The sequence below is a fragment of the Hevea brasiliensis genome, chromosome 15 (assembly GCF_030052815.1).
Source record: "Hevea brasiliensis isolate MT/VB/25A 57/8 chromosome 15, ASM3005281v1, whole genome shotgun sequence".
Lineage (NCBI taxonomy): Eukaryota > Viridiplantae > Streptophyta > Magnoliopsida > Malpighiales > Euphorbiaceae > Hevea > Hevea brasiliensis.
Window position 1 is genome coordinate 70,682,326 of NC_079507.1, and position 120,968 is coordinate 70,803,293.

General features: G+C 35.4%; 11 protein-coding genes, 2 long non-coding RNA genes and 1 other non-coding gene across 20 annotated transcripts; 7 read left to right on the forward strand and 7 right to left on the reverse strand.

The window, feature by feature from the left end:
- Positions 1 to 28,321: 28,321 nt before the first annotated feature.
- On the forward strand, positions 28,322 to 29,749 carry LOC110632198 (stress response protein NST1). 2 transcript variants are annotated; one of them, XM_021780327.2, is made up of 2 exons: positions 28,322 to 28,982; positions 29,413 to 29,749. In XM_021780327.2, the coding sequence occupies exons 1-2, from the start codon at positions 28,535 to 28,537 to the stop codon at positions 29,661 to 29,663; spliced, it is 699 nt and encodes a 232-aa protein (XP_021636019.2). In that variant the 5' UTR covers positions 28,322 to 28,534; the 3' UTR covers positions 29,664 to 29,749. The 2 variants fall into 2 exon arrangements, with proteins under 2 accessions (XP_021636019.2, XP_021636020.2); XM_021780328.2 differs by having other exon boundaries at positions 28,325 to 28,979.
- Positions 29,750 to 32,380: 2,631 nt separating this feature from the next.
- On the reverse strand, positions 32,381 to 33,227 carry LOC131173978 (uncharacterized). Its single transcript, XR_009144327.1, has 2 exons — positions 32,894 to 33,227; positions 32,381 to 32,662 (listed from the first exon to the last, which is right to left on the reverse strand). It is a non-coding gene; the product is annotated as an uncharacterized LOC131173978 (long non-coding RNA).
- A 67-nt stretch (positions 33,228 to 33,294) lies between these two features.
- On the reverse strand, positions 33,295 to 34,131 carry LOC110632199 (uncharacterized). Its single transcript, XM_058137187.1, is given in 3 exon segments — positions 33,295 to 33,704; positions 33,877 to 34,019; positions 34,118 to 34,131. Coding segments are annotated over 3 exon segments (237 nt in total). The 3' UTR covers positions 33,295 to 33,624.
- Positions 34,132 to 35,681: 1,550 nt separating this feature from the next.
- On the reverse strand, positions 35,682 to 38,504 carry LOC110632202 (beta-amylase 1, chloroplastic). The gene is made up of 4 exons (XM_021780334.2): positions 37,662 to 38,504; positions 37,221 to 37,431; positions 36,848 to 36,958; positions 35,682 to 36,755 (listed from the first exon to the last, which is right to left on the reverse strand). The coding sequence occupies exons 1-4, from the start codon at positions 38,282 to 38,284 to the stop codon at positions 35,949 to 35,951; spliced, it is 1,752 nt and encodes a 583-aa protein (XP_021636026.2). The 5' UTR covers positions 38,285 to 38,504; the 3' UTR covers positions 35,682 to 35,948.
- Positions 38,505 to 42,401: 3,897 nt separating this feature from the next.
- LOC131174119 (uncharacterized) lies at positions 42,402 to 43,807 on the forward strand. The gene is made up of 3 exons (XM_058137188.1): positions 42,402 to 42,444; positions 43,284 to 43,480; positions 43,568 to 43,807. Exons 1-3 carry the CDS (start codon positions 42,402 to 42,404, stop codon positions 43,805 to 43,807), a joined length of 480 nt encoding a protein of 159 aa, XP_057993171.1.
- Positions 43,808 to 48,955: 5,148 nt separating this feature from the next.
- LOC131174120 (uncharacterized) lies at positions 48,956 to 50,409 on the forward strand. Its single transcript, XM_058137189.1, has 2 exons — positions 48,956 to 49,381; positions 49,963 to 50,409. Exons 1-2 carry the CDS (start codon positions 48,956 to 48,958, stop codon positions 50,407 to 50,409), a joined length of 873 nt encoding a protein of 290 aa, XP_057993172.1.
- A 2,247-nt stretch (positions 50,410 to 52,656) lies between these two features.
- On the reverse strand, positions 52,657 to 60,213 carry LOC110632200 (uncharacterized). 5 transcript variants are annotated; one of them, XM_058135977.1, is made up of 16 exons: positions 59,926 to 60,174; positions 59,581 to 59,739; positions 59,359 to 59,475; positions 59,149 to 59,233; positions 58,728 to 58,836; positions 58,564 to 58,631; positions 58,346 to 58,471; positions 58,164 to 58,216; positions 57,291 to 58,040; positions 56,901 to 57,104; positions 56,753 to 56,813; positions 55,460 to 55,573; positions 54,282 to 54,395; positions 54,095 to 54,196; positions 53,785 to 53,856; positions 52,657 to 52,810 (listed from the first exon to the last, which is right to left on the reverse strand). In XM_058135977.1, the coding sequence occupies exons 1-15, from the start codon at positions 60,021 to 60,023 to the stop codon at positions 53,830 to 53,832; spliced, it is 2,187 nt and encodes a 728-aa protein (XP_057991960.1). In that variant the 5' UTR covers positions 60,024 to 60,174; the 3' UTR covers positions 52,657 to 52,810; positions 53,785 to 53,829. The 5 variants fall into 5 exon arrangements, 4 of the variants coding, with proteins under 4 accessions (XP_057991960.1, XP_057991959.1, XP_021636023.2 ...); XM_058135976.1 differs by having other exon boundaries at positions 57,291 to 58,216; positions 59,926 to 60,213; XM_021780331.2 differs by having other exon boundaries at positions 53,809 to 53,856; positions 57,291 to 58,216.
- Positions 60,214 to 61,658: 1,445 nt separating this feature from the next.
- LOC110632214 (small acidic protein 1) lies at positions 61,659 to 62,090 on the forward strand. Its single transcript, XM_021780357.2, has one exon. The coding sequence runs from the start codon at positions 61,674 to 61,676 to the stop codon at positions 61,932 to 61,934; it is 261 nt and encodes an 86-aa protein (XP_021636049.2). The 5' UTR covers positions 61,659 to 61,673; the 3' UTR covers positions 61,935 to 62,090.
- Positions 62,091 to 62,957: 867 nt separating this feature from the next.
- On the forward strand, positions 62,958 to 64,351 carry LOC131173943 (uncharacterized). The gene is made up of 2 exons (XR_009144276.1): positions 62,958 to 63,425; positions 63,578 to 64,351. It is a non-coding gene; the product is annotated as an uncharacterized LOC131173943 (long non-coding RNA).
- A 13,645-nt stretch (positions 64,352 to 77,996) lies between these two features.
- LOC110660102 (ammonium transporter 1 member 1-like) lies at positions 77,997 to 79,966 on the reverse strand. The gene has a single exon (XM_021818283.2). It carries the CDS (start codon positions 79,745 to 79,747, stop codon positions 78,260 to 78,262), a length of 1,488 nt encoding a protein of 495 aa, XP_021673975.1. The 5' UTR covers positions 79,748 to 79,966; the 3' UTR covers positions 77,997 to 78,259.
- Positions 79,967 to 91,610: 11,644 nt separating this feature from the next.
- LOC110660103 (DEAD-box ATP-dependent RNA helicase 13) lies at positions 91,611 to 99,620 on the reverse strand. 2 transcript variants are annotated; one of them, XM_021818284.2, is made up of 15 exons: positions 99,240 to 99,620; positions 98,788 to 99,039; positions 98,361 to 98,539; positions 98,069 to 98,263; positions 96,530 to 96,706; positions 95,867 to 96,261; positions 94,999 to 95,179; positions 94,674 to 94,796; positions 94,465 to 94,581; positions 94,105 to 94,209; positions 93,653 to 93,793; positions 93,462 to 93,527; positions 92,685 to 92,837; positions 91,974 to 92,055; positions 91,611 to 91,882 (listed from the first exon to the last, which is right to left on the reverse strand). In XM_021818284.2, exons 1-15 carry the CDS (start codon positions 99,427 to 99,429, stop codon positions 91,827 to 91,829), a joined length of 2,412 nt encoding a protein of 803 aa, XP_021673976.2. In that variant the 5' UTR covers positions 99,430 to 99,620; the 3' UTR covers positions 91,611 to 91,826. The 2 variants fall into 2 exon arrangements, with proteins under 2 accessions (XP_021673976.2, XP_021673977.2); XM_021818285.2 differs by lacking the exons at positions 93,462 to 93,527; positions 93,653 to 93,793.
- A 148-nt stretch (positions 99,621 to 99,768) lies between these two features.
- On the forward strand, positions 99,769 to 103,257 carry LOC110660104 (haloacid dehalogenase-like hydrolase domain-containing protein At2g33255). The gene is made up of 5 exons (XM_021818286.2): positions 99,769 to 100,188; positions 100,284 to 100,326; positions 100,918 to 100,978; positions 101,729 to 101,863; positions 102,726 to 103,257. The coding sequence occupies exons 1-5, from the start codon at positions 99,855 to 99,857 to the stop codon at positions 102,888 to 102,890; spliced, it is 738 nt and encodes a 245-aa protein (XP_021673978.2). The 5' UTR covers positions 99,769 to 99,854; the 3' UTR covers positions 102,891 to 103,257.
- Positions 103,258 to 103,356: 99 nt separating this feature from the next.
- Positions 103,357 to 103,429, reverse strand: TRNAK-CUU (transfer RNA lysine (anticodon CUU)). The gene has a single exon. It is a non-coding gene; the product is annotated as a tRNA-Lys (tRNA).
- A 134-nt stretch (positions 103,430 to 103,563) lies between these two features.
- On the forward strand, positions 103,564 to 105,752 carry LOC110660107 (uncharacterized). The gene is made up of 3 exons (XM_021818287.2): positions 103,564 to 104,337; positions 104,692 to 104,820; positions 105,043 to 105,752. The coding sequence occupies exons 1-3, from the start codon at positions 103,639 to 103,641 to the stop codon at positions 105,181 to 105,183; spliced, it is 969 nt and encodes a 322-aa protein (XP_021673979.2). The 5' UTR covers positions 103,564 to 103,638; the 3' UTR covers positions 105,184 to 105,752.
- The last annotated feature ends 15,216 nt before the right edge of the window (positions 105,753 to 120,968 follow it).

Below are 120,968 nucleotides of genomic sequence, written 5' to 3' on the forward strand. Positions count from 1 at the left end.
TCTGGGTGCCCAAATACTTTAAACTCTTATGATCTGTGTAGATGTAACACTTTTCCCCGTACAAATAATGTCTCCAGATCTTAAGAGCAAACACAATGGCTGCAAGCTCCAAATCATGTGTCGGATAATTCCTCTCATGCGGTTTTAGCTGGCGTGATGCATAGGCAATGACATTTCGATCTTGCATCAACACACAACCTAACCCGTTGTGAGAAGCATCGCTGTAAACTGTATATTCTTTACCCGGTGTGGGTAAAGTCAGGACTGGAGCCTCAGTCAAACATCTTTTCAATTCATCAAAACTCTGTTGGCATTTGTCCGTCCACTGAAATTTCACATCCTTTCTAAGCAGCTTGGTCAATGGAGATGCCAACATGGAGAACCCTTTCACAAATCGACGGTAGTATCCAGCTAACCCCAGAAAACTCCGAATCTCTGTGACATTTCTGGGTGGCTTCCAATTAAGGACAGCTTCAATCTTGTTAGGATCTACCTTAATGCCCTCTTCTGATACTACATGCCCCAAAAAGGATATCTCCTTCAGCCAAAATTCACATTTCGACAATTTGGCATATAGCTGTTTCTCCCATAAAGTCTGTAGTACAATCCGCAGATGTCTGTCATGCTCTTCTGCATTCCTCGAATAGACCAATATATCATCGATAAATACCACAACAAACTGGTCGAGGTATGGTCTGAAGATAGTGTTCATCAGATCCATAAAAGCAGCCAGAGCATTAGTTAACCCGAATGGCATGACTTTCATAATGGCCATAGCGGGTTCTGAAGGCAGTTTTAGAAATACTCTGCTCTTGTACTTTCAGCTGATAATAACCTGACCTTAGGTTAATTTTGGAGAACACAGCTGCACCCCTTATCTGATCAAACAAGTCATCAATGCGGGGTAATGGATATCTGTTCTTTATTGTCACCTTATTCAATTGCCGATAGTCAATACACAAACGGAGGGTGCCATCTTTCTTCTTTACAAACAACACTGGCGCTCCCCAAGGTGACACACTAGGGCGGATAAAGCCCTTGTCAAGCAATTCTTGCAATTGCACTTTCAATTCTTTCAATTCTGCTGGCGCCATTCTATATGGCGTTATGGAGATTGGGTCCACACCAGGCATAACATCAATTTCAAACTGCACTTCTCTTTCTGGAGGTAATCCTGGCAATTCATCAGGAAACACATCTGGAAAATCACATACAGTAGGGATGTCCCTTAGTGTTGGACTCCCACTTGGGTGTCTATCACATGTGCTAAGTATGCTTCACACCTCTTTTTGATCATTCTTCTGGCTAGTGCAGCCGAAATGATGTTTGATGGAAATAAATGCCTCTCCCCGTGTATTACCACATCACCGTACAAAGGGAGACCAAAAGTGACTGTCTTCAGTCTACAGTCAATCATGGCATGATGTCTGGCTAACCAATCCATGCCCAAGATGATATCATACTCTCTGAAGGGCATTTCAATCAAGTTTGACGGGAAAACATGTCCTTGGATCACCAAAGGACAGTCTCTATAAATTCTGTTGACCCGGACTTCTTGTCCTAACGGACTAGTTACTAGCACTTCAAAACCCATTTGCACACATGGAACAGCAAGTGAACTAACTATGCTAGCACTAACATATGAATGGGTTGAACCCGGATCAAACAATACAAATACTTCTTGATCAGAGATAGAGAATGTACCAGCTACCACATCAGAAGTCTCAGCCTCTTCTTGCTGTCTCATAGTGTAGATTCTGGTCGAAACACTTCCTTGTCCTGACTGACCAACTGTGCCTTGACTGCCTGAAGCAGTGCTTCTACCTCTGCCTCTTCCTCTGCCAACTGACTGTGAACCTCTGAGAGCAGGACTCTGAATAGATCCCTCGGCAGTAGTAGGAGCTGGACTATATCTTGGAGCACTAGTACAGTCTTTAGCTATATGGCCCTTGCCTCCGCAGTTAAAGCAGGCTCCAGTGGCCCAGTAACACTCCCCCCCATGAATCTTGCCACAAGTCTCACAGGGGCGGGCAGAATGTGAACCCCGCTGATCACGACTAGACCTAGGGGGTCTCTGTCCGGAGAATCGGCCCCTACCAAATCTTCCACCTCGACCCCTGCTGGGTCCACTAAACTTCTTTCTCTTTCCAGAGGTAGCACCAGAACTTTGTTCAACTGATTTTTCCCCCTTGTCTTTTTCTGATTTCTCAACTTTTTCTGATTTTTCTTTCCTTGGGGTTGCTTTTGATTCAATTCTCTCGGTTCAAGTGCTTGAGACATAAGCTCGAGAAGTTCTGTGTCGAATCCCACAACTTGCATCCTTATCGGGCTTCAAACCCGTCTCAAATCTCTTGCACCTTGCTTTGCTGGTAGTAAGGAGACTCCCCGCATAGTGACTCAGGCGGGAGAACTCCCTCTCATACTCTGCCACCGATCGGTTCCCTTGTTTCAAACTAAAAAATTCTTGCAGTTTCTGGTCAACACATGCATCTGGGATATATTTCTGTCTGAACTCTCTGATGAAGTCATCCCAGGTCAGCACTGGTGGTTCAGCCAAGCTGTGGGGAATGGTCTTTCACCAATCATACGCATCCCCTTGCAGCAGTGACACAGAATACTCAAACTTCAACTCATCTTGGCAGTGCAGCTTCTTAAATACTCTGTCTATTCTTTCAAGCCATTGCTCTGCCTCTAAAGGGTCCACTGTACCCTTGAATTCTGCAGCCCCATACTTCAATAACTTGTCATACTGTCTGGCTGGAGGCAATGGTTGTGCCACAGGTGGTTGTGGTGGAGTTTGAACAGGCATACCCCTAGCCATTTGTTGAAACATTGCCGCCATCTGCTGCGCAAACTGTGCAGGGAACTGCGGCATTTGTGGGGCTGGTACTGCTGACCCACTAACATTCGGTAAAGCTGGGGCTTCCCCTTGTGCCTCAACTTCAACAGACTGCTCAACTGAGCGATCCCCTTCTTCCATTTCAAACTGAAGTTAGGGTATCTCCTGAACAAGTAACACAAGGAGATTTCCCTCCGTTAGTTCATATTCATGATGTAATACACTGTATGTAACAATTATGGACATTGAGCAGTTGTACTTAAAAAAGAAAAACACAAATTCACAAGTTAAAACATACTTCAAAATTTTGCTCTGATACCACAAAAACATGTCACACCTTACCCCTCTGTAAGGCATAACATGATCCCGTAGAATACCTAATGAATTACCGAACTTCACCTACCGATAACTCATTAAGTACCCTACAAAGGATTTTAAATCAATTTTCTTACTTTTGTTAAGTGGTGAGCATTGTCTAATAGGCATTTAAAACATTTAGTTAAAATTAAAACTAGTTAATATATATTTGGTCCATTTTAGTTTTCCGCAAATTCTATAAAAATTTTGACAGAGTTTCCTCTGTATTTTGAGAAAACCGTTCTTCAAATACCTGTAAAAAGCACTTCTAAAAGTTTTTCTCAACCACTACTTCGGTTTCACAATCAAACTCAATCAATTTCACAATCATTTCAATAAATTTCTCAAGTCAAAATTCAATAGTCCTCAATGTATAGTCAATCAATTTTATACATTCATCATACAAAAATTTACATTAAGAAAATCCAAACTAAAATTTATTACAAATTTTACATAGATTTTGTACAAGCTGCTCAAAACCCATCTTCACATGTCCATACATTTAAGTGCAGTATATACATCAAAGGAATATTTACAGTTAGGGTATAAATTATACCCGAAGACTTCAAGCCGATGGTTCCTCACACCTCAGCAGCTCAGTCTGCTGCTCCTCTATGCTCTGTATCTGCGACAGCAATAGAAGCTATCGCTGAGTACTAGGACTCAGTGGTACACAACATACTGAAATAATCTTTATGCAAAACTTAAATCACATTTATTCAAAATTTTGGCTAAACATGCGCATTAAACACAAAACATAAATCATGAGATTTTAATACGAACCAAGTTCATTTCAAAGTATCAAAACACATTTCATAAAACCCACAGTTAGATCATGCCATTCGAAACAAATAGAATCTCAATAGCCAGAGGCTAAAGAGAAATCACATGAATCTCGATAGCCAAAGGCTAAAGAGAAATCACATCACAAGGCTAGCTAGCTCAAATATATGGATATCCATTCACATCCTCTTCTACTGGCACACCTCAACACTTCTCCAGAGAAGGAATCAAAATTCGAAACTAATTACCCCCACTAGTCGTGCTAGTGAGGTGTTCAAATATATGGTCATGACACTGTGGTTTCAAAACTTATCTTAACAATTTGCTAAACATTGTCATTTCAAATATACACAATAACTTCCAACAATTTAAGTCAAAACATCATAACTATTGTCACAAATAAATTCTCAATAATTCAAAGAAAATGTAAAATACATATTTCATTCACTTCATCAACACATTTTAAAGCATAGTGATGTTGTGCACAAACCTCAAACGAGTCGTCCCTTAGCCTCGACTCGGTTCCTCGGGTTCCTTCCCGATATTCTTTTCAACTGAAACACACAATTTTACAATGTTTTAGTACTAGAACTTAACATAGATCCAAAATAAATTTAGCTTTACAATTACCTAGCTCTAACGTGCTAAATTCGACGTTCTTTAAATTTTGTGTTTTGGGTTACTATTCACTGCATTATTCAAGTCAAATAGTTGACTTTCTAAGACTTAATAGGTATGGGAACTCCAACTTCACCCACATACCACATTTTGGTCATTAAACTTGTTGGTTTTGGTCATTTTCTCAAAGCTTAGGTCATTTTGGCAAAATTGCCAATTTTCGATTTTGGTGCTCCGAAGTTGCACTATTTCATTGGTCGGTCTACTGTTGGAATTTGACAAAACTTCCTTCATAGAAAATGTTCCTTATTGTCTTAAGTGTATTCTCATTTTTGGATCACCTCAATCGGAGTTTTGTAGCTCAAGTTATGGCCAAAATAAGTTTACTGTTCACGTGTACTGTTCATACTGGTATTTTGGGTTCTGGCAGATTTTGATCCAACTTTGGTCAGTAATTTGATTAAGTTAAGTTCATAATTTGGTCTAACTTTCTTCATATGAAATGTTCTACTATGTCTTAGGTTTCCATCGGTTCAAGAATCGCCTAAATCCGAGTTTCCTAGAGAGAGTTATAGCCATCCAAACATTACTGCTCAATTGAAAATCTGCAGAGTTGCAGGTTTGCTAACTTAACTTTGCTCAATAATTTGAATGGGTTAATGGAATAATTTGGGGTGGTGTTCTTCATGAAAGTTTTAGATCTATGTCTCATCTAATTACTGGTAAAATTTCAGGTCAATTTGACCTGTCTAGCTCGAATTATGACCAAATGAACAGTTACTATTCATTTGGTCAGTTTTGGTGCAGAGCAGCCTGCTCTCATTTCACTTTGGTCACTTGTTTCACCAAGTTTTGGTCAGTTTTTGGCCATGGTTCCTTAATGAAAATTGTGCTATTTTATGTCTATTTTCATCTCCAATTGATGGCATATCAATTGGACTTGTAAAATTTGAGTTTTGGTCCTTCAAAGTGGGTTTGGTCATGCTGCCAGCAGCATGACCATTAACCTACGAATTTGGTTTAATTTCCTACCATTCCCACACAATCCATTTGGTCATAATTGACCATTATTTCACTTCACAATAGGTCAAACATGCCATTTATGCATTTCTCCAAATTTTGGTTCATAAACCCTAGCATTGAAAACCCTAACTCATCATTTTCATGCCTTTAACTAGTTCTAATGGTTTAAATGTTAATCATCTAACTATGTAAAGTTTCTAAACTCATTCAATTGCATCATATTCATGCAAACCATACTCCTCCCAACCAGGCCAAATTTCAGCAATGGTCATTCTCCCATGTTTGTTTCATTTAATCAAGTTCTAAGCTCACTTTCAACCATCACATGTGCATTTAAATGGATAAATAAAGAGTTTAGCATACTAACCTTTGTGTAGCAATTTTCTTCCTCCTTTCCTTCAAATTTTCCTTCTTTCTTTCTTGCTCAATCCTCTTCTCAAGTTGCCTAGATAAGCTTTAACTATGGTGGCTAATTTTTCTATGGTGAAATCTTATGATTTTCAAGCTCAAAATTGAGCTTTAATGGAGTTTGTGGAGAGGGAGAGGGTGAGGGAGAGAGAGTGACGTTTTGGAAGAAGAAGATTTGTGTTTTATTTTTTTTTTTCTTTTCTTTTCTGTAATCTTATCCCCTTTTTGAAGACCAAAAATCCCTAAATTAATAAAATAAATCAATTAAGCCTTTATGACATCATACATGATGTCATCACTTTGACTTTTCCATCTTCTTTTTTTTTTTCTATTTATTTTTTTATTAGTTTTTTAATTTAATTCTCGATTCCGAAATTTTTTTTTCTCCAATTTTATTTGACAGTTAGGTCAGGAGTCAGCTCTCGGGGTCAATTGACCAAATTGCCCATCGCCGGTTCATCCCGGTTTGCAAATAATTCCATATTTCTTCTGGCTCCCTGACCTAATTATTTGACTGGCTTAACAGTTCTTTTTCGTGATTTTCTCTTTTCCACTGTGTTCATAAGGGTCCTAAGGACCGCAACGTCACTTTTTACGGTTCGAAATTTGAGTTTAAAACGACTTCGCAGTCGTTCCCGAGGAGGTCACTCATCGCTGTGACTCTCAGCTCGTTTAACTTCTTATGTTCTGTTTTTCTTATTTATAGTCAACTAATTAAACATTACTAATTATTTGTGTTTATGGCTTCTTAAGTTGTCTTAAGTGTGGTCCTAATCCCCTTAATTGTCCAGACCGACACCGGTCACCAGAACAGTGAAATCTACCAGGCTATGCAACCGGGGGTGTTACATTGCTTCTAGTCTCTGCTTCATATATTGTGTGTAAATATGAGTCTATAGAGCTGTGTAATGTGCAGTTTTGAATTTTGTAGGCTAATGCTGCTGAATTTCAGGAAAATGCGTAAGCAGAGAGCGCCATCGCACCAAAACGGATGTGCTCGACGAGGTGTCAGCATAGGATGAGGCGCCTGCCCCGAGGAGGCGGGGTAGGAGGCCTAGAGCTGCTAAAGTAGAAGAGCAACTGCCACCTGTTCAGGATCAGTCTTTTATGGCACAGGGTCCCATGGACCCAATGGCAGCTACTCTAGCCGGGTTGCAGAGAACCATCGATATGATGGCGCAGTATATGGTCCACCCTCCACAGCAGCAGCAGTCCACCGCACCAAGAGGGGAACCTTACAAACAGATAATCAATTTCAAGAAGTTGGTGCCTGGTACTTATGATATGTCAGACGATGCATATATGTTTTTGGATTCCTACAGACAGGTAGGAACAGAGTTGCAATTGACTAATAGAAGACTTATAGAGTGTATACAGCATGTCATGGGGCCTATGCCTAGACAATGGATGAATGACTACATATTACCTCGGATGGAGGGTTTGTCGTGGACTCAGTTTGTGGAACTGTTCATCAACCGGTTTGTACCAGAAAGTTTCAGAGATCAAAAGCAGTGGGCCTTTGAGGCCTTAAGACAGAATGGCAGGTCTCAGAATGAATATGCTCTGAGAATTTGCAGGCGGCGGTATGCCCCTACAGCAGAGCTACGAAACTATGAAGATGAAGAGATTCCTAAAGATTTGGGACAGAGGTATGCAAACTGGCCATGATGTCCGTCGATCTTTTGATGTGGTAGTTGATCGAGCCAGACAGATTGAGATTAGCTATGCTGTGGATGACAGCGAAAGGGCAAAGAAAAATAGAGCAGAGGGTTCTTCAGGTGTTTCCCACATGGGTACTACGGATAGTGGTGGCCAAACTAATTACAGAGGAAGAAGTAGGAATAAGAGGAGTGGTTTTAGACACAAATCCCGAGGGTTCAGACCAGGGTACGGATCCAGCAGTGGTCACAGTTCGGGGTACAGCAGTTCTGGGTCTGGTTCAGGATCCTCCTTGGCACCTTGTGCACAGTGTGGGAGAGGACATTCAGGACCTTGAATGATGGGTTAAGGAGTATGCTTCAGATGTGGCCAACCAGGTCACTTTGCTAGGGAATGCCCCGTGTTCAGTGAGCCACAGATGGGGTCACAGGGTTTTGTTGCAAATGTTCCTTGACAGTTGTATCCTGGTGCTTCCAGCATGGCAGGCAGTCAGTTCAATGGCCAACAGGGCAGAGGACAAGGGGGACGTGGATTTGGAGGCAGATCAGGAGGTAGAAGTTAGTATCAAGGTTCTGTCACTCAGGGTAGGGGTCAAGCTCGGGTTTTCACCCTGACCCACCAGGATGCTCAGGCTTCCAATGCAATTGTGGCAGGTATTCTTCTAGTCTGTTGCTATGAGGCTCATGTTTTGATAGATCCGGGTGCTACGCACTCATTTGTCTCCCCTGTGTTTGCCATGAGATTGGGTAGAAACCCTACCACTTTAGAATACCCTTTGTCTATAGCTACCCCGCTTAGTGACGACATAGATGTAGATATGGTTTTTCCGGGTAGCCCAGTAGTAGTGGATGGAAAGATCCTCCCAACAGACTTGGTTCCTCTACCAGTGATGGATTTTGATGTAATCTTGGGAATGGATTGGTTGGCAACTCATTATGCCACTTTAGACTGTAGGAACAAAGAGGTGTATTTTCACATACCTGGTGTGGAAGAATTTAGTTTTGATAGTGACAGGAGCGTGGCTCCATATAATTTGGTGTCAGCAATTAGTGCTAGAAAAATGTTGAGGCGTGGATGTCAAGGGTATTTGGCATTGGTGATAGATACATCTGTAGAAGGTGTCAACATGGAAAATGTTCCTGTTGTTAGAGAATTCATGGATATCTTCCCTGAGGAGCTTCCAGGGTTGCCACCGGAAAGGGAAATAGAGTTCTGCATTAATATTATGCCGGGTACAAACCCCATATCAATGCCACTTTACAGGATGGCGCCAGCAGAATTGAAAGAGTTAAAGGAGCAACTACATGAGCTTTTGGACAAGGGTTTTATACGTCCGAGCACTTCATCTTGGGGTGCTCCTGTTCTATTTGTAAGAAAGAAATATGGGTCATTGAGGTTGTGTATTGACTATAGACAGCTGAACAAGGTGACCGTGAAGAACAAATATCCACTTCCTCTGATCGATGATCTATTTGATCAGCTCCAAGGGGCTAGATTCTTTTCCAAGATAGACCTGCGATCAGGCTACCACCAGTTGAGGATCAGGAATGAGGATGTGTCCAAAACAGCATTCAGGACAATATATGGTTATTATGAGTTCTTGGTGATGTCTTTTGGACTCACTAATGCACCAGCAGCCTTAATGGACTTGATGAACCGAGTGTTCAAGCCATTTTTGGACCGTTTTGTCATCGTATTTATAGATGACATTTTGGTATACTCTCGGACCAAGGAGGAACATGTGCGGCACTTGAGAATGGTGTTGCAGACTTTGAGGGAGCACCAGCTATATGCCAAATTTTCAAAATGTGAATTTTGGCTAGAAAGCATCTCATTCTTGGGACACGTGGTTTCTAGTGAAGGTATTCAAGTGGATCCCAAGAAAATTGAAGCTGTAACTGATTGGCTTAGGCCTACAACAGTCACTGAGGTGCGAAGTTTTCTGGGCCTAGCTGGCTACTATAGGCATTTTGTGCAGGACTTTTCTAGGATAGCAGCTCCCCTAACTAAGTTGACTCGGAAAAATGTTCCATTCATTTGGACAGATGACTGTGAGAAGAGTTTATAGAAGCTTAAGGAGTGTCTAACCACCGCCCCTGTGTTGACACTACCTATGAGTGGTGAAGGATATACCGTGTACTGTAACTCCTCCAGAGTTGGCTTAGGGTGTGTTTTGATGTAGAATGGAAAAGTAGTGGCTTATGCTTCAAGGCAGCTAAAGAGGCATGAGCAGAACTACCCCACCCATGATTTGGAAATGGCGGTTGTAGTCTTTGTACTAAAAATTTGGAGACACTACCTGTATGGTGAAGTGTGCTAGATATACACCGACCACAAGAGTTTGAAGTACATCTTCCAACAGAGGGATTTAAACTTGAGACAGAGGAGATAGATGGAGCTTCTGAAAGACTATGATTGCACTATCCAGTACCACCCTGGGAAGGCCAATGTAGTAGCAGATGCTTTGAGCAAAAAATCTTCTGGTAGCTTGGCGCATATTTCAGCAGAGAAGAGACCGTTGATTTAGGAAGTACATGAGTTGATGGATCAAGGTTTAATCCTAGATCTTTCAGATGAAGGGGTATTGTTGGCTCATTTTTCAGTGAGGCCAGACTTGCAGGACAGAGTTAGAGTTTCCCAGTATAGAGACCAACAACTGATGAAAATCATAGAAAGAGTACAGCAGGGTGAAGGTAGTGAGTTTAGATTTGCCAATGATGGCGCCCTAATGCAAGGTTCTAGGATATGTGTGCCCGATGTGGACAATCTCAGAAATGAAATCATGCGAGAGGCACACTATACACTGTACAATGTCCACCCAGGCTCCACCAAGATGTACCATGATGTGAAAGATAGCTATTGGTGGAATGGCATGAAGAGAGATATAGCAGACTTTGTGTCCAAGTGCTTGACTTGTTAGAAGGTGAGATTTGAATACCAGAGACCGTTAGGGAAGCTGCAAGAGCTCCCTATCCCAGAATGGAAGTGGGAAATGATTACTATGGATTTTGTGACTGGGTTGCCTCGTACCACACGAGGATATGATTCGATATGGGTAATTGTAGACCGCCTAACTAAATCAGCTCATTTCTTGCCTGTAAAGACTACATATTCTGTGGCACAGTACGCCCGACTCTATATTCGAGAAATCATCAGATTGCATGGAGTTCCTGCTTCCATAATATCTGACAGAGGGCCTCAGTTCACTTCTCGATTTTGGAGAAAGTTGTAGGAGGCACTTGGCACACAGTTAAATTTTAGTACTGCTTTCCACCCTCAGACAGACGGACAGTCTGAAAGGACAATCCAAACACTGGAAGACATGCTTCGCATGAGTGTTTTGGATTTTGGAGGTCAATGGGATGATTAGCTAGCTTTGGTGGAGTTTGCCTACAATAATAATTACCATTCCAGCATAGGGATGGCACCCTATGAGGCACTTTATGGAAGAAAGTATAGGTTTCCTCTGTGTTGGACGGAAATGGGAGAAGCGAATGTGCATGATGTAGACCTAGTGCAGTACACTTCAGAAATAGTTCCTTTAATCAGGGAACGATTGAAAGCAGCTTTCAGTAGGCAGAAGAGTTATGCAGACCCCAGACGGAGGGATGTGGAGTTTGCAGTAGGCGACTATGTATTCCTGAAGGTTTTTCCAATGAAAGGAGTCATGAGATTTGGAAAGAAGGACAAGTTGTCACCTCGGTATATTGGACCTTTTGAGGTTACTGATAGAGTTGGAGCAATTGCCCATCGGTTGGAGCTACCACCCAACCTTTCTCATGTTCATCCTGTGTTTCACATCTCCATGCTCAGGAAATACGTTCCTGATCCTTCTCATGTGCTACAGCCGGATGTAATAGAGCTGAAAGAAAACTTGATATTTGAGGACCAACCTGTAGCCATAGTGGACTACCAAGTGAGGCAGCTAAGATCAAAACAGATCCCTATGGTTAAGATTTTGTGGAGGAGCCAGTCAGTGGAAGAGTGCACTTGAGAGTCAGAACGGGACATGCGTAGCAAGTACCCTTATCTGTTCAATGTGTAATCCTGTACTTTATTCTGCATTGTGTAAAATTCGAGGATGAATTTTCTGTAAGGGGGGAAGAATTTAACACCCCTAATTTTTAAATTTATTATTTTTGGGTAAATATTGATATTTTATTTTATTTGAATTTTAGGAAATTATTTGAAATTTTTATGGATTTTAGAAATCGGGTTCGATTTTTTGAAAATAAAAACTTTGATGATTTTTAAAAATTAATTTAAAGACCACGTGGCAAAACTAAAAATATATTTGGAGTCTACGAATTTTTCTGAGTTTTCTAGAATTTTTTCAAAATTTTTGGACCTCGTTTTTGGTCCCAAAGCAGAGTAAAAATTTAAAAATTTGTATCTTGAATCGAACCGGCCGAATCGAACCGGCCTGAATCGGACCGGCCGAATCTGGCCGGCTCCTTTTTCTTCTTCTTCTCCTCTCCCGCACTCGTTCTCCTTCCACTCTCTCTCTCTCTCTCTCTCTCTCTCTCTCCCATTTTCTCTCTCCTTCCACCTCCCCTCGCCGGCCAGCCGCCTCCCCAGCCACCCCAGCCCGTCGGCGCACCTCCCCAGCCACCTCAGCTCGCTGGCCGCAACCTGGAACGCCGACAAATGTCGCGCGAAGCGACGCGATGCGCAGCGCACAGCTTCGCCTTCCTGGTCAAAATTCGGCCGATCCGGCCACCGATTGGGCTGGGTCTTGTGTCTAAACCCATCTACTCGTCGAGAGCTTTCCATAGACACTAAGAACACCGAAATCCATCGAGCGGTTTGTCCAATTTCTGTCCGGGAAGTTTTAGCCTATTTTAACTTTTGGGCTAGATTTCTCGCAAACCGTGAACCCCACGAGAAAACCGAGAGTACCCGAGCGCTCCACTCGTCGAGAGCTTCGTGGCGATACAATTTTAAATTTTTTCGACACCATTTTTCAGTGGATCTCACGGAATTTCGTAGTGTTTTTCCGAGCATTAAATGAGCTTAGAATATTTCGTAAAATTTATGTACTAACCCCCGTGTTGTGGGCTTCGTGTAGGTATCTTCAATTCGCGGAAATTCGATAGTTGTCTAGGTGTGTGAATTTTCGGCCAGACAGATCGGTTACCGAAAAAGTCTCCGAATTGGATCTAGATTTTGGCTACTCCACCATTGTCAGACGTCCCGAGGGCGTCCCCTAAGTCGGAATCAGCATAGGTAAACCCGAACCTTACTTTTTCGTAATTTTCTAGTGCTTAAATGAGATTAAAAATCCGTAAAATATTCGTGGTAGCTCAGAAAATTATGATTCTTTTTGCATTAGCCTAGTAATCTTGTTTAGGACCACAGGGCAAAGTTTTAGAATTTTTAGAGTTCATTTGGGTAGTTTTTGCAAAAAGAGTCAATTATAAGGACTAAATTAAAATTTTACATATTGTGATGTATGACTGTTTGAATGGGCCCAGGAGGGGCTGTGTGATGTGATTGAATTGTGAATATATGGATTGTGAATATAGAAGTGTATTTTGAGCCCTTTTGCAGATTTGGTAGGTCCTAGGTATAGGAGAGACTCTGTCGGATTTTCGGCACGACTTATGACGTATTTGGCCTTTTCTTAGCTTGTATTGAGTCAAATTTATTAAATGATTGTAATAAAATTGTCAGGTGAGCCGGGATAGGCTTCTTCCTCCGTCCAGCTGCCACAGTGATTGTTGTCAAGTCTGTGAGTAAAATATTAATTTTAATTGTAATTTGGATATTATTATATGTTTAAGCATGCCCATGCATTACTTATATGTATGTATCTATGTAGTTAAACTCTAGGCACGTTTTATGTTGCATTCATAACTGTTAAAGTGCCATAGATGTTGTTGTGATAATTTGGAGCAGTGTGCGTGCGTTGGTGTGCGTGTGATGTGGTGTTGACTATGGATAGGACGGGTAGACACGGCTTGAGATCTTCGCTGGGACTCGGTCCTTCGGGGTAGACACGGCTTGAGTTCTTTGCTGGGACCCTGATTTGGTTATTAAGTGGAAGTCCGAGCTAAGTTCTTCGCTGGCACAGGTTGGATTTAAGAGAGCTGTATAGGGGATTAGCTCCCATATATTATGATTGATATTACTGGGTGTGTGAGTGCTCCAAATTTACCTTTTTGCTGTTATGATGTGAAATTATTGCTGATATTGCATTTCACTCTACAGGGAGCATTAGCTTTAGATAGTTATAGAGATTATGGTTAAAATTGATATTTTAATCTCTAAGTCAAACGCTCACTCCTGTTCAATATTTTTCCAGGCCACAAGAGGATATTTTTGAGGTTAACCTGCTTCCGTCCCTCGTAGGTCGTTTATTTATTTTTGTATAAATCCGTTAACTCTTAGAATTTCTACATGTGATAGAAATATTTATTCGATTTGGGTCTGTAATATAATTATCATGTTGGACCTGTAAAATTATTATTATATGCATGTTTGATAGAGTGGATAGGGAGCTGAGCTCCCTTTTTTTTTTATGTTGATATGAGTATGTGGAGGGTGAGCTGAGTTCCCTAATTGATTATATATCATGTTTACAGGTCGGGTGAGTCAAAAACTCCCCTTTGAAAGGTCCACTTTATGGCCGGACTCTGTCCGGTTGAATTCTTGAAATTAAGCCCAAATGGGCCTTAGTTGGGTTAAGAAATAGTTAGGCTTACTACGGGCCTCGGGAGCTTTAGGCTGGCCCAGGTCCTAGTGCCGGTCCGGCCCATAGGTTGGGTCGTGACACACAGCTCCAAATCACTGCAAAGTAACATCTATAACCAATTCATCATATACAAATGCAATACAAGGCATGCCTAATAATTAACTATATACATATATTTATAAGTGAATGCATGAGCATGCCTTGGATATATAATAATATTAAAATTATAGATAAAATCAATATCTATTTACTGATTAACCAGAAGCTACTGTGGTAGTTGAGTGAAGGAACATAGCTGACTCTGATCACCTAAATAATTATATTATATTTTCATTAGTACTAACTCAAAATAAGAATTTAAAGAGACAAAAAATACCCTAATTTATATCAAAAATCCAATAGAGTTTCCCCTGTACCTAGGAATTACCTAACTTGCAAAGTAATTCAAACAACACTTCTAAGACCACAAGCCTCCGGTCCACATTCTAACAACATCACATAGCCCCTCGTGGGCCCTCCAAACTAAACAAATCTTACATAGTCTTACAATTCAACTATAAGGCTTAAAATTAATATTTTGCAAAAATCATTTAAATCAACTTTAAAAATTCTATAAACATGTCCCGCAGTCCTTAACAATACTATAAGGCTATTGAAAAAGGAATTATAATTTTCTAGCCACCCACGAATATTTTATAAATTTTTAGTCTAAACTTGGCATTAGATTAATGAGACAATTTGAAGTTTGGATTTACCTATGCCAATTCTAACTCTAGGAATGAGTCCGGGGGGTCTGAAAATGGTGGCGAGGATTGTAATTTTGACCCATTTCTAGGGCAGCTTCAGCAGCTCGTCTGTCAAGCTTGAAAATATAGATCTGGGCATTAGTGAAATTTTGTGAAACAAAAGTACTTACGCGAAACCTACAATACCAAGAATTAGAATATAATTTTATTTAATTAATAAGCTCATTAAGGTTCGAAAAAATATTGCGAAGTTCATGAGACCCACCAAATTTTTGATGTCGAAAAATTTTAAAATTTATATCACCGCGAAGCTCTCACCAAATAGAGCGTGCTAGTAGTCTCAAAATTGCTGTGAGACTTCCAGTTTGGGAGAAATTTAATCCAAAAATTGAAATGATCTAAAAATTCTTGGACTTAAATCGAACAAACCGCTTGATGAAAATGGGTGTCCTTGTTGTCTTTGAAAAGCTCTCGGAGAGTAGAACGTGATTAAGACTGGACCCGGTCCGATTAGTGGCCGAATTGTCCAAAATCAGCCTTGGAAGCTCAAAAGTCGCACTGCGCATGAAGGCTCCTTTCTCAAAGGAGCATTTTTCCAGTGTTTAGGATAGCAGATGGTGGCGGGAGGGGTGCTGATGGGGCGCCGGCTTATGGGGGAGGCGAGGGAGTGGTCGGCTGACGGTGGGGATGGGTGAGGAGAGAGAAAATGGAAGGCGAAGGAAGGGTAGCAAAACACGCGAGGGTGGGGGATAAAAAAACAAAATGGACCTGTTTGATTCGATTGGTCTGATTTAGCCTGGTTCGATTCAGCCTGTTTGATTCAGAATACTCAAAATTTGATTTTTTCACTATATCTTAGGATCCAAAATAAGGCCCGAAAATTTCAAAAAAATTACAAAAAATTCAAAAAAAATTGTAGAGTCTAAATATAATTCTTAATTTGCCATGTGGTCTTTAAATTAATTTTTAAAAATCGATAAAATTTATTGTCTCAAGAAAATCAAACCTGATTTTAAAAATTCAAAAAATTCTAATTTAATTTTCAAAATATTTAATATAATAAAATATTATAATTTACATGTAAAATAATTATTTAAAAATTCAGGGTGTTACATAACTAATTTGACTTAATTTAGTGGTTGAAGATGTCATATTCAAGTCTTCACTTTCTTACTAAAAAAAAAAAAGAAAAATAATAATTTAATGAGATGGATATCACAATTTATGAGATTGGGCTGCCTGACTATATGTAATTTCCAGCAGCCATCAAATAGATCCCGTCGAAGAATATGCAAATTTGGGAGGCATTCATCAGGGAAGCCTAGGACCACACCATTTATGATTCATTATTCATGGCATCTAACACTACAGATTATTTTTTTCAAGATGACTGATGATTCGTTTCCCTTATCTTTCCTTTCTGAGAGTACTCATTTGTTCTATCACCTCTTTAATTGTTATCTTTAAAGAAATGAGGCCGTGGAGGAAGATAAATATATAGAATCAAAATTTAAAGTGTCCAAAATTTCATGAGTCAAGAATTTCAAAAAATATAGTATAATATATATTTGAAAGCAACTTGGGTTATAATTTTTTCTTTATATAATTGGTACATATTAAAATTTGAATTCAGAATTTCATAATTTTAAAAATAATTTCAATATTGCTAATTTAAAACTCATTGATAACTTGAGTTATAATATTTTGTATTATGAGATGTATAATAACATTAATGAACTTGCTAAATGGCAAATAATGATAATTATGAGATAAACCAAGATATCGCTTAACTGCAAAGCAATCAATGGCAATGGTTTTTTAATGAATTCCAGAAATGGCAAAAGCAGAGTGCACATATCAAGACTTGGAAAGTGAGGATGACAACTATACTTTTGTCCCAACCTACAAACTAAAGATTTTCAATCCTTTCTTAATCTACATATATAGATTATCAATCAAATTCAATGTCCAAGAGGGCAAGAGTAGGCATTGCTAGCTGGTTGGGATATGTAGCCACCGTATGCCCACGTGGAGCGTGAGATTTTGCACCTTGGAGAGCTCGTTTCCCCTATTGGAATTTGTAACCATACCTTCTATCAAGTATATGAACCGTGCTCTTGCTATGAAATCATAATTTCTTGGACCACCCAACGGTCCATTTTCTTTTAGCTCTACAATGATACAGCTAAATGAATTCAAACCCTTTCATTTTTGCATTTTAATTTTCTTTTTTAAACCTTTAGTTCTACTAACCATTAGTTATCAACTACGTGTGATGGTTAAATCTGAACTTTGCTCTTTCATTTTGAGGAGAAATTAAATGATTTTTCTTTTTTTTTCATTCTCATGGGAAAAAGAGGCGGCGGCAAGTGCATGGAGCCTCGGTTTGTATAAAGTCTACTCTTGTCATGCAAAGATAAGGAGGATAAGTGTTTGGCATATATTTTCTTGGGAAAATATTCTACAAGCTTTGGAACGAGCAGAATCATCATCCCGAAATTGTTATGGCCTCTCCAAGACCAATTTGGAAGGCAAAAGATTAGGGATAGCTTCATGCTTGCTTGAGCCAGCTTTGCTTTGGGATGGCCTACTAGTAGACAGTGACTGTGTTGATAATTGATATCAAGATCAATGTATATATTGTGGGGTAACAGATCTTTTCTTCTACATTAATTATTCTTTTATTTGCTTGCTAGGGCTACGTCAAGAAATGGGATCTCTGTGGTGGGCTTCATGATATATATTGCAGCAAGTTCGAAAATGAAAACGTCACTGTAGGTACCAGTCGCACGAACATCACTATCTGTAACAAGTGACAAAATTAGCAGCAATGCTTGAATTTCAATAATAATCCTTCTACTCCCACTAATTAATATATATTAGTTCTTTTTCTATATAGTCACCCTCTTTTGGCCTAAAACATGCTTAAATAGTAATACAAAAGTTTACAATTATATAATTACATCATTAATAATGATATTATGACCTCTTTCTCGACTTTGTGACAAGTGATAAATTCTAAATATGAGTTTTCCATTCCACTAAACATTAATGAAATTACTAATGCAGAGGCAACTGATCATCTATTTTGTTATCCTAGCTATAAGTAACTGAATATTTCAACGAAAAAAAAAATAATAATATAGCCCTTTTCAATGTTACATTTTTTCATATATATCCCCTCAATTATTTGACATCATTTTATTCATTAATTTTTTTTATATATAAAACGGAATAAAAATACTAGTTATTTAAATAATTTAAAAATATGATCTCAATCATTAAGTGGGTCAATGGTAACCTTGGTAATTTAATTGCAATAATCATATATATATATATATATATATATATATATATATATATAATTAATTAATGCATTATAGACAACAAATTAGGGTATTGAAAATTATTATTGCTTTCAAAGATTAATCTTTCTAAATATTGTGTAGATCAAATTGAAAATAATGCATAATTATATTAAAATCTCATCTCTCTATTATTCGGTCAGATACAAACCATCTATATATGCCGACATTAGGCAATTCACAAAAAGAAAAATGTTTTCATTATGATTTGGTCTCAACATTCAAATCACGATGATCAACATGGGAGCAAAATCTAACTCAAAAACTTCATTAATCATTAATGATCTTTTGTCTTTTTCTATGGTCGACAAATTAAGAATTTAGGATGGAATGCATTAGAAGTGTTTTACAAGATTTTAATGGGGGGCGGTGGCAAGGAAACAAGAAAATAAACAAGCTAAGCTCAAACAAGGATTAAGAAAGGGTGATCTTCAGGTTCATTTAGTTTGCAAATCTTTTGGCAAATCTTTATGTCTCTTTTCTATCTTTATTCTATATGCACAGTGCACTTGCAAATTCAAAATAATATTGTATAATAGATGGAGAGGGAATTGTGGGAGCCTCTATTCCTTTCTTCTGTCAATGTAATGAGAATATTATCAAATAGCTTGTTGATGATATTAAAATGATAGAGGGTCACATGGAAACATGAGAAGTTGAGAATCGATGGAATAATAAATTCCTCTTCGTACTAGCCTATGTGTATGCATCATTTGCGGGAACACATTGCCTCGGAACCTTAGAGAACTTAAAATAAAACCCAAGTTATTACTAACCCTATCTAATCTCCCATTTAACACTGTGATCTCTCATTTGACTCTCTACAAACACTTATGCTCTCCATTAATCATAGATATAAAATAAGTTCAACCAATACCAATTAAGTTGCTCCCATGTATAATTAATGTACATCTTTGCAAATAATTCATAATGTTGTATATATGGTCCAAGGGCAAATCATCATTAGGTAATTTAACAATTTTATATCTTAATTATTTGAATTTAATGGGTAATTTAATAATTTTATATCTTAATTATTTGAATTTTAGTAAGCTAATAATATCTAAATGGAGGCATCAATGTATAACTTGAATTATTATAATTTGAAATTAACTAACCAAATGATTTTTGAGTTATAATTTATCAAGAAGCTAGCCATGGATCTAAAAAGGTATTTGAATATTGGCCACATCCACATGTGACCTAATCAAGAGTTGAGGACTATTATCATCAATTCCCAACTAAGCCAATCATTTAGCATTTTTGTTTATGATTTCTTTATTAATTTGTTCATATATATTTCTTTCTTAGTACAAATATAGTTATATATCTACACAATCATTTCATTTAATTTGTCCTTTCTAGAGAAAATTGGCTTCTCTCTTTCCTTGCTCAGTTTAGAGTTTGGACTTGGATTTTATTACCCTAAAGGAATCTCACTGAGAAAACCAAAAAAGTATAATTAAGATAATTGATATGGGCATATGGGAGGGGCTAATTCTGCTGCTATATGAATGTGACACAGTTTCCAATGATAAGATTCTGCTAATGAGGTCGGTTTGCGAAGTTTGAATGAAATGAATGAAGGCTAATTTGTATCCAAGTGACCCAAATTCTTGCATTTGGCTGAGCTAAAATCTTTAAAGTTGCATCACCAGCCTATTTATTTTATTGGGATTCTTATCGTTTTAACAAATTAGGTCTTAATTAGTGGGTTTGAGATGTGCAAAAATGTAGTACAAAGATGGTCATGTGATGTCTCATGTTGGGATGCATACTTCTGTAGTTGCCAAGGGTTGCCAAAACTGGATTTAAGTATAATTAAGTTTAGAACTTAGTAAACATTACAGTTTTTTTTTTTTTTTAAGTTGACCATTTTTATTAAAACTTTTAATTAAGTTTATGAATCTAAAATTGATGATAATTATAACTGAGTCTCACAGTCCTGATGACTATTCAAGTATTACTAATATATATATATATATATATATATATATATATATGTAAATGGTGAGGGAGAAAGAGTATAAAGCTAGAGTATCCCACATGTAAATTGTCTCTCTAAGAATAAAGATGATATCAGGTGGTGGATTCTGGCAAATTAAAATGCTTATATTACCCGAAAATACTCTTCAAGAAACATGAGGGCATAATTAATAACTGCATGCACTTGCTATAAATAATAAAGAAAATAATAGATATTAGAAAAATTGAAGGAGCAACTAACAACATAACCGTAATAACTGAAAGAGAATCAGATATATAATTTTCAGTCAAATATTCCACGGAGCGGCAGTGGGAGAATCAGAATTCAGAAAAGAAACATGTGGTAACACATGTGATCACATGAATATTGGAAGAGTTTTTGTTAGCTACACCATCACCATTTGGGGAAGAAACGGTCAACAGGAGCCTTTAATGCCATTCATTTTCAGGTCCAAGACTGGCATGTGCTCCCACCGCTAAATTAATCATTTGGCAACTCCATCTTGCTCTTCTCTACATACATATCTGAGGCAGAGACAGTACCTTTAATTTTTGGCGTTATGCCACACATACCTGCATGCAGTTCAATCCCATTATAATACAAGATTTTGGTTATCAAGTTTGTCTTGTTAATTTGGAATTGATTTTATAGTTTGTTGAGACTTTGAGATTAGAATGTCTATATTTTCAATTTTTGGAATTAGAATTTTACAAGAATTCAATTCAATTCAATTATTTTTTTATCATTAATTTTTATGTTTGAAATGAAAAAAATTAATTTTTTTTAATTTTAAAAAATAAAAATTAAATATAAATGTATAAAAATTTAATTGATTTTTTTTTGCAAATTATTTATTTCCAAAAAAGTCTAAAATGTAGCATCTAACATGCAAAGTTAACTTTTATGTATTGAAATTAAGGGGTGAAAATTCAATGATTAGGTTTTTTTTTTTCCTTTTCTTTTATCAAAAGTTACAGAGGTTTTATTAATATGAAAACAACTATACATGGGTTAAAGCTCAGAAAACAAGAGCTAATAAAGGCCGGTAGGCCTAGAAACAAATGAAGCCCAGCTCATAATATATTTCAAACCATGGCTAAAAACAAGGTTCCTAAACCCAATACATAGGCCCAGTCCAAGGAAACCAATCCTTGCCAAGGCAGACAAGCAGAATGAATCAATAGAGACGCCGCCGCCAGCGCCTAGGTAGTCATCTGAGATATTCTCCAGCTAGCAAGGCCAAAATTTGGTGTTTTTCTACGTATATTACATGGAATGGCAAGTTAACAAGGGTTTAACATATATGTAAATTTAGATATTAAATTTTTTTAAAAAAAGTAAAAACTGTTCAGTAATTATTTAATAGTTATAATTTGGCATGTTTTTTCTTTTTATTGATTTGTTATTTTTTTTATTTAAATTTAATTAATTTAAATTTTAAAATATATAATATATAATAATATATACTTGTTAAATATATAAATATTATATATTTATATTTTAAATTTTATAATAGACCGAATAAAATTTTTTCTAAATTTTAGATATTCTTTTTGGAATCACAGCAAGTCTATATAATTGCGCAAAAAACTGAGCCAGTAGCCATCCACACACAAACAATAGGCCATGGGGTCGTCAGAAGACATCAACAAGAAGGTGGTGTCGCAAAGCTCCATGCCATGTCAAGTTAAAGTGGGCCTGTCACATCAAGTCGTGGAAAAGGACTCCAGAGGTGCCGCCTGCCAAACATCAGAACACCAAGAAACCCAACAACCAATAAACCATCCCGTTAACACCAACCCCAGCTTATCCAAGTAGGCACCGAAAGAGACACAACCACATCTTCTACTATTTTTTGGAACATTTTAAGAAAGAAGGAAAAAAAAAAAAAAAAATAAGGAATGAAAATAATTTTTTTTTATTTAAATTGAAAAAGGAGGATGTTAAAGGAAATGTTATTTTATTAATAGTAAAATTATAATTTTATCTTTAAATTTAAAAAAATTTATTAAATATAAAATAATATTTATATTTTTAAATATTTTTTTTTATTTTCTCTCTATTTTAAAAGGAAAAGAGAAAAAAAAAAATTTTTATTTTTCTTCTAATATTATTTTTCGTCTTTCTTTATTTCCTAACCAATCCAAACAAAACCATGAAAAATAAACTTGTTTTCCCTTTGCATTTTCTTTCCCCTCTCACTTTCCTCCCTACCCAAACATATTGTTAGAGACACTACAGGATGCATCAAAACCTTCTCCAGTGAGCCTTCAACCTACATGCAGAACCAAAACAACCAAAAAAAATGTATATACAACGTCTCTGGAGGTGGGAAGGGAGAGACCTACTCTCCGGGCGAGGGAAAGGAGGCCGTCCCCTGCTTGGATGGGGTAGGGAAGAACCAACTACTTCAGCAGTGAAGAAAGACTAGGCCTCAGGGAAGAAAAAAGAAAAGAGAGGAAATCTCTCTCTCTAGAAAAACTGCAGAGAGGAAAGCTTGTTGTTCTTCAATGATTAGGTACAGGCCTAAGCCCTAAGCCCTTGTATTGCCCAACAATGGATAGTCTTAGCAAATATTCATGATCAAATATAAAGACCTTATATAATGTTCTTAATGTTTTCGCTGTTCTTACACACGCAAGGAAAAAGAAATGTGGACAGATAGACAAATTATTCCATCTCATTCTCTGATGTATAACAATAAAAAGAATAACAGAATTAGAAGGTTATGAGCAAACATAGATATATCTAATGTGGATTAAGCTTTCATAACTGAGATAAAGCAAGCATAAGAAGACGAATCCCATTTAAGCAACAGAAGATGCATCTTTAATGACCATAAAATCACCCCCTTTCCTTCCTATATTTACTGGACCCATAAAAGCAAGTTGAAAGGAGCTTCCCCTCAAGAGACGAATAGATTACAGCACTTGATGTAATTGTGAACAAACTAAAGATAAAGTCATACTTGTAACAGCATTGATAATTATGATTTTTCTTCTCTTTTGTGCAAACTTACTCTGTCCTACTCAAGCTAATAACATCCTGGTTGAAGAAGGATCAAATGACCATTGGGTCTGGACATGGTGCCAAACCATCCGTAAAAAAAGAACCACATAGAAGCTTTTCTAGCTAGATTCGAAGAAGCTTTTCTGTCTTTCATGATTCCATAAAATATTTTTTTTTATATTTATGAAATATTCATTCTAATTGTTATTATCCATTATAATTAATATAATTCGTTTAAAATTAAAATATTTATTATAGTAAATAAATTATATTAAATTATTTATAATTTTTTAATAATTTTTATTTATATATAAATATATTCACTCTTAAGTCTTAACAAGTTCTGCAAAGTGTATGCAATCTGAATCCGTGTTGATACTGTATCAGCAAAAAAGATATTCCAACTAACAATTGTTTTACTAGCGAGACAAGGCAAGCAAGAAAATATGCAACTCCAGAAGCAACAGTGAACAGTTGTCACTACAAAGAAGGGAGTGAGAGGTGACTGGTACTAATTACTAATCTTCAGAATTTTTTTATTAAAGTGCCCTTTAAGGTTCATAACAGCGCAAATGCACTTGGCAGCACAGTGGCTCCTAAATTCTAAATGCTATGGGGGAAAAAAAGGGAGAATTCAAAAAGTCAACTATAGAATTATAAAGCAGTATTTGTTGACAATTCATTAGCCATCCATCTGATACTTATGCTCTCTCCCTAAACTACCAAATTAAGTAAACACAGCTCACTTCAATGTGCATTACATACAGGCACCCGCAGAGTCTGATAAATTGAAAATTTACACTGAAATATTCTATATTCTTCTGTTGTATATTTTCATATCCAGTCGGCAATTTGAAACTTTTTTTTCACCTTTTCTGTTTTAGAAGAAATGAAGGGGCAGAGGATGGGAGGTCACATGGGGGAAGATATTGTTGCAGAGAGCTGACCTGACCTGACCTGACCTGACAATGCCGGAGCTGAAACCAGAACTAAAAACCGAAACCAGTACTCTGCAACTGTTTTCCCTTACATTCTCGCTCTTACCTTCTCTTTCTCTCGAAGAATTTGTTTCCTCGCTCGCTTTCTGTCTGCGTGCGTTTGGCAGTCGTCTGTAACGGAAAACAACGTGAAGCGTGAACTCAAACATCACATAATTATTTTTTTCCACGTTCCCTGATTTGCCCACCAAAATCTGCAGTTGTTTACTCGCGGTGCCCCTGAGCGAAGTTAAAGTTCGCAAATGTCTAGGCCGCTACCGGTAGGGTTTTTATTTTAATTTATACCGCATTTAATTTTAGGGTAGAATTTATTTTATCAGTGATAAAATTTATTTATAAATAAATTTTTTTAATATATTTTATATTAAATATAAAATTTATTTTAGATGAAATAAATTTTATATTTAAAATAAATAAAATAAAATAATATATAATAAGAACATAATTTTATTACTTGAAATATATATAATTTTAAATTTAAATTTTATTTATAAATTTTATCAATTTTGATAGAATTTGATTTAGTCATAATAAATTTAATAAAATTAATTATTAAAAATTTTAAATAAATTTTTATTTAAATTAAATACTAAAATTTTAAATTTATGAATATTACCTAAAATTCTCCAAACTTAAATTTGGTAGGATATAAAAAATTTTTCTAATCTACTTATAAGTTACATGGCATTTTATATCTATAATTAAATATTCACATTTTAACATTATTAAAAAAGATTAAATATATACATTTTCATTCTTGAACTTTACTTAAAAAATCTTGTGACACCCTAAACTTTTAAAATGTCCGATGACACACCTCAATTTTTATAAAAGTCTCATGATACACATCAATTTCTGTAAAAGTGAAATTAAAACACTCTTTGATCTGCTGACATGGTAATTTACTGACTAAGATTTAAATAATATTTTAATTCCACCTTTATAAAAGTTGAGGTATATCACGAGACATTTACTGGAGTTAAGGTGTGTTATGAGATATTTTAAAAGTTTATGGTGCTACGAGATTTTTTTAAGTAAAGTTTAGGGGTAAAAATATATATTCAGCTTTAAAAGAAAATAGATGGTCAGAATTTTAATATTTAATAATTTATTTGTATTATAAAAAAATATAGTTAATTATTAAAATAATTAATCTTATACAATTTAACATGGATTGATAATTATGATTTTGCTAGGGAGTATGCATTATATCGTCCGTGTTCTTTATTAAAAAAAAATGTCAACGAATGGAATGTTGAAAATTAGAGGGTTGGGCTGCACTGGGCTTGGTCCGCAAATTTTATGGACTTGCAGGCTGGGCTACTCTTCCAGATCATATTTTCACCTTTATAATTCATACTAATGTGAGGTCTGAAAGAGGGAAGATATTGTCCCACCAAAATACTTAATCATGAACAGAAGTTCCATTCTTACTATATTTTACTGCTTTTCTGAAACGTACTTTTCTCTACCAACCCTATTTGATGTATCCATCTAATTCAATGGAATCCTAGCCTTTTATTCATGCCTCTATGTGCATATAGCTGCTCTTTAATTAACCCTTATAAATTAGGAAAGGCTTTGAGAATCCTAGAGAGCTAGTTAAAAAGGACAAATTAGTTGAGGTTTTCCACATTCTACTTGAATGGAGACAGGAGATGAGCTATAGCCCTTCTGAATTCTGATAACAAGATACGTACAAGAAGACTAAAAGAATCCTCATGGTCATGGGAAGGAACCACCATGATTACAAGACAACGTAAAATTTCGAACCACAATAATTCATTGCATAGAATTAGTAGGTACCATCAACCCATTACTATATGAAAAATAACATAATTATAGGTGTCAAAGTTAATGCAGGATGGATCCCTTTCCTTTATAATACAGTTCTGCACGTCCCTTCAGGCAGGGAATCCAAAGACATGTAGATTTGCAGCTATAAATGTATATTTGTACGTATTTGGTAATTGGTTTTTTTTTTTTTTTTTTTTTTTTTTTTGCACCAAAACAAAACTGACAAGGAAAGAAAAAAAAATGCCATCTGCAACTGAATATGCTTTGAATGTGTCTCATACTGACCAATAACATTGGATTTTTGTATAGCATGGGTATGGTGTTTCCATTGTAGCAATTGGTATACAGAGCAAAAGAGTTAGTAGGACTGTTACAATATTATTTTTGCTTAAACTACAGTAGTAGAGAGGTGAAGTACCTGACGGAATATTAGACTGATTAATATCATTGAGTCTATCTAATAAGATTCGCTCTACAATTTTATTCTTGAAAATTTTTTATGCAGACTTGCAGAGCATGGTTTCATATATGGGACCAAACAAACAAGAGAATAGCCAAAAATTTCGAAGCCAAAGCAATTAGTATGGCTATGGCCACCTGCCAGCTGAAACCAAATTGGCAGATTGCCACAATTCAGTAGTTCACTAACTAGCAACTTCAAAGGAGACAATTTCCACTTCTTTATAAAAGAGAATTGCCATTTCTCTAACTCCTCTCAGTAAACTATCAAATACTAAACAATCAACCAAACATTTAATGACTACATTAATTTACAGACAATTTTCTATGTTAAATTCACATATCCAATCAAGTTGTATCTTATAAAGATTGTTGTTAAACCTGGAACAACTGGTCGAACCAGTTTAATCATCAAACCTCTTTTCAGAAAATCACTACGAACCAGAGTAACAGATGAACCGAGCCGAGTTTGAATCGAATAATCCGATTTGATCACTCAATTAAAAAATGTCTATAAATGGCGCTGTTCTAAGGAGTAGAACCAAGGAAGTTCAAGAAGTTCTTATATGCCATAGCCATATGGCCTGCAAACTGATTTGGAATTCTTTTATATATATATATATATATATATACAAACATATTCCTTTCACTTAAATTATCTTATATTATATTAATATAAAATAATTATCAATTATTAATCAAACTAAAACTATTGAAAAGAAAAATAAAAATTTTTTACTTAACCTACTTGCAACTTAATAATTAATAATATCAATAATTTATTTTGTTAGTATAATAGCTTAAATTATTAATTATTTTCTATTCTATTATTTTTATACAATAAAAAGTGTTTAAAATTTAATTTTAATATATTAACATTTATTTTTTTATTGATGTAAAAAAATTTATTATTATAAAAATTTTAATTTTACGTATTTTTTATTATAAATAATTAAATATCATTTTTTAATAATATTTATATGTTAAAATATAACTTAATTTATTTTAATAAGTATATATAAAATATATAAAATATTAATTATAGTATTATTAATTTTATAATATTTATTTAATAATATATCAATTAAACCCATTCAATCTTAAACTTTTAATTCTTTATCTTTATCGATTTAATCATCGGGATAGGGTTTGAATATAAAATAAATATGGGTTGGAATTGTGCATAATTAAATTTTTAAAAGGGGAAACCCTGATGTGTACAATGAATAAGATTATTAGCAAGATACAAGCAGAGTGTGTAAAATATGGTGATGTACAAGTAATAATTATGAAATAGAGTGTCCCTCCCAGCAAGGTAGGACCAACTTACATAGGTTAATAATTGGATAGTGGATTATGAATTGTATGCATGATATGTCAATATGTGCTCCAAAAATAATGCATGTGAAAAGGCAGAATATATGTCCATAAATTTGCATACATTTCTTGTGCACATCTTTTTGTATAAGATGGATATTAGACATTAGACATAGACAGTCCTCTTCACGGGCATGTTTTAGAGCTTAAAAAAAGTTATATACGGGTTGACATGTATTCACAATAATGTGGATTTTGCTGATGGGCAGCTCTTCATTGATAGAGGAACCACCGAAAGGAATATAACACACTTGTTTTCTAACCCAAAACCCCACCACATCTCTGTCGCTTTCTCAATCTTTTCTCTTTTCTCTATCTTTTCTCTTTTCTCTTTATCAAACTAGACGAAAAGATTTTAACTCCATTTATGAGTGATAGCAAGAAAGGCAAAGAGGAAAAGTAGAAGCAGCTAAATATGGATTGTTTTGGAGGAAAGAAAAAAAGCAGCAACCACTGTGAGAAGGATCTTAGAGGGTTAACGGAGAAGGTAAGGCTTCTCCAAGAGGATATCAAAGCTATAATGTATGAAAGAGAGAAAGAGAGTAGAGCTTATGAGAGAGACATGATGGTTTTTGCATTTAAAGAAGCCGAATGGAAGCAAGAGAGGAAGAGGCTTAAAGAGGAAGTGAAGAGATTGAGAAAGATGTTGGAAGAGAAGGAAGTGAGAATTAGAGAAACGGAAGATGGGTTGGTGGGGGAGAAAAGCGAGAAAAATTGGCCATTTTCAAGGTTGGCTTCTACCTTCTTGGTTGAGCAAATGAGGGAGGAGAGAGTGCGGAGAGATGAGGCTGTTGATAAGTGGAAGAAGCTGTATCTTGCTATCAAGACTGAGCTTGATGATCTCATTCGGAAGACTCATCGTGGTGCATCTCTCTCTTCTCTTTTGCACGCACACACACGACAGCAGATCATCATCATAGACAGAATATATCACCCTATATATGTGCATGCACAAGTTCATATATTCACCAATTTGCAGAAATTATCACTAGAGGACATTGGACATGCACTGTAGATCCACTTTATTTCATATCATATTTTGTCATCTCATAGCAGAAAGATTTTGGGATAAGGGATTTATCTCTTTCTTTGTTCATTCTAATATCTGATTGGTAGACAATACAAAAATGTGCATTTGACATTATTTTGTAGCTAACTAGTTCAATGAATAGCTAATCATAAGCATTATGGATAATTACACAGACATATGAGGCTAAATGAGCTTTTATGACAGTGCAAACATGGTCATGTTTTTAATGGCATAAGCTTGAAATTTTGTTTTTTCTATCGCAGGGGATGGACTGTATTGGAAGGCAGAGGAAGAGGACATGATTGAAGAGCTAAAGATGGAAGTGAAAGCCAAGGAGGAAATCATTGAAGAGCTGAAAGCAAGAATAGCTTTAGTGGAGCATGAAGAGTACAAAAGGGCAAGAGAGGTTGATATACTGAGGCAGAGCTTGAGAATCATGAGCAGTATGAATGCACCATGCTTTGATCTTAGCAAACCCAAGTTGACAATTGTGAAACAGGCTAGCAAAGCGTAGCATTTTAAGTAAAGTTCCACTTTCTGGCAGATTGTATGGCTATTAAAATTCAATGAAACAAAAACTCCAACTTCGCATTGCTCTAATTGCTTGCCAGTCAAATGCAGCAAACTTTATGAAATACTGTCTGGAATAATAAGTATGAGGCAGTAGACTTTAGGAGAAAGAGACAAGAAAATGTGGGACACCTGATAGTCCTCTTCCCCATACCCATCTGAGCTTCTGGTTGAACTAATTCGTCTTGCAATTCTAGCTAGAGGCGTATTTAGTTTCATCTCTAGTAAACTTTTTCCTTGTTAGTCCCATATACTATTTGCTTGTTAAAATGCCTTTGAAGATAGTCCTATTTCCAAGGCAAATTCCTTGAGAAGGGAAAGAAGTAACTTCAGAATTTATTCTTCACAAAATTTGCAACATAAGCTAGACTTTTCCATGAGAGTGGATCTAATTTGTTGCCAAGTAACAAATATTTTCCGTGCGGCAAAAGTGCATGAAGAAATGGATCTCCGTATTTGCATATATATATAGATAATCACCATTTTCTGGTCTTGCATCACCTAGTCTTTGAAAGCCCTGGTAAGATAACAAGTATTATCGAGTCCCTTTTCCTGAACAAGAGTTTAAGCTCAATATTGATGGTTCCTGAAGTAGGAGCAGCAATCATGATACCTCCCAGCGGAGGAAACACCACTAGGAATGAAAATAGTAACCGGGTAACTGAGATGAAAAGTGTTCAAATTGTAATGCTATACTGTTCTGTTTCAATGCCACTTTCGGCCATGATGACATAACTTAGTTTCTATGCATTCTTTTATGAAACGCACAAAAAATCACAATAACAAAATCATTACCATTGTTGAGCTGCAGTGGCGACAATTATAACAGCAGCGGATGGGTAAAGACGCGACAGCAAGGTTGGGGGAGTCTAGACAACAACAACCCCCATCTTCTGATCAAAACCAAGCACGTAATAGATTCCTGAAATCTTCCTCCACAAATTTGCTCTAAGATTACAAACCATAGTTTGTGTCAAATAACTGATCAGACAAGCAAAGACACTGGCCAGTGGCAAAGCCTCACTACCTTGTAACCAGACTAATGGGACGATCATATCCAAATCCAAAAACCGAAGCGCCCCAATTAGCTTTCCATTACGCTGGAATTCAAAGGGCAAAAAGGTTAGAATATGGTGGTCTCTGATTAATGGGTTCAACGAATCAAGGGTTCCAGCAGCATTGCCCAAAGCATAACAACCCATCCACACAAACTCACAATCACAAACTTGTTAATGTGATGGGCATTAAAGGGACCCCTGTCGAGTGACTCCAAGCTTGCAGGCCCATGAGAGTATCAAAATGAAATTAAGACTTGATAGGTGTGCATAGATTTTTTAAATAGGCTTTTGATGAAGGCAAATTATTAGGTGTATGTTTTGATGTACGTACACTTTCACTTACAAAATAATAATTTTTATTTTATTTTTTTATTTTTTAGAGGGATAAAATAAAATAAAAAAACCAACTACTGATGAGGTTTCATAATCCGCCTTTGATGAAACATGTTTAGGCACACGAATATGCACTAAAACGCATGAGATCATTGGCGAAGTCTAACATAAAATTTTATTTTTTTAGAAAAAATTATTATTTAATTTTTATATTTTAATAAAATTATTTTTTAAAATTTTATATTTTAAAAAATATATTATTTTACCTTTATATTTTACTACTATTAATTTTTTTAATCTTTCTATTAATTTTTCTGTTAATCTATTCTCTTTATTTAAAAAATAATAATTAATTAATCTCTATATTTTAAAAAATATTATTATTTAATTTTTTTTTATTTTAATATAATTAATTAATTAATTTTTATAATATTTTAAAAAATATATTTTTTAGATAAAAATGAAAAATACTATGTGGAGATTAAAACAAAATTTATATTTTTTAAATTGTTTAAGTATTTTAATTTAAATTTTTAAATATTATTTTTATATTTTTTATTAAAAAATAATTAATATTGATTATTTAAAGATTTTAGAGAACTTATTAATATTTTTAGATAGATAACTTATGCCATTTTTTATCAAAAGGTATAAAACAGAAAAAAAAAATGAGAGGGAGAATGCGTGAGCAGAGGAGAAAAATGCGAGAGGAGAAAAATAAGAAAGAAAAAAATTAAAATATTTTAAATTTAAAAAATATTTATAAAATTAAATAATTATTAAATTAAATTACAGAATTAAGTAATATATTTTTTAAAATTAAAAATTAATTAATTTTATTAAAATATAAATATTAAATAATAATTCAACTAACATAACTAATAGAAAAAATTAATCATGAGATATAATAATTTAATAAAAATAAAATAAATAAATTAAAATAATATAATTTTTAAAATATAAAAAATTAAATAATTAATTTTATTAAGATATGAAGATTAAATAGTAATTTATTTTTATCAAAGCACATTTTTACCCTTGAACTTGAACTTTAAGGTAATGTTCAAATAAGTCCATTTTGGCTTAAAATATTCTGAACATTTAAACTCAAATTAGGTTAATTTTTATAAAAAAATTAAAATAATATATCATTCAATTTTTAATAATAAATATTATTTTTTATATTTTAAATAATTAATCACGATAAAAAGAAATAAAAAAGAAAAAAAATTAGGAACAAGCCCATAACATAATTGTCAAGAACACCCAATTTGAACTAATTTCAACAAGTTTCATTAACAATCTGCAACTACACAAAGTCACAATTCCCAAACAACCGAATCAATCTTAATGGTGAGGCACAGGAGATTCCACAAACAACAGTCATATTCATAGCACAGCAAATTCCACAGGCACAACACCACGTGCAAGCCCATTACAGCCATCGCACAACACGAATCTGGAGGTGAACCCACCCAGTAATAGTAGCCATTGAAGAACCAAAAATGTCGAAGAAGAAGAAGAAACAGTCAGAAGGGACCCAAACCCATATCTACAATCCCAGCAACAAAAAAATCAGTCAACAACAATTTCAATTTTCAATTTACAAATCTAAAACTTTACAAACCCACAATACAACAAATCTAACACCTAAAGTCAGAATGAGCTAGAGGGAACCAAGGCTTGAAGAACAAAAACCTAGAAATACAACAGATCAAACACCTAAATCCATAAATTAAACCCAAAACACAACAAATTTAACCCATAATAAAAACATCCAAACCCAAATATTCAAAGGCACAACGACATGGGCCTTGGTGGCGTGGGAAACGAGGTTAGTTCAGGTTCTGAAGGAGGTTCATCTGCCAACGAAGAAGACCGAACAAGGAGCTGGGTCTGGTTCAGTTTTGCAAAGAAGACCAAAGAAGATGGAGGTGGATCTAGCTCAGATTCGCGAAGAAGGCCAAATAAGAAGAAGAAAAGCGGGGCTAAGTGTTGGCTGCTGGTCTGCCAATGGAAACATTAATAGAAGAAGTAGAAGATCGAGTGAAAGGTTGGGGTTATCTTTGTTTTTATTTTTTATTTTGATTAAAAATAATAAATAATTTTAAATATTTAAAAATTATAAAAATTAATATTTTATTATAAAAAAATAATATTTTAATTTTTTTTCCTAATTATTGATGCAATATCTAAACCCTTATGATACTAATAAATTTTAACTCATTAGAAAAAATGAAAAAATTAATACAATAATAATTTAAACTTTATATGATGGAAATTTGCAATTATTATTAATTCAGTAATATAAAAGTTATTTTTAAATCTATGAAATTAATATTTCAATTCAATCAAGAACAAAAAGAAATGTACATGTTGATTCTTGCATTTGCATTGATGTTTACCTTTATTGCACATGCTATTGTGAGTGGGAATGCTCGTCCCTGTTCGCGCAAAAGCAAAGACCTTATGGGGCCTCAATCAGCAGGTCACAATTGATGGGGCTTTCTCTGTCTATTTATTCTTTTCATTCATACGAAGTGTGTTCTTCACACTGTCCATTGCACCTTGAGCCAAGTGCTTCATTTGCTCTCCTCTCTGTAGCTAACAAGCAACCATGCATTTCACTAATGTCTCAATCCATAAACAATATTTATCATTTCGAAAGCAATTAAACAAATATATTACTTTTTTATAGGCCTTGTAATTAACAGATATAAATCGTCCAAAACGAAAAGACAAATCAGGGGAAATTGCATGAGAGACCAGCTGAAGAAAACAAGCGGCTTCATTCCCCCTTGTTTTGTTGGGCAGATTGTTGTGCTAAATGAGCTCCACTTGCTGTTTTGTCACTGGCAGCATCTGAGTGCTTTCTGCTGAATGGTATCAGTCCACTGCTCAACCTTTTCCTGAGCCAAATTTACAAATTTCACTAATTAATGACAAGAAATATATGTATACATAATGACAGGAAGTGACAAGTGGCGGGGAAATTTCTCTTATATACAATCGTGGAGGCATATGGGGAGCGTTTTCTGCTTTTGAGTGGGAACTGGGGACTTGTTCAGTGATCCATTGATTTAGTCATTTTCTTGGAGAGACCCGTATCCCACACTTTGGTGAAGCTGGCATGAAACTTCCCATGCAAGTGTCAGTTGCATCGATCTCGTCTAGTATAAGATTTTATGTTGTTTAGACTATAGCATTGCCATTGGAAAGAAGTTTGAAGAAGCATATGGGTAAAACTGACCAAGTCTCTGATTTTCATTGTAGTTGAAGGGTAAAAATTGCTTTTTAAGAAAAAAAAAAGTTTTAGATAATATTGAAAAAAGCTATTTATAAAAAAATATTTTATTATTTTAATAATAAAAAATTATACTTAATATTTTTTATTTAATATATTTAAAAATAATTTTCTCGACGGTAAATTAAATAATAATACTTAAGACTATTTATTTTACAGAAAATAATTTATATATAAAAAATATTAAAAAATATTTTTTATATTGAGTTGTAATGTTAAATAAATAATATTTATTTATTTTATATATGTATAAGTGTGTTTACATTTCAATAAGATTATTAAAGTTTAAAAAATAAAAAATATTTTTTTTATCAATTTTTTAAGTGTTTTAAATATAAAAAAATATAAAAAATATTTTTTTTAAAATATTTTTTATAAAACAAATGAAACCTAAATGTAGAAGATTTTTTTTCTTTTTGGAAAAACTTAAATGGATAAAAATTTTCTAAAAAGAATTTTGCTGTTTTACCAAAATTAACTAGTTAAAATTTCGAACAATATAAATCTACTAATAATTATAACCTCACTTAATGCGCAAATAATAACTATGACCAAATTATTGAAAAAAAAAAAAAAAAGAACAATGCTTTAGCCTCCGTTGTAAAATTCTCCTTTATATTCTTTCTAGTAACGTAGTCAGAATTTAAAATATTTAATTTTTCCATTGAAGAAGAAAATATTTTCTCAAAATGTTATAAGATGTCCACACGAGAAGACATGAAAGATAAAAAGAAAAGAAAAAGATAATCCAATATCCAGAGAAGAGGCATGCCTCAGGATCTGCATCTCTATCCAGACAAACAGAAACCCGTGACTTTCTGTCTGACGTTCACAACTTGCTTTTTTATTTCTGTATCTCAGCCTCAAGATCTGCACCACAAATTATATGACAGAAACCAACTCGAGTCCTCTAGCCATGGATTGCATGTGAACACTCACATGATAATTAATTACCAGAAATTAAGAATATGTTTATTTTTTTTTTTCAATATGGCAAGAGATCAGATCTCGCTTTTAGAAAGTCAAGACTCAAGATAGGGCGGTGCTATTTGTTGACAGTTGACACATGAAATGCCGACGGCCGACTCTTGAATCCAAACCGGTGGTTAAAAATCTTAAAATCACAAAGAAAAATATTTATCCATTCAAATCGAAGGATAAAAAAGGAAATTAATTTGCTTAATTAGATATGAAGATTCCGTTGGTGCATGAAAAACGACAATCGCTTGCCTTCAAAACTAAATTATTACTCTATCTATTGCATAAATACTCCAGAAGAAGAAGTTATTGCTTAAATACATAACAGAGCATTACATTGATTGATCACCAAATCTACAACTAGCTTGTTGAGAAAGAAAAAAAATACATAACTTATCGTGGTACAGCAATGAACTTAACATATTCTTAATTTTAATCTTATTTTTTGGGGGTTCAGGGCAAACGTCTATTGCTACAGCATAAAAAAAAGGCAGCTATAACAAAGCCATAAGAGTTTGTTTGCGATGGTATAGAACTGGCAAGTTAAACCAAATCCTCAGTGCATTAGAGCCATTGCAGCCTGCTGAACTAAAGGCTGAGTCATATGCACAAAATGCTCAGCTTCCCGCTTAACCTGCTCCCCACACCGTTCAGCATTCTTCCCTTCCTTCATCTTCTTCACAAAAGCCACGAACCGTCTCCAGTTATCTTCTTGGAATAAATGAGGACTCATCCTCAAGTATGTAAAAGCACACATTTCCCTATCACCCGAATTACCATCAATATTCAATGATGCTGCCTGCAAGATTTGCTCGTGTGCATATTCATCATATCGTGGCAAGGCATTTTCCCCAGCGAGTGGAACCTTTGCTCCCTGAGTTGCTAAAGCCACCTGCCTGACAAGCTTCTCAGGTGCGCAAAGGGCGTCCTGTGGTTGCTCATGATCACGCATCTCAATACAAGTGAAGTTGAAAATAGCACCATGGCGTCCTAACATTTGTGCAATATGAAGGTAACCATCCCGAAATCTTGTGTTGTAATACCCAGCCGTGAGTTCTGGGGCATGGGACCTTGTGCCGTAGTGCCAATGTATTCCTGCAACCTTTACTGAGATCTTTACACTGGTGTTCTCAAAGATGGCCTTGGCCGATGAAAGTATCCTCTCACCGTGGTCTAGGAGCATCTGAGAGTACCAATTAAGGAAAAATTCACCATAAGGACTAGTCCAACCACCATTTTCTTTACGAAAAAACTGGGTATCTTCTGGCCAGTTGTTATAGTGACCAGCATCAGTAGGGCCTGTGCTACCCCATTCTGGCTTACCAGCAGCTTCAGCTGCAGCTTTCAGGCTGCTAAGCATATACTGCATTATGTTGTACATATTAAGTTAGAAACAGAAAATTGCGAATTGCAGATGCACTGACATTATCAAAAGGCGAAAAAGATTGTAAATACCTTGTCATAACATTGGAATGCTCCAATTCCTGGAAATTTCCATGTCCCATTCTGCTCTGGGTATGAGGGATAGCGGAGCTCACCTGCTGGACCCATTCCCACTTGAATTTCCTGAATTAAGCAAAAATTTAACAGTTCAGAGACAACCTCCTTCAAATTTGTTTAATCGCATGATCCAATTTGGGAAAACTACGGGTGCCGACAAGTTTATTTCAAGCAAAGAAAGTTCACAAACCACTGAAACAAATTATTTGGACAACAAGAGGGTGGTCCTAATACGTAGAGTATTGGGACCAAAATCTAAAGCTCCATGGAACTAGCAAACATATAGACCAAATCTACAAGGGCTAATTAAACAGCAATGAGTAATTACCACAATGGTATCACCGAGAAGATTTTTGAAGTTGTCTCTGAAAGCCCGCATGAAATCAAAGTAACACTGCACGGGCGCCCGACCCTTGAGGACCGGAAGGGTATCACAGCCTAGAGATATATATTCATAATTCCTTCTTCCCCACTGATCTGTGTATGCAAGATCTGGATCTTTGTCAATCTCCTCCACAACCCACTTGGGCAATGGTATTCTGCACGCCAGAAATTAATTAACCATTATCATTCGCAAAGATAACAATCGGTTAAGTTTCACACGTAAATTCTACTCCCTTCTCCGGGTCAAATTACCATCACAACGTTGAACATTGGCGCGTGTACCCCACGTCCAACAACGACGCTACCCATTTCAAAATTTTAAAAAAGCAGCAGGATATGAAATGAAAGGCCCACAAAAAGAAAAATTAAAAATAAATATACTTACGTGCAAGAATCGCCGACGTTGCCTCCACACCGATGAAACGACATGACCGCCTGAACCTTAAGCTCATGTCGTTTCGCCATCTCCAAAAGCTCAGTATACCCTCCCCAATTATACACCCCAGGCGCATCTCTCTCAACCAATCCCCACCATACGTCCACCATGATCCCTTCAACTCCGGCGCTCTTCAACGCCTGCAAGCTGGCGTTCATCGCCTTCCTCCGGTTCACTGTGTTGCCCATCGTCACGCTGTCCAACGGCATCATCACGTACACCGGCACCCCTCTCCCTTTCTCCTTCGTGGAAACTTCTCTATACATCCTCTCTTCCGCCCCTTCCGTTGCCGTCTCCAATGTCGTCGCCTCTAACGCAAAAGCACGGCAAGCTACCGACAGATCTGCGCGGATCCCGTTTAGTATTGGAGACCGGCAAGGGCTCGTCGGTTGAGATTTCTGCTCCACAACGTCTGGTTTTCTAGTTCTGCACAGCATATTTGGCGCAGGAGTTTTCCAAGCCGCAGTAGCGCTGACCGTCGCCGTAGATTCACTTGTGGCAGTGGTGATGGGTTCTGTTGAGATTGGAGTTCCCGCGAGAGCTCCGATCTGGTGAGTAATATTCATAGCCATATTCTTTTTCTAGTTCTTCTATAGAAAGTGATAGAAAATATGAAAGAAAATTAAGCCTTTTTTCTTTTTGGGGGGGACCTTTCCTTCCAGAAAAGAGATATTTCTCTCCGTTTACTGCAATGTGAACTTTGGAAGTTATGAATATGGAGGCAACGATTACCGAGTGGGATGCTGCATTTATAGAGATTGACAAAGGATAACGTTAAAATAATCATCAGATTTACCGTCAATTTAGCGACACGTGTTCAGTGCTACGTGGCGGCAGGAAATAATAGTGGCTAAGCGACGGCTATGATCGCTCCGGGGCAAGTGGGGATGGACGGTGGGATGCCAATGCGCGTGAGGTTCCAGCGAGAAGCAACGCGCTTTTTATTCAATTTTAAGAGTTCAAATAAAAGAAGGGGAAAAATGAGGAGACCCGCGGAGGAAACGGAGAGAGACACGTGGAACTGAACGAGGGGTCACGTGTCCAGCCTTGTGGCTTAAGACATGTTATTTTTTTTTTTTATCTGAAACTCAGGACATGAGATTTAGAGGTCTTTTTTCGAATCTCTTACTTATAATACACTTAATTAATAAGTAATATATTATTTAAATATTAATAAATGATCATAAAATTTAAAAAAAAATTATTATTTAATTCCCACATCTTATAAAACAAACTATTTAATTTTTTATTTTAAAAAATATATTATTTAATTTTTATATTTTATTATTTAATACACTTATTAATTTTTTAATATTAATTAAATTATTATTTTTCAATAAAATTAATTAATTAATTTTTATATTTTAAAAAATATATTAATTATTCTCTATATTTTAATAATTATTTAATTCTATAATTATTTTTTATATTAAAACTATCTTAATTCTCTTATTTTATTTTTCTCTTACTCTTTTTTTATTATTTTCTCCCCATATTTTTCGTTATGTACTTACACTCTTTTTTTCATATTTTTGATAAAAATAATATAAATTATTTTTATTAAAAAATTAATTAATTTTCTTAAATTTTTAAATAATTAAAAATTTTATTTTTAATAAAAATATAAAAATAATAAAAATACTTCATATTTAACCTCTACAAAGTAAAAAATTTATTTTTATTTAATAATATATTTTTAAAAATATTAAATTTTAAAATATAAAAATTAAACTAACTAATTTCATCAAAATTAATAAATTGAATAATAATATTTTTAAAATATAATGATTAATTAATTTATTTTTTTAAATAAATAGATTAAAGAATAATTTATTTGATATTGATTAATAAAAATTTAATAGAATAATTAAATAATTTAATAAAAATACGTTGATTTTTTTTTTGAAAAAATAAAAATATGTTGATTAAATTATGTATTTTGTAAAATATAATTATTAAATAATTGTTTTTGTTAAAATATAAAAATTAAATAATAAATTTTTAATAAAAAATATAATTTTTTAAATTGTAATTGATTGGTGATTGGATGTATATAATCTGCGCAGAATTTTCCGGCCTTTTTTGTCAGTTTGTTTCTAAGGCTACTTTAACGCCCACGAAGGATTATGGAACCTTTTTTTTTTTTTTATGGCAGTTTATGTTAGGGAGGTGCGACTAACACGTGGCTGGCAGAGGATAAAGGACCGGTTGTATAATCCAATCATCTCAACTGTTACTCGTGACACGTATGAGGCGAATTATCCAATTAAGTAATAATTTCATTTATGTGAATAATTTCAGTTAAAAAAAAAAAAAAGAGAATTGATGAATTATAATATAAAAACAAGTGAAATTATTTAAAATTTTGAAATTAATATATTAAAAGAGTGAATTATTTTATTTATAAAAAAAGAGCTATTAAATTATAAAAAGTAAAAATATCTTAATTTTAAATAATTTATTATTAATTAAAAATTAAAATAATATAAATTACCATTTTATAAAAATAACTGATGAAATCCCATTTCATTATATAATTTTTCTTAATTTTAGAGGTAGTGGGTTTATTTTATTTTTATTTTTTTAAGATTTTGTGGATCGTAGATTCATCCTTTGCATGGGTCCTTAATTGTGGATCGGTTGTTCCGATTGATTAAATGGAGGGCCACCACATTATCAGTTTTTGATCTAAATGAATTTGCAAGAAATGAAGAAATTTGGTATTTCATTCGTGTCCTTTGAAAAAAAAAATTAATGAATATCTTTTTTAATATAAAAAAATTATAAAGAGTAAAAGATTACTTATTTATTTATTTTAAAATTATTTTTAATTTATAAATTAATTAAATTTATTTATAAATAAAAAATATGAATAAATTAATATTTAATTTAATTTATAAATTAAAAAAATACTTAAAATAAATTAAGAGATAAATAATATTCTCTTATTACTTATTTATTTATTTATTTTAAAATTATTTTTCAATTAAAAAAATATTATATTATTTAATAATTTTTAAAAATATTAAAATTATTCTCATTTAACAATTCTAACATTCAATTTAATGATGTATATTTTTTTTATTATTTTAATAAATTAATTTTTTGAAAATTTTTAATAAAATATTTAAATTATTTAAAAATTAATTTTAAATTATTTTATTAAATAATTAACTCTTTTATTTTTAAATTAATTTATAAATTAAAAAATTATATTTTAAAATTGAAAGTTAAAAATGAATAGTAAAAGCCAAAGGACCCTCCTAATGTAGTGGTGAGACAAATTCGTTGGACTTTGAATAGGCCTGCATCACAGTTATACATATAGATGACCTAAAAAATCATTTTTTCTGAGATATTTGAGAACTGAGATTCTTTGCATGCCAGGAACATTGGTTCCTTCTCTCTAAGTTCTTAGAGAGAGAATTTCTTTATGGCTTTTCTTTTAAAGGTTTCGTCCTCATTTTTCTTTTATATTGAGTATGTGATTTTCCCTGTCCCTCCAGGTAGGGAAACTATGTCTCTCTCCCGTTAACTCCCTATTTGAATTATGGTTTACCATAAACAATTTATTAAACCATCAATTTAGTGGTTTGGGATACTTTAAATATTTTATATTTCCATTTCATCTTTACAAAATTTATAACTTTTAATTATATTCTATTCTTTTATTTTTCGAAAACTTTCCTCATTTCCTCATTTTCACTAAAAGGTATTTTAATAATCTTTAGACTTTTTTTTTATCATATTATCTAACTAAATAATAAAAAAATATTAAATAATTTTTTTTCATATTACCTTTTCAAATATGATATCAATAAAAATCACATCTTACAAGATAATATAATAAGATATAATACATTAATAAATCACGTTTCATTCCATTTAAACAAGGACTAAAGGGTTGGGTGTATATACTATTTTGGGTGATTTTTTGGTTGCATATCTGATGTGATACTTGAAAATTACTACTTAGGATTGGATGTGCTCATTTGTCCTCTGTGGTTAAGCATGGCGATGGTTGGTTTATTTTTCCTTTGTTGGGTGTGAGTTTAAACCATGGGGTATGGGCTTGTGGTCATTCCTGAGGGTTCAGTGTTAGCCTCAGGTCACTGGCTTCCCCTTCCGACTATAAAAGATTGAGAAGCAGTGAGAGCTCTACCTTCTCCTCTTCCAACTCTTTCCCCACAAGTCTGCGTGTTTTTCTTTGTGTGTGTCTCACGGATACCTTTAGCGATACTTCAAAATGCTGAATCTCTCTCGATTAATTTAATGAAAGAGCAAATGATAACCCAATAAAGAATAAACATGTCTCTATAAGTAGATCTACGAATAGATCCCAAAAAATAATTACATTTACTCATATCTAAATACCATTGAGTTATCATTGTCATTTTACATTAAATGCTAATATGAAATAACTACTTTATCATATAATTTTTCCTCACACTTAAAAGTGGAAGTTTTATTTTTTATTTTTACGTTAAATACTTAATATATATATATATATATATTCAACGCAATTGATATGTTGTACAACGCAATGACGCAATTGTTATGTTGTTCAATGCAATGGCAGACGCAATTGGTGACACCAATCTGATCAATTTCATAGGTGTATATATATATATTCTACGCAATTGTCATGTTGTTCAACGCAATGACGCAATTGTCATGTTGTTCAACGCAATGGCCGATGCAATTGGTGACACTAATCTGATCAATTTCATAGGTATATATATATATATATATATATATATATATTGAATTTTAAAATCCATATGGCTATATATTGATTTTTGAAATAGTACATAATATATTCATATAATGATTATGATTGAATATGATCAAATTTCGTAGTTTATGTGAAACCTGCATGATATCACATGTAATTAATTTAACAAAAGTCAAGAGTATAAAATATTTACAATTCTATTTAGTTATGTGTTTATTAATGATGATAATATTATGTGTTTATTAATTGTTAGTTTTATTGGACTAATTATGTTCAGGCATATTAAGAACATATTCATTAGTAGTAACATTATTATTATATTCATAATATAGTGTCCATGAAAATTCTGATTATGATAAACACTTTTATAATTATGAGCTCACTTATCGTGGAACTAGTCATAAAATTATTTTGTTAATTTGTTTAAACATTTATTCCATGGATTTCAAAAGTTATTTGGATTATATTAATAGTGGATATACCCATCGGTATAATACTATTAATATAATAAGTTATTGTTGGTGATAATGTTATTTGTTGATTGTCTTTAATATTTTTTAATACCCTATCGGTATAAAAGAGTTAAAGATATTGGTTTATATATATATATATATATATATATATATATATATATATATATATATATATATATATATATATTTTTATTAGTTCAATGGGTTTTTTTTGGTTTTATTGTAATCCGGAACCCTCAGGCGAGATTATAATAAATAACAGTTTTGTATATAATTGCTTTCTTAGCTGGATCTGTAAGGAAGCTTTAGTTTTGTGATTATGTTATATACATAATTCATGTTTCCTCTGTTATTTTATTCCAGCTATTGTTTCTATGCAATTATCTACTGTGAAAACTCTGAATGGCTCCAATTTTGATGATTGGAAAGAGTATCTGAGCATGTACCTAGCAATAGCCCAACTGGATTTAGCCTTAAGGGTTAATGCACCTGCTAAACTTATTAATGAATCCACTGTTGCTGAAAAGATTTACCATGAGAAGTGGCAAAATTCTAATAGGGTTTGCTTAATGGTGATGAAGTATACTATAGATAAATCCATAAGACAATGTATTCCTGATAAGGAGACTGCTATGAAATTTTTGCAGGTTGTTGCTGAAAAGTTTAAAAAGTTTGACAATACTCAAAAGAGTCATTATCTTTCTTTGCTGGAGCACACCCAATATGATGGTGTCAGTGCTATATGGGAACACCTCATGACACTTATAAGTTATTTCAACAAGCTCAAGTCTTTTGATATTAATTTGGGAGAAAGTTTTCTGGTCCGGCGCATTCTTAAATCTCTTCCACCCCAATTCAAAATTCTCAAGACTTCTTACAACTCCTAACAAGGGGAGTGGACAGTTGATCAATTGATAGCCATTGTGTGCCAAGAAAAGGAATCTATGTCGAAAGGGAATACTCCTTCTGTTAACTATGTTTTTAAAGGGTCTAATAGCAAGACTAATGAGAAATTTCAGATGGATAAGAAGCCTAGAGCTAAATTTGAGAACAATAATGGTGGTAAGCATGATCATAATTTAATAGTTAATAACAACTATTGCAAGAAGCCTGACTATAAGTTGGAGGACTGTTTTAAGCTTAAGAAGAAGCATGAGAAGGAAAGTGATAGTCTAGAACTTGCCCCCCTAGCTCTAGTATGTTTTGAATCAAATGTTGTTGATGTTCCTTTAAATTCTTGGTGGTTGAATTCTAGTGCTACCATTCATATTTCAAATTCCTTGCAGAGGTTAAAAAACGTGAGGAAGCCAAGTGAAAAGGGGAAGACTGTTTTAGGAGTAAATGGAGTTGCAATAGTAGAACTCATAGGGATTGTTTTTTTGAACTTATCTTTTGGACATGTTTTAGAATTAAATGATACTGTTTATGTTCCTTTTTCAAGGAGAAATTTAATTTTCATTTCTATTTTAGATAAGTGTGATTATGTGTTTCTTCAGGGTAATGAAAAAATTATTATTTATTTTAAATTTGATATTGCTGGTTCCGCTGTTTTATGCAATGGTTTATATATGTTGGATTTAAATTCTGTTCTTTTTCAATCTGTTGATGTTCCTATCAATGTTGTTATTGGGCACAAACGTCAAAGAGTTAATGAGAACTCTTCAATATTATGGCATAGATGATTAGGCCACATTTCTAGGGAAAGATTAGAAAGGATGGTTAAACAAGGTGTCTTGCATAGTTTGGATTTCTTTGATTTTAATACATGTGTTAATTGCATTAAGAGAAAATTTCCTGCTAGAGCTAGAAACAAAGGGGCAATTAGGAGTGAAGGTGTGCTGAATTTGATTCATACAGATATCTGTGAACCCATTTCTCCTGTTGCTATGGGAGGTTTTAAATACTACATCACTTTTATTGATGACTATTATAGATATAGTTGGATTGATCTTTTTTATGAGAAGTCTAGTTCCTTGGATGCCTTTAGAGCATTTAAGGCTGCAGTTGAACTGAAAATTGGGAAGAAGATTAAATGTGTAAGGTCGGATAGGGGTGGTGAGTATTATGGCAGGTATACTGAGACTGGTAGAAATCATGGTCCTTTTGCTTTGCATTTACAAGAATGTGGGATTGAGGCATAGTACACCATACCTGGGGCTCCGCAACAAAATGGGGTTGCAGAGAGGCGAAATCGTACTTTGATGGACATGGTTAGATATATACTTAGTCATTCTTCTTTACCAGAATTTTTGTGGGGTGATGCCTTGAAAATTGCTTTGTACATTCTCAATCAGGTTCCTAGTAAATCAGTGCCTACGACTACCTATGAGTTAATATTTGGTAAGAAGCCCAGTTTGAAACATTTTCATATATGGGGTTGTAAGGCAGAGGTGAGGCCATATAACCCTCAGATTAGAAAGTTAGATGCTAAATTTGTTAGTGGTTTCTTTATTGGCTATTGTACAAGTTCTAGAGGTAGTTGATTTTATTGTCCAACTCATTCTACTAGAGTGATTGAATCAGATTGTAATAACCCTATATGCATAGCCTGGTATATTTTACTGTTTCGGTGACCGGTGTCAGTCTGGATAATTAAGGAAATTAGAACCACATCTAAGACACCTAGATAAGCACTAAATGCAAATAATTAGTGATTGCCAGATAGTTAAGTATAAATAAGAAAAACAGAACATAAAAGGTTAAATGAGCCGAGAGTCACAGCGATGGGTGACCTTCTCGGGAAGTGACTGCGAAGGCCATCGTAACCCTAATTCTGAATAAAAAAATATGACGCCGCGGTCCTAAGGACTATTGCGAAACTAGTAGAAAAGAGAAAATCACGAAAAAGAGTCGATAAGTAGGTCAAATAATTAGGTCAGAGATCCGGAAGAAATATTGAATTACTTGCAAACCGGGTCAAACTGGCGAGGGCCAAATTGGTCAATTCACTCCTAGAGGTGACTCCTGACCTAACTATCCAATAAAATCGGAGAAATGAAAATTTCAGAATAGAAAATTAAATTAAAGAACTATGAAAAAATTTAGGAAAAAGAAAAAGAAAAGAAAAAGGAATAATGACATCACGTCACTTTCATCACCATGACATCATAATAATTTTTAATTATTTAAAAATTTGACCAAGTAAAAAATGAGATAAATAACAAAATAAAAGAAAAAAAATGGGTCTTATTTTTCATTTACTTGCCGTCCACCCTCTCCTCACTTTCTTTTTCTAATTTTCCTCTATGGAAGCTTGATTTTCAAGCTCTCTAAACCCTCAAATTAGCCATAAATCCCCCAAATTCTCCACTAAAACCTTGTTATTACAAGTTGACAAGAAGATTTAAGAAGGAATTGGGAAGGATAGTGGAGAGATTTGAGGATTGAGAATTCAAAGAAAAGGTTAGTGAATATTCTCTTAAATTTCTATTTCAATTCATGTTGATATAGTTAAAATAATTTGGAAATTGAAGAAAAAGGAAACAAATTCATGTATATCTACACTTACATAAAATTCGACCAGCCTAGTCCCTTAGGATTTTAATGTTGTTTATGAAAATTAAACATGTAATTAGTCTTAATTAAGTATGTAGAAGTAAGTTATACACTTTAATTTCATTAATTAAAAGAATTGTGTAAATTAGAGTTCTTGAGTGTAGAAATTAGGAGAAAAATTGGAGGAAATGATCAAGTGATACAAATAACCTTAATTGAGGTTAGAAATGGTCACTTGGGACCAATTGTGATGTGTTTCAATTGGTAGAAACTTAATGCAATTCGGATTGGTTAGGGTTCCTAATCTGGCAGTTTAGGTCCCTTTGAGGGACCAAAACTGAAACTTTACCAACCCAATTGGTGTGAGGCCAATTAGGAATGAAAATAAACACATAATGGCACATTTTTCATTTAGGAACCATGTCCAGAAAATGACATTAACATAGTAAATAATTAGGTCAAACCTGAGTGTTGTGCACTACCACTGTACCAAAATGACCAAATGAACAGTGTTTATTCATTTAGCTATAACTTGGGCTAGACAGGTCCAAATGACCTGATTTTTATAGCATTGGAAAGGTATGACATAGCACTACAACTTTTATGAAGAACACAAACTCAAATTATGCCCATAACTAAGTCATTTTGCCACCCAAATTTAGTTATCCGAAATTGTCAAAATTTAAACAAGCCCAGAATTTTGGGTTAAAAACCAATCCAGCCAGCCTTAGTAAAATGGTCATATCTTGGGCTACAAAACTTCAAATGGAGTGATTCAAAAAGAGAATTAAAGATAAAACAATAATGAACAACTTTGATGAAGAACACTTAGCCAAATTCCCACAGCAACTTAACCAATGGAACATGCAAAACATGGCACAAAAACTGAAAAATTGAAATTATCCTTAGAAGACTTAGAAATTAAAGGGGCAATCAAAACCAACAAATTAGGTAATCAAAATGTGGTATGTGGGTGTAATTGAAATTCACGTACCTATTAAGTATGAAAAAGTCAATATTTTGACTTGAATAGTGCCATGAATAGTAACCCCGAAATGCAAATTTTAAAGAATATTACTTTAAGCATATTAGGGCTAGAATTAAGTAAATGTGAATTTATTTATTGGAATTGTTGTATATTATGATACTGAAACACTGTAAATTGTGTGTTTCAGTTGAAAAGGCTACTGAAAAAGGAAAAAAATCACCGAGTCAAGGCCTAGAGGCGACTCGCACGAGATTTGTGCACAACATAGAATTTTTCTGTAAATTTTCTTTGGCAAATTGTTTGAATGAATAAATTGTGACTTATTTGTATTGGAAATTATGATTTAATGAAACAATATGCTTTTGACCTAAATTGTTAGAAAATTTAGTGGTATGTGATGAATTGCAAATAAATGTTTAGAAAATTGTTAAGATAGTTTTGAAATCACAGTGTCATGACCATATATCTAAATGCCTCACTAGCATGATTAGTGGGAGAAAATAGTTTTGAATTCCCTCTCTGGCTGAAGTGTTGAGGTGTGTGCCAATAGATGAAGAAATTTGAATGGGTACCCATAATTTGAGCTAGCTAGCCTTGGTATGCCTCATAAGCCTCTGGCTATTGAGATGAACACTATATTGATGGCATGATATGACTGTGTGTTTTTATAAAATTGGTTTTGCTATTTCTGAAGTAATAAAAAAAAAATATTTCATTTAAAACTGTAAATTGTGTTTTGTATCTGTTTTCCATTTTCAGCACCATATTTGGATAATTGTGATTTAAATTATACATAAATTAGTAGTTATGTTATGTTGTGCACCACTGAGTCATTGTACTCAGCGATAGCTTTTTATTATTGTCTCAGGTAGGAAGACTAGTAGAGCAGCTGAGTGAGCTGCTAAGAAGTATTGTACTGCCTTGAGATTTTTGTCGGGTATTACATTATACCCTGTACATATTCATTTTGATGTAATTGACTGTATGTATATTTTGTAAACTGGTCTTGAGCAGTTGTACAAAAATTGTAATAATATTATTTTGGATTTTCTGCTCTAAATTTAAACTGATGTATGTAAATTAATTTTTTTTAATGAATTGTGAATGAATTTATTTAGCATTTTTTTTAAAAATAATTGAGTTTAAAATTGACTTAAATTGTGGAGTTGGGAAAAATTGTGATGATTTGAGTTATGATGGTAGTTGATTTTAGTGAAGTGCATAAATTGGAAGTGTTTTCTACAGGTACAAATTTTTTATTTTTCTCAATTACTGCCGGCACTCTGCCGAAATTTTTTCAAAATTTACGAAAAAATAAAAATAGTCAAAAATTTTACCTAACTTTTAAATTTCAATTAAATGTTTTTAATACTTGCTAGAAGTAATCACCACTTTCAAAAAGTAAGAAAATTGTTTAAAAATCCCCTATGGTATATTTAATGGGTTATCGGTAGACGAAGTCGGTAATTCATTAGGTATACTACGGGATCATGTTATGCCTTATAGAGGGGTAAGGTGTGACACAAATCGTGCTATTTATTTTCAGGATGAGATGGATAATGGGAGTCAAATGCCTCGTGTTGTTGATCTTAGAGATGAGACTGTTGTCTTTCCTATGCCTTTGCTGCCTTCCTCAGTAGATTTTAATCCTCCTGAGGGCAATGATGAAGTTCAGAATCCTATTGATGTCAATTTAGAACCACCAGTTGTAGATAATGAGGGGCCTGATACAGTTGATGAAGTTGTACTTTTGAGGAGATCTCAAAGGATTCGTAGACCTGTAATATCAAATGATTATGTGGTCTATTTACAGGAACACAAATTTGATGGTGCTAATATTTCTGATCCCATTTCTCATCAAGAGGCTATATGTGGTCCTAATTCTTCAGAATGGATGAGAACCATGCAGGATAAACTATCTTCTATGTATCACAATCAAGTCTGGGATCTTGTTGAATTACTAGATGTTTGTAAAGCTGTGGGTTGTAAATGATGAGTCTTTAAGACCAAATAAGGAGTCAAAGGTGAAATAGAAAGGTATAAGGCTAGATTAGTAGCAAAAGGTTATAATCAGATGGAAGGTATAGATTATACAGAGACATTTTCCCCAGTGTCCCATAAAGATACCTTTCATATGGTTATGGCTTTAGTTGCTCATTATGACTTAGAACTCCACTAGATGGATGTTAAAACAGCTTTCTTAAATGGAGACTTGTATGAAGAAGTGTATATGGTTTAACCTAATAGTTTCATAGAAGCTGGTAAAGAACACTTAGTGTGCAAGTTGAAAAGATCCATTTTCGAGTTGAAATAGGCTTCTAGACAATGGTATCTGAAGTTTGATCAAGTTTTGATTTCTCTTGGTTTTGAGGAGAATGCTTCACATCAATGCATCTTTTAGAAGGTGAGTGAGAGCCATTTCATTATTCTAGTGTTGTATGTTAATGACATTCTTCTTGCCAATAATAGCATCAATCTCTCAAATGAGACAAAATACATGCTTTCTAGTCATTTTGACATGAAAGTCTTGGTGAGGCCACATATGTTCTGGGTATTTAGATTCACAGTGATAGGTCTCGAGGCATATTAAGTTTGTCTCAAGGAACTTATATTGAACGAGTTCTTAAGAGATTTAACATGCACACTTGCTCCTTTTCTGTTGCACCTGTTTTGTCAGGCGAGAAACTCTCTAAAGCTCAGTGTCCTCAGGATGACAAGGAAAGGACTGAAATGGAAAAGATTCCATATAGTTGTGCTATTGAGAGTTTGATGTATGCTCAAGTATGTACTCGTCCTGATATAGCATTTGCTATTAGTTTCCTTGGTAGATACTTGAGTAATCCTGGATGGAGTCACTGGAAAGCTGCAAAGAAATTTATGAGATATTTGCAGGGTACTAAGAATTATATGTTGACTTATAAAAGATCTGACAATCTGAAAGTCATTGGATACTCTGATTCTGACTTTGCAGGCTGTGTAGATGATAGAAAATCTACTTCTGATTAAATCTTTATGATGTCTGGAGGAGCTATTTCTTGGAAGAGTGCCAAACAGACACTTACGGCTACCTCCACTATGGAAGCAAAGTATGTTGCTTGTTATGAGGTTACTTGTCAAGCTATTTGGTTAAAGAAATTGATTTCTAGTATTCTTGTTGTTGAGAGCATCTCAAGGCCCTTGACCATTTATTGCGACAATGCTCATGCTGTTTGCTTCTCTCAAAATCACAGAATTCTAGTCAAACTAAACATTTTGATGTCAAATTCTAGTTTGTTCGAGAGAAGATTCATAAATCACAGATTCGGATTGAACATATTACAACAGACCGAATGATTGCGGATCCGTTAACCAAAGTTTTGCCCATTAGTATTTTTCAGAAGCATGTTGCGCATATGAGTTTAGTGAAGACTTTTGATGATGCTTTGGTTTAGTGGGAGTCTGTTTTATATTACATTTGGGTTGACATTTGTATGAAATGCTTAGACCATTGTTTTTGGACATATCTTGTCACATATTTCATTTAAATTCAATTTTTGTTTTTTGAGATTTTATTAGCACATATATATAATATTATTTTTCATATTGGATTCAATGTTATTTTATTTGCCGTTTCATTAATTGGATTTTATAGATTAAATTGCTTACTTATTATTGGATATTGTTTTGTATTTTATTAATATGTTCTTTTAATTTAATAAATTAATTACTGTTATCCAAGTGGGAGATTGTTGAATTATTTATTTGTATCTGGATGTGGATTAGCAATAATCAATTGTTAGGCTCATTGACAGATTAAATAATGATATCAAATAATAAGTTTAGTAATCGGTAATATCTAAATGGATTGAATCATGTGATTAGGCAAGCCTATAATGTGTAAGGCTGTCCTTAAGCCCACTAAGGAAGATGTCCCAACTCTCAATCATATATATATTCTGATAACCCCATTTAATATTACATAGAATTCAGATAGAATTTGAACGCTGCGGATATTAAGAGTTGTGAACCTACCATTTTCCTTCAATTTCTCTGTTCTTGATTGTTCATAGAAAATCATGGATACAAACGTATTTTCAGATACACATATTCTCTAATAATGTAATCTATAACGATTTAATTTCTATATATAACAACATGATCATAATTTAACAATTAAGAAGAAGCCCTTCAAAGGCAAGTGTAACTATTGCAAGAAGCCTAACTATAAATTGGAGGACCGTTTTAAGCTTAAGAGGAAACATGAGAAGGAATATAATAGTCTAGAACTTACCCCTCTAGCTCTAGTATGTTTTGAATTGAATGTTGTTGATATTCCTTCAAATTCTTGGTGATTAGATTCTGGTGCTACTATTTATGTTTCAAATTCAATATTTATTTGTCGAGACCAATATTCAAACATATAATAACGAAATTAACAAAAATAAATATAATCGGTATATATAAATTGAATCGTTATATATTACATGATTAGAGAATATTTACACTTGAAAATACGTTTATATCCATGATTTTCTATGAACAATCAAGAACAGAGAAAAACAAAAGAATAGATTCACAAATCTCAATATCTACAGCGTTCAAATTCTATCTAAATTATATCTGATATTAAATAAGATTATCAGAATATATATATATATATATATATATATATATATATATATATATATATATATATATATATATATATATATATATATATATAACTGAGAGTTGGTACTTCCTCCTTGGTGAGCTCATGAACAACTTAACCCATTACAGGCTTATCCAATCACATTACCCAATTCATTTATATATTGTCAATTACTAAACTTATTATTTGATATTTAATCTGTCAATGAACCTAACAATTGATTATTGCTAATTCACATCCAAATACGAATAAATAATCCATCAACATTTACATATATCTAAATGTCTAAGTACCATTGAATTATCATTGCCATTTCACATTAAATGCTGATATAAAATAACTACTTTATTATATAATTTCTCCTCACATTTAACAGTGGATGCTTTATTTTTAATCTCCCATTGTCAATTTGAAATTTGAACTAACATTCAAAAATCTATTCCACTATCAATTCTCATGTACATGGGAAATTGATGATTACTTTTAGTAATTATTTTATTCAATTCTTGGTATATTCGTCAGCTCTTGTAAATTTAAGTAATTGGAAAATGGAATAAAATTAAGATAGTCACCCACCATTGCATAACCGCGAAATATCCTATTTCTAGATCTGATCATTTCACTGATGGTACAACATGCTTCTATAATTATAAAACACAAAATACAAATATAAATTCATAATCAGTTCCAATACAAATTCCAACGATTCAAACACAATCAAAATGAGGTATAGCCCACTTTCAGCAACTTAAGCATAGAAAAAAAAATCATAGGCACCTGGGAGCATGAAAGCATTATTAGTCGATGAAAATTTGTTTCAACCACGCGGGTACAAAGTAAAATAATTTTAACTTTTACCACACACGTACTACTTCATATGGATGAATGAATAATTAAAATCCTCATAGAGTAGGGAGAATTTTGTACAATAGGCCCTTTAATTGCCCTTTTTTCATTATGCAAAATTTGAACCAATCGTCCAATGGCTGGTCAAGAAATCTAGGTTGCTTGAAACAGTCACTCGACACCTCAATGCAGTATTTTATGACAGACCATCTCACCCTGTGTGTGTGTGTGTGTGTGTGTGTGTGTGTGTGTGTGTGTGTGAGTGAGAGATCATTGATAGAGTTTATAATCAGCTCTCTCTAAAAATCAAACCAGTCATCATGGATTACATTTACCAAAATTAAGAACATTTCAAATCCTTCTAGACATAACAAATATCCAAAGATTTTCCAACCTAAGAAACAAGTAGCTTGCAGAAGTAAATAGATCAAAAGCCACTAGTTAGATTTTCCAACCTAAGAAACAAGTAGCTTGCAGAAGTAAATAGATCAAAAGCCTCTTAACTAGTGCAAATAATGCACCTATATTATATAGCACCAGGACACCAATATTATAATGAGGAACACTTCACAGATCTACTACCAGTGGCAGATTTAGAAAAAAAATTTTCTAAGGTCAACATGACAAATGAGCAATTTACTTTAATATTTATCAAAAAAAGGTTTAACAATTAAATTTACGAGAGGTCAATTTAAACATATGTGTATACATATGGAATGTTTTAATGAAAAGGGGGGTCAATTGACCCTTCCATTTTGAAGGTGGATCTGCCACTGTCTACTACTACAAGTTTTTGCAGACATAACGAAAACCAAATGATGCAAAGGTGAAAAGGGGTGGTGGGGAGAATCTTGCAATATATTCTTCCTCAGTCAGAAACATAACATTTAAGTGTTATAACTCACAATGTTTTAAGTGTTATAACTCATGTGGCTCCTGAGCACTAGTGATTAGCATTCTAAAGCGTATGTTGGGACCTACATTAGAACAAGAGTAACATAAGCAATCAAAGCACAAAAGCAAAGAAATACACAAATATTGGTAGATATAAAAAAGAGTAAGAATGGAGATTAGGCAAGGGGGGAGGGTTGTGCCCAAAGCAGCAAAGCCCATTAGGCTTCCCAATGTAATAAAAACAATTACTTGTTCCAACAATAGCCATTTTATTAACCAAAGTAAATACAGCTAATATGAGAAGTAAGAAAGTAACCATACATTTGTCATTGCTTCTACCTCTAGCATTCGCTCGTCAAGAATAGAGGATGTATAATTAGTACCATGAGAAGTATCATATTGAAGGATCCTAAGCTTCCCTTCCTGCATTTTGCAATAACCAACATTTAAAGTTCAAGATAGTAACTGCAGGATCTTAATAAGCAAAATTTATCCGCAAATTGCATACCTTAGTCCCATAAACAAGCCCACCTCCAATTGAGGGATGAAAGCATGCAACATTGACCTCATCTTCTGCACTAGGAAGAACTCTTACAAGTTTCATATCAGAAACTCGGTAGACCTGACACAAAGATATTAAAAAATGAAAAATAACAAATAAAAACAGAACTAGGCCTTAAAAGAACAATTTTGTTTCCAATTTTTTCATAAAAAAATAAAAATACTATCAAACAACAAAGAAGATAAGGGTAAATTCATTTCAAATATAGCGATGAGACAAAAAGATAAATCTCAAATCTATATCCAATTTATCAATGCTTCCTACGAACTTGGTCATCATCCTTTAAAAATGCTTCCACAATAGTACCATAAAAAAAGGGCCTCTCTTGTAAATAAAGCCACTGGTTATTTGAAAATCTAATGGCTATAGAAAGAAAATACGCATCCCAAATCACACCATATCCATGCCAAAGATGGGCTTTCCAACCATATACAAGCATTTGGCTCAACTTAGATACCCATGCCTTTATATCCCATCCCACCACACAGCAATGCTATATTTCAAAAGTCCTCCATGGCTGAATCATCTTGGATAACCTCTAACACTTAGGTGCCAACCCCAAATTTACAAGCATGCCATTATCTATGGTTCTGTTATTAATTGTGCTGCTGTTTTCCCAACAGTCAACATCCTAGTTTACTAATTCTGTGTTTGTACACAATGTAAGACCACTGCAATATTTATTTCCTTCAAAAATTTCTACATGTGACCACAAATACATTCGGTAGATGCACTTACATGTTGATGCATTAACTGGTGTTGTGGGGTTGAGCATATGACATGCATGCCACAGATTTTGCAACAAACATCATTTTTCCCCCTCCCAATTTGGTTACCTTTTACTATGTAATATAAACTGTTAAATCATGAATTTGATTTATAATTTTGCATGCAATCAAACAGATACTTTTTAAAAAAAATAAGCTGAAGACCAAAAAAGCTTCATTTAGACTGTCAAAGTCTGTGATGCTAGTTCAGTCTACCTTTTATCATATACTCTGCATCTTACTGTGCATTTAACAATAAAAATAACAAAAATATTAATAATGCACTTTTCTCTGCAAAAGCAGCATTCAAAAAGTAGCCAAACTTGATTATGATCATAACAATGATAGAAATGATACCTCAAGGATAGTGTAAATCGGTACTGTTGTCTCCCTATCAATGACAACGCTTTTAAGTAGTGAACTGTGCCGACGACCATAGGCAAGCAGTAAGTGCTCTGATGTGGGAGAAAACTAAAAATACAAAAACATTTTAAAGTTTATTAAACCAAACAAAGTACCATAAGTTAGGCTTTAGATTGATGCTATGCTTCTTTCAAACATGCAAGAACCTGTAACCACTTCATCTAAAAGCAAGTCCAAATTAACTTCTGCAATTAAATAAAATAAAATACTTGGTTGGCTCCATTCATATTCAACAAATATACAATTGTTCATGAGAGTTGCACTAAGTTTCAGGGACCATAATACCATAAAACTGGTTCCCTTCCAAACTTCCAACTTCCATATGAATCTAGCTGAGGATGAAATTAATTGATAGTCTCATATCATATGTTAGAACTATTGACTCCAGAGTGGTATAGCAAATACATTTTCATGGTCTCTAAGCCACCAGAAAAGAAGTAGAAATGAGAGCACACAAGACCATGGAATCTGATAGAAAGACCACTCAAGAGGGCCTTTTAACCAAGGTGGAAAATGGAAACATTCCAAAAGTGCATCTTTCTTTTGGTCTTGTCTCCCCATCTCCCCATTTGGGCAAGAAGCCCATTCATTTGTTCATTACTGGTTTGGTAATATTACGTAGTACCCTTATCATAACTGTTGGAAAAATGGTAGGAAAGATTATCCATTAACTAATAGTAGGAGCAGGACAATCACAGTAATCATTTAAGACAGCAGTTACTTCAACTCTTCAATTTACCAAAATGCATCCATGTCAGTTAAGTATATTCAGATATTAGTTCATAAAAATTAGCATTTCAGAGTAGTGGAAAATATATGAAAATTTTGGAAAATACAAGAGTCCAACCCCCAAAAGTATACTATTTCCCAAGTCCAAGTACCAAAAAATAAGAAACCAAGTGAAACAGAATATGATAACAAAGGATCCTTTATAAGAAACACAGAGCATTCAGTGGAGTATCACACCAATTACAGAATACTGTTGGTGAAATTCAATCAACACTTGCAGTGTTGAACAACTATTCCATTAGATATCCCATGGCACCATAACTATACAGTAATTAATTATTATATAATTCCACAAACATCTAAAAATTTGAAGACAAAAGTGGGGGAAAAAAAAGAAAGAAAACACACTCACACAAACACAGAAAGAGCCATGTATGGTAGACTTCTTGTTTAGTCCCCTAATCTTAATAAAAGGCTGATCTTCAAAAACTAACTGACCTGAATTGAAGTCAAACAGTGAGCAGCTCTTATAGCCCGGGATGCAAGCACCAAGCCAAACCTAAATTTACATATAATATTTCATAAGAATAAAACAAAGAAATATATAGAGCAAAGAATTCAGATTTGTAAGATGTTTAAGTATTACGTTGCCTCCTCAAGGGAATATATCCGAAGCTCATACATAACTTGATGGGCTGAAATTGGATGTCGTGTTGGGGATGTCGCAGCCCCGGCATTATCATGAAGCACCTGGCCTTGTAAGCCAGGCTCAGCTTCCGGATGAGGAAGCAAACATGCAACACAAGCTGCTAAAAATCTCCCACAAGGTGAAAAATGAGCACCCATTTCACTGCAAACACATTCTAACATGTTACTAGAAACATGGATGGCAATTGTTTTAATCTTGACTATGTTTCTTCATATGAAACTAAGTTCAGATGATGAAATCATGAATCATATAAAGATAAGCCAATAGCAATTTAAAAGGACTCAAATTGCACATTGCAAAGAATTTAACAGAACAGAAGGGCTATACCTGCAAAGTACAGCATGTGGTATGGTTAGGCGACATCGCTTGGCATCAAGAGGGGCAAAGGGATCTTTTACATCATATGGCCAAATTCTTAACTTGACAGTGCAAGGTAATTCTTCGGCAGCAGCTGCAGCCAAAGAGGTAGCAAATTCAGAGTGGATTCTGCTAGCAACAGGCAGAGCATCATTTTCACTACGTCCCATGCTACCAACACCAGACCCAGTTGCTGATGTTTGGGATCGAGAAGATCGATAATGCAGACCAGATCTCTCACTGCCCCTAGATTGGCCAATACTGATTGGAATTACAGGGGATGAAGCATGATTTTCTGTTCCACCAAATGCTCTTAAATTTTCATGAGCCAAGCCACTAAGTGAACCCATTGTGTGGCGCGCCGTTTGGCTCTGGCCAACTAACCACCCATGCAAAAAAGGAACTTCCCAGTACAGTCTATCACCAAAGGGTAAGGTGGAATTATTTCTCTCTACAGTCTGCACTTCTGCTGTCTCAACAATATCCATTGCGAATTGAGGAGCTTCGTTATCAATGTCACCCATTAAAGAATCAGTCCGAGTTTCTTCTGGTACAGGAGATGAGCTATTAGGTTCAATCGGAGACAGCAGAAGTTCATACTGGCCTGATGGAGTTGAATATGTCAGAAGCCGCACGGAAGTGAAAGGATCAAGTCTTTGTTGCACACGACTTGAACCAACATCTCCATCATTTTGCTGCAGAGGTATTCTACCAACATCTCTAGAAAATGAAGGCTGTATAAGGAAGGGCAAGGACATTAAAGGCAGTTCATCCACTAAGCCAAGGCGGCCATCAGAATGAGCATCTGCCAAATATACAGTAGGAGGAGGATAGCGCAGATACCCTGGAGAAGTTGCGAGCGTCATTGAGGAATCAGATGAATCGAGGTCATTTACCTACAAAACAGTGAAATATTAGATGTAAAACATTGTAAACTAACTCATAACTCATAATTAGCAAAATATTACATATACAACATGGTAGAAAAGAGCCAATCGTAATTTGAAGCAATAAAGAGATTTCACCTCTGCTGTTAAGAGAAATGGAGCACCATGTGGGTGAAAATGCACAGCACGAAGTGAACGACGTGTCTTCAGCACAATAGCTGGTGAGGATGTCTCCCCTCTATTGTTATATTGCCATATGTATAGCTAACACCAAAAACATTCCAATGCAAGACCATCAAGATGCAAGTGAACAAAAAGACCAAAAAAAAAGGTTTGAAAAGGAAAATAATCCCCACCTTGTGACCAGAAGCTACAGCAAGAAGCTCCCCATGAGCATGAAAAGCAATAGAAGCAATTGGACGGTCTGCAAGGTGAAAAAATGAACTTGAGTAATTACATTGACCATTAAACCTTAACAACATTGTTTACAGAAAGACAAGAAATCTAGATAAGTGGTTACAGAAGTCACGAGATCCTATACACTCTGCAGCATTTGCATTCCACAGACGAACTTCATGATCCAAACTTCCGCTTGCTAGTATTTCTGGGCATAAAGGATGAAATCTAACCTGCAAAAGATCAACTGAGACATAAGATAGAAAGAAACGCTTCAAAATAAAAGGCACACCCGAAGAACAGGTGCATTTATATGCAAAAGGTAAGACTAATCAATAACAGAAAATTCACTGGAAAGTGGAAACTATTCAATTTATGCATTGCAACAGGCCATAAAAAAGTAAACATCATGCCAGCAACTGTCTGATCCAATTCCAAAGCAGGAGTTCTGATGCGATTGGCATGGTCAAAACATTTACAATCTGGGATATTAGAAAATGCAATAACATGAAAAAGTTGAAAAAAGTGCAGGTAATACTACTTACTACCCAAGGTGTCCTCCGATGACCACTCAAGACCTTTAAGCATTTCCCAGTTCGGCAATCAATAATCTTTACAGTATGATCTCCACTGCACAAACAGACACAAAAAGCAGTTTGGAAGAGAAAACAAATCAAAGCATAAACTTATCTCAACTAATTCTCATGCATAACCTCTTGACATATGGAAAATAAAGACAAAGAAAAGGAACTCACTGCGTAGAAGCAAGGGCCTTCCCATCAGAACTGAAGGCTGCAGCTATGGTTGATCTTGGAGGAGGCAACAGCGGACAATACTTGGCTGATAAATGCAGCAAAGATTCTGCCTCCGCCCTAATTAAAACAAATTCGAAATTCAAACGATTACCTAAAAGAGATAATAAACAATTCCCAAAGAAAGACAACAAGGAAACTACTATAAAGTTTCCACAAAGTTACCATGAAACGAGAGCGCGCCTGGCATCTCGGGCTGATTCAGAAAAAAGCTCAAGGGAATCCAGACGCTGATCGGAGGATTCACCCAACCAATTTTTCGAGGCATGCTTTGCTCGAGGGCAAACCTCTCTTAGTGCCAGCAGTCGAAACACATTATTACCACTGGCAAAATTAAAGATCGAATTATCAAAAGCAAAATCGGGACATGCAATTTAATTGTTATCAAATAACAAAAATAAAAAATTGTAAATAAATCGCACGTCAAAAAAAAAGAGAGTGAAAAATCGGTTGGAAACTAACAGAACGTCAAGAATTTGATTCAAATCGGGAGATATTTAGAGAGGAGACCTGTGACGGCGCGAAGAGGGAGGGTGAGGATGAATGCGAGGATGCGAGCTGGAGGTAGATGGGGGATTAGATTCGTCCACCCAAAAGGATCCCCTCATTTCCACAACATGAAAACGATCATAGTTCGGAATTTTCCGTCATTTTCCCAAGAAAATTTTGGAACAGGGGAAACAGACAGTTTTTCCGCTATAATTCTATACCAGGCACCTCTGAGAAGCTTAAAAAAAAAAAAAAAAAAAAAAGGAGAAACGCACAGCGCTTCCGTAAAACGGGGACACAAAATTTATGTCCGTGCGATGCTAATTTCTTTTTCTTTTATTATTATTATTATGAAGAATATTTTTTCTATTTTTATTAAAATATATAAATAAAAAATTAATATCTTCTAACATAAGTATATCTCTAACATTGTAAGATGTCCAATTCGAACACAAATTAAAATTTAATGTATGAAATTTGCAAATATTACAATAAAAATAAACTATAAACGGTAAAACAGTATATAATATGTCCACAATCAACAAACTATTATCTTGAATTTTAATAAAAAAGAAAAAATCATTCCTAATAAGAATCCAAGCACTCATAATTGATATTAAGACATTTATATATTTTGAAACATAATTAAAAAAAAGTGACTATATACTTTCAAAAAAATATAAAAGTAACTTTTTTTTTAACTTAATATATAATATGTTTTAGTAAATATTATTTACAGTGAATTTTGTAAAAACTAGAAATTCATTGGGTGACCTTTTTTTATGGAAGCATTGAGTTGCTTTCGGATACTCAAATATTTGGCTTTATGTCTATCTCAGTTTCTTTTTTTTTTTTTTTTAAATCGCTTTCAAAATCATCCCTCTAGAAAAATATAGATTTTAATAAAATTTTTAATTACTTCCTTATTTATTTTATTTTACAAAAAATTTTAAAAATATATTTTTATTTTTTATCTAATTAATAAAAATATAAATTAACTAATAAAAATTAATTTAATATTTATAAATTATTTTAAATTTTAAATAATTACATATTTAATTAAAATATTTATAAATAACTTATAACTAATTAATATATTTAATAAAAATAATTTATAAATATATTTATTATTAAAATAATAAAAAAAATATAAAATAAGACATATAATAAAATTTTTAAAATTAAATAAAAATAATATATTACTAATATAAATTTATAAATATTAAAATAAAAAAGTTACGCCTTTTCAATTTATTTTTTTAATTAATAAATATAAAAATTATTATAAATAAATTTATTTATTTATTTTTAAAATTTATAAATTAATTTGATTAAACTATAAAAATAAAATGTTTTTATAATGAATCAAAATAATAATTTAATATTTATTTTACTTCAAGAACATCAGAAAATAAAAATCCTAGAACATAAAAAAATCAGTCTTAAAACACCTAGTAGGTTAAGATCAACCTTAATTTCTCAAACCCAAAATACCTTAAAAATAACGAAAAAATATATAAAGACCCATAAAATCAATAAACCTTGAAAATCCTGTTCGGATCCATGGAAAATAAAAAGTCGAATAACACATTCTCATTAACATCCTATCTGACACATTCATTATTCTCTCTGTTAATTAACTTTCGATTCGCTTTCTTTTGGTTCATTAAAAACAAAAAGGAATTTGAATAACACATGTCCTAAACGACGTCGATTGATTCTTCTTCCAGTTAAACGACGTAGTATTTGTATGAACGGTTTTATATATAATGCCTTTCTTGACAGTTCTAGTTTCTTCAGAGCTCAAATCCCTGCAATTTTCTAGAATACGAGAAAGAGACATGAAGCCGATGCAGATGGATTTCTTCGCGGACATGGAGGAGCAGGGATCTACAGTTGCGATGGACGTGGATGACGTTGATCCACTGGAGATCTTCGGCGAAGGTGTTATCAACGTCGACAATAAGCTTGCCGACGCCGATTTCTTCAACAATTTCGAGGACGATTTCGATGACTCCGATATCAATTAATCCTCTTTTGTTCCCTACCGCAACTGCCTATATACCTTTTCTTTTGTATCTATTGTGGGAAATTTGAGGGGGAAAAAAGAGGAGATACGGTATGCATGGAAACGATTTGTCGTTTGGGTGATTATATACTTTAATTGAATTTGTATGGATGCATTATGCACTGTGTCTCATGTGAAGCTATTATTGCCCTTGTTGCTTTTCCCGCTTTTTAGACGCCTGAAAATATATGCTGGTTTTAAGTGGTTTCAGGGTCTATCTGGCATTTTACTGAAATGCGACTTTATTTATTTGCTGAGGAAATTTAGGTTCAAAAGAGAAGCATATCAGGTACACATTATTGGGATTTTATGTATGGATTTCTGTGTTTGTGGTGCAATAATCTCACTGCTGATTGTACAGTGGGACGATAAATTAAAATATTATAGATGGTTTTATATGAGGCTCATTTACAGTTCGTTTGGAGCAAGTGTTTGGAGGTAGGTAAGGTTTTTTAATATAATTTTTTCAATATAATTAAGGTATATAAACTTGTTTAGGAGGTAGGTTTTTTTAATATAATTAAGACATATGAATTTATTTAGGAAGGAGATTTCATGAGGAAGATAAGTTTTTTGAAAATTTTTGTATTAAAATCTTCAAAACTCTTGGTTTCTTGATTCACAAGTTGAATTTAGATTTTCAGCCCACAAATTAAGGTGTTGAAAAAATTTTTATAAATTAAATATTAGTTATTATCAATTTTTACCTTTCTTTGCTCATACCTTTCCATGCCTTTAATCCAAATAACATAATCATTTACATTACTTTTCATAATATTAAAAATCCTTAACTTTTACTACTATATCTTACCTTATATTAAAAAATCTTACCTTACCTCCTTACGTTACTTTACACTTCTCCCAAATAAAGTGATAATGTTTTGCTTATTTGCTTTTATGTTATTTATTCTTTTTTCTTTATGATAATCTGCTGTTGGTTTTTGGGGTTACTGAAATTTTGAATGTTTTTGGCCTTTCGTGATTAATGCACTTAGGACTTTGAATAAGGATATTAGGGACATTGTTTTCTGGTTATTGGGATGGGTGTTCATGCATCTCCCAAACCTGTATTTTGAGAGATGTGGTAGAAAGGGCGTTCTGTCAAGGTGGTAGGAAGTGGAGATGGACTATGGTTCTATTCATGTGAGTTGTGTGTTCCTCTGGTGGCTTATCAGTGTCAGTTTTCAATTTACCTAATCAGTAACATTCCTATAAAATTTTTCTATATTCTTTTGTATAATTTCCTCCCATCTAACTCTATGGCTGTTGCCTCATTTCTTAGTACTTTTGCCAAGCTCCATCCTTCCAAGAACTCGTACACAAAAAATGAGTGCCTTGGGTGCAAACAATACCCATAGAACCTCACAATGTATCTGTGTCTCACTTCAACCGAAGCCGTTATCCAACTTTTGAAAGCTTTGAGAATTGAGATTGATCCCACCGTCTGAGACTGGTAAAGTTTCTTGACTGCAACAACTTGAAATTGAATGCCTCGGTTGCCTCGGGGATGCTTTCGTGTACCGTCTTCTCATCATGACCAATATAGTCATGAAATTTTCATTGAGCGATACTATTGGCTTATCTCTGTTCCTTACTTTTCTGCAGTAAACAAAAACTCCAATTGCGATGAAGGGTAGACCTACACTGCTGAAAAGAGAAACCATGATTAAGAGAAAAACCCTCTTGTTGTGTTTCCTTCTAGGTGCTTTGGAGCAGGCCTTTAAAGCAATGTTATTATTTCCTAACATATCTGTTGATACTTTTAAAATGCAACTGATTTAAGGGATGTGTCAACGGATGTCAAGCTTACCATCTCACAGAAGGTCAAAGGGATGGAGCAAGAGATCTCATTGTGGGAAGGATTAAACACTTCTAACCTCTGTAGAAGCCCTGACTCGTGTGCAAAGCTCCTGTAAGGTTATTCTGGCTTATGTCAAGGCTCTGGAGATAGAGTAGATGGCCAATCTGGAAGGGAACTGTCAGTGAGTGTGTTCATACATCATACTCAAATTCAAGTACTGTGGCTTTGAACATCGTCCTAGTTGTTCGGGAATAGATTCTGGACTGTTTGCTGCTAAGTTTAGTGGATCTAGATTAGATAGTTCCTGAGTTCTTCAGGAATATTGCTCGACTTATTGTGATCCTTGTAAAGAATATACAATAGTGACATCATCCCCGGTTCCTTTGGGATCTCTCGTAATAGTGCATTAGAGGAGAGGTCGAGTAGCTCCAATGGAATTGCTTGACCAAGCTCAGGTGGTATCCTAACTGTTCTTGCAGATCTTCAGCAAGGTCTTCATATTTTAACATTGTCCCCAGTTTGGATATAACTCACCGTGCAATTTACTGTAACTCAGATCAATATAATGTGAGTTTAGAGATATGCCTAAATCTGCCTTTATATGTTAGTTGATTCCTTTCAAGTCGAACCCTAAATAAGCTATTTCAGTTTTTCAAGCTATCGGGAATAGCTCAAGCATTCCACCGAGCCTTATATTTGGTGGCACGGAGCCAGACAACATGTTGTCATTTAACAGCAGTGCATGTGCATTCAAAGAAGGCCTAGCACTGGCCAATTAGTTAGTTGCCAAACAAATTCAGGTTAGAAAGGGAAATGAGATTTCCTATTTCTGGTGGTATGTGGACAGAGAATTGATTTCCAGTTGGAAGAAAATAAGCAAGGTTAGGCTATTTACCTGCAGTGGAAGGAATTGATCCATTAAGCTTATTGCCGCTGAAGTTTAGATAGGATAGATTTCTCAGGTTTTCAATAGATGAAGGAATAGGACTTATTTCTCAAGTTTTCAATAAATCAAGAGGTCCTATGGTCAATCGCTTTTACTTAGCATGTATGATTACATTGAGACACTGAACTAATCTTAATTAGCACCACTTTGCTTAGTTGATTATAATTATACACGAACTTTGTTAGCATATATAATTATTGTTCAGTTGATAAAAATAGCTGCAGGTTATTAAAACTTACCTAGAAATCAAGAGATTCGTAAGTTATGGCAAATGAACTTGTGACTAGTTTGTTCCAGAAACAAGCGAATCACTTTCTCCGAAAGAGTGGAGCGTCTAAGTTGCGATTAGTCCCTTTGAGAGTGGCTTGTTATATCCAGATCCTTTAGTAACATATTTACTGAGGTTAGAATTGGAACTTTACCTACTAGCAAGTTTTTTCTTTAGTTATCAGTTATGCTCATTCCTACTCTTTCAAATCTTCTAGTGTCCTTGATCCCAAGATCAACTATGCGGATGCAGATGTAGAAACTACATTATCCACCCCAGAAGGATTTTTGAGGTCACTTAGATTTGATCTATCACCATATGATATGGAACGGCTCAGAGTATATACTGAAAATCTTGCTGATTTTCATTTGGTAAGATATTGATATGATTGCTCCATGTATTCTCCACAATTTGTTATTGAAGCAATAAGTGCCATAATTTTAAGACCATGCTTTGCTGACAATGCCTTGAAGCCCTGAACCTTTTGGGTTTCCCTAATGACTTTTGGGAGTGTTCTTACAAGTCATCTGGTATACCAAGGCATAAGGCTATTTCTTGTGCAAATGGTGTATATTTCCTCTCAATGCAATATATTCTTCGTTGTATGGGATAGAGATAATGCAAACTGTTTTTTTTGTGTATTTTGGTGGACTAGTAATGCTTTGCCTATATTATCAAGTTCACTGGCCCCAAGCTAACAGAATGTCTATTGATCCTATGCATGCGGGCATGTGTCTTCAAATACTGGTTGAGTCTTAAAGGTTATTTTTGGATTTTCATGTATGGTTATGCAAGTCCTGAAGTTTCTCTAGTATAATGTGTGTTTGGGACTTATACATTCTAATTTATGTAAGTACACATATTTGGGAGAAATGAAACTAGATAATTTATCTTATCTAATTCTTTACTGTTAAATATTTGACAGAAATAATTCTAATTCTTCCCATTCTTTTATCCTTTTTTATGAAGCTCAATAATGAATTGTTGAACAATCCTGGAAATCATTCATGCTCCAATACTATCACCATCTCATCGGTGTAAAACATATCTTATTTGAAAGATAGTGATCTTTAATTGGCAATATAATTAATTAATATTAATTTAACAATGTTGAAAGATTTTTCAAGCACTTTTATCATCAAATTTGTAATTAAAAGATGTTTATGTGCTTTTCTTGCTACATTTGTTCCAGATATTAGACATTGTTCAGATCCTTGCTCGTCTATATTTTCAAGGGAAGCTTCCTATTACAATGTCATATGTTCAGGCTTCTGTTTTGCTATGCATTGGCTTGCAGCATCAGAACATTACATACATGGAGGTTTGATTCTCAACTAAGCCATTAGATAATTTATCACATGTGACACCCTTTACCCGGCTACAGTATATCCGAGTAAGCTATGTCACACGGTGTATCGGAACACTCTATTTTATCTTAATTAATTTTCATCATAATTTTGAATATAACTTGTGAAATATAACTCATTTAAGTCAATTATTGAAATCATAATTTATTTGAGGTTCCGAAAATTTTATAGAAAATCCGGCGGAGTACCGGCTAAAAATGGAGAAAACAGTTCTTCGGAACCTGTGAAAAACACTTCCAATATTTGTATTCAATCATCTCAAACTCCAATATTAAAATTTCAACACTTTTCAATTTCAGTTCTCAATCATCATTTCTCAAGGCACTCATATGTATAAGCAACAAATAAATACTCAAATTACTTCCATACATAACCATAAATCTTTATTATTTACATGAACCTCAAAATACATTACATAAATCCAAATACATGTGAGAAAATAAAAATTTAGTTACAAAATACAAAAATGACACCTAGTGTCCTACCAATGCACTGCAGAAGTTGAGGTGACACGGACACGGTGCAGAACTGCAGGATGGACTCACCCAGTCTACGGTCTACTGGACTCACGATCTGTATCTCCAGAACCTACGCGTGGCAAAAGCAACGCGCTAAGCAATAATGCTTAGTGGTGCAATAATAAGATAAAAGAAAATAGCAGAAAATAAATATGTATATGTCTTATTTGTTTTGTATCTGTTATATTCATTTATTTCTTTAACTTTGTCCATTTTCATTCATTTGGTTGCTCAAATAACCTATACTAGACGACTGGACTAGATAAACTGGCACTGGGTATCTAGTACCTCGGGCCATCACACCATCGGTCACATATGCATCTCTCGGTGTGCAACAGAACAGCTAACAAGCTGTAAATAATATCAGGCACAAGGCCAAATCTCAATGCAAGGTCAGAATGGCTAAAAGCCATAAAATCATAGAATGACATATTGCCATGTGCAGTACTGCTAACTGAACCCTATTGGCATGCCAAATTATCCAAATCAATCTTGTTAGGTATACTAGGGCATTTGAAACTTTTAAATTCTCCAATTTGTGAATTTCAAGTTTTGGTGTCACTATTCACCCCATTGATCAACAAAAATGTTGACTTTTGGATAGAAAATAGGTATATTGGTTTTGACACTCCCAACATACCACATTTTGCATTTAAAACTTGTTGGAATTAACCCCTAAATCCATTTCCAAACCTAAAACCTAGAGAGCAGAATTTTCAGTTTTTATGACCCAACTTTACTATTTCATTGGGCCCTGTTGCAGTGGGAATTTGAGGAAATGGTAAACATGAAAGTTGTTCCTTGTTTTGTCTAGTTGAATTTCCTTTTTTGAATCACTCCATTTGGAGTTTTGTAGCTCCAGATATGGTCCAAAAACCACAGCTGGCCGGATTGCCAAAACTGCAGAATTACCAAATCTGATACCATGAGCAGTGGATCGTGATTGCATTTTTGAATAGGTTCTGGCCATAATTTGGGGTAGGTTTCTTCATGAAAGTTGTTTGTCTATGTCTTAACTTGTTGCTGTAAAAATTTCAGGTCAATTGACCATATCTACAGTGAGTTGTTCATTTGGTCATTTCTGCAGGTGCTGTTGCAGGGTATCCGGATTGGGGCCAACTTTTGGTCTTTTGGGCATGGTTTCTCCAGCAAAAATGTGCCATTATAAGCCTAGTTTCATGTCCAATTGGCCAAACACCAATTGGACCTACACAGCCAAAGTTATGGCTGTCTAAATGGGCTGGAATCATAGCCACCCTTGCTGCTGTCCCTAGGCAGCCTACCATTCCACTTTGCCATGCCATATTTCAGTCCAAATTATGGTCAACTTACCTAAAATGATCACTAATTGACCATTAAAATGTTCTCTAATAATTTCCTAAGCCAAGTCAAATTTTCACTTCTCAAAACCCTAGTTTCCATTATAAGTTTTCACAATATACCTTAATTACTAACTCATTCACTAACCACATGCATACATGCTTTAAACATGATCTCTAATCCACTTTAAGTCCATCAAAACACTCCATCATTGTTCCTTCCTTAGGGCTGCCGAAATTCATGGTAGGCATATACACAAATTTGATTCATTTAATTCACCATTTCATGTTGATTTCAAGTCCCTAATCATGGAAAATAAGAGTTTTAAGTAGATATGTGCACTAACCTCTTTGCTCAACTTATTGAGCTTGTGAAAACTCTAGAATTTCTCCTCTTTGTGGCTGCCTAGAGTTACCTTGTGATGTGGGGATAAGTTTTAGTGAATGGAGTAGGAAAATTTATGGTGAAATGAGGAGAGAACTTGAGCTTTGGTTGAAAATCAATTGAGGGAGGAGGAAAGAGGGTTTCGGCTGGTTTGAGTCCAAAGGAAGAAGATGAAAATTTTCTTTTATTTTCAGCCTCTTTAGTTTGTTTTAAGTGTATTTGTTATATGGTGATTGGTGTACAATTTTTAAATGACATCATTATGATGTCACAATTCCCATTTACTTACTTGTCTTTTTACTTTTGTTTTCTTATTTTTATTTCTCATTTTTAATAAATTTTTCATCAACATTAATTCATATTTTGTGTCATATTAATTATTTACTTAACTGGACAAGTCGGCTAAAAATCACCTCTGAAGGCGAAATGATCAAAATGCCCTCCGTTTGGCTTAACGGGTCAAAATTGTCTGTATCGATTGAAAAAATTTTCTAAATATTTTCTTGGCATTCTAATGCCATAGGAACCTCAATGACCCTTCTCTGGAGTCCCAAAAATTATTTAATGAATTTTTCCCTGGGTCTAGGGCTCCTAGTTGCGAGAACCGCAACTTCCCTTTGGTTACCCATCGCTTGGGCACCGGCTCATTTGACTTGGTTGTATTTTATTTCTAAAATTTTTACTAAATTTTTCTTATTAATATTTGAGTTAATTATGGTTCCTGACTTTAGTTTAAATGTTTTTCCGGACGTTCTAGCTGTCCGGACCGACACCGGTCACCGGAACAGTAGAATGTACGGAGTTGCTACCGGGAGGGTGTTACATCACATACGTAAATGCATGTTCACATGGTTGTGCTCACTTGCACTCACACATGGGTACACAATATTTACTGATAACATATTGGTAGCAAGAATCTTGGGTACAAGGAAATACAATCCCTGGATTCTTAAGACCACTATGAGCAAGGTATGGAAACTGCTGGAGGAATGTATGGTAAAAAGGGGTCCTGAAGTTACATTTATTTTTAATTTTGTGAATATTACGGATTATCAAAGGATAAGCGAAGAAGGCCCATGGTTGATAGATAATAATTTGCTTATCATCAAGAAGTGGCCTCCAGACAAGTCCATACAGGAGATTGACTTCTCTTCAACAACATTTTGGATTCAAGTGTATGATTTACCATTGAGTATGTGGAATGAGGAAAACGCTAGAAGGATTGGGAGTTTGTTTGAGGGTCTTTTGGCCTTGGAAAGAGATTACCAGTACCAGGAGGATTGACAATCATTCATTAGGATTTGTATTATTTTGGGGGTTGATAAGCCATTGATTACAGGTTTCCATCTTACTAAAGGTGAAGGAAGGAAAGATTGGATAAAGATAAAGTATGAGAAGCTTCCAGTGTTCTGCTACAAGTGTGGGAAGTTGGGTCACATAATGAAGTCTTGTATAGAAAGAGAGGTATCATCATCCCAAGGGGAGAGCAGCAGTCCGATGAGGAAATATGGAGCGTGGTTGATAGCGAAAACCCCAATGGGGGCAAGGAGAAAGGAGGGTATGCCGAATGATCAGTAGGAAAATCTACCTATCAAAGAACCAAAATTGTCGTTGCTTACCTACAGTCCTCAAGCCTCCTTACCAGAGGAATTTATAGAGGTGCGTAGACTAGATGCGAGGCCAAACTCGGTTGTAACACTAATACCGAGATCACAAGGATATATTAAAGGTTCGACTCTTACGAATCCAAGGGTATCAGAGGCTGGTAATGTCAATGAGGAAGGTAGATTAGTAAACCCATTGCTCAAGGAAGAGAGAAGTCAAGATAAATGTAAATATCCCTTTAATATGTCAACTATAGCAACTGACAGAACAACGAGTCTCTTGGAGATGGTTCCCTTTGATAAAATATATAGGATTCCTTATTAGCGGCTGGCAGAGAAATGAATGTGGGAGGAAAAAATGTGTGCCCACGTAGATCAAAGGAAAATGACGGCAACTCTCTTCCCTTAAAATCTGATGTTACCTATTCTTCTACTGAGGAGATTCAAGGGCCGGGTAAGGTGGTGGGGAAAAAAAGAGACATAGCCCATGAGACAGAGCATATCATTTCTCACTGTGGGCTTGATCTAGACATTCATGAATGGCATAGTAGGAAAAGACAATTCTAGTCTTCATTGGCCCAACTACAGATTGAAAAGCCTTATTTTTTAGATTTCTCTTTATTCCCTCCAAAGCCTTTTGACTGTCTGATCTATCTAGCCTATAGTTTGAAGCGGCCGAAGAATATTATAGCAGGACCAAGACCAGAGGAAATTAAACTCTTTTTTGAATCCCTTCCCTCTAAGAACACAGATACAGGGAAATCTTTCACTAGTCTTGAGCAGGAGGATAGTACATAAGAGGATGTAGAGCAGGGTACCAACATTATTCCTACTATGAAGCATACATAGAAAAGAAGGGCGAGGACTGTTGGTCAAACGTCAGAAAGGAATGGAAAGGGGAAACAGGAGCCTACAAAAACAAAAACTAAGGATAGAGATGACCAAGGATAGAGATGACCAAGCTGATGAGGAAAATGGTGATAAGAAGGGGCAAATAGAGAAATCTCTTTCTGAAACCTTGGTGGCTGGCCAGAAACCACCAAAGTTGCCACGATGTTTATATCTTGCAACTATCGAGGGTTAGGGCAGACCTCGGTAGTTAGAGCTCTTAGGGAGCTATTTTTGAAGCATGGCCCCTCAATCATTTTTTGATGGAGAAAAAAAAAAGATATATGTGGAATCTGATAAAAGAAGAATTGGCATGAAGGAAGCTTTTTATGTAGATTTAAGAGGGAAAGCTGGGGGTTTAGCTCTATGGTGGAATGACAAATTTACAGTGAATGTCTACAATTTCTCCGCAAATTTTATAGATACACAGATCTCTATAGTGGACAGTGGTTATAAATTTCATGCTACTTTCAGTTATGGGACCCCGTATAACTCTGATAAAAGCAAGGTGTGGGCAAATCTTTTGAGGTTTAGAGATGCCTCCATGGAGTCTTGGCTTTGTATAGGGGATTTAAACTCAGTGTTGGATCAGAATGACAAACTAGGAGGTAGTCAAGTAAGATCCTCTCAGGTTTGGAACCTCCAAAACTTGGTTTAACAAGCAGTTTGGGGATACTGCTATACTAGAAAGGTTGGATAGGGCTATGGTGTCAATAGAGTGGAGAGAGGCTTTTTCGAAAGCAGTGCTGTTCCATGGGGCCTTTCTTAGCTCAGATCACAGGCCTCTCATTTTGTGTTTGGAACCTCCTCATAAAACAATTCATCTTTTTCAATTTGAAGAAAAATGGTTGCAACACCCTAATTGTAAGAATATTGTAGATGACTCTTGGAAGGCGACTTTCCGAGGTTCTCCTTTGCACATGATGAGACAAAAACTTAAATTGTGTAGAGCGAGATTATGCAGATGGAATAGAGAGCAATTCAGGGGAGATAAAAAAGAAATGAAATGTGTTCAACAATAATTAGAAAAGTTGTATGAGGATCCTTCAAATAGTGATAATGGGGCAGTGGAGGCCGAACTATTGAACATGCTTCATTGCTTGTGGCAAAGGGAGGAGGCTCACTGGAGGCAAAGGTCAATAATCTCTTGGCTTCAGAAAGGAGACAGAAATACTAGGTTTTACCACCTCACTAGCATTCAAAGGCAACAACAGAATTGTATTTTGAAACTTCAGAAGTCAAATGGGCAATGGATTGATTCTCCTAATGAGATTCATCAAAAAATTTTATCCTTTTTTACATCAGTGTATCGCAGCAGCACTTTAGAAGGTGTAGAGGAGGTGACAATTATCATTTCTCCAGTGGTTACTCAAGATATTAATGATGCCTTAGAAGCTTCAGTTTCAAATGATGAAATCAAGTCAGTAGTTTATCAATTGGGAGGTTCAAAAGCCCCTAGCCCGGATGGCTTTTCTGGTTTATTTTATCAACATCACTGGGATATTATAGGAGAAGATCTGTGTAATGTTGTTAGAAGTTTTTTTGTTAGGGGCTATATGTCAAAGAAATTACACAGAACAAATGTTGTATTAGTCCCTAAATGTAAAAATCCAGTTTCAATAAATCAATTCAGGCCCATAAGCCTGTGTAACTTCCTCGATGAAGTGATTTCAAAAATTATCACAAACAGACTGAAATGGTGGATGCATTTGTTTATTGATCAGGAGAAGGCAACTTTCATTCTAGGAAGAGTTATTCAGGATAATATTATTCTTGCTCACGAAGTGTTCCACTATCTTTGAACTTCAAAGAACAAGAGTCACGCAATGGCAATTAAACTTGATATGCATAAAGCATATGATCAGGTGGAATGGAGCTTCTTTAGGGCATTTTTGCTAAAGATGGGTTTTTCTACAACTTGGGTGCATCGGGTAATGCAGTGTGTGACCACAGTAAATCTCTCAATACTTGTTAATGGAGTTCCTACTCCTTTTTTCTCTCCATCAAGAGGTATCCGACAAGGGGATCCTTTATCCCCATATTTATTCCTTTTTGTCTCTCAAGCTTTATCCAATCTTATTGGCAGAGCTCAACAAGAAGGCAAGCTAAAAGGAATTAAGTTGGCTAGGCAAGCACTAGCAATTACAAGTTCTCTGTTTGCTAATGATACTCTCATGTTTGGAAGGGCATCAAGAAGGGAAGTTCAATGCTTGCTCTTAATCATTCAAAAATTTGCTACAGCCACAGGCCAAAGGGTGAATTATAATAAGTTAAGCGTCCAGTTTAGTAGGTTAACTCCCTTAAACCTGAGGAGAGAAATCCAGTCAATGATGGGAATGACAGAAATGAGATCCAATGAGCGATACTTGGGATTACCTTCCTTTTGGGGAAGGTCAAAAATAGAAGCACTTAAATTTATCAGAGAAAGGATTGAAGCTAAAACCCAAGCCTGGAAGCAGAAAGTCCTCACTTAAGCTGGTGGGGAAATCCTCATAAAGTCTGTCATTAGTGCCATCCCCTCTTATGCTACGGTAGTCCTTAAATTCCCGAGAAGTTTTTACAACCAGCTCAATAATCTAGTATCTAGCTTCTGGTGGGGCAGGTAATGTAAGGAAAAGAAAATATGTTAGGTGAGCTAAAGGAAAGCTACTATTCCAAAATTTCTTGGTGGGATGGGGTTTAGGGAGTTTGAGAATTTTAATCTGGCTTGCCTTGCAAAACAAGCATGGAGATTGATCTCTAATCCTTCTTCTTTGTGGGCTAGAGTGTTAAAATGGGTGTATTTTCTAAATTCAGAATTTTGGAAAGCACCTAAGAAATGGAAAAGCTCATGGATGTGGCAAAGTATCTTAGCTGGCCATGAAGTCTTAAGGGCAGGAGTGAGAATAAATGTTGGGGATGGTAGCAATACTCTTATATGGGAAGACCCTTGGCTGACTTCATCATCAAACTTCAGAGTTAGTAGACCAAACAACTGCCCTTTACAAGTAAATTGGGTCGCAAACATCATAAATCAAAATAAGAGGGAATGGAATGAACAGTTAGTATATCAGTTGTTCAGTCCACAAGTAGTAGCAAATATCCTTTCTATGTCAGTGGGTCTCCAAGGATGTAAGGATGAATTGATTTGGTAGTATGAGAATTCAGGTCAGTATACAATTAAGTTAGGCTACAAGGTGTTGAGTAATATCAGATTGACTATCATGAATTGTGGTCCCACGCAATCACACCTTTTGTCTGCTAAGTTATGGAAGAAAACTTGGAATTTGCCTTTACTTCCAAAACTAAAAGTGTTTCTATGGAGAGCTACTCAGAATGCTCCTCCAGTGTTGAAAAACTTGGTTAGAAGAGGTGTTAAAAATCAGCCTATATGTGCAATTTGTAATGTAGCAAATGAATCTATTAAGCATTGCTTTTTCTGGTGCAATCATGCGCGAGCTACATGGTTTATTAGTCCTTGTGCTTATAAACCAAACCAGATGGGATTCTATTCGTTTGGTAGGTGGTGGTCTGATATTGTTCAAAGTCCAAATCATATTGGGTTTAAAGCATATACATTAGTTCAAAGTGTTACTACTTGTTGGTTCATATGGAAGGCCGGAAATATGGCAGTTTATGAACATTGCGTTCCTAGTCCCATTGATACTACTAAAAGAATCAAATTACTAGTCATTGAACAACAAATTCTTGCAGGCAATAGATCCAAGTACTTGCAAAGCACAAATTTAAGTCCTGCAACTTCTTCAGTGGCACAATGGACTTGTCCTCCTGAGGGCCATTTCAAATATAATTGTGATGTGGCTATGAAGGAAGGACATTCGGAGGCAATTATAGCAGTGATTTGTAGAAATTCGGAAGGCAAGGTTGTAGAAGATGTTACCAAGATGTTTCCTCTTTGTATCATATATGTAGTTCTGATGCTCAATGGGCCATGTAATGCATTAGTTTTGTGTTGGATATGGCCAGTCCATTTATTGAAAATTTTATCGTTTACTCCAATTTTGTCCTACTTAAAAAAAAAAATCAGTTTTTATTTCTATAAAAAGAAAGAAAAATATGAAAACACTTTGATCTGTCAATAATAGAAAATAATCTTTTAATTTAAAATTTTAGATATTATTCTTATTTTTTATAATTAAAAAAATTCAAATATATTTAAAATTTTATTTTACTATTAAATTTTTTTTGGTAGATAATATTAAAATTTTTTTATTTGTTATTCATTTATTTTATAACAATATGATTAATTTTTTATTATTATAATAAATATTTTTGATTAATTATTTAATTTACTCTAATTTTTTACAAGAGAAATTCTTAATTATATTCAACTATGGATCCTTCGGCAGCACTCTTAATCACAATGACTTGATGATTAGTTTGAGAGACAATTGGTTTTGCTTTTATTTTTTTTTATTCGTTTTTTGTGAAAATCATTTAGTAATTATCTCTTAAATTAATTCAAACGCCATCGGATGGTGATTAAAAAAACAATAATATATTTTTACCTTTATCTATTCTAAGACCATAATGCGCCGCCGTATAGAATATACAAAGATGCTTTAAAAGCCCAAGACTTTTCAAATTGTATTGCATTTTGCAAAGTCAACAAAGTGGTACTAATGAATGATATTGATACATTGCTTTGGCTTTACGCCCTTATATTTTGACTGGTCTGATCAATGGCCAGTGGTCACCTTCATGGAAAGCTTATCATGTGCTTGTGCTGCCTTCTTCCTTTGGGAGTGCCCCCCTCTTTTGGGGATGTTTGTGGGTTGTTAAAAAGGACCTTTTCCATTCAATTTTTTAGTGATTCTGCTTTTCTGCTTATTGCATTAGGACTTTGTGATCGTTAAAGGCCTCCTTTCAATAATATAATACCCACTTCCACCCTTAAAAGAAATCAAGGATAAATTAAAAGTTGCATTCCTACCATGTCCACGTTTTTTGACTCATCAAGCCTTTTCATATTTTATTAGTCGAATAGAGATCCTATTAGAAATAAGGTTCATTAAAATGGTTGTTGATATCTCTATTCAGCATCCTTGTGAATTGACTCACATGAAATGTGCAAGTTATTGGAATTATAAGTTAATGATTTTTCATTCTAATTTAAATAAATTTATTTTTTTTTAATATATTCATGTGTTTTTATATATATTTATCATGGGATTCGTAAAATAATGAATTTAATGGTAAAAGCTTGTTATTTTACATTTGATTTAATATCTAATAAAAAATGATTAACCTGTTTAGAAATTAAAAATTTATAAAAAATTTAATTTAATTTTGTTTATCAATTTTCATATCTGAAAACATAAAAAATGAAAAAAAAAATTAAATATTTTAATTGGGAGGGATGTAAATAAAATATGATATCTAACACAATGAATATGAGGATATTGCAAATACAAGACACAATTGAGTAGCAAACGCATTTTACAGTGGAATTCACTTGGACGTTCCATTTTTTTTATTTTTTTGTCAATAGATAGACATATATATATAGTTCAGTGATGAAAATTAACACTTATTAAAACTATGACAATTTTAATAAGATCATTGTTCTCATATAAGCCATATATGCACGTTGTCCACAACTAATATAGGATCCCAAATAACCAGCCATTGAGCACGCTCGACTCACTCACGGACCTCAATCAGAGCCACATAGGAATACTCAGCCTCACCTTTTGTTTTCACTCAAGGTTGACTTTTTTTTTTTTTTAGTAAATAGGCACACACACGATTGAGTGACGTCAATGAACGCTTGTTAAAATCATGATAATTTTAATAAGGTTTTTGTTTTCATATAAGCCACACACGCACGCTGTCCACAACTAATGCGAGATTTCGAAGGACCACTTGGACCTTCAATTGTGTGCAAACCAATTAGAGGAATTCACATGATTGTAAATGAAATTCCAAAATTATATTATTTGGTTAAAGACTGAGCTAATCTGCACATGCAGCATGCTTGGCAATTAGCCAGAATTTACGGACCACTGCAACTTGCAAACCCTTCCTAAATGCCTAACTCAAGAGTTGGTGAAATCACAAAGGCTGTGAAAATTAACCTACTCACATTTGGACCCTATAAGTAATTTTAACATCGGAATCCATCTTAAATTTAAATAAAATTTATTATAAATTATATGTAGTCGTTTTAAATTTTATTATAATTACTTGAATATTATTTATTTCGTTTAATTTTAGATATTTTAATTAATAATTTATATAATAAAAATTATTTATATAAATATTTAAAATATAATATTTATATTTAATTATTTATTTATATAAACGACCTGCGCAATAAGTTGCTAAACCATCCATAGTATGTCATTGTGGACTCCTATTTTGGATGCTTCTTATGGTGTCATATTTGTAATCAAAATGAAAAGATTTGAATGGCACGTGTGAAATCGTGAGTCGCCCAGCAACAGCAGCATTGGAAGATTCAAAGCGTATTACCAATTCCAACTTTTATTGCATCACTAGATTCTCTTCTCTTCCAAGGGAGAGGGGCCCAACCCGAGAGAATTACTACAAGAAACAAACTTTTTCTTATGCTGGCATGCAACAGAAAATGGAAAATGTAAGAGAATGATTCAGCCTGAAGGGAGACAATTCGATGATGAAATTAGTTAATTAGAATTTGATGATGACAAAGAAAAAAAAAATCAGATTTTGAGAGTTAATATGGTTTGAGGGAATTTAGCAATCTTTGCCCTTATATATAGCACGTTGATTGTCATAACACATACATGTTACATTAGGAATAATCTCAGCTAGCAATACAATTTATTATATGACAAATTTTCTTTTATCCTTTACCAGCTTGGAACCAGAAAATTTTTATTTTAGGGATCAATCATAATATATATATATCAATAAAATAAATTGGAACATCCAAACAATTCAAAAGTTGAAAACAAAAGCATTTCCACAAATTTCCAAAGACTTTTGCGAAAAGCTCTTCCTCTCCCTCCTACCAAAGCAAACCAATGATTTATAATACAGAGCCAAATTTTCATGTTCTTTATGTCAACATATAATAGTTATGTGGATAGAAAACAAACCATTGTAGTGCAACTCTTCATTATCCACAACATGCGCCACCCACTCACCGATTCCTTAATTTATCTCGCACAAAATCTAAAAGATAATATTTAATTTAAAAAAAAAAAACTAAACATTTGATGAATTAGCTGAGGGTTCAATTTTCCTTAACTTGATTCCAGGCTTTTGAGACTCATCTTCATCATGGTAGTATGCGAACCCACCATGCCGGGTCAGATCCATACCCGCCATCTCATCTTCGGCTGAGATTCTTAAAAGCTTAAGCTTATGAAGAATATAAAACAATGTACCCATGGTAGCACTGACCCACCCAGTAATCACGAGAATCTGTATGACATGAGCAGCCAAGAGCTTTCCTCCACCACCCATGAACAACCCGTATGGTCGACCCGGCTTGTAAACTTGATCCACATACTTTTCTCTGGCAAACAACGCCGTGAAAATCACTCCCCAAGCGCCACAACCACCGTGAAGCTGGGCAGCCTCTAGTGGGTCATCAAACTTTAACTTCTCAGCTAACATGTTGCAGCCGATTAATACCCAAGCAGCAACAAACCCGCATATTATTGCGGCCCATGGATCAACAACGGAGCACCCTGCAGTAATGGCAGCGAAACCACCAAGCAAACCGTTGCACACATCTGTCACATTCCAGTGTCCAGATAAAATTCTTTTCCCAAAAAGAGTTGTTAGGGCTGCAGTGCAACCGGCTAGGGTGGTGGTAACGGCAGTGCGACCTACTGCACTCCATTGACCGTTGTAGCTCCCATCAGTGTAAGCTACCAAGATTTTATTGAACGAACCGGGATTGAACCCGTACCATCCAAACCACAGCAAGAAAGTACCGAGAACCACCAAAGAAGCGCTGTGTCCACGCAAAGAAATAGCCCTGCCAGAATGGTCAAAACGGCCTATTCTCGGGCCTTCAATGAGAGCTCCCCATAACCCAGCAATACCACCCACCATATGCACCACCCCAGATCCAGCGAAATCGATGACTCCGCTACCAAACAAGAGATTGTCAGCTCTGAACGCAGACGCCCACCCATCGGCAGACCAGAACCAGTGAGACACAACTGGGTAAACAAACCCGGTTAAAAAGGAAGAGTATATTAAATAAGCGACAAATTGTGTTCTTTCCGCGATGGAGCCGCTAGTAATCCCAGCAGCAGCTATAGCAAACGCCCACTGATAAAGAAAGTTGCTGTAGTCCAAATCTTGGGATGGGATGGTCTTGAGGCCGAAGTGGTGCTTGCCAATAAAGCCATTCTCGGAGCCACCGGTACCGAAGGCAAAGGCGAAACCGAAGAGGTAATAGAAAAGGCCGCCAGTAGCCGCGTCGAGGACATTCGTAAGCATAATGTTCATGGTGTTTTTGGCCCGAACGGAGCCTGCACAGAGCATGGCGAAACCTAGCTGCATGGCGAAGACGAGATAGGCGGAGAATAGGAGGTAGGTATTGTCAACGGCATATTTGGTGGCCGTGAAATTGTTCTCGGAGGTGGTGAAGCGGGAACAGATGAAGTCAGCAGCAGCAGTGGAGTTGGTGATGTTGGGGCCGAGTAGCTGGGCCAACTCATTGGCTGAGCAGGCCATGGAGACGGTGGAGGCGAATACCTAATATTATGGTTTACAATGTAGCGATTTGGGAGAGAGAAACAGAAAAATGAATAGAGTGGGGGAGATACTTATAGGAGGAAGGACGAGTAGTGGTGAGATCGAAATATAAAGGGAGAAGAAATTTGGTATGCAGTAATGGGGAAGAGAAGACTTTTTGCTTTCACATTAATACATGTGTATGTATATATATATATATATATATATATATACACACTACAACCAAAGCAAAGGCAAGCCATGCCAAGGGGTGTTATTGGTTTTCCATTGACAATTGATTTTGAATCATGCTTACACCATTAATGCGTTGATTTGTAATATGCTTCCTGTTTTAGTTTTGAATATAGAAAAACAATGGTTATCCCTATTGTATTTTACATAATGTCAACTTTTATCTAAATTCATTACTATTGTACCAAATTCATATTGCTGTATATATTATTATTAAACCAATACATTACCAAGTTAGACTTCCATTTTAATGAAATCCTAATTTTATGTTAAAAAAAAAGTTAGTGATAAATTGTGTTTTAATATATAGTTTTATGTGTGTTTATTTACTTATTTTATTTATTTTTATTTTATTTTTAATTAATTTTTATTATTTGTTTAGCTTTTATCTCGTAGTGTTTGTCTTTTAATTATTTTATAACTTTTACTTTTTAATAAATACTAAAAAGTTTTAATATAACTAAAAAATAAATACTGAAAAATAAAAAATTAAATAAATAATAAAAATTAATAAAATAAATAAATAAAATATGCATAAAACTATATATTAAAACATGACTTAGCTTCACACGTAAGATTTATATATATATATATATATATATATATATTACAAAACAAAATATCAAATAAAATAATAATTTTAATTTAATCATTAAATAAGGTTTTTGTAGAGAGGCAGAAGCAGAAGCAGGGCAAGATTTGATAATTGCGAAATACCAAATGTTAAATTAAGCAATGTATTAGGTTCTGTTTCTTTAAGACTTATCAGGAGAAAAATGGAGGAGTTATGGGGTCAAACTACGAACTTTGATTAGTCATAGTCTAATTCGCCTTCCATTTAATTTTTCTTTAGTGTGGGGCCCATGACATCGACCCGTGAATCGATAGTCGCCTTCCGTACACAAGCCTATCCTTTTTTTTTTTTTTCCTTCAAATATATATATATATATATATATATATATATATATATATATATATAACACTCAAAAACTTTGAAAATTTTTACTAAAATATCTTGAGCTTTGAACTTTTAACTTATTATGGTTACACTCTATCATCTTTCTTACCATAAATTTTAACTCTGAAAATATTTTAAAAAAACTCAAATTTTATATATTTTTATAATCATACCTTAAATTATTTATTTAATAAATATACTTTAAACTTTAAACCTCACTACAATGAAATCTCATAATAGATCAGTACTGTAACACCCCTGATTTTTTATATATTATTAATGGGCTTCGTGTAGGTATCCTCAATTCGTGAAAATTCGACAGTTGTCCGGATCTGTAAATTTTCGGCCAGACAGACCAGCTATCGGAAAAGTCTCCGAATTGGATCGAGGTTTTGGCTACCCCACCATTGTCAGGTATCCCGAGCGCGTTCCCGAAGTCGGAATCGGTAAAGGTAAACCCGAACCTTGCTTTTTCGTAATTTTCTAGTGCTTAAATAGGATTAAAAATCCATAAAATATTCGTGGTAGCTTAGAAAATTACGATTCTTTTTGCAATAGCTTAGTAATATTTCTAAGGACCGCGGGGCAGAGTTTTATAATTTTTAGAGCTTATTTGAGTAGTTTTTGCAAAAATGATCAATTATAAGGACTAAATTGAAATTTTACATATTGTGATGAATGATTGATTTGATGGGCCCAGGAGGGACTGTGTGATGTGATTGAGTTGTGGATATATGGATTGTGGATATAGAAGTGTGTTTTGAGCCCTTTGCAGTTGGGTAGGTCCTAGGTATAGGGAGACTGCCGGATTTTCAAAGACGACTTAGGACGTATTGGTCATTTTCTTTATTTGTATTGAGTCAAATTTAATAATTGATTGTAATAAAAATTGTCAGTGAGCGGATGCCTTTCTTCCTCCGCCACTACTCGGTGACCACCGTCAAGTCTGTGAGTAGTATATTAATTTTATTTGTAATTTGGATATTATTATAAGTTCAAGCATGCCCATGCATAACTTATATGAATATATTAATGTAGTTAAACTCTAGTCACGATTTATGTTGTATTCATAAATGTTGATTTGCCATGGATGTTTTTGTGGTAATTTGGAGCGCAGCGTATGCGTGCGTTGGCGTCGTGATGTGGTGTGGACTATGGATAGGGCGGGTATTCACGGCTTGATTAATTCGATGGTACCCGATCCTTCGAGGGTTAGTCACTGCTTGAGTAAGTCGCTGGGACCCTCTATTTGGTTATTAAGTCGAAGTCCGAGCTTGAGTAATTACCGCACCAGTTGGATTTAAGAGAGTCAGATAGGGGATCAGCTCCCATATGTTATGATTGATACTACAGGGTGTGTGAGTGCTCCAAATTACCTTTTTGATGCTATGATGTGAATTTATTGCTGATGTTGCATTTCATTCCACAGGTTGCATTAGTTTTAGATAGTTATAGAGATTATGGTTAAAATTGATATTTTACTCTCTGAGTCGAACGCTCACTCCTGTTCAAAAATTTTTACAGGCCACAGAAAGATATTTTTTGAGGTTAACCTGCTTTTTCCCTCGCAGGTCAATTATTACTGTTTGTATAAACTTGTTAAATCTTAGAATTTTCGCATGTGTTAGAAATGTTTATTTGATTTGGGTCTGTAAACTAAATTATTATTTTGGGACCTGTAAACTTAATATGCTATGCATGTTTGATGGATTGGATGAGGGAGCTGAGCTCCCATTTATTATTATGTTGATGAGTATGTGGAGGGTGAGCTGAGCTCCCCAATTGAGTATTTATTGTGTTTACAGGTCGGGTGAGTCGAAAACTCCCCGTTGGAAAGTCCATTTTATGGCCGAACTCTGTCCGTTTGGTTTCTTGAAATTGGGCCCAAATGGGCCTTAGAATTGGGTAAATGAACAGTTAGGCTTACTACGGGCCTCGGGGGCTTTAGGTCGCCTGTGTCCTAGTCTTGGTCCGGCCCATAGGTTGGGTCGTGACAGATGTGGTATCAGAGCTTAGGCTCCAAATTCATAGGGAAAAATTATCTAAGTGTTGAGAAGAGTCTACTAGGAGTCACATGCGGAGTATAGGATTCTGTTTCGTCTTTTCCTGTAATTCTTTGTTTCTAGATTCTACGTTATACCTCGGGAAATATAAGATTACCTCAGTTAGTGTCTTGATTTTCGTGGAGTACACAGAAATGTGAAATAGAGTTAGTAGACATGTGAGGTCTATCATGAGGATACGTACTCCAAGAAATGTTATATTTTTGTTAGTATGGGTTTAAATGGTGTGCCCATTTCGTGTAAGGCACGAGTACATAAAAGTGAGTCTTAAAAGTACAGTTGCCCTAGATAAGGATGAGGATACCACTACCGGCAGTCATTAGTAGATGACCCAGTCATAATAAGTTTGTGATAATAGAAGATTCAGGAGAGATAAGAAATTAGGAGACCTAGTCTGTCAGGACGTATCGTAGTAACTATACAATGTTCTCGATGTCTGCTCTGTAAGCTGCAGATTATAGTACCGACATGAGATTATTGTGTAGAGCTGCGTACTTCCTTGTAGTGCTTATGATGAGGATGTTTGCAGGCAGTCTCTGTTTTGGTACAGTAATACCATAATAGAGTTCTATATCTGCAGAGGAGTTGGGAACTCCTAGTTAGGGGTCTAGAGTTAGAATATTGAGAGGTCACAGTGGGGTGATAACTAGAGTCAGTGACTCAGTTACCCTAGCATGAGCTAGAGTTACAATAAGAATTGCCATCAGACCAGAGGTTTCGGATTAGTTGCAAAGTAAAGGTGACATCTATAGAGTGAGATTATCTAGTATTCAGTATGGAATTTTGGATGGTTTTGCAAGATGACAAACATTTGGTTAGAACTTAGTGAGAATAGTATACCTTGTGTGTATCAGTATGAAATAAAGTACAACCCTACTACCTAGGGAAAGTCGGAATTATGAATTGATGATTCACAGAGCTATAATATGATAGGAGAGTCATTAATTTGACATGGTTTTGGGCAAGGTGGTAAATGTAGTATCTTTGTTGCAGCAAGTTAGGGTATAGTCCTATCTTTTCAGAAGGGATCGAAAGTTATTACTAATAATGGTGACCAACAAAATAGTACTGGATGGGACTGTAGAGTGTGGTAGAGAGAAGTTGGCTCAGGTATCCTGCGGAGGATGCAAGTTCTATTATAGGAATCATATATAATCAGATCACGATGGATGTAAATCCTTTGAATTGGATGACGGGTTTGGGTGCCCGGAACCTTAAGTTTTGGCTAATTGAGTAAACATGGATAATAATAATAATAACAAATAAATAAAATTACTATAGAATCAGTTCTCGAGGTGGTAAGGGTATTATGTAAGCTAAAGGATAAGAATAAAGATCATACAATAAAAGTATGACTATAATTTGCTGAGTTCCTTTCTAATTTCAAATTATTCAAAACAATAGTATAATCTAATTATAATAGTGTTAAGAGTAATAAACTAGCGAAGATAAATCACAGAAGGCCAATGGATAAAGAAAGTGCAGAATGAAAGTTTGGACAATTGATTGCAGATGCAATATAATCTAAATGCTAGTGGAAGTACTAGCTAGAGTGGTCAAAGGACCAAATCTGAGTAGCACAGACATATGATAACGCGATAGAGACTCTGAAAGATATAGTTAGCAAGTACAGCTATTATGTTAGGAAGAAGAATGGAACCAGGGATAGAAGAGTCAAGTTCTATTTTGGGTAAGACAAAGGAAATAAATGAAAGGACAACCTAAAGAGCGCATAATAAAAGGAACAAAGTTAAGATATAGGATAGGCTAAGTGTTATTCTTGGCAAGGAGAATGACAAGGATGGAAAACCCAAAATGGGACCACATTAGTGAGAAAAGTGATGGAGGTATGGAATACAATAATAATGAGTAAATGTTAGAAGGTGTGCGATGGTATTGTGGACTACCTAAATAGGTAGAGAAAGAGAAGTTAGTAAGCAATAAGTTAAATAAAAGTCAGTCTAAGGGATCAAATAGGTATGATGAGAGGAAAAGAATGATATATAATGACACATAGGTTTTAGGTTAGACTTTTGAGATAGTGAGAAGGTAGTTAGAGGTTCGTTATGAATGTCAGGCAAACATTTTTAGTGTGATCAACAGAATCACTTTGCAGTGACGCAATAACGATAGAGCAACAGCAGGGGTAGAATAAAAAGTGACAAGTATGGATGGTAATAAATCACTAGAAAGTTTAAGGATCAAATTAATGACCATAAATAAGGGTGGAATTAGTGTTTGAAGAATCTATTAGCGAGAGAAATCTTTCAGGATTCAACAAGGGTTAAGGGCACAATATAAACGATGATAGATATGAATCATAGGTCGAGTATAAGTAAAGTTAATAAATTATAAAATATTATGTCAGGAAGGACGATGGTATAGTAAAGGGTTCATGCAGATGATACCTTATAGGTAGAGCACAATTGTGCTAGGAGATGATGAAATTTGAAGAGAAAAACTAAGAAACATAGGTTAAACATTATTATATGGACAATCGGGCGTAGTTGAATATAGAGGATATTTTTCTTTCTTTTCAAGTTTAGCTCGTGTTTTTGATTCCAGAGCGTTATATAAGGAGCAGGCGAGGCAAGGAGACCTAGTTATTTGAGATTTTGATAGGCACCAATTCATATACAATTTCTGATATGAGAATGAAGTAAGTGCATACCTAGTGTTAAGTATGAAAGGACGATCAGAGTAATGACAGAGTTAAATTGAGTTAGCTACTAAGGCTTGCATTGCTTTTAAACTATGAGCTAGATGAAGTACTATTTATGGATGAGTTTCAATAGATGAAATTGTTCTGATGGGTAATTTGAGGTTGAAGTTTAGAAAGCTATGGGCGATATATGATTATATTAAGGAGAATGAACACGTGAAGTATCTTGTTTGGAATTAAGGCATGACACATATTTCCTACTGGTAGTGTTAGTTCAGATGGAACATATAGTTTATGGTGCTCATATTCATCCAGGATAAGCAATTTCCTACTAAGGCTGGTAGGGAATGATAATGTTCTGATAGTTAAGTTGGAAAAAAGGGGGTACAAAAAAATTCTCTATGGGTAATTATAAGTGTTACATAAGGTGAAGAATGTGCTGGTAGGAGTAAATCATAGGGTTAGAATTCTCGAAGTAATGAAACTAGTAATCAAGATAAGACTAAGAAATAAAAAGAAAGTTAAAGTTAATGATGGGATAGACATCTTTGAAGGAAAAGGTGTAAGGATGAGATAGGACTAAAATTAAGGAATAAGTACAGCAGGTTGAAAAGATACCAACAATACCAAAAATAGGAAAAAGGAAGTGGATAAGATCCAAAGGACAGGAAGAGAGCTCGATAGAGTCAGTTATAATGATGAGGATAAGGAGTGTCTAACCCCTGTGTTAACACTACCTATGAGCGGTGAAGGATACACCGTGTACTGTGACGCCTTCAGAGTTGGCCTAGGGTGTGTTTTGATGCGGAATGGAAAAGTAGTGGCTTATGCTTCAAGGCAGCTGAAGAGGCATGAGCAGAACTATCCCACCCATAATTTGGAAATGGCGGCTGTAGTCTTTGCACTAAAAATCTGGAGACACTACCTGTATGGTGAAGTGTGCGAGATATACACCGACTATAAGAGTTTGAAGTACATCTTCCAACAGAGGGATTTAAACTTGAGACAGAGGAGATGGATGGAGCTTCTGGAAGACTATGATTGCACCATCCAGTACCACCCTGGGAAGGCCAATGTAGTAGCAGATGCTTTAAGCAGAAAATCTTCTGGCAGTTTGGCGCACATTTCAGCAAAGAAGAGACTGTTGATTCAGAAAGTACATGAGTTGATGGATCAAGGTTTAATCCTAGATCTTTCAGATGAGGGGGTCTTGTTGGCTCATTTTTCAGTGAGTCCAGACTTGCGAGATAGAGTTAGAGTTTCCCAACACAGAGACCAACAATTAATGAAGATCATAGAAAGAGTACAGCAGGGTGAAGGTGGTGAGTTTGGATTTGCCAATGATGGCGCCCTAGTGCAAGGTTCTAGGATATGTGTGCCCAATGTGGACAACCTCAGGAATGAAATCATGCGAGAGGCACACTATACACTGTACAGTGTCCACCCAGGTTCCACCAAGATGTACCATGATGTGAGAGATAGCTATTGGTGGAATGGCATGAAGAGAGGCATAGCAGACTTTGTGTCCAAGTGCTTGACTTGTCAGAAGGTGAAGTTTGAACACCAGAGACCGTCAGGGAAGTTGCAAGAGCTCCCTATCCCAGAATGGAAGTGGGAAATGATTTCTATGGATTTTGTGACTGGGTTGCCTCGTACCACGCGAGGATATGATTTGATATGGGTAATTGTAGACCGCCTAACCAAATCAGCTCACTTCTTGCCTGTGAAGACTACATATTCTGTGGCACAGTACGCCCGGCTCTACATTCGAGAAATAGTCAGATTGCATGGAGTTCCGGCTTCCATAATATCTGACAGAGGGCCCCAGTTCACTTCTCGGTTTTGGAGAAAGTTACAGGAGGCACTTGGCACACAGTTGAACTTCAATACGACTTTCCACCCTCGCATGCACGGACAAATTGAAAGGACAATCCAAACACTGGAAGACATGCGTCGCATGAGTGTTTTGGATTTTGGAGGTCAATGGGATGAGCAGCTAGCTTTGGTGGAGTTTGCCTACAACAACAGTTATCACTCCAAGATAGGGATGCCACCCTATGAGGCACTATATGGAAGAAAGTATAGGTCTCCTCTGTGTTGGGCGGAAATGGGGAAGCGAAGGTGCATGATGTAGACCTAGTGCAAGACACTTGAGATAGTTCCATTAATCAGTGAACGATCAAAACTTTTTCAAGAGGCGTAAGAGTTATGCGGACCCAGACGGAGGGATGTGGAGTTTGCGATGGTGACTATGTATTCTGAAGATTTCTCCAATGAAGGGAGTCATGAGATTTGGAAAGAAGGGCAAGTTGGCACCTCGGTATATTGGACCTTTTGAGGTTACTGATAGAGTTGGAGCAGTTGCCTACCGGTTGGAGCTACCACCCAACCTTTCTCACGTTCATCCCGTGTTTCACATCTCTATGCTCAGGAAATACATTCCCGATCCTTCTCATGTACTACAGTCGGATGTAATAGAACTAAAGGAGAACTTGACATTTGAGGAGCAACTCAGTAGCCATAGTGGACTACCAATCGAGACAGCTAAGATCAAAACAGATCCCTATGGTTAAGGTTTTGTGGAGGAGCCGATCGGTGGAAGAGTGCACTGGAGTCGAACGGGACATGCGTAGCAAGTACCCTTATCTGTTCAATGTGTAATCATGTACTTTATTCTGCTTTGTGTAAAATTCGAGGACGAATTTTCTGTAAGGGGGGAAGAATGTAACACCCCTGATTTTTTATATATTATTATTGGGCTTCGTGTAGGTATCCTCAATTCGCGGAAATTCGACAGTTGTCCGGATCTGTGAATTTCCGGCCAGACAGACCAGCTACCGGAAAAGTCTCTGAATTGGATCGAGGTTTTGGCTACCCCACCATTGTCAGGCATCCCGAGCGCGTTCCCGAAGTTGGAATCGGCAAAGGTAAACCCGAACCTTGCTTTTTCGTAATTTTCTAGTGCTTAAATAGGATTAAAAATCCATAAAATATTCGTGGTAGCTTAGAAAATTACAAATCTTTTTGCAATAGCTTAGTAATATTTCTAAGGACCGCAAGCGAGTTTTATAATTTTTAGAGCTTATTTGAGCAGTTTTTGCAAAAATGATCAATTATAAGGACTAAATTGAAATTTTACATATTGTGATGAATGATTGATTTGATGGGCCCAGGAGGGGCTGTGTGATGTGATTGAGTTGTGGATATATGGATTGTGGATATAGAAGTGTGTTTTGAGCCCTTTTGCAGGTTGGGTAGGTCCTAGGTATAGGGGAGACTCTGCCGGATTTTTGGCACGACTTAGGACGTATTGGTCTTTTTCTTTGTTTGTATTGAGTCAAATTTATTAAATGATTGTAATAAAAATTGTCAGGTGAGCCGGGACAGCCTTCTTCCTCCGCCCAGCCGCCTCAGTGACCACCGTCAAGTCTGTGAGTAGAATATTAATTTTAATTGTAATTTCGATATTATTATATGTTCAAGCATGCCCATGCATCACTTATATGCATATATTTATGTAGTTAAACTCTAGGCACGATTTATGTTGCATTCATAACTGTTGATGTGCCATGGATGTTGTTGTGGTAATTTGGAGCAGTGTGCGTGTGATGTGGTGTGGACTATGGATAGGACGGGGTAGTCACGGCTTGAGTAATTCGCTGGGACCCGATCCTTCGAGGGGTAGTCACGGCTTGAGTAATTCGCTGGCACCAGGTTGGATTTAAGAGAGCTGTATAGGGGATCAGCTCCCATATGTTATGATTGATACTACAGGGTGTGTGAGTGCTCCAAATTACCTTTTTGATGCTATGATGTGAATTTATTGCTGATGTTGCATTTCATTCCACAGGTTGCATTAGTTTTAGATAGTTATAGAGATTATGGTTAAAATTAATATTTTACTCTCTGAGTCAAACGCTCACTCCTGTTCAAAAATTTTTACAGGCCACAGGAGGATATTTTTTTAGGTTAACTTGCTTTCTCCCTCGCAGGTCAATTATTACTGTTTGTATAAACTTGTTAAATCTTAGAATTTCCGCATGTGTTAGAAATGTTTATTTGATTTGGGTCTGTAAACTAAATTATTATTTTGGGACCTGTAAACTTAATATGCTATGCATGTTTGATGGATTGGATGAGGGAGCTGAGCTCCCATTTATTATTATGTTGATGAGTATGTGGAGGGTGAGCTGAGCTCCCCAATTGAGTATTTATTGTGTTTACAGGTCGGGTGAGTCGAAAACTCCCCGTTGGAAAGTCCATTTTATGGCCGGACTCTGTCCGTTTGGTTTCTTAAAATTGGGCCCAAATGGGCCTTAGAATTGGGTAAATGAACAGTTAGGCTTACTACGGGCCTCGGGGGCTTTAAGCTGGCCCAGGTCCTAGTGCCGGTCCGGCCCATAGGTTGGGTCGTGACAAGTACATTTAAATAATAGATCAGTACATTTAAATTTTAAATTAAAATTAATTAAATTAAATTTATAATAAAATAAATTATAGTTAATGAATTAATGGATTTTGTTTTATAACTATCAAGATATATTTAGTTAAATTATTAATAAAGGATATTAATAAAGAGTGAGATTGAATTTTTATAAGTATAAAATTTAATTGAGTAGAAGTGAGTACCATAGAGATAATAACTTATTGAGGTAATGAAAGATAGTCGGAAGAGATGTATGCTTTAATGTGGTAGAGAAGGAATAAACATGCTAATTAGTATTGGTAGAGTGAATGGATGTAAAAAATTGATGCCTAATAATTTTGTGAGATGCAGAGATTTGAGCAGAGCTAATGGCCAAAGAGTGAAAAGATAGAAGATGAACTTTTGTATTATTGATGGAAGTAGTGTCATTTGCTATAAATAAATTTTATTCTATTGTAATTTAGGTTTAATTAATATAAAATTTGAAATTAAAAATATTAACCTTGTACACATGTTAACATTTAATAAGATAACTAATAACAAAGTTTAATTGTAGTAAAATTTAAATTTTAACGTATATTTATTAATAAAATCATAGTTTAGAGTATAATTATAAAAAAAGGTAAAATTTATAATTTCTTTGAATATTATAAAAGCACGTTCTATAAAGAACATTCAAATTCAAAAAAGAAAAAGGAAAAAAAGACTTGCAATGTAAAAGGGATCATCAAACCTGTATATTTATCATGAGGTTAAAAATCATGCTTGACCAAGGATAGGCACAAATTCCATGGCACATGTCTACAAAATTAAAAATTTGTATTTTTCGCCCTTCTATTTATTTTTATATTAAATTATCATCTATGAAATCTCACAGCAATGGGGATTCACAAAAAAAATAATAAAAAGAAAATTTTCAAGAGCTTATAAAATGATAACGGTAATATTATGGAACTCGTAATAAAATATTAAAAAATTTTCGAATCCATGTTTTAATTAGAGTTAAATAAATAAAAAATATATATAAATATTTTTCAATAATTGGGGCACCCACTTGCCTATTGCTATGTTTAGATTCACTTTGAAGAGTCAACCATATTAGATTTCTACACTTAAAATTAAAAAAGTCACAATCCAGATATGGGGGTAGCTTGTTCATTGAAGTAACTGACTTTTCGCAGACGGCCCATAGTTCCCGTATCCCACCTTGCTTCAGGCTTCAGGGAATCTTTACGTCTCAAATTATCACAACCCTAAGACTAGTCAATCAGAAGATTTTACAACAAACGTTAATGCAAATAATCTGAACTGCTTTCACTCACTGCAAACATTTCTCGATGATCAACTGCCTGCAGCCGCAATTGGGTCCAGAAAATTGTATTCAGCTTATTACATCCAATAATATAAAAGATCAATGAAAGTCAGAACTCAAGGCACCTTCTCGAGCCATCTTTTGTTTTTTTTTTTTTTTTTGAATTAACTGAGCCAGCTACAAATGCTGATTTCCTAAATTCTAAATCTTAGCTCATTGGTTGATCACATACTGTATTACAAATTCAATGGCTTACACATGCTTAGACTTTTATGTCCAGCACAAAATGTTACATCGAAAAACATTGCGTTTGCTATGTGTATTTCTTTTGAGGTATAAGAAGAGATCCTCTACACCCTCAAATTGATTGCAAGTTGAAAGGGAAAGACACTTTCATATAGCTATTCTACTCATTATCTCGATTTAAGTTCTTCTTCTGCCTCCTTCGCTGATCTCTTGATCCTGAGAAACATTATGAAGAAAACTGAGATTGCCGCACAAACCCAACAACAGGGCCAAACAAAAAAAGAGCAAGATGAAGAACAAAGAATACTTTTCTTCTCTTCTTTTCTTTTCCTCCTCAAATTCTCCATACTTTTTCGTTTTTCTGCCATCTCCTTCACATCCACGCGCACCTGATATGATAGTAAGGAAAAGAACAAACATGAAAGCTTGAACATAAAAGCCAATAAAAAGGACAAAATTCAGTAAATATGTAAAATTTGGATATTGTTATTTTTATCACAGACGAAGAAGACCAAAAGCCTTATGATGCAGGCAAACACTGAAAATATTGCCAAGAGATGAGCCTTCTTAAGATTTTGCAATACATCAGCTGCTGCTTGGGACCATAACAGATTTAGCACCATAATGATAGTCTTGCAAGATTCTGCAGCTTAACACCCAATTTAAGGAGGAACTGCTTGTTCCTACCTCTGAGGGCTTTCTAAATGAGGTGACACCTAATTTTCTGTTCTGAACCTCACAAAGAAGTACACCAGCCAGAACAAATTCTGAAGCAAATGACATCAATTTTCAGTGCTGTTCCAATCTTTAAATACCATGAATGCAAAACATATGGAACCATATGGCTACAGTTTTCTCACATCATGTTACTATAATTTCAAACATATGAAGACATGCAAATCAGCATCTTGGTGTTGGAAGATCTTGAAATTTTGATCCACAAATAGAAACACTCAAATAAAGCTATCATAGAGCGTAAGGATGTACAGGTGGGAGAAATTATAACTGAACATGCTACCTCATGACCAGCACTTCGGAGTGCCTGAAGTGGCTCCACACAATCTTGACCAATAACCACCAATTTCCTTTTTTTGTTACCTCCCAAATCATTGCCCATATTTTGCCTAGCTAATTCTTCTAACTGGTGTTGCAGGAGAGGTGAAACACCAGCCTGTAGGAAAATTTGAAGATGGTAGCTAAGATCATCACTTTCATTGGATTTAGAAGAGGTACATTGGTGCATAATATAAAGGCAATCTTGCATCAACTGAAATCAAGGAGCATAAAATACAACAAAAATGCACAAAAAAAAAAAATGCCAGCCAAACAGACTCACAAGTCCTGCCCCTAATGTCCCATGTACAAGAACTGTTGATTCAAGCATGCATCAAATGTAAAAGCACATTCAACATAATTCAGAGAAGGATTATAATATTCTATTGATTAAACTAACTTGCTGTCCAGGTTTACAATAAACCTTTGTAAGGTCCAGATTCAAAATCATATAAAGAACTTAGCCATAGCTCATGTTCACAGGAGAATATTGCAGTTAAGCTCTAACAGAAGGTCTTTTAAGAACTGCTAATATTAATGCACAAGTACAAAATTACAAGTATAACCACCAATTAAACTTGGCATGGAAAACTATAAGTGTGCATATATGTAAGCCTATACTGGACTCAAAATAACAATCTAAAATGCTTCAGCATAAATTATCAATATCAATACATTTTTAGTGACCGATATGAGCACTCAAACTGATAGCACAGTATAAGGAAAACCGATATTTAAATACCCCTGCCAAATAACGATGTGAAAATGATTTTGGTTCCAATGGGCGCGAAAGCAATGTATTGAGCTCCTGCAATTTAAATTATAAAACAATTAACACATACAACCTATTTAAGGAAAATGAAATGACCAACTTTTCAATTCCAGAGAAGGAAGTTCAAAATAAGAATAAGAATTATCTATAGCAGATGAAACCTGCTGTAATTTGTTCAATTGCATGGAGGTGATTTTCTTTTGCTTATAATTGTTCACTCTTTCATCCTCACTATCATCCTTCTCCACAATTAACTCAACCAATTCTGCATTTCGTTCAAACCAGGTTTTCTTTGCCTTCTCCTATAGAAGAGGATACACACACAAGTTAAAGGAGGAGGGAGGCACACATGAACTGGGACTTTCTACAGCTAATGATGTAAGAAATTACTTAGCACGCAAGAACAAGGAATTTCTTGGGACCATAGCTAATAAAATAAGTTCAATACATTAAGTAAATAACAGAACACCACCAGAAAAGTAAAAAATTCATACAAGAAATTACTTAGCATGCAAGAATAATGAATTCCTTGGGGCCATAGCTAATAAAATAAGTTAAATTTTTACATTAAGTAAACAAAACATCACAAGAAAAGTAAAATATGCAAAAAAACCTGTGACTCTTTCCGCATAATCTTGTCTATTTGGCGTGCAAGAGACAATCGTTTTATCACCTCAGGCATGTATGATTCCTCTAAAGGAAATCTCTGAAAACTTTCCTGTGTGAAGAGAGAGGCAATTCAAATGCATCAATCTTACAATTTAGGCTAAAATGTATCTAAAAAGGTTACTGTTAATTTATGCAAGTAGCATCTATTGTCAAGCTCACCAAAAATGTCACTCAGCATTTTAATGTTAATGTATCTGTAAAGGATAACTCAAATGGCGGAAAGAAAAAATGGATGGAGGAAGAAGCAGCATAAGTTTTATAAATAATATTGAAAACTCAAAATTCCCTTTGTTAGTCACAATACCTTTGCAAAAGATTTGCATAAAGAGGCAAATTTTGAGGTATCATTAGGTGAGATTAAAGCAATGCTGCATCCATCAGTAAAAGCTCTAGCAGTTCTTCCACTTCTGTGAACATAAACCTAAAAAAAAAAAAAAAAAGCAATTTCATGAAAAAGGAAAGAAACCACTTTCATCAAAATACACTTGAAAACATCTTAATTTTTTTTCTTACTTCTGCTGAATGTGGGAGCTGATAGTGAACAACAGTTCGAACACCAGGAATATCGAGGCCTCTGGCAGCAACATCAGTAGCAATAAGTATACCATGTTCATTTGAGCGAAAACGATCAATTGCCTGCATCGAACAGGAGATGGGAAAGGGGTAGGCATTGAAATAGTAGACAACACATGAAAGTAAAGCATCCACATCAAGGTACATGATCCACCATTGGCTATTACAGATGGACAACTATTTACAATATATTTGAAATAGTTGACAACACATGAAAATTAAAAGGTCCAACTACATCTGAAAGGGAAAAAGAAAATTCACAAACCTTCAAACGAGCTCGCTGCTGCATCTGAGCATGCAGTGTCCAAACATGTACTCCTAGAATGCGCAAGAGGGCAGAAATATGGCGCAAAGCTGCAATTGATGTACAGAAAACAATTGTGCGACCTTGTCCATGAACACTCAATAGGTAGTATAGGTAAGCATCTTTATCTTCTTCCCTGCATCTGCAGAGTCATTGCACCCTAATGAGGATAAGCGCCAAATTCAAATAAAATATAGGCAACAAATAATGGCCAGAATCAACAAACTTTGGAGCATTTGATGTCTGGGAAATATCACATGATCTGAGGGCAATATGATATATAAAATATTGGTTATTATTGCAATGGATACCATTTTAAGGCAGCAACATCAAAGATTCTATAATGGAGGTGTAACTATACTGGAACTGGAAAATATGTTGTAAGTCATGAAGCATCAAAACACCTCCAATAAGGGGTATGCAAATGTTGAATACTTGTCAAACACATTACTGTCAAACAAGTACCAAAAATGCCACCTACATAAATCTAACACAAATTTAGTAAGTCACTTTGCATGGTTTTTTTTATGATAAATATGTTTTGTGCATATTGATAAAATAAAGAAAGTATAACATTATAATTAAAAAAATTAAACAATAAAATTCAAAATAGGAGAATAGAAACCCTATAAACGTTTAAGAAAAAGTTTTAGCAAGATAGATGAATTTTCTTCATGAGTAAGCATCCACTATTGCACAGGCATGGCAAACAATTAAGCATTGTCAAAATATAGTAATCAAACATTAGCTTTAAAACATCATGCTACAAGATGGTAAATTGCTGAGGAGATTCAGATGACATATATCATATGTAATGTAGAATATATACTCAATAAATGATTCCTCAAGCTTATGTGCCAGGATTGATGCATTTGTCAGATCAATGATGGCTGCATCAGCTCTTATTCCTGCACGTTCAGAGAGAGTTTCTATAGAATTCAATCCTCCAGTTTTTTCTTCCTTTGATTTTAGCAAACCACGCTTTAGCTTCTTGCGAAAATCAGCAGATAATGCTATCGTTGCAGAAAAAACAAATGTTTGTCTTTTCTTTCTTTGCAAGGTTGACAGAGTCACACAACTTTGTGCATTTTGAGATTGGCCTTCAACTTCAACGGAGCCATTGGCCGCAGGCAGCATGTCAATTATTGACTGCAACTCACGGAAATGTCCATTTTCAATCATTCGATCAGCTTCATCCAGCACAAAGAAAGACAATGAATGCAACTGCAAAAATGGAAAACATAAATAATTAATTAATTGAGGGTCAAATAACACCTCCAAGATGTGCTTCGAACAGTTTTAAAAGGTTAATAAAAGAGGGGGAAGAAAAGGAGGGGAAGAAATCACCTTACTAAAAAATCAAATATCTAGAGACAAAAAAAAAAAAAAAAATCTTTCAAAAAGTGCAACTTCTGAACAAGAACAACTACAAAACCAAAAACAAATCTGGATTCACATTGCCTCCCTCAGTACGTCATGGCTCAGCACTTACCTCAACAAGATGCTTTTCTCCTCCTGACATAAGTTCCCATAATCGACCAGGAGTTCCAACAATAACCTCAGGCCTTGCTTTTAAGAGTCTTTCCTGCTTCTCTGTTGACATTCCCCCAACAATAGGAACCACCCTAATGCTAATACCCTTAGCCACTTCCTTAAGATGATCAGTTACCTAGAAAAGAAAAAATAATCCAAATAGTAAATTAAGAATACTTAACAAAAGGATATATGAAGGAAAAAAGAAAACGTAGTGATGGAGTTCATGGAACCAATGCCACTAAAGTCTTCAAAGGGCCAATCACAAGGGCAAGGGCTAGAGCACTAAAAGGGTTAATTCAAACTCATTGTGGCAAAGAACCTGAAAATGAGAATTTTGGCATGCTAAGGGAGATCAAATGGGTCATATTAGCTCAAATATTCAAGGAAGGAGATCACCCTCGGCAACACTAGTATATTTGCTTCATAAGTGCCAAGAAAAACCAAGGAAATATTAATAATGCATCAAATTTGCAAATGGGCAGTAAACCTCACGGCTTGGCTGGGAGAATAGGGTGACGCACACAGCCTGGCCGTGCGCCTTGATGAGTGGAGCATCGTAGAGTTGACCGCACAGCCAGGGTGGGAGATCAAGCCTAGGCGCACGGCCTGGCCGTGGGATGCACTGATTGGCGAAAATCTTTAGTTTGCTTGTAATTTTCTTTATACATTTAGGGTTTAATGTTTTTCTAAGGTAGGCCTTAGGCAGCCACCTATAAATACTTAACATTTTCTGTATTTTGGATAGTTTTTGACATTAATTTGAACTTGAGAAATTGATTCTCCTTTTATCGTTCTTCATTGAACTTCTCTTTCTTAAGAAGTCTGACTAGCTTGCAAAAATTAACACCGATATTCTTGGTTCTCTACCACAAGTTGGTATTGGGTCTTGAATCCTTTTATTTCCTAATTGAATATTTACTTTGTTCTCTACCACAATGCTAGTTTTGGGTTAAGTAATTTCATTTAGAAGAATCTGATTGTGATGGTCTTTGGGATTGATTCAAATATCTTGGGGGTTCCTTAGCAAGTCCATTGGATTTCTCATCATGTAGTCAAATGGAAGGTTCAAATCTACAATGCTAAAAGCCACCAAGTCTAAGAGTCAGTCAGGAGATTTATAGCTAGGAATATTGTTTAATGAAAGACTATGGATGACAATTCCCCACTTTCAAATTCGTTAAGCATCAAACAAAACCAGAATTTATTTACACCTTATGAAAGCTGAAGGTCTGGATTTGATAAGAAATGATAATCTTGCAAGTTCTTGACAATAAAAAAACAAAGACAATAAGAATTAGCAAGTAAAACGCTGAACCTCACATATGTGTCAGTCCTATGTCTACGAATAATAAAAACGAAAACTATAAATAGCCACAAGAGCATCCAACCAGTCCTCAACCAGATATTGCAAGAGGGCAAATCAAACAATTATCAATTCACCATAGCATCATATCAAGTAAGAGATAAAATAAAGAGAAACAAAATTTTGACATGCCTGAAGTGCAAGCTCCCTTGTAGGAGTGATGATAAGTGCCCGCATGAGACATTTTGGAGCAAACTTTTCAGCTTCATCACCCATTTCCTCAAACATTTTTGTAGCCTTATATCTTTCCTCCAAAAGACGTTGGAAGATGGGCAAACCAAAAGCAAGCGTCTTTCCAGAACCAGTCTCTGCAGCACCAACAACATCCTGTCACATAAAATCACAACAATGACTACCTGACAAAACAGCATTATATACAAGCCTTATCACAAAAATCTTATCTGAGACATTAATCTTCACTAACCTTCCCTTGATGAGCTGCAGCAGGAATACAAGCTTTCTGTATTGGTGTTGGCTCCTTGAACCCAAGCCTATATATTGATTTCATGAGCAAAGGATGAAGTCTCAGCTCATTCCATGCATGAAAATCAGTCTCATCAACCAATTCTCCATCAACATCATCCTCATCCTTTCCATTGCTAACTACATTCAAAGAGCACAATAAGCAGATCATTAAATTTCCAAGCTACTACAAATACAACAGAAATCCCCATATTACTAATACTTAAAGATCATAACATGTACTGCTAGCAAAATTCAACCAACTATCAAAATCAATAGCTTACAAAGTAACATAAAGGAATGAAATCATACAAACAACAGAAACTGAATGCAGGCCCAAAACTAAACATCAAGCTATATAATAAATCAAGTATATAGAAACCACTAACCGGCCGCGGGTTCTTCATTTTTCTGGGTTTCCTTTGCCTTATTTTTCTTCTTCTTCTTCTTCTTCCTCTTCTTTTTCTTTTCCTCATTCTCCCCAGTCTTCTCTTCTTCCTCCACTTTCTCTTCAGTTCCATCGTCAGCATTATTATGCTTCCGTTTCTTTGATTTTACATTTCTCCCTGGCTTTCCCTCGTCAACATTAGGAATCTCTAAACCATAACCAGCCTCATCAATCTCTTCAAGAGAAAGAAAACCTAAATTTCACCAGTATTGGAGAAAGCAAAGAAGAAAAGAAAAATTAGAAGCAAGCTGAAACCTTCCAAGAGCATCAACATACAAACATGATTAAATATATAGAGAGAGCACTTAAACCCAAAAACCCCGCAATGCATTGCCCAGTTATATATATATATATATATATAGAGAGAGAGAGAGAGAGAGAGAGAGAGAGAACCTCCTTCAAGCTCGTGAGAGCCAACAAAGGCAGAGAAGGGATCATCCTCTGAAAGAGACTGGTTCCACGGAAGTGAATCGAGCTGGTCGAGTTCCGGGTCTTGAGCATTTCTTTTTCTCTTTCCCTTTCCCTTTTTGTTCGATGGCTTAGAGGAGAGTGATGGTTGCGTCGGTTGCAAATTAGCGGCCATGAGAGTATAGCTTCTAAGCAATCAGTAGTCGAGAAAGATGGAGGCTGCTGCAACGCACGCGGTGTCGTTCAATTTACATTTAAGCAACCAAACAAAGTGGGTAACCCTATGAAACAACAGACACAATCATACTTTAAGATTTTCATCTTAATTTTGGAATGGGCTCTGCTTCCAAAGAAATTGCCTATAGTCTGGCCCACCCCATTTACCTTCCTCCAGAATTTCATCTCTAATTATAGTTTTTTTTTTTTTTTACTTTTTTTTTTTAAAAAAAAAATTGTGAATAATTTTAAAATATTTTTTAATGAAATATGAATAAATAAAAATATATTTATTCCACTTCCCTCCAAATGTCCTACTGTAATTCTCTGTCGCGATCCGCATTGTTGAACTCTATCCTCCACTTCTAAAGCCTGATCCTTTCCATGCCCTTGCTCCTCTCCAAGTCCATCCTCTTCTTGCATCCTAAATCTCTATTTCTCATTTCTCATTATACCATGGCCAATGCCACCAAAGCTCGCTTAAGAGGCGTCGTCTTCGACATGGACGGAACCCTAACCGTCCCCGTCATCGATTTCGCCGCAATGTACAGGGCCGTTCTCGGTGATGACGAGTATAGCAGAATTAAAGCAGAAAATCCTTCTGGGATTGATATCTTGCATCACATTGAGAATTGGAGTCCCGATAAGCAGCGCAGAGCTTATGAGACTATCCTTGATTTTGAGCGCCAGGGCCTCGATCGCCTCCAAATTATGCCCGGTTAGTTTGTTATTTTTTGATACAGGTGTAGCATTGTTTGTATTTTGGGGGTTAGTGGAAAATTATATGAATTTTTAGATTTAATTATGGTGCAGGCGCAGTAGAGCTGTGTGCTTTCCTTGATTCAAAGAAAATAAGGTAAAGTTTCAATGCTCATAATTTTTTCTTTTCCCTTTAAAATTGTTCTTGTTTATTTGCGAAAATTCCCTTATCAGAGCTTATTCAGTTTGTTACTCAGATTTTCTTGCTTCTTTGGCAATGTGGGTTCTTTTTTTACTTTTTTTTTTTTTCCATTACTGGAGCTTCTGGAAGTTTTAAGTGGTGGGCTGGGACGGAGAGTTGAGGCTCATTTAATCTTCTGTTAGTAGCACATATGTTCATGCTTGATTTGCACGAGTATTGTATAATATGACTGGCATGTTTGTGAAGATATTCTAGTTTTCGCATGCAAGTACTTTTGTTGCGCCTATGTGGTAGGAACTGGTGCTTGCTAGTGTTTTCCTTCACTTTTTATTTTTTCTTGGGAGTCATTAATAGTGAAGTATAATTTTTCCTCTCGTTTTGGGGGTGATATATTTTTCAAATGTTATTAGTCAGTGACTCGTGTTTGCAAAGTTTTAAATGCAAATTTAGCTTTTATCATGATGATGGTATTTGCAGACAAATTTTGCAACGTGGTACTTATGGTATAGACATATGGTAACAAATTGCTTTCCTTTTGTTTTTCAGAAGAGGATTAATTACTCGAAATGTCAAGGAGGCAGTTGATCTTTTTCATTTACGGTCTGGGGTGAGTTCTATTTTAATTTGTTTTGTGTGAAAGGTTGTTGAAATGTGATATGAAGCTTTAAACCCTCCCATGGTTCTATATAATCTTTTCCAAATGCTTAGACTGTTGTATTTGAGTGGAGGGTCTGTGGATGTAATGTAAAAAGAGCTAATGCTAATGCAGTCTATTATCATGTCAAACATATAAACCAGTAGGTTGACCAATCTCCACTGAAAAGTGAAAACATCTCTTGTGGTCTAGAGGTCAATGGATTAAGATCTGGGAGTTTATGATGCTATAAACTTTTCCCTTATCTGTTCCTCTCTTTCCCTCTCCCTCTTCCTCTCTCTCTCTCTCTCTCTCTCTCTCTCTCTCTCTTTTCCCAGAAGCATTTTTTTTCCTACTGAACATAGAGTTCTGTGGTTTTATTTGTAACAAACCTTGGTTCTTCTGTACCTTGATCTTGAAGCTTTTAATACCTTATCTAGAAGGTGCCTTTTCTGATACTAGCTATCGGTCCTTAATTTGCTTTAGGCTGATGGCGGACATTTGACTTTGGATGCATTCCTATTGTGAGTGCTGATTAATCTGTCCCGACTGGCTTTAAAATGTGAACTTTATGTGGAACACATGCACAAGCTCTGTGTCCTCTGTCAATTGACATGCATACTCTGCACATGGATTTTTTCCCCCTTCACTTTATACTTTCCAAGCAGTTTTACTGGTAAGTATTGGATTTTAATTGTTATCTGCAATGCCTTATAAATGCAGATGATGTTTTCTCCAGCATTAAGCAGGGAGTTCCGTCCTTGTAAACCAGACCCAGCTCCTCTCCTGCATATCTGTTCAACTTGGGAATTTCAGCCTAATGAAGTCATGATGGTTGGTGATAGCCTTAAAGATGATGTAAGCATGACATTCTCTTCTTGAAATTTATTTTTCCGATACTTTGATTTGTGCTATTTTGTTGTCTTTGATGCTTATGTCAAGTAGGAACTTTTTCGTTTTTTTTTTAAAATAAGAAAACTTCATTACTAAAAAGCATTATCTGAAACTATCCAAGAACGCAGAGCAAAAAAAGGCTGTGACCAAATCACATTACAATCAAAGACTTAGAGGATCTAGCTAACTGATGAGCAATGTTGTTTGCTTGACGAGGTATCCAACAAAGAGAGAAGTCCATACCCATCAAGTGGAAACTTTGGTTACCACCTTAACGTTCTGTTTGGGAAATTTTTTAGGGTGAAAGGAAAATAAAGAGTGGAAAATAAAGAATATTTTCCTTTTATTATTTTATTTGCTCTTGTTTGGATAGAAAGGGAGGAAAATAAAGAGAAGAAAGAAAAGTATGATAAATTTACAATTTTATCCTATGTATTTAAAAAAAAAAAAAAAAAACTTTAGAAAAGGGTAATTTTATAATTGTTATGTATAGGTATACTTTTCTCCCACATGTCTCCAAAGGAAAATAAAGGTTATTTTCCATCCTCCCTTTATTATATCTTTTTTTCAAACAAAGGAAAATGTCAATCATTCTTTATTTTTCTCAGCTTATTTTTCTTCCCCTCTACTTTCCACACATCCAAACAAGGGCTAAAACCATTCATACTTCATCACATATAACACTGTCAGATCACATGGGGAACTTGTTTTCTTGCTTCCATTAGCCATTTATTCTAGTTTTGATAAGTTAGGGGATATGTGGTATTAATGAATTCATGGTCTTGCACATAGGGTGATTGATTTTATGGATATTACAATTTTACAGGTTGCTTGTGGGAAACGAGCTGGAGCATTCACATGCTTACTTGATGAAAAAGAGAGATACAGTTCTGCTGATTTCACCAGCTTGGATGTAGAACCAGATTTCAAGGTGTCTTCCCTGTCTGAAGTTCATTCTCTATTGGAAGCAAATTTTGATTTGATGCCATGATCTTCAGTTCCTGATAGAGACTCTAGCATTTGAATGGAAACTCCGCTTCACCAAGGGATAGAAGGATCCCTAATGAAGGAAAGTGGTGGGGGAGTGAAACCAACAAAGCAGAAGAAGAGAATCAAGTGGGTTTATGCATCATCGCTCGAAACATAGTTCTCTGTGTTTTGCTGTAGTGGTACTACGAGATGGCCTGTGGAATGGTAGGTTGCAACCATAAAGCGGTTTCCTGGTTATTAGAAACATTCTCGAGTACTGATTTACTCATGTTTGCAATGTATACTGTATAGTATATTTATCTCTCCTAATGTTATTCTCCTAAGAAGATTGTATACGTGGATTCCTGTGTAAAAGAACTTTTTTAGCATTTTTCACTTCATATATTGATATGAACCTAGTGGGTCCAAAGGCCCTTTTATTTTTGTTTCTCAAAGTTAACAAAATAGGGTAAGAGTAAAAAACAAAACGCCCACCGTGGGGCTCGAACCCACGACCACAAGGTTAAGAGCCTTGCGCTCTACCAACTGAGCTAGACGGGCATGCTTAAATTGTCATTAAGTTATAATATTGTTATTTTGTATGATGCCAATGAACTCCGCCACCTGATATTTTGGCGTCTTGGCGCCAAAACTTCTTTCAGTTAGCTATCTATAAAACCCCGCAAAATCCCCCTCTCTTTCCCATTTCTCAGTATCAAAGCGGGGGCTAAAAAATAAAAAGAAAGCACCAATAAAAAAAATTCAAGAAAATGAGTGAACTCGATCAAAAGCTGGAAACCGCCACCACCAATAACGGCAAAAGCAGCCCTGAAAGTCTCCCTGAATCCATCGATTTCACCCTTCTCCGCCTTGACAGCTTCAATTCATCGGCTACCACCACCAACACTTCCGCTCCCGCTACCAACTACAACACTCCCTGCACCGCCTGTGGCTGCTCCGGTTCTTCTGTTCTTCCCACCGTCTCTTCTTCCTCCAACAAACGCCGTTCTCCTGAACCCACTACTCCTTTGTTGGACCCGCAAGATCAAATCCCCAAAAAACCCAAGAAACTCTTCCTTGAACCCCAGGAGAATACCAACATAACTTCAATCCGTGACTTCTCGAAGATTACCCTCCCTTGCACCTCATCCGTGTTTAATTTTGGACCCGCCAAGCCGACTCGTACCGACTCCCTTCCAGTCCTGCGCCGCTGCCATTCCGATCCTTACAGCCCTCCGGTGGCAGGGTCAGACACTCTCTCTGTGTCCGGCACGGGTTCTGCAACAAGCCTGCTTCCGCAATCGCCACCAGAGACCGATGTGGCGACGCCCGGGTCAATGGAAACTGCTTCTCTGCCACCACGGCCGCCGATGCTCAGGAGGACTGTATCGGACCCATCACCTAACAAAAGCTTTTTGCGGTCATCTAATTGCGATGATTCGACTGTTTATGAGAATCCCCACTATAAGGTTTAGTACTTAGTAGTAGTTTCTGGGTTTATTATGGATCCTGAATTTCTAATATGGTTGGGTTAGTCTGCTCTTTCTTTTATTTTCTTTCACTCTTTGTTGGGATAGTCTGCGCTTTCTTTTACTTTCATTCGTTATCTCATTTTTTTAAATACGTCCTTTATTTATATTGATGTGTGTGATGCGATTATGATATGTTGTTGGGATTGATAATGATCTTTGACATGTTGGTGCAGATCGCAGTATCGCAATGTGGATTAGTGTTTTCTTTTCATTATTTTTGTATTCTTTGGTGGATTTTGTGGTTTTTTTTTTTCCGAAAACTTAGATTTATTTAATTTGGACCAATAACAGTGGCTAAGGAAGATGAGGGATTGCATGAAGGAAATGAATCAGTGGTGTGATGAACTTATGCCTGATGGAGTGATAGGCGTTGAGGAAGTAGAAAAATGCACTCAAGGCAATACTGCCAATGCGACGAAGGTATGCATAATGATTTTTTTTGGCTGCCCAGAAAACTGTGTAAAAGTGAAAACAAATGAAAAGAAATTTGAATCTCATGTCTAATTCGGCTTAGTTATTCTATGAACTTGGAATTCCTAAATTATTGAAAAACCCCAAGATTCAGAATTTTGATGTGCTCATTCTTGAAGTGTTTGCTTGTTAAAGTGTGGTGTTGATTATATAGTCCTCTGTTTCTTGCAGACTGGTTCAGTGATAGAATATGAAGAAGCCGTTTGTGCGGAGAGAACTGGGGAATGCCTAGTTGTCCACTTTAAGTGTCCCTGTAGCAAAGGCTATCAGATTCTTCTTTATGGAAGAGACTGCTACTACAAGCTAATTTAGTAGCACATAATTGGGGCAGCACGCTGATTCCAGCTCCTGATAGAGTTCTCATTCTTTTTGCTTTTGAATTCTTTACTAAAAATCTTAGTTGAAACCTATTTCATTTACTACGCAAGTTCCTTCCTTCTTTAGGCTTCTTGTTTTCTGTTTTTAGAGGATAGCTTCTTCTGGTGAAGTACTAATCTAAAGATGAAGACTAAATTCTGTTGTTCTTAGGGCATAAAATTCTTTTTTAGATTGATATTGGTCAATGATACCCATTTTCTGTACAGTTCTTATCTGTCTAAGCCTTAGGTTCCCTGTCCTGTTCATAAACATTATTTGGCAGTTCAGATGATGTTGTCTTAGGTTTGAAGGTTAGCTTAGATGATTTACCATTCATCTCTGTATTGTGTCTAACCGAGACAAATAGGAATAGGATGCCAGTGCCAATCTCGGTTGATTGTATTGTAATGGTGGGAAATAAATAATCCATGAAGATTGAAGAGTTATGGTGGTTGTAAAGATGATAAATGTACTCTTCTGGAATTCTTCCGGGGAATGGTTAACGCATGAATTTTACTGGTTTAGCTTGTGAATATTTAAATTAAGTTTTACTTTTTCCTTTAGTAATGCCTGAATCTGATTGTTGTGTTTTGGATTGGTGTCCTACGATGATTGTGAAATTGATTAATCTAGTGTGTGTGTGTGTGTATATATATATATATATATATATATTTTTTTTTTTTTTCAGAATGATTTATCTGGTATATTGATTCTTTATCCAAGAATAATATTTCTTCATAATATAACATCATTGATAAAACGCCTTCGATGAGTGTAATCATACTGTCATGGTTACCAAATGAAAAGTGATAAGCCAGTTTTCATGAGTCTGTTGCAAGCGAAAGTCACCTAATCCCCCTTTCTTTGGCCACTGGCTCATTATGGACCCCTTGTCTCTTGGCAGTGGCTTGCTAAGAAATGCAATTGTCTTGGTATGCAATGGAAAAGTTTATGTTTACCTGGCAAATAATGTTGATTTTGGAAAGTTTATGTTTATCTGGCAAATAATGTTGATTTTGGGTAAATATGGCCACGGTTCTGGACCTGGCCTTAGACAAGTACCAAAACTGGTTAATGATTTACAGGTTCGAACAAACCATCTATTTGAACAGGATCAAATTCACAATCAGCAATTCTGTCTGTATTAAATTTGTCTTTTTATTAAAATTCAACTGCTATATGGATTGTAGAAATGAGAAAGCCTAAAATGCAGGCAGTTTTTGAAAGGTACATGCAGCCTAAAATGCAGGCAGTTTTTGAAAGGTACATGCATATCTTGCCAGTTACATCGGTTCAACCCTCAAGTACTCAGGGCTACTGCCTACCTTATTATGGCTGAAGTTATGATCCGATACCCGCGTAGAATTGAAAGTTGAAACTATAACATTGCGATTTGAGTAAGATCATTTTGTTCAGTACTCTATTCTGGCTTCAGCTTGTGCATTTGAGGCAAATACGTGCCCTGGAGAAAAAAACATTGAAGGTTTTCTTATTGACAACTATGGTAATGTGTGTACAAATCAGAAAGGTGGAGTTTTGATTCCTGTTCTAATCCGCCTTAACCATCATCATTCAGGCCAATAGAACAGGCAAAGATTTCAAGCATTGGGAGTGTTTCCGTCACTTAGTTTGCGCTTTGGCGCTTTGGCAATGGCAGACGGTATTACTATTAACATCTTCTCTCTCTCTCTCTCTCTCTCTCTCTCTCTGTGCAAAAACTTGGCAGATTGTCATTGTGCTCACTCATCAAGGTAGATGATGTTATCTAATCAAAAAGAAGATGACGGTTGATGGCTTAGAATAGAAGATTTGGGATTTAGTTTTCTTAAATAAAAAATTATTTGTCACAAAGTTAAACACCCAACTAATATTTTAGTCACTACTATGAAATTTGGTCAGTTAGAACAAGCAAGGCCTTTTCTTGTTGACACGTGTCGTGCACGAACAAAGAATTAGTTATAGCGACACGTCGTCAAATGTCTTGAAGTAGGTATAACGTTGGGCATATACACGAGATGACATGGACTCATGGTTTAGACATGAAAATGTGTAAGATAGACGTAAAAATTATTTAAATTGAATTTAAATTTAATTAATATTTTTAAAATTTAAATATATTTTAAATTTGATTAAAATTTAATTTTAATTATTTAAATTTATTTTAAATTTAATTATTATTATCTGATAAAATATTCGAATTCGTATAATTTTATATATTTTAATTAATAATTTTTATAAAAAATAATTTTTATAAATAACTTATTTTTTAAAATTTAATAATTTACAAAATATTTTAATTTTATTTATATAAAAATAAAATATATAAAAATTTATAATATTATTATAAAAATATATATATTTTATATGTAATAAAATATTTATATAAATAAATTTAGATGAAGAATATTTAATATATAAAATTTAAATTTGATTCAAATTTATCATAAATATTAAATTTTAAGCTCAAAGTTACTCTAAACTCAATTATATTATCCAAAACCTATCTTATTAACACTCTATCCGGGGAAATTTTTTTGCAGAAAAGGAATATAAAGAGTAAAAAATAAAAAATATATTTTTTTATTATTTTCTTTACTCTTGTTTAGATAAAAAGGGAGAAAAATAAAGAGAAAAAAGAAAAGTATGATAAATTTATAATTTTATTCCATGTATTTAAAAAAAAACTTTAGAAAAGGGTAATATTATAATTTTGATATATAATCTCACACTTTTATTATTTTTTCTATAAATTGAAGAGAAAATAATAAAAAAAATAAAAATTATTTTTTCTCCCCTCTTATTTTCTTTTTATTTTTAAATAAAAAGATACTAATCTTAATTTATTTTTTTTTATTTTCTTCCTTTTTCTGTAAGTCCTTACATTTTTACATTAGTTTTAGATGAATTGACGAAATATATATAAGAGAATATCTCTTGGTGCATAATGTTTGCAGATAATATAGTTCTGATAGATGAGATGCAAAAATAAGTTAATACAAAGATAAAACGTTGGAGAAATACTCTAGAGTTAAAGGGTTTTAAGTTAAGTATAATGAATATGTCACAACCCAACCTATGGACCGGACCGGCACTAGGACTTGGACCAGCCTAAAGCCCCCGAGGCCTGTAGTAAACCTAATTATTCCTTAACTCAACTTTAAAGCCCATTTGGGCCCAATTTCAAGAATTCAACTGGACAGAGTTCGACCATAAAATGGACCATTTAACGGGTAGTTTTTGACTCGCCTGACCTGTAAACACAATATATAATCATCTGGGGAGATCAGCTCACCCTCCACATAATCAAATGTCATGAAAATAAATGGGAGCTCGGCTCCCTCATCCAAGCCAACATACATGCTTTTAATAAGTTTACAGGTTCAACATGATAATTATATTACAGACCCAAATCAAATAAATATTTATAACACATGCAGAATTTTAGGAGTTAACAAAATTATACAAACATTATAGATATTACTAGACGACCTGCGAGGGAGAGAGAGGTAGGTTAGAACTCAACAAGAAATCTCCTGTATCCTGAAAAAAAAAAAAAAAAAAAAGATGAACAGGAGTGAGCGTTCAACTCAGAGAGTAAAATATCGATTTTAACCATAATTTCTATAGCTATCTAAAGCTAATACACCCTGTGAAGTGAAATGCAATATCGTCATAATTTTCATACAAATCACATCAAAAAGGCAATTTGGAGCACTCACACTTCCGATAATGTCAAACAATACATATATGGGAGCTGATGCCCTATACAACCCTCTTAATCCAACTTCTGTCAACGAAGATCTCAAACCAGACTTTCGCTTAATAAACCAAACATGGGGTCTTAGCGAAGATCTCAAGCCGTGTCTACCCCGAAGGACCGGGTCCCAGCGAAGATCTCAAGCCGTGTCTACCCGTTCTGTCCATATCCAGTACTATATCACACGCACGCCAACGCACGCACACTGCTCCAAATTACCAAGAACAATACCCATAGCAATTCATCAATTAATAATGTAATATAAAACGTGCCTAGTATTTAACTACATAGATATATACATATAAGTTATGCATGAGCACTCTTGAACATATAGTAATATCGAAATTATAATTAAAATTAATATTTTACTCACAGACTCAACCGAAATCACTGTGATGGCTGGGCGGACGAGGAAGGTTGTCCCGGCTCACATGAAAATTTTATTACAATTATTTAATACCTAAGAAAAGATCAAAGATGTCCTAAGTCGTGATAAAAATCCGGCAGAGTCTCCCCTATACCTAGAACCTACCCAACCTACAAAAGGGCTTGAAACGCACTTCTGTATCCACAAACTATACACCCACAACTCAATCACATCACACAGCCCCTCCTGGGCCCATCCAAGCAGTCATCAATCACAATATATAAAATTATAGTTTAGTCATTATAATTGATCCTTTTGCAAAAACTACTCAAATGAGCTCTAAAAATTCTAAAACTTTACCCCGCAGTCCTTAGCAATATTACTAAACTAATGAAAAAGGAATTATAATTTTCTAAGCTACCACAAATATTTTATAGATTTTTAATCCCATTCAAGCACTAGATAATTAAGAAAAAGTAAGGTTCGGGTTTACCTATGCCGATTCTGACCCCGGGGACACACTCGAGACGTTTGACAAAGGTGGGGTAGCCAAAATCTTGACCTAATTCTAAGACTTTTTTGGTAGCCTGTATGTCTAGCCAGAAATTTACAGACTTGGGCAACCATTGAATTTCCGCGAATTGAAAATACCTACACGAAACCCACAATACAGGGGTTAGTACAAAATTTTTACGACATTTTCTAAACTCATTTAGTGCTTGGAAAAACACTACGAAGTTTCGTGGAACTCATCCAAAAACGGTATCGAAAAATTTTGAAATTTATATTGCCGCGAAGCTCTTGACGAGTGGAGTGCTTTGGTACTCTCGGTTTTCTCGTGAGGTTCACGGTTTGCGAGAAATCTAGCCCAAAAATTGAAATGGGCTAAAACTTTCTGGATAAAAATTGGGCAAACTGCTCAATAAATTTTGGTGTTCTTGGTGTCTATGGAAAGCTCTCGAGGTGTAGATGTGTTTTGGTACAAGACCCGGTTCAATCGGTGGCCGGATCAGCTGGATTTCAGCCGGGAAGGAGAAGCAATGCGCGCACATAGGTGGGTCTTCACGCGACGTTTCCAGCAGCCTGGAGCACCGGCCGACTGTGGGGAAGAGGCCTGGAGGTGCGCCGGCGAGCTGAGGAGGGCTGGGTGGCAGCTAGTCGGCGAGGGAAGGAGGGAGGTGAGAGAAAACGGGAGAGAGAGGAAGAGCGACGGGGGCGCGCACAAGAGGAAAGAAAAAGAAAATGGGCCAGTCCGATTCGACCGGTCAAATTCAGTCCGGTTCGATTTTGCCGGTTTGATTCAAGGTACCCGAAATTGAATTTTTACTCTGCCTTGGGACCGAAAACGAGGCTTAAAAATTTTGAAAAAATTCTAGAAAACTCAAAAAAATTCGTAGAGTCCAAATATATTTTTAGTTTTGCTACGTGGTCTTTAAATTAATATTTAAAAATCATCAAAGTCTTATATTTTTGAAAAATCGAACTCGATTTCTAAAATTTTAAAAATTTCAAATAATTTCCTAAAATTCAAATAAAATTAAAATATTAATATTTACCCAAAAAATAGTAAATTTAAAAATTAGGGGTGTTACATTCTTCCCCCCTTACAGAAAATTCATTCTCGAATTTTTACACAAGGCAGAATAAAGTACAGAATTACACATTGAATAGATAAGAGTACTTGCTATGCATGTCCCTCTCTGACTCCCAGGTGCACTCTTTCACTGACTGGCTTCTCCACAAAACCTTAACCATAGGGATCTGTTTTGATCTTAGCTGCCTCACTTGGTAGTCGACTATGGCTATAGGCTGCTCCTCAAACGTTAAGTCTTCTTTCAGCTCTACTACATCTAGCTATAGCACATGAGAATGATCAAGTATGTATTTCCTGAGCATGGAGATGTGGAATACAAGATGAACATGAGAAAGGTTGGGTGGTAACTCCAACCGATAGGCAACCGCTCCAACTCTATCAGTAACCTCAAAAGATCCAATATACCGAGGCGTCAACTTACCTTTCTTTCCAAATCTCATGACTCCCTTCAATGGAGAAACCTTCAGGAACACGTAATCACATACTGCAAACTCTACATCCCTCCGTCTGGGATTTGCATAACTCTTCTGCCTACTGAAAGCTGTTTTCTATCGTTCCCTGATTAACGAAACCATCTCTGAAGTGTACTGCACTAGGTCTATATCATGCACTCTCGCTTCTCCCATTTCCGTCCAACACAGAGGAGACCTACACTTTCTGCCATATAGTGCCTCATAGGGTGCCATCCCTATGCTGGAATGATAACTGTTGTTGTAGGTAAACTCCACCAAGGGTAGCTGATCATCCCATTGACCTCCAAAATCCAAAACACACATGTGAAGCATGTCTTCTAGTGTTTGGATTGTCCTTTTGGACTGCCCATCTGTCTGAGGGTGGAAAGCGGTACTAAAGTTTAACTGTGTGCCAAGTGCCTCTTACAACTTTCTCCAAAATCGAGAAGTGAACTGGGGCCCTCTGTCAGATATTATGGAAGCAGAAACTCTATGCAATCTTACTATTTCTTGAATATAGAGCCGGATGTACTGTGCAACAGAATATATAGTCTTCACAGGCAAGAAATGAGCTGATTTAGTTAGACAGTCTACAATCACTCATATCGAATCATATCCCCGCGTGGTACGAGGCAACCCAGTCACAAAATCCATAGTAATCATTTCCCACTTCCATTATGGGATAGGGAGCTCTTGCAGCTTCCCTGATGGCCTCTGGTGTTCAAACTTGACCTTCTGACAAGTTAAGCACTTGGACACAAAGTCTGCTATGTCTCTCTTCATGCCATTCCACCAGTAGCTATCTTTCACATTATGGTACATCTTGGTGGAGCTTGGGTGGACATTGAACAGTGTATAGTGTGCCTCTCGCATGATTTCATTTCTGAGATTGTCCACGTCGAGCATATATATCCTAGAACCTTGCATAAGGGCGCCATCATTGGCAAATCCAAACTCACCACCTTCATCCTGCTGTACTCTTTTTATGATCTGCATCAATTGCTGGTCTCTGTGCTGGGAAACTCTGACTCTGTCTCGTAAGTCTGGCCTCACTGAAAAATGGGCCAACAATACCCCCTCATCTGAAAGATCTAAGATCAGACCTTGGTCCATCAACTCATGTACTTCCTGAATCAACGGTCTCTTCTCCACTAATATGTATGCCAAACTGCCAAAAGATTTTCTGCTCAAAGCATCTGCTACTACATTGGCCTTCCTAGGGTGGTACTGGATGGTACAATCATAGTCCTTCAAAAGCTCCATCCAACTCCTCTGTTTCAAATTTAAATGCCTCTGCTGGAAGATGTACTTCAAACTCTTGTGGTCAGTGTATATCTCGCACACTTCACCATACAGGTAGTGTCTCCAGATTTTTAGTGCAAAGACTACAGCTGCCATTTCCAAATCAGGGGTGGGGTAGTTCTGCTCATGCCTCTTTAGCTACCTTGAAGCATAAGCCACTACTTTTCCATTCTGCATCAAAACACATCCTACGCCAACTCTGGAGGCATCACAATACACGGTATACCCTTCACCACTCATCGGTAATGTCAATACAGGAGTGGTGATTAGACACTCCTTAAGCTTCTGGAAACTCTCCTCACAATCATCTGTCCAAATGAATAGAACATTCTTTCGAGTTAACTTATTTAGGGGAGCTGCTATCCTAAAAAAATCCTGCACAAAACGCCTATAGTAGCCAATTAGGCCCAGAAAACTTAGCACCTCAATGATTGTTGTAGGCCTAAGCCAATCAGTTATAGCCTCAATTTTCTTGGGATCCACTTGAATGCCTTCACGTGTCCCAAGAATGAGATGCTTTCTAGCCAAAATTCATATTTTGAAAATTTGGCATATAGCTGGTGCTCCCTCAAAGTCTGCAACACCATCCTCAAATGCCACACGTGTTCTTCCTCGGTCCGAGAGTATATAAAAATGTCATCTATGAATACGATGACAAAATGGTCCAAGAATGGCCTGAACACCCTGTTCACCAGGTCCATGAATGCTACTAGTGCATTAGTGAGTCCAAAAGACATCACCAAGAACTCATAATGACTATATCTTGTCCTGAAGGCTGTTTTGGACACATCCTTATTCCTTATTCTCAACTGATGGTGGCCTGATTGTAGATCTATCTTGGAAAAGAATCTAGCCCCTTGGAGTTGATCAAACTGATCATCGATCCAAGGAAGTGGATACTTGTTCTTCACAGTCACCTTGTTCAACTATCTATAGTCAATACACAACCTCAATGACCCATCTTTCTTTCTCACAAATAGAATAGGAGTGCCCCAAGGTAAAGTGCTCAAACGTATGAAACCCTTGTCCAAAAGCTCCTTTAGTTGCTCCTTAAGCTCCTTTAGTTGCTCCTTTAGCTCTTTCAATTCTGCTGGTGCCATCCTGTAAGGCGGCATTGATATGGGGTTTGTACCCGGCACAACATCAATGCAGAACTCTATTTCCCTTCCTGGTGGCAACCCTGGAAGCTCCTCAGGGCAAACATCTATGAATTCTCTGACAACAGAAACATTTTCCATGTTGACACCTTCTACAGATATATCTCTCACCAATGCCAAATGCCCTTGACATCCATACCTCAACATTTTTCTAGCACTAATTGCTGACACCAAATTATATGGAGTGTCACACCTTACCCCTCTGTAAGGAATAACATGATCCCGTAGAATACCTAATGAACTGCCAAACTTCACCTACTGATAATTCATTAAGTACACTACAAGGGATTTTAAAACCATTTTCTTATATTTTGGAAGTGGTGAGCGTTTGGGTCGGAATTAAAATCATTTATTCAAAGTTTAAAACTAGTAAAAATTTCTGTTCATTTTTATTTTTCTGTAAATTTTATAAAAATTTCGGCAGAGTGCCGTCTGTATTTGGAGAAAACAGTTCTTAAAAAACCTGTAAAAACACTTCCAATAAATTTTTTCACAACTCCCAACCTCCAAATAATCTCAATTCAACATAACTCAAGTCAATTCCACTTCAAAATAATTCCACAATTTAATCCAAGTTTGTCATCTCAAAACATTTCATCATTTCATTCAATAAAGTTAATTTACATTCACAAGTTTAATTTACAGATATTAAATATATAAAAAAATAATATTATTACAATTTATTATACAACTGCTCAACTTTACATTGATACATAAAACATTACAATGTTTACATCAAATAATTATAAGGGTATAAATAAATACCCGTATAAAAGTGATCAAGAAATTCTTGCCAATCCAGCAGCTCACTTTGCTGCTTTTTCCTTGCCCTTATCTAGGACAGCAAAACAAGCTATCGCTGAGTATAAAAATACTCAGTGGTGCACAATAAAAATTTAAAATACAATACATAAATCATTCATTAACAAAACACAATTTAAATGTTGCACAATTACATTTCACCAATTATCAAAACTCATTATAGTAAAATTTTTGGGTCAAATAATTTAATAAACGCAGTGTTGCCAATTCATACACAACTTAAGCCATGACACAAAATTTCCGATCAATGCCGATTTGTACACCACGACAAAGCAATCTACAACCCCACTAATCGAAATCAATGAGGGAGGTGGCTAGCTAGCTAATGAGTACTCATTCGATCTACAACCTCAACTGGTAACCCAGAGAGGGAGGAAAATAACCGATCTTAACCCCATAAATGGGGAAATAATATGGTACTATCATGCTAAGTGTGAATCTGAAATCAAATTAAAACAATTTATTCAAATATTGCATACAAAAATCAAATCAATTTCCAAAGTTACATTTTCATTCACAAAGTGACAACGCAAAAGTTCTTAAACTCATAATGCGTACTAAATCAATTTTTGAAGGATAAAATGCTGAAATAGAGTTTATTGTGCACAAACCTGATGTGAGTTGCCTCTAATCCTTGACTCAGTCTCTCAGACCTTCCAAGTCTTTTTCAGCTGAAACACAAAATTTATAGTGTCTCAGTATCTTTACTTCATAATAATTTCAATAATTAATTTCAATATGTTTAAACTTATATTCTTGTAAATTTCATGTTGAGGTTACTATTCATGGTATTATTTAAGTCAATTTATTGACTTTCTAATGTTTAATAGGTATGGGGACTCCAACTTCACCCACATACCACATTTTGGTTACCAATTTTGTTGGTTTTGATTGTTTTCTCAAAACTTAGGTCTTTTAGGCAAAATTGTAAATTTTTAGTTTTGATGTCTTAGGTTGCACTGTTCCATTGGTCATTTTGCTGTTAGAATTTGGTAAATTTTTCTTCATAGAAAATGTTCCCCATTGTCTTAACTTTATTCTCCTTTTTCAATTACTCCAATTGGAGTTTTTTAGCTCAAGTTATAGCTATTTGAATCATGGCTGCCGGATTTAACTTAACCCAGATTTTTGGGTAAATTCTGATTCTGGCAGTTTTAGGTCACCAATTTTAGGTAGCTAAATGACTTGGTTAAGGGCATAATTTGGATTGGTGTTCCTTATGAAACTTGTTGGTCTATATCTCAACTATCTACTGGTAAAATTTCAGGTCATTTAGACCTGTCTAGCCCAAGTTATGGTCAAATGAACAAACACTGTTCATTTGATCATTTTTGTACAGGTCAGACTGTAAAAATTCAGATTTGATCAATTTGTTCACTAGATTTTAGTCACTTTTTGGGCATGATTCCTAAATGAAAGTTGTCATTCTGTGTCTATTTTCATTCTCAATAGTCTCATACTAATTGGACTTGTAAATTTTCAGTTTTGGTCCCTCAAAGGGACCTTGGTCCTGCTGCCTGCAGCATGACCATTTTCAATCCGAATTCAAATTCACTTTCAGCACTTCCAACACATCTCAATTGGTCACAAATGACCATTTTTCATCTCAAACAAGGTCAATTACACCATTTGACCAATTCTCATATTTTTGTCTTCCAAACCCTAGGTGCCAAAACCCTAACTACACTAATTGTTACATTTAATTAATTCTAAGCATACCATAATCACTTCCACATTCATACAAACTTACCTACTCTTTTAATTCAATCAAAACACATGTATATTCATATCAAACCCTAGCTGGCCAAAATTTCATATAGTCCTCCAAAGATGTTTTCATTTCATTTTAAGTATATTTCTAAGTTTATTCAACTATAAATACAATTAATTCAACTAGAAATTCATGTTTAGCTTACTAACCTTGGTGTAGCTTTCCAATATTCACTTCCTTCAATTTTCCTTTAAATTTTCTCTTTTCAATCTTCTTAACAAGACTCAACTACAAGTTTTAACTAAGAAATCTATAAATTTTAGAGCTTAATTTTTGGGTTTAAGAAGCTTTTTAATGAGCTTCAATGGAGGAAGAAAAAAAACAAATGAGAGAGATGAGAGAAAGAACTGGAACGGCAATGAAGAAGAAAACCCACAAAAAATGATTTTTTGTTTTAATTTAATTCCTTTTTTCCTTTTTTTTATTGGTCACTTAAGTAGATAATTATCTTACTTGTCAAATTTTAAAATTAGATTTATTATGTCATGCATTATGTCATGCATGATGATGTCATCACTTTTTCACTTTTTCTTTTTCTTTTTTTTTTCTATTTATTTTTCCATTAGTTCTTTAATTTAATTCCCAACTCCGAAATTTTCTTTTCTCCGATTTTATTTCACAGTTAGGTCAGGAGTCAGCTCTCGGGTCAATTGACTAAATTGCCCATCGCCGGTTCAATCCGGTTTGCAAATAATTTAATATTTCTTCTAGCTCCCTGACCTAATTATTTGACTGGCTTAATAATTCTTTTTCATAATTTTCTCTTTTCCACTGTGTTTGCAACAGTCCTAAGGACCGCGGTGTCACATTTTATGGTTGGAAATTTGAGTTTAAATTGACTTTGCAATCCTTCCCGAGAGGGTCACCCATCGCTGTGACTCTCGGCTTATTTAACTTTTTATGTTCTGTTTTTCTTATTTATACTTAAGTAATTGGCAATTACTAATTATTTGTGTTCAGAGCTTATTTAGTTGTCTTAAGTATGGTTCTAATCCCCTTAATTGTCCGGACCGATACTGGTCACCGAAATAGTGAAATATACCAGGCTATGCAAATAGGAGTATTGCATGGAGCCATGCTCCTGTCACCATCAAAGCTAAACTCTTCCATACCAGGTATGTGGAAATACACCTTTTTGTTCCTGCAGTCTAAAGTGGCATAATGAGTTGCCAACCAATCCATTCCCAAAATTACATCGAAATCCATTACTGGTAGAGGAACCAAGTCTGCTGGGAGAATCTTTCCATCCACTACTACTAGGCTACCCGAAAAAATCATATCTACATCTATGTTGTCACTAAGTGGGAGCTACAGACAAAGGGCATTCTAAAGTTGTAGGGTTCCTACCTAATCTCATGGCAAATACTGGGGAGACAAATGAGTGCGTAGCACCCGAATCTATCAAAACACGAGCCTCATAGGAACAAACTAGAAGAATAACTATCACAACTGAATTGGAAGCCTGAGCATCCTGGTGGGTTAGGGTGAAAACCCGAGCTTAACCCCTACCCTGCGTTGCAGAACTCTGCTATTGACTTCTACCTCCTGACCTGCCTCCATATCCACGTCCTCCTTATCCTCGGCCCTGTTGGCCACTGAACTGACTGCCTGCCATGCTGGAAGCACCAGGATACAGCTGACGAGGAACATTTGCAATAGAACCCTGTGAGTGGCTCGCTGAACACGGGGCATTCCCTAGCAAAGTGACCTTGTTGGCCACACCTGAAACATACTCTTGAACCCATCATATAAGGTCCTGAATGTCCTCTTCCACACTGTGCAAGGTGCAAGGAAGAATCCTTAACCAGACCCAGAACTGCTGTATCCCGAACTGTGACCACTGCTAGATCTGTACCCTGGTCTGAATCCTCGAGATTTGTGTCTAAAACTACTCTTCTTATTCTTATTTCTTCCTCTGTAATGACTTTGACCTCCGTTATCTGTAGTACCCATGTGGGGAACACCTGAAGAACCCTTTACTCTATTTTTCTTTGCCCTTTCACTGTCATCTCCTGTATAGCTAATCTCAATCTGTCGGGCTCGATCAACTACCATATCAAAAGACTGATCCGACATCATGGCCAGGTTTGCATACCTCCTGTCCAACCCCTTTAGGAACCTTTTCACCTTCATACTTTCTGTAGCCATTGCTGTAGGGGCATACCTGCTCAATTCCAGAAATTCTATAGCATATTCATTTACAAATCTGCCATTCTATCTTAAGGGCTCAAAGGCCCACTGCTTTTGACCTCTGAAACTTTCTGGCACAAACCTGTTAATAAACAGTTCTACAAACTGAGTCCAAGACAAATCTTCCATCCGAGGTCATATGTAGTCATTCATCCATTGTCTAGGCATAGGTCCCATGACATGCTACACACACTCTACCAGTCTCCTGTCAATCAACTGAAACTCCATCCCTACCTGTCGGAAGGAATCTAAAAATCGATAAGCATCATCTGACACATTATAAGTACCCGGCACCAACTTCTTGAAATTAATTATTTGTTTATAAGGTTCCCCTCTTGGTGCGGTGGACTGCTGCTGTTGGGGAGGGTGGACCATATACTATGCCATCATATCAATGGTTCTCTGTAAACCAGTTAGAGTAGCTGCCATTGGGTCCATGGGATCCTACGCCATAAAAGACTGATCCTGAACTAGTGGCAACTACTCTTTTACTTGAGTAGCTCTAGGCCTCCTACCCTGCCTCCTCGAGGCAGGCGCCTCATCCTGTGCTAACACCTCATCAGGCACATCTGATTCTGGTGTAGTGGCCGCTCTCCTGCTTCTACGCATTTTCCTGAAATTCAGCAGCATTAGCTCACAAAATTTCAAAATGGCATGTTATACAACTCTATAGACTCATATTTACACACAATTATATAAAGCAGAAACTAGAAGCAAAGATGACAATGCAAGACAAATGTAGACCCTATTTTCCTCATGTGACTCCTATTAGACTCTTCCCAACACTTTAGACAAATATTCCCTATGAATCTGGAGCCTAAGCTCTGATATTACATTTGTCACGACCCAACCTATGGGTCGGACCGGCACTAGGACCTGGGCCAGCCTAAAGCCCCCGAGGCCCGTAGTAAGCCTAACTATTCCTCAACCTAACTCTAAGGCCCATTTGGGCCCAATTTCAAGAATTCAACCAGACAGAGTTCGGCCATAAAATGGACCATTTAATGGGGAGTTTTTGACTCGCCTGACCTGTAAACACAATATATAATCATCTAGGGAGATCAGCTCACCCTCCACATAATCAAATGTCATGAAAATAAATGGGAGCTCGGCTCCCTCATCCAATCTAACATACATGCTTTTAATAAGTTTACAGGTCCAACATGGCAATTATATTATAAACCCAAATCAAATAAATATTTCTAACACATGCAAAATTCTAAGAGTTAACAAAATTATACAAATATTATAGACATTACTAGATGACCTGCAAGGGAGAGAGAGGCAGTTAGAACTCAACAAGAAATCTCCTGTATTCTGGAAAAAAAAATAAAGTGAACAGGAGTGAGCGTTCGACTCAGAGAGTAAAATATCAATTTTAACCATAATCTCTATAGCTATCTAAAGCTAATGTACCCTGTGAAGTGAAATGCAATATTGTCATAATTTTCATACAAATCACATCAAAAAGGCAATTTGGAGCACTCACACACCCGATAATGTCAAACAATACATATATGGGAGTTGATCCCCTATACAGCCCTCTTAATCCAACCTCTGTCAGCGAAGATCTCAAGCTAGACTTTCGCTTAATAAACCAAATACGGGGTCCCAGCGAAGATCTCAAGCCGTGTCTACCCGTCCTGTCCATATCCAGTACCATATCACACGCACGCCAACACACACACACTGCTCCAAATTATCACAAACAAATCCATAGCAATTCATCAATTAAGAATGCAATATAAAACGTGCCTAATGTTTAACTACATAGATATATACATATAAGTGATGCATGAGCATGCTTGAACGTATAGTAATATCGAAATTACAATTAAAATTAATATTTTACTCACTTGCCTTGGGACGTCTAACAACGGTGATGCATATAAGTGATGCATGCGCTCGGGACGTCTGACAATGGTGGGGTAGTCAAAATCTCGACCTAATTCTAAGACTTTTTCGGTAGCCTGTCTGTCTGGCCGGAAATTTACAGACCTGGACAACCATTGAATTTCTGCAAATTGAAGGTACCTAAACGAAGCCCACAGCACGGGGGTTAGTACAAAATTTTTACGGAATTTTCTAAGCTCATTTAGTACTCGAAAAAATACTATGATGTTTCGTGGGACCCATCGAAAAATGGTGCCAAAAAATTTTGAAATTTATATTGCCTCGAAGCTCTCGACGAGTGGAATGCTCTGGTACTCTCAGTTTTCTCATGGTGTTCATGGTTTGCGAGAAATCTAGCCCAAAAGTCGAAATGGGCTAAAATTTTTCAGATAAAAATTGGGTAAACCGCTCAATGGATTTTGGTGTTCTTGGTGT

What these genes read in the sequence shown, in the direction of transcription:
- LOC110660102 (XM_021818283.2), bottom strand. Translation starts at nt 79,747, where the DNA reads ATGGCCTGCTCAGCCAATGAGTTGGCCCAGCTACTCGGCCCCAACATC.
- LOC110660104 (XM_021818286.2), top strand. Translation starts at nt 99,855, where the DNA reads ATGCCCTTGCTCCTCTCCAAGTCCATCCTCTTCTTGCATCCTAAATCT. An exon ending in TCGCCTCCAAATTATGCCCG is followed by an intron (nt 100,189 to 100,283) that starts GTTAGTTTGTTA and finishes ATTATGGTGCAG; the next exon opens with GCGCAGTAGAGCTGTGTGCT. An exon ending in CTTGATTCAAAGAAAATAAG is followed by an intron (nt 100,327 to 100,917) that starts GTAAAGTTTCAA and finishes TTTGTTTTTCAG; the next exon opens with AAGAGGATTAATTACTCGAA.
- LOC110660107 (XM_021818287.2), top strand. Translation starts at nt 103,639, where the DNA reads ATGAGTGAACTCGATCAAAAGCTGGAAACCGCCACCACCAATAACGGC. An exon ending in ATGAGAATCCCCACTATAAG is followed by an intron (nt 104,338 to 104,691) that starts GTTTAGTACTTA and finishes GACCAATAACAG; the next exon opens with TGGCTAAGGAAGATGAGGGA. An exon ending in ATACTGCCAATGCGACGAAG is followed by an intron (nt 104,821 to 105,042) that starts GTATGCATAATG and finishes TGTTTCTTGCAG; the next exon opens with ACTGGTTCAGTGATAGAATA.
- LOC110632198 (XM_021780327.2), top strand. Translation starts at nt 28,535, where the DNA reads ATGGATTGTTTTGGAGGAAAGAAAAAAAGCAGCAACCACTGTGAGAAG. An exon ending in CATTCGGAAGACTCATCGTG is followed by an intron (nt 28,983 to 29,412) that starts GTGCATCTCTCT and finishes TTTCTATCGCAG; the next exon opens with GGGATGGACTGTATTGGAAG.
- LOC131174120 (XM_058137189.1), top strand. Translation starts at nt 48,956, where the DNA reads ATGGATAATGGGAGTCAAATGCCTCGTGTTGTTGATCTTAGAGATGAG. An exon ending in TACTAGATGTTTGTAAAGCT is followed by an intron (nt 49,382 to 49,962) that starts GTGGGTTGTAAA and finishes CTGGGTATTTAG; the next exon opens with ATTCACAGTGATAGGTCTCG.
- LOC110632202 (XM_021780334.2), bottom strand. Translation starts at nt 38,284, where the DNA reads ATGGCTATGAATATTACTCACCAGATCGGAGCTCTCGCGGGAACTCCA. An exon ending in AACGTCGGCGATTCTTGCAC is followed by an intron (nt 37,432 to 37,661) that starts GTAAGTATATTT and finishes TCTGGCGTGCAG; the next exon opens with AATACCATTGCCCAAGTGGG. An exon ending in CATTCCAATGTTATGACAAG is followed by an intron (nt 36,756 to 36,847) that starts GTATTTACAATC and finishes AACATAATGCAG; the next exon opens with TATATGCTTAGCAGCCTGAA.
- LOC110660103 (XM_021818284.2), bottom strand. Translation starts at nt 99,429, where the DNA reads ATGGCCGCTAATTTGCAACCGACGCAACCATCACTCTCCTCTAAGCCA. An exon ending in CTTGAGGAATCATTTATTGA is followed by an intron (nt 95,180 to 95,866) that starts GTATATATTCTA and finishes ATGACTCTGCAG; the next exon opens with ATGCAGGGAAGAAGATAAAG. An exon ending in AAGAAAAGAAGAGAAGAAAA is followed by an intron (nt 91,883 to 91,973) that starts GTATTCTTTGTT and finishes AATGTTTCTCAG; the next exon opens with GATCAAGAGATCAGCGAAGG.
- LOC131174119 (XM_058137188.1), top strand. Translation starts at nt 42,402, where the DNA reads ATGGCCGATGCAATTGGTGACACTAATCTGATCAATTTCATAG. An exon ending in TAATCTGATCAATTTCATAG is followed by an intron (nt 42,445 to 43,283) that starts GTATATATATAT and finishes ATTTTATTCCAG; the next exon opens with CTATTGTTTCTATGCAATTA. An exon ending in AGTGGCAAAATTCTAATAGG is followed by an intron (nt 43,481 to 43,567) that starts GTTTGCTTAATG and finishes AAATTTTTGCAG; the next exon opens with GTTGTTGCTGAAAAGTTTAA.
- LOC110632214 (XM_021780357.2), top strand. Translation starts at nt 61,674, where the DNA reads ATGCCTTTCTTGACAGTTCTAGTTTCTTCAGAGCTCAAATCCCTGCAA.
- LOC110632200 (XM_058135976.1), bottom strand. Translation starts at nt 60,023, where the DNA reads ATGAGGGGATCCTTTTGGGTGGACGAATCTAATCCCCCATCTACCTCC. An exon ending in ATCGGAGGACACCTTGGGTA is followed by an intron (nt 58,837 to 59,148) that starts GTAAGTAGTATT and finishes GATCTTTTGCAG; the next exon opens with GTTAGATTTCATCCTTTATG. An exon ending in GGCTTGTTTATGGGACTAAG is followed by an intron (nt 54,197 to 54,281) that starts GTATGCAATTTG and finishes TGCAAAATGCAG; the next exon opens with GAAGGGAAGCTTAGGATCCT.